Here is a 121,896-nt window from a genome sequence, read left to right on the forward strand (position 1 = left end):
TTTAAACTACTAGCCTAGGTACTAATTAAATCACCCTATTTGCATGGTCCCCCATTGGATCATACTTGATGATGAACTACATCAACCATGAACCACCAAACAGAAAACTCCATCAAACCATGAATGGGAGAAAAAAGGGTGCGTGTGAAGATGGGGGTATTAAGGACCAGTCATGGTCAGTGCATGGGACTGAGTGGCTCGTATTCCTAAGTCATCCCCTCTAACAAAAGTCAGTAATCATTGCCTTTTTCTCTTTATCTTCAGCTGCATGCATGCATGCATGGGATGGGATGGGAAGCCGCTGGCTCTTCTTTTCCCCCATCTCTGTTACTATATAGTGACACTTCTTTTATCCACACTGCACACACAACCATACTTGTGGACCTTTGTGGTAACGGCGTCCTGGGTTGAGTTGATACAAATACTAAACTTTGGGGTTTGCTAAATGATTGAGTGGCTAGGCCTAGGCCACCACTAAACACTCCTTCTATTGCTGTGTGGACTTATTAGCCACTACCTTTTATAAAAATATATATTGGGTTTCAAAGTAGTTCCTCATGTCAAAAAACCGTGCCAAAAAGTTGGGATTATAGTGATTCGCTATGATTCACCCAGTGGGAGGAGAACCATCAGTGTCTAGGTGATTATGGATGATTGGGGCACAAGACCCTTCAAAGATAGGAGCACGTGAGAGGAAAGAAGATAGTTCAAAGTAAGGGTATAGAGGGAGAAGAGCGAGAGAGTGAGGGTGAGGGTGAGAGAGAGAGATTCTCATTCCTTACACTTGTGTCGTAGGTCCTTTTTAAGACTTCATGTGTCATTTCCATAGTAGTTTTATACTCTTTAGAGCTTAATCAAGATACCGATGTCTTTTTCATGTAGGTATAAATTAGCATATTAAGACAACTGATGAATGTAATGAATGAACGAATGAAGTTGAGGGCTCGTAAGGTTTTGGCCTCACAGTTGCCCTTAAATCCCCAAATAACATTTTAGTCAAAAGTGTTGTGCGGCGAAATTGGAAGGGCGTGAGATCAGCCAGGTAAGTATAACAAATATATATCATTTACAATGAGATGATGATAGTAAACAAATTACGGCCTGGAATAGCATGAAACAGAACCACAAAAACAGCTCCGACAAAAGGATTCTTTATATTGAATGGAAAGCTGATGCTGCCATGTCTGTTAACTTTGTATATATGTCAGGCAACCAATTATGATGTTGACTCATTTCTTGAGCAAATCCAAATCCAAATCCAAATGCATATATATAAAAATAATATCATCATCCAAAGGGAGTGAATTACTGCCACAGATTGAAAATGTGCACTATCTCTGATATTTCATCAAATTTTGTACCACAAGAAAGCTGTCATCAGAATTCAGATGATGCTTCTCGGGAAGTCTGGGCGCAAAGGCAATGGTGTCAAACATCATAAATAAATTATCTCATGAATTGCCATTCAAACCCAAGCACTTCTCGAAGTGGGTTATGCATAGTCAAGTCCTTCCACAATGGCATCCAATGAAGGATGGAAACCTCCCGTGCTCTTGTTTCTATAGTAATTGAACATACTAAACCTCCCAACTACAGCCATTTGCTTTAATAGAATTCCCTTTTTCATGTTTCTTCTGCTTTTAGAATCTGAAGCTTAAAATAGTAATAACTCTCTCCTCACTTGGAAGGCTTGACATTATTAATTATATTAATAAATTAAAATTAAACATTTTAATGAATAATAATAAATATTAATTATTTTTAATTATTAATAAAATCATTGTTTGACACATATATAATTTTAATAATTTATTATTATTTATTAAGTTTATAAAATAAATCAAATTAAAATTTTCGTTGTCTATATACATATTTTAGTCTAATATCCTTAATGGTCATTTTTTTCTTCACTATTATTCATCTCATTGTTGAATCTAAACACATATTCTACCAATAATTTTAATCTCACTACTATCTCAGAGTTTCAATAATTAATCTCACCCCCACCGTTTTTTTTAATCTCATAGGAGCTAAACTCGCCACTCATATAAATGAAGCCCACCGCCGGTGAGATTAATTATTTTAGCAATAAAACTAGTCAGAGTAGCAGTGAGAAAAATCAATGATGTAAGAAGTGTTTTAGGTGAGATTAAGATAAATAATTTTTATATTGAATAATAAAATATAAATTAAATTATTCCTTTTAAAAATAATTAAAATGATTAAAATTTTATTTATAATAAATTTTAAATTGTTTCAAATTATGCTCATATTATATAATAAAATATATTGAAATCATGTTTTATGTTAAATAATAAATATATATTTATTATATTATTATAGAAAAATTCTATAATAAAATTTATAATCTATTTACTTTCAATAATTATTAAATATATATATATATATATTATATAAGATATTTACTTTTATTTCTTTGTAAAATAAACCACCTTACGAACATTTCAGAAGCATATACATAAGGTCCAAAACATGGGTTAAACTGGGCAAAAAATTTACAGTTGTTTGAACAACTTTTGTTTTCGGTATAAGATTTATTACTTATTAATTTAATAGATTGATGTAATCCTTTTATACCGTTTCTCTTTAGGAGGCGGAGTTTAACTAGGGGTTTGCTTTTCAATTGAAGCAAAATACTTTAATGAAAAATTAATGTTCCAGTGCAGCAAAAATTACACTCACTCGAACGTGGGTTTGACTCTATCAGATAGAAGCGGATTTAATTGATACAATATTGATGATTTGGAAATTTAATTAAAACATTTTGAAGTTTAAAGATATATGCATAAATTACCCCAATTAAATTATTATTTTAGTCATTAAAATTAAATTTAATAATTAGATAAACAAAGTTAAAATAGGAGAAACAAAATAAGATAAAAATATAACTAATGTTAGAAAAAACCTTATGTTTGTTTTCATTAATGTATACGAGTATCGGCTTGTTGTTTGTTTTGGTCCATGGTCCACACTTTTTTAATGGATTCTTTTGTAGGATTTAGTCAGTTGTGACAAAAATCAAGGTTTCTACAATTATTTGTAGTTTTACTATAAATGTACAATTTTGCTTTTTCCAGAATTGTCAAGGCAAAGTAACTAAATTCATGGATTACAAGGTTTACAGAATTGCTTCAATCTTTCATTTTTAATCCAAAACTACATAAGATTTCTTCAACTTAATTTGCTTAGCATATAACTTTTTTTTATACCTGTGATCCTATCTCGTTACAAGTTACAGCACTGTACTGTATGTACATTATATTTTCACAATTGAACCTCCACGAGGAAGAGATGATCCTTGAATGAAGAAGGTCCTGGTTGGGGTTCCTCGACAAGCATGGAACTCATGTGAACAACAATGGACTATTCATCTCTCCATCTTGGACTTGGAAAGGGAGAAAAACCAGAAGGTGACAATGGGAAAACAAGACCAGAGGAAGGTGCGGGGTATGGGTAGCAGGGTGACAACAAGTTCATGAAACCAGTAGGTGATGGCAAATGGAACTGAGAAGTTGATGAGAGTAAAAGGACAGGACCGTTCGTTGGTGGAAAAGAGAGAGCTGGGATCGGTGCTACGGATCCATTTACTCCTCTGAGGGAAGGGGGAGCTGATGTTGGTGGATTAGGAAGTAAACTAGAAGATGGTGGTGGAGCCTGAGGTTGACCTTGGTTTGCAACCGGACTTGGGTCTAAAAGAGCTGTCTGGAGGTATCGCATATACGTTGAGATAGGAGATTCAGTCACGTTTGCCCAAACAACATCTCCATATATCGTAGGTTGCAACATTGTAGGTAATGGTTGCTCATATTGGCCAGGTCTAACAAAGCTGTTGTTGTAAGGCGCCGGAGGGGGAACTGTTGCTAGTGGATATGCAGGGGTAGGGACCGGAACAGCAGGCGTCAATGGAGGAGGCCTAAATTTTCTGCAACCTCATACTTTGGGGTTTAGGAGAATTCGGTGGTGGTCTAGGCAAAAGATCTTGTGAAGGCGATAATATACCCACTCTTCGAATCGTCCATAAATTAGTGACGATAGAACGATGTGTATAAAATAATAAATAGAAGAATAGTAATTAGCGGCGAGGAAGAGTTAATAAAGACTGTGAAAGTAAATGGAACTAGCGACGGTGGTTCTAATTAAACTTTTTTAGCAACAGTTTGGCAGTGTTGAGGGTGTTCCCCCACTTTATATGCCTATAAATTATTATTTAAATGTTTAATTAAATTTTTTAAATGATAATAAATACGTTGATTTTCAATAGTGAATATTCATTATTGGAACTAATTTATGGACTGCAAATGTGGAGTATTGTTAATCCATCTTACGCTCTCTCTTTTTTTAATTTTATATTATTAAAGGAGCATGAAATTATAACACTACAATTAAGTCCTCACCATTTGGCAGCTTTCTCCTTTATTTTTTGACCCTATGATTTTGGAATATATGTATATTTACTTAGTTTCAGTCCATGTAAAAATAAAATATTTAAACCCCAAATTATTATTATTTTAAAAAAAAAGGGAGAGTTACTTTTAGGAAATGAAACTTATGGGTTTGCTGGACCGAGCCCTTAAATAAAAAAAGAAATGAATGGGGTGAGAGAGGCTCGAACTCTCGACCTCAGGATAACTTAAAGAAGCTATGAGACCTACGCGCTAGCCAACTGCGCCACCACCCCTTTCCTGCTTATACCATACAAACTAATTTTATTATTAAAATCTCTTTCTTTAACCATTTTTCCCTTCATTTTTTGACCATAATTTTTTTTTTGGTGAATAATGGAACTAGTTAATATTAAACCGAAATTAAAATATTGTTTGATACACATCTCAACCCAATATATCCTTAGCTAACAAAGAAATCAAATAATTAGGAGGAATTCTATATAAGCAAAGTCAATTTTGAATTCAAGCATCAACTATTAAAGAGAGATTAGGTTGGAACTTGGAAGTTACTTCTGAGTTAAGCTAAGGCAACAACAAATTGGTTTCCTTCCCAAAAAAACATGATTGAGTGACCTAAAAAGCAAACTATGGAGGAACATTATACAGTCATCAATCAAAGAGGATAAGTACATGTTAGAAACTTTATCAAAAGATGTAAATTGATTAGTAGTAGTAGCATCCACTTTTATTTCTAGCTGGGAAATATTTAGATTCCTAGCTATAGTGAGTCCACCCTTAAAGACCCAAGGTTTAGTTTAAACATCGGTGGCTTTTGGGATATGACAATATGCTCCAATAAGCCAGTCACTATAAGAGTTTCTAATGAGAGCTCCAACACCAGCTCTTCCAAGGTTTTTTATCTATGATCCATCCGTATTTAGTTTGATCCAGTCCACTGAGGGTGGTTTCCATTATAGTGGAACAAAACATGGTAAGTCCTTCCTATTTGTTGTTGGAGAAAAGACAAAGAACTCAACCGCTGCGGTGATAACTCTATCAAGGAGTTGTTCTTTAGGATGATCAGCTCCAAAGACCAGGGCATTACGAGTAAGCCATATCTCCCGTATTGTAAAAGAGAATAAGACAATCCAAGGGATTTTCAGTTTTAAAGACTAAGCCTTGGAGGAGAGATTGCTTAGGTGTCGGTCCTCCCAATCCCCACCGAAAAGGGGGAAATCTTTGTATAAGTAATAAATAGAACTTTAGACATTCTAAAAGATCTAACAATCCTTGAGTAGGTGTTGAATATCTTCTTGTGAATTTAAACACAAAGGGCACAAAACATCCACCTTACGTTGTCGATATCGGAGGAAATATTTTGTGGGAACAAGCTTTAAGTAGGTTAAATTATAGTATTAGCCATTATACTTTGCTAAAGTTATAGATTTAGTCTTTTTACTTTAATTTGATCAGTTTTAGTCCTTATACTTTTGAATTGGTCAATTTTAGTCCCTATACTTTTTGAATTTTGAAATTTTAAAACTTGTGCTTTTCGAATTGGTCAATTTTAGTCTTAACCCAAATAGTAATAGTTAAATTTGTTCAATTAAATTTAGTTACTAGTCCTGTATTACGCATACAATTGTAGAATTTGTCTATATTCTCCTATTGGATCATTCTAATTTTCTATACTTTTAAACTTTCAGCCTTAACACAAATGATAATCGTTAATTTATTAACTGAATTTTTAGAAAATAATATGTGGAAATAACAATTTGAATTGACATTACACATCATATGTTTACCGCATCAAATTTTGAAAATAGCGAAACTTTAACTTAATGAAATTACTAATTATCAAGTGATGATGAGTGAAATTCTAATGTTTAAAAAATATAAATATTAAAATGACCAAATTAAAATATAGGGACTAAATCCTAAATCCATAAATATTACATCAGCCACTAATAATAATGAATTTAACAATCCAAGTTAAAAAGTTCAAAATAAAATGGGGTGAGAGAGGCTCAAACTCTCGACCTCAGGATCACTCAACGTAGCTATGAGACCTAGGCGCACGCAAACTCCGCCACCACCCCTTTTTGTTAACCGTTGTTCTTATGGTGACCTTGTTCTTCTCAGAAAGCTATGAAATCTGCATTTTGATTATGAATGCTGTAAGAATAATGCTCGTTTCCCTGAAATTTCTAGCTTAAAGGATAATCCTTTCATTAAGACCCTGAAATTAGTACTTTTAGATCCTCAGACACCCTTGACCAACATCGAAAATTTTATATTCTTTTTTACGCTTTGTTTTGATTCGTAGGATTAATTTTTGTTAACTGCCTTTAGATGGGTTTACTGTGATGTTACTTCAAAACTTAGTTGTTCAGACAAAGTGTTGATGCCACACTCATCCTTGATTTGTTACACGTGCAGTATATTAATATTATCCATTGAAACAAGATCCAAGCTTTGACTTTTGTCAAAAGTAAATAAAGTGGAAGTTGTACAAGGCAGATGGGTGATGAAAAAGAACCTAAACTTGATGGATTATTGAAGTTAGAATGGCACTATGATTGGTGGTTAACATCACATCATTTCTATTTATATCACAAAATAAACAAGTGATGGTTGAATGCTAAATTAATCATGCTAGCTTTACCTAAATGACAGGAAATAGTCGTATCAGTGATTACACACATTGATTTTTTGGTCATTAATGAATCGTTTGTAGACTCGAAACTTTTGTTATTACCATACTTAGAATTGGTGTACCTGTGTTTGCGGGGAACATAAACATAAATCCCCAAACCAGAAAGAAAAAAAGGATGATACTAAATTAATACCAATATCCTTTTAAACTATAAGTTAAGCTTCATTTGTTTTTGTTTTTTCCAATCACCTCCTCACAAAAAAAAAAAAAAAAGAGACCCTTAGAACTGCAATAGAAAACATCTCTTTTCAACCCCTCAATTCCTTTTGACGTGCTTCTTTTGATCATCAAACAAGTGAGAAAAAACAACAAAAGCCATGAGTCTAAATTGTTGTACCTGCCCTGTCCTGCAAAGAACAAATTCAAACGATGATATTGATTTTGGTAAAGAAACGGGCATCAGTAAGTCTTGTTGTGTAGGGTTAAATAGAAGTTGGTCAGGGAATATGAGCCCTCAAGGTTATGAACAAAAGGGTAAGGAGCCAAGCAGCACCAGCAGCACCTCGGGGATTCCTTCCAAGAAGATAAAGAAGGGTCCTATCCGGTTTAATACGATTGCTACAACTTACGGCACGATGGGGTTTGAAGCTAACGTCGGCGCTCAGCCAAGGTTGGTGAGGAGCTCGGGCATGAGGAGGGATTGGAGCTTTGAGGATTTGAGGGGACAAAGGGTTCAACAGACGGGAAAAGAGATGAGTGTACATTGATTTTGATGTACTTATGAAACCAATGAAAAGGAGACTATACAGAGTGCATGGCTTGGCTACGTAATCTGATCGTTCATTTATTTCTTTTTTGTTTCTATTCATTAAATCACTGGTTCATTATTTAACCCCCCAAATTTGTATTTGAATAAAGGAAGAAGCATTGTATTTTTATTTTTACTTTTTGTTGTTATTTGTTATTAGCTTTTGAGCTTCTAAAAATTATCCAAAGATGTTGGTGCCTGCTACATCTAAACTCACTTTTGCAGAAAGGCAGATTTTGAGATGCAATCCTTTCAAAAGATAAATGCAAATTGTCTGTGCAGTATTAGCATGGAAACCATATAAGGCCCAACATATGGCAAAAACAGGGAAGCAGTTTGTCCCAATAAAAAGAGCAACAATTGCCATGAAAATGCAAGGAAAGGCAAGACAGGTGAAGCAAGCAACAAAAGGTTACAAAAACATGCATGCTTTAGGTCCAGTAAAACTTGTCCCAATGAAACAAATATACATTGAAGAGTGAAGGCATACAACTACAAGATTTAACACCAAAAAGGCAGTTTTCAGTGATGAATTAATGGGGGAAATCAACCCTCCTTGATTCAAATCACCACTAAGAGACTAATACCTACACTAAACACTAATAATAGGAGCAAAATGGAACAATATTTTACAGAGCTTGTGCTACCGGGAGCCATAAAATGTCCCAGAGACCTGCTGCCAGTTTAAACAATGAAACTCTGGTTCTATTTTATCATTTTTGTTCAAGCTCTAATGATCCCAATTGCTTACACAGGTCAAGCTCTGCTCATCACTCTCTTATCTTGCATCTCCAACTTTGGATGCTAGAGCTATTCTGAGCTGCTCCTGTGTGTAAAACCGGCTCCCCATCTTCACGCTTGCTTGCTGGATCATCAAGTCGTTTACTACTGACACACTAGCGTGATGCACATCAAGGTCTAACTCCTTCAAGGCAGTCATCAGCCTTGCAGCTGGATGGTTCTTTTTACTGCATTGGATTCGAATCATTGCATCCAATCCTATGATCTTGACATCGATATCTAATTCAATCAATTTGTTCGACATGTTGCGGTCTTGATCAGGCGGTGGTGGTGCCATCGAACAAGACTCTTTACTTGCCAATTGTTTCTTCATCTCATCTAATTGTTTCAGCAACTCCTCTTTCTCTGAATCTGCATCCTGCACCTTTGTCCTAAGCTCGTTAATATACGAAATAGCATCACCAAGGAGCGATGCTTTATCCATCTTTGATACGTTAGGAACTACGGCACGCAGCGCATAAAACTTCTGGTTAAGCTTCTCTCTTCTTTGCCGCTCTGCTTCTACGTGGTTCAGAGGCTCTTCTCTTCCGTTTGCTGGTTTTCTCCCTCGTTTCCGAGGCCTCTTTTCAGGCTCCACAACTCTGCTACTATCAGCTTCCTTCACGATGGAAGCTTCGATATCAGAGTTGTCCGAATCCCTAGCACAGCCACCGGGTTTGGCCACACCCGAACAAGGCAAAACTGCGCCAGAAGTGAACGAAATCATTCCATCTTCATTACTCCCTCTCGAAGTAGGCGACCTTTTCTTCTTATTCTCCTCCACCACTAACTGAGAATTGGCTGAAAACAAATTCCCATTCCCACTTTTCTTACTCTCGCCAAAGTTCAATATCTCCCCGGATTCTGGTTTCAACAAATGAGCTGAAAATTTTCCATTCTTCACACTGCTATTCCCATCAAAGCCATAATCGGAGAAATTCAAGCGGAAACTCTGTCCCTGCGGCTGCTGCTGCTGATTTCCACCATGAATAGAACTTGGATTCTCAGTTAAACTGCTCGTACTTGGATCCTGAATCGACGGATTGTGATTGCCGTTGTTATTGTTATCCTTGGGTTCGACTCCATTATTTGGTTCACTAATCCAAAGCGAAGACGGATCATTTTCGCCTTGATCAGCTGTGTTATTACTCACAGACCAAGAACCAGCTTCAATCCCATTATTGAAATTAAACAAAATCCGAACCTTATTCATCAGATCTGAGCTTTGCGTGATAAGTTCCGTTGACCCCAATTCGACAACGCCATTCGCCGACGGTATACAAACGATCGTCTGCAAACCGAAAAGCTGCCCTTGCCTGGCTCTCTCGCACATCGAGCTGGCTAATCGGCCCGAACCGGCAACCCAAACCGGACTGGAATTGTAAAGCGCCTGCCCCGGGAGCCCGCTGCCGGTGACGAAAGATTGCGTCATGGATACTAAAAAGAACCACTCGGTGTCGGTGACTTCTTCGTCGACAGCGTCGTCGGCGGTGGCTGTTGAGCCAGAAATCAAAGAATTAAGTTCCCTGAGCACTTTTTTACGGTGCTCTTGTTCCGCAACTGAAGACGAATAAGCTTTGGACTTCCCTTTCCCTTTATCTTCTTCGCCTTTGTAATACCCGTCGCCCCAGCCAAGCACGGTAGCGCCCGAGTAATCGTACGAGGACTGCCAAAAAATGGCGTAAGTCCAACAATCACGGCCTCCTTCGATCAGCGCCTGGAGACGCTGTTGAAGAGTTTCTTGATTGAGGAGAGAAACGGAAGGCTGAGATTGGGCGAGGAAAGAAATGGAGAGGTCGTGCCCCCCCCCACCACCACCACCACCGGCAGCAGAAGCAGCTGGAGTGGAAGTGGAGGCAGAGGATAGCGGCGGCGGCCACAAAGACGAAAGATCGGAGCTCATAAAAGCTTCCATAACCGGGGCGTTATCGTCCGTCCATAGATTCATCGTCGGTGCTAACCTATAGTCCTTCATTCCATATAAAGTGGGCAGATTTGGTTACGAGGAATAGAGGATGGCAATGGGGGGATTTAGATTTAGATTTAGATTTTTCTTTGCGATTTTATTTAATATTTGGGCTGATTATTTTTACTTTCACTAAGGGTGGTTGGGGGAAATAGAGGAATTAGAGACTGGAGAACCCAATAATAAAAAAAATAAAGGCGGTTTCTACGAAGGCCCGAGTACTGGGTGATAAATTCCGGCGTAGCTGTGTCTCATAGATAGCCTATAGCCTTCGTTCGAGCACGTGCGTGAAACGTGTCTGCATTCTCTTTGTTTCACTTTACTGTACGGATTAGAAGCTAAGCTCCCACTGTGGTAAATTTTTTTATAAGCTCCTTGTACTTTTGGGTTTTGGATGATTTAGCCTCTCTATTATAATCTCCTTGTAAATATATATATATATATACTTGACATGTTTTAAAAAATTAATCACATGCAGGGACCTTTCTTATAAATTTGACCTTTGAAGGATAGATATTATCAAATTTGTCAAAATAAATATCCCCATTTTCTTCTAAATTTTTGCTTTATATATTTAGAAAAAATATTTATTTAGTATTGGGAAATGCAAAAGAAAGTGCATGAGTGGGTGTTGTTAGTTGTATTAACAGCGAGTTCGTTGGCTATGATAATGGAAGTAAAACAGGAATGGGTACATATTATGAAGAAATTGTCAAACAGATCCCCATATTTTTCTGTAATAGATGTTTTTATTGTTTTGCATGCCTACACTGGCGGCTCCCTATTATATGTCTTCCTGCTATGCTCATAAATCTACTTTCTACCTTCCTTACATAAAGTTATCCAGAAACAATATCCGTGACGCAATCGAAGGTTCTTCCTCTTTTCCTCCCATGAATCAGCCACTCATACATTTCACTTCACTTTTACTTCTTAAATACCAAGCTGTTAAATTATTTTAAATATTAGGCTAGTCTTTAGATAATTTAAAACAAATAGCACAATTTTTGCAACGATAGAAACTGTGGTAAGTGGTAACATGTATCATTCTTTTTAAAAGGAAAGGTTGAAAATGTTACATGGTGGCACATCCAATATGTGCCATGGTTAGGGGTTTGGCAGAAGCTCGGCTAAAGGTGATCAAACGGTTAATCAAATCGAGTTAATATCAATCGAATTGAAATTTTTTCAAAAAAATTTAACCGAACCGAACTATTTCGGTTATCTTGATCAGTTAACCGATTTAACCAAAATTTATGTTTTTTTTTTTTGTTAAAACAAGTATAAAACATATAAAAATAAATAAATTGATAATGTCCATTTGACCAAATTAACCGAATTAAAACTGCATATAAATTGTATTATTAATTATTAAGTTCGGTTAATTACCTGGTTTCGAACCAAACTAACGGATAACTGAATTTCTAAAAATTATTAACTGACCTCCAATTAAATTAGATCGGTTAACCGACCAATTAATCAAATTAGATGGGTTTGGTTGGTTAATTCAGTTTTAATCCAATTTTGAACACTTTTAGGCTCGGCCTCCCCTAAAATGGAAAATTTTTCATTTAGACTCTTTAAAATTTTTAAAATTTTAAATTAGTAAATATAAATTTGTACTTTGATTCCCAAAAAATAATAAAAAAATATTTATTACTTTAAAAATTATAAAGATATACGTTCTTAAAATGGTGAATTTGTATTATTACTATCGTAAAAATTACATTTAATTTCAGCTTCCCTTAAAAAAATATTCTAGCTTCGCTCCCGCCAACATTACAATTAACTCGTTACTTACATGGGTAAACAATGAGAATATTATTAGTTATTCTCGTTACTTACATGGGTAAACAACGAGAATATTATTAGTTATTGGTTTAGCCCTCTTCTTACTACCAAAATAAAATTATTCAACTATTGAAAAGGTTAATATATGTCATACTATTCACAAGTTTAGATTTTAGTATTTATAATTTTATTGTTAGGAATTTAGTTTATCTACCTTTTAGATATCAAAATTTAGATTTAATTGTTAGACACTTTTTTTTATATTCAAGTTCTTTATGACGTCATTTCTTTAGTTACATTACTATCAAGTGAGTTTTTTTTTCTAATTTCAAATATTCACATCAACAATTTTTTTTTAAAAAAAGCAATGTTAAAAAATTGGGTCTGGATTTTGAGATTTGTAAAGTATAAAGACTAAATTTCTGAAAATAAAAATATAAAGACTAAATTATAAATCTGCAAGTAGTATAGAGTCTTATAGCATATTTTAACCTTTTAAAAATGATAAAACTACTAGTTCAGAGGCAAAAATAAAATAAAAATATTTATTGATTTGAAATCTTGATTAATATTAAATTTAAGTCACTGGGTTATTAAGGTTTTTCTTGCAGTCCAGCTACCGAGCTTCAAGCGACGATTCGACGACCAAGACAATATATCAATACCCATCGAAGGGGAAAAATATACTTTACGTCCAAATCAATCTAACGATCAATGTCGAACATTAGAAAAGAAAACTATTTGAATTTTGGTTCATCAATTCTTGACGTACAAAACTATTTTATAAAAAAAACTGAATTATAAAATAAAAGAGGAATAAAAGCTTTTAATTAGTACATGTGCTTCGAACGAAAAATGTTATACAATAATAATTTTAATAATATAGTCACTTAAATAAAATTTTTAAATAATTTAATGATTATTTTGTAATTTTTAAACATAGACGAAAAAAATTATAAATTAATGGAAGGAAAGCATCATCGTGTTCACACTTGGCGGGTGACGTGTCTAAATGGTATTAGTGGATGGCCGCCGTCTCTGTTGTTACTGTTATAGAGATTTCGCTTCCAGTTTGGCGGCCCTACCATTAACTATACACTCCAAAATTAATTTTCTCACGTGCTCTTTGGAGTTGGACCCCAGGTGTATATTAGTACGTATTGGTACACATGTAGGTTTTGATGTATGCTTTGGATTTTTAACATTTTAAATACCTCTTTAGTATATAATTTAATTTTTAATTAATAGAATATAAATTTAAAAAGTAATAAATTCGACTGTATTTAAACATAAAATATCCTAGGTTTAAAAAATTAAAAGATAGTATAAATTACATATAAAAATTTTATGGCTAATTTAAATATTATATAAAAACATATTATCTAGTCTTTTTAATTTTAATTTAAAGAATTTCATCGTTATATTTGTTTGATTTAAAATTAATGTTGAACAACTTTTAAAAAATAAAATTTAATTGATAATGCTATTAACTTACTTCTAGTAATTTGAATGTGTGCTATCAATTTAACTTTAAATTTTAATTAGATATTTAAATATTAAAATTAAAGAAAAATCTGTTAACACTGCTATCATTTCAACTTTAATTTTCAAATGAAACAAATACATAGACTGAATTCCTCACAATAAAAGAAGAGGTTCTAAATTTGGAAATTATGAAGAGTACAACGACTTGGGCATAACTAAACCTATATATTTTAATAATTATTTTAGTGTACTAAGATTATTTTAAACTATGGCTAAACTATACCAGCTTAGAGGTGTGCATGGGCCGGTCCGGGCCAGGTTCAGGCTGGGCCCATAAAAATTTCAGCCCGTTTTCAAGGCCTGGGCCCGGCCCGACACGAAATATGGGCTTAGAAATTTGTCCAAGCCCGGCCCGGAAAAATGGTAGACCGAGTCTGCCCGGCCAGTCCGCCATATTTAAAAAAATTGCTTTTTTTAAATAAAAACTTTAAAATATAATAAATCAAATACATTTAAAACATAAAAACAAATATTAAAACAAAAACAAATAAAAAATAAGACTAAAATAATTCTTAAAATAATACATAAATTAAAAATAAAATAAAAAGTAATTATATTAAAATTGAAAAATTGAAACAAATTAAAATTAAATTAAGAACTAAATTATATTAATAACAAAAGTTTTACAATATTAAAATAACATTAAAAACAACAAAAGAGTAAAGTAAAATATTAAAGTTACTTAAAATTAAAATAATTTTTTAAAAATAATTTAATATTAAAATCGAGGCAGTGCCAGGCCAAAAAATCTTACCCGAGGCCCGACCCATTTTCTAAACGGGCCTCGTTTTTTGTCCAAGCCCATTTTTCAGACCTATATTTTGACCCAAACCCTTCCATTTTTCGGTCGGGCCTTCGGGCCGGGCCAGGCCGCCCGGCCCATGCACACCTCTATACCAGCTGTCCTTAAACTTTAATTAAAATTATATTTTAGACACCTAATTTTCAAAAGTTACATAATTGTCACTAAAATTATCGAAATATTATATTTTGATCACTCATTCGTTAACTTCTGTTAGGAGGATGACATGGCACATTAATTTAAAAGGTTAATAACAAACACTTAACAATAACCAAAATATCAATTTGATACTTTTAAATATTTTCTTAATAATAATCCTAAAAATTTTAAAGGGTAAACTACTCGGATAGCCACCTAAGTTATAATGCATTCCTATTTTGGTTACAATTTTTTTTTTAATTTAGACACTTCTATTAGATTAATTGTCATTTTTATCACTCTACCGTTAAAAATGCCTAGGTCACTGAATGGAATGTTGATGTGGCAATATTTTGATTGATATAATAACAAATTTAACGCTTAACACTTTAAATATTATGTCAAGTTGTTCCTAGTTTTAGAACAATTGAATAAATTTAACCCTTAATGTTGGCACATTTTGTCAATTTAGTCCAAATTTAAAAAATTATAATTTAAAAACTTGAATATATATAATTTATTATAAAAGACATAAAAATATAAGATTACAAAAGGTTTTCCATTTGGTCCTAATTCTAAAAAAAATTAACAAAATTAACCCTTAATATTTATAAATTTTGTTAAATTAGTCCAAATTCAAAATCATGTAAAACCTAAAAAATGCTCCTACGTTCGATATATGAAACCACATAGCATTTTGATTAAAAACTTACAAGGAAAAAAGTTCAAAATTTTCTTTCTTGTTACCCAATTTTCTCGTCAACCAAACAAAATAAAGAAATTTTGTAAAACAACATTCATCTGTTCATCTCCTTCCTCGTTCATCTTCAAGCTTCCCATTGTTCTTGTACTCTCACCCAAACCTCACAATTCAAATACCATACCAAATTCATACCCAACTTCACCAAACCCAAATTCCATCATCACTTCGTCATCAAGTACTCACCGTTAAACCCACACTCAAAGTTGGTGTTTTTTTTAAACAAACACACCCAAACTCAATTTTCCATTTTCTTTTAATGGGGAAAAATCAATCAGACCACTGCTTAGCGTTAAGCATTTAAATCCATCAAAGCCCTGCACTTTGCGGCTGAAATGGAACTAGAGATGTTTCTATAAGCAAAGCCTTTCTAATTGGAATCCCTCAACCAACTGTTTGACCATGGTGCTGGTTGGATTTGGTAGTGATTGATTCAAAAAATTAATTCAAAGGACTCGTTTAGCTCAATTGGGTTTAAAGGAAAAAAAAAAAGAAGAAGAAGAAGAAAGAAATATCGATTCAAAAAATTCAAGAGAAATTAAGGGTTAAAATTTGTTGAATCCCTTTTTTTTTAAGATTCAATAAATTTTAATTTGAATTCCTCAACCAAGTTCAAATTTAAACCTTTATGTAATTTTATATATTTTATGTCTTTTTATAATAAATTTTATATATTTGCAAGTTTTTAAATTATAAATTGTTTGAATTTGGATTAAATTTAAAAATATGAAAATGTTGAAGGTTAAATTTATTGAATTTTTAGAATTAGGAACAATTTGAAAAAATAGGTAAAGTTTTAAGGACTAAATTTGTTATTCTATCAATCAAAAGACTGCCATGTCAACATTTCATTTAGTGACCAAGGCATTTTAACGGTGGAGTAGCTAAAAATGGCAATTAATCTAACAGAAGTAACTAAATTAACAAAAAAAATGGTGACTAAAATAAGAATGCGTTAAAACTTGGGTGACTATCTGAGCAATTTACCCTTTAATTATTATAGAATTATTATTAAGAAAAACTTGTAAAAGTATCAAAATAATAATTTAGTTATAGTTCAATGGCTAATTTTGGTTTTTAACCTCAACTTCCTACATCATCTCTCTAACGAAAGTTAAGGGATGTGAGACTAAAATGTCACATTTCAATAACTTTAGTGGCAATTGTGTAACTCTTGAAATGTCACATTTGCCACTAAAGTTAGTTTCAAAGGCATGGGTTAATAAACGGTTTTTTTTTTGGTGAATGAAAAAGACATTACAATATACTTAGAAAAACAACTAAATTATCATTCCAACTCTACTGCTTAGAAGCAATTCTAGTACTCCAATGTTTGCTATTTGGAACCCCCACAACTTTATTAGGCTCGGTATCAACCTAGGAATTTATTAAAGCTACCATAGAGTTCATTGAATCTGGAAGAGAGACCTTGGTGTTTTTAACAGTCTTAAAATGCCCACCACGGTCCTTAATAGTTTTATTAAGAACCCAATCTTTTCTAATAATAGTGTCTTTCTCAACTGTCCCATGCAATTTTGAGATTGAAATACTAGATTCAGAATTCGTTGAGTTACTAACCTCCAAAGAATCATTATTATTAATCCCAATATGATCCATAAAAATCACTGTCGAATGCTTCGTAAGATAAAGCACATTTGACTTTAGAGTTAACTCCATTTTACTCGGACCTTCGAAAGTTGGATTATAGTGAGAAGTGGCATTTAGATGAAGACCTCCGGAAGAATTAGGCCCTTTTCTATAATTTTCCAGCTTATTTTCAACATGCGACGAGCCTGTTGTATTTTTAGCAGGGTTTTTATTTGCTCCAATGCCAATTTTATTAAAGGACTAGATATATATTTGTTATTTCTTTATTGTAAATTTATAATTATAAATATTGCAATGGGGCTATCAGATATTATGCAGTACTGCAGACAGGTCTATGTTCACAACTCAAAGGAGAATTAGACCGCAATAGAGGCATTTTTTTCTTCGTCTCGATTGTTATAATGATTTTTTAAAAATATTTTTATTTAATTTTTAAAAATTAAAAACATATTTAATAAATATAAATGTTGACTAAAATATTAAAATTTTGAACATGATAACTTGAATGAAAATTACCTGTACTTTATACTATTTTTATAAACATTTTATATATAAATTTTAATTTTAAAATTTGAAGTTTTGAATATTTTTATAATTTTAAATAATTTATTATGTGGCATATAAAATAAATAGTATAATATCAAAATGAAGTATATATAAACTATCATGGAGGTTGGTATGCTAATATCGTTAAAAAATAATGTTTTAGTCAAAATTTCTATTAAAATTTATTTGATTTTTGTTGAAAGGATAGTGGCTGAATTTAGCTAAAAAAATTATAGTGGCCAGTTTGACAAAAGATATAAACATGAAGGACTAAATTTATCATTACACTATTTATTTTGAAAAATTTAATCTTTTATTTTTAAATTTTAAAATTCAAATTTAATTGTTTAACACTATTAAAAGTCTTGTACTAAACTTGCTAATGTGACATTTTTGAAATTTGACATTGTAATGAGTCTGAATTTAACAAAAATTTTAATAATGTTAGCAATATTCGAAGTTCGCGTGAATATTTTAATCGAATAAAATATTTAAACTAACCAATGACATTATAAATTTTGAAGTATTAAATTAGGTAAAAAATAAATCTAAATTTTTATAAATAAAAAGTATAATTGAAAATTAAATTTAAATAAATTAAATTTGAAATTTAACTATTAATCTATTATCTTGTAATAATAATAATAATAAAGGCCTAGTAGTAAAGTTATGGGAGAAACGGCAGATTAAAGGAAAATCCTTTCCGCAGGACCATGACTTGCTTTATTTGTATAAATAATTTTAAAAAATATTACCTTTTCTTCCTAAAACGAAAATATCTTCTTTATTTGTGGCAGTGGCTTGATTTTCACTTACCACGTGCTTCTTTTGAAACTCTGGTACAAATGAAAATTTCCCAAAATATAAGTCGAAACAATTTAGTGGCTTTCTTTTTTTATTTCAAAAAATTACTTCATTGGACAAAAAGTACTATTCAAGCTATTATCAGTGAGTGAGGGAGTCAGAAAATCAGTTTTTAGTGGCCGGTTAACTTATATATTTTTATTATAATAAAAATATAATTTTATTATTTTAATAGTTTATATTTTTATAAATTTTAAATATAATTTTATTATTTTAATAGTTTATATCTTTATAAATTTTAAATAGTTAAATTTTATAATTTTATAAATTATACCATACTTAAATTGAAAATTTACCACTGCAGTGGCCATTATCACGTGTGATCATTTTCATTTTGCACCAACATGGAATTAGAACATCTTAATCCAACTTGCCTATTAAATAAGTGTAAAATGTCACTATTTTTTTATAATACCTGGGGTGGTCCACTTTTTTTGGATGAGGATTCTCGCTCATCATATCTAACTAAAAACCTACCACACTTTATTTTATTTCATAATTAATTATCTGAATAGAAAAAAAAAATAGCAAATGGAAAGTTGTGGAGCAAGGAAAATTTCTAGATATCTTGCAAATGGATAAGATTTGAAATTTTAGAGTATTTTGGATAGACGGTAGTGTATTTATTTATGGTTAGTGTAAGAAAAATAGTGGTGATAATATTAAATATTTTAACGATACTGTAGCATAATACAAAAAAAAACTAAACACACTGCATTAAAAGTAAACGTCGATCTAAAATTTATCTTTTTGCAACAAAAAGTTAGGAAATGATGTTCTTTGTTTGCCCATGATGCTTTGAGATTTACTCCTAACTCTCATCCAGCTAACCATAAAGCTTATAATTTACTATAATTTTATATAGTTGTTCCACTTTTGTTTTGACAACATGGTAAAAGCCTAAAACAAACCCTAGTTGGAAAAAATCATAAATTATAGCCTAGCTATATGCTAATGTTCATTGTATGAAGACCAACACAAGCATACAACCTATTCATATTCATTATAATGTAAGAAAAAAAAATCAATGACATGATAACTTCAACCACGGAGCATAATTAAGATGCTTTTAAAAAAATAAATTATTTTCTACTTCTTTGCTATATATATAAATAATTTGACAAATTCAAATGAAATTTTCTACATATAATAAAATTTAGAAAACTTGATAAAATACGCATAAAAAAAGTATTGTTCAGGTCATGAAAAAGATGTAAGGCATTGTTCTTCATCTTTAAGTTGTGTAGTTTACACGTTAATTAAATTGAATTTTAAGAAAAGGAAGAAGAAGAATATAATATTACATAATTATTGGCAAAGCTGATACCTTTTCCTACTATATAGTATAATAAATATTGTGAAATTATTGTGGTTGAACTATGGAGAATGATTGTGTGAAAAAAAAAAAAGGAAGCTGCAAAGAATGATTAAATTGAATGCAAAATATAACTTTTTGACCTTAGAAAAGGCATTAATTAATACACTTAATATATACCACGAAGATGTTGTCGAGGAGAGACAAGGGTCAATCTCGCGTCGGGACTCAATGTGACCGTAGTTAATGCCATAAATAGCACGTGGATATTTTATTTCATATATGAACCCAAAAAAAATCGACACCTATGATTGATTTAAAAAAAATTATATTTAAAGTGGATTTAATTTTAATTGAATTCGTTAAAATGTATTTTTTTATTTATAGATTAAGAAAGAATTATGTATAATTTTAAATACTGTATCAAAAAATAAATATGATTAAAATATAAATAAATTAGCTAAAGATTGAATTCCTTTTTATATATAGCCAAAGGCTATCAGATAAAATCATAAGAATGATTTTTGCAAGTTTAATAGTTGTAAAACTATCATTAAACTATTTTAAACTATTTATTTAAGTTATTGAGCTATTTAAAAAAATTATTTAAGTCATTGGGCTGTTAAGGTTTTTTTTTAAAATTCGACTATCGAGTTTTAAGTTGCGATTCGATGATCGGTATAATAGATTAGTACCCATCAATGAATAGAAAAACATGCATTAAATCTAAGTCGATCTAACGATTAATTTTAGAGATTAGAGAAGAAAGTTATTTAGATTTTAGCTCACGTAACAGTATTGTTTCATAAAAATGATTTAAATATCAAAGAAAAGGAAAATGTGAGCTTTCGATTAAGGAAAATACCATACAACAATAATTTTAACAACCCAAAGATTTAAATAAAAACTTTTAGTTCAGAAATTATTTTATTAACTTATAAAATTAAATAATTAAAATATAAATTTACTAATACTTTATTTAATTACAGTTTGTTCAAATTTTATTTTATTTTTATAATTTAAGAAGAATTCTGCGGCAGAAAATGACTGATCAAATGCGGTGTTGCATTTGAAAAACGTGCCGCCCGCTGCTTTTAACAACTAATTTCTAACCCTATATTTGTTTTCTTAATTGGCCCCATTTGATTATATTTATATGTCCACATTCACGCCGTCAAGGTCCACAAACAAAACAAAAATTTAGCCATCTGCTTTGGCCATTTCTCAAGGCTACTTTCCTCAAAAAAAAAAAAAAGTTTTTAAGGCCAATCCTCTAGGTTTTTTTTTTTTTTAAAAGAAAAACAAAACTTACACTACTCATATTACGGGTTTAATATAAAAGATAATTGATTTGAATCTAACTTTTTTCCTTATACATTTATTTTTAAAAATGTTGTTGTTGAGGCTTTTTCTGTCTTCTTTTTTATTGGTTATTTTTTATATTTATAAAATACACGTATTATCCCTGTTAATATTCAGCGAGCTAGTAGAATAAAAACCTAACAGAGTGACGAGCTAACAGAAATGACTAATTAATGAGGAGATACCATTTTTTCTTTAATCGGATCGAATTCTAAATCACCCGAATAATTCAAATTTTATGAATTTTGTGTTTTAGTTTGGATCCAATGTACCCACACCTACCATTTAAACATTCTATTAATCTTGGAGGCCAATTCAATAATATTGTTGTCAAATAAGTTGTATATCTGAAAAACCATACACATTGTGATCATTATGTTTACCTTCACCTTTTTCGGCAATGCTTGCCACCTATATATATATACACGTATATAAAATTGTTGTCAAATATTTTTGAAGTTTTCGAATTATTTTAAATTTAATTATAAAATATTTTATTTCTTATTTAACTGTTTTAATAACGAAATGAAATAAATTAATATAATATTAATAATTTTAAAATATAATTAAAACATTTTAAAATTTAACAATCAATTTAAAACGAGAGTCTCGAGTTTTTAAGATTCTTAATGTCCCTGCACCTAAAGCTTTATGATTATTTAATGTTGAAGTTGCCAGTCCATACAAGTGGCCTAATTTCATTATCGCCAAATTGAGCCTAACTATTACCTCTGTGTTTTCACATTCACAATTTTGCCATGAAATCATATGCATGGGCGGATAAGATTGATGTAAGGTTTGAATATTTAGAACCAAATCTATTAGATTAGATGTATAATTCTACGCATGAACGAATTTACTTTTCGTATGTATATTATCTAGATTTATTTATTTTGAAAATTTTCATATTTATTTTACGGTTTATGTTTGAAGTTTGCGGTTGTTCTTTTCAACAATATTATATCCAAAGTTCAAACATACATTAAAGGTAAAATTAAATTTTTGAGTTTGAATTTCATTTGTATCGAGTGAACTTTTAAAGTGTTGGTTGTTGTGCAATCTGTCAAATCTCAACAATAGTTAGCATTATCTCTATGTCAAGATTTTAGCTCTTGCTTCCGCCGAGAATCTTAAAACCTTCACGAAAGAGAAACACCTCGATTAGTAAAGATATGATTTATAGTTCGTAACATTAATTATGGAAATCACACATATACGAGAGAATCCAACCACTAACTTTCAGGGACACCTTTGGTTTGGTTAATAAATTTCAAAAACATTTTGATTCGAGTGATGATTAAGAATTCAATGTTTTGGATAATTTGATTAATGGTATATACTACATAATTGATTGCATTCAAAACTGAAATTGTTTCGCTTATTGTTTTCCGCTTTTGATCAGGACTTCTTTGAGGTTGAGCCCATAGATTTTTGTTGGGAGATCCTTACATGAGCCCAAAACTTGAACTTCAAGAACTACCCCTTGGGTTTTGATTTTTAAAAGATGGGCTTAGAGATCATCAACCCTGTTTGAAGATTATATAAATTAGCATTTATTATTAATCTTTTTATTTAATAATTATATGCATTGATTACCATTTTGTTTTCTTTTAATTCAAAAATTTGAAATTCTTGATATATAATAAGAAAGCCTTGAATTCCCATCCCATAGGGGCTGAGGAGGTGTTCGATTTCCATTCCACGCCTCTTCAGAACACTACTTTTTCTTTATTTTAAGTTAATAACTACAATTTTTCGTTCTAAATTTCAACAAAAACAAGGAAAAAGAGAGACATAATGGCGGTCCGATAGCCTGACCGATAAGAACGTTGTTTTCAGAAAGCTGAAAGCAAAATCAGATAACAAGGTCTGTATTTTTTTTCTTATTCTAAATTTCAATATATTTCTTAAACTTTTGTTTTAGATCTGGAATTTCGGTTAACGGATCTTCGATTTTTTTTTTTTTTTGAATTTGAAATTTCGTAGATGTGTTTCGATTGCAATGCCAAGAATCCGACGTGGGCGTCTGTTACGTATGGGATCTTTCTCTGCATCGATTGCTCAGCCGTTCATCGGAGTCTCGGTGTCCATATCAGTTTTGTCAGGTATCCTTACACTTTTTTTTTTATTCCATTTCCATTTTGTAATTTAATTTTTATCTTACTCGATGCGTTTTTAATTTTGTTTATCTTACTTCTCAATTATGTGTGAAACTGTTGAATATTTCGTTATATTATATACAGTAGAATAAAAAAGATTTAATTGCACTTCCGGTTCATCTCTCTCATCAGGAAGTTTTATAGATAAAACTGAAAAAATCTAGTGTGGTTATATGAGAAAGTTTTTCTTGGAGTGCATTATGTTCTATGGTGTGCAATCTTCTCAAATTCTTGAAGAAATTAATGATAATGAGAAAATTTGATTCCTTTTATTCTTTTCCTGAATTATGAATTTTCTATTTTCTGTCAAAGAGGTTTAGATTTTGTTATGAATGAGGATAAATTCATTGTCTGATTTTACTATCCGAATGAGATTGGCTGCTCCCATCTTAGTTTGTATTTTTCCCTCAGATTTAACTTAAAAAGGAGAAAAAAAAAGAAAAAAAAAAGAAGAAAAACTTAGAAAGGTTATTTTCCTTTTCTGATACAAAAAAACCATTGTAGTAAACGATGTTGTATGCATATTGTTTCCATATGCTTTATTTTCTGGTTATTAGGGTTTGTTGGGTTGGTGCTCATATTCAAGAGTCCTTACTGGTAGGAAAAGCAAGGATCTTTGGGACATCTTATGCTTATTATGAAACATGCTTATTAGTGGGATTTGAAAATCATGTGATGTCGATGCCATCATGCAATTTCCGAGCTGCTGGTTATGTCTTTGAGTCTTTGCAGTTTTCTCTTTCTGTTCTGAAAAGGAATATATTTAATTTTAAGCAGGTCTACAAATTTAGACTCCTGGTCTCCTGAGCAATTGAGAATGATGATATATGGAGGGAACAACCGTGCACAGGTTTTCTTTAAGCAGCATGGATGGACTGATGGAGGCAAAATTGAGGCCAAATATACTTCAAGAGCTGCTGATTTATATAGGCAAATACTATCTAAAGAAGTTGCTAAAAGTATGGCAGAAGAGGCAGGTTTGCCTTCATCCCTGGTTGCTTCTCAGTCATCACGAACATCTAATGGGTCTCTTGATAGCAAGACTGCGGAGGCTCCTAAAGAAAGTTCCTTAGACAAGGTAGAGAAACCAGAAATTTCTGTTGGGCCAAAAACTTCTCAAAGAGTTCTTACCAGCACCATCATGAAGCCTCTTGGAGCAAAGAAAACTGGGGGTCTTGGTGCCCGAAAGCTTACTAATAAGGTATTAGTAACAATCCTTTGCGAGCAATGCAGTTGTAGCGGAATGATCATAAGGATTTCTTTACTACGATAATTGCTTGTTTTGGGAGTTATTTTACGTGCTTTTCTTATTGACAACATAATTTGCCTTGAATGCAGCACATTGAAAATCTCTATGACCAGAAGCCTGAAGAACCAGTTGTCCCTGTTTCTTCCTCTAGTATTAACACTGCACCTATTGCCTCACCTTTCCCATCTCGTTTTGAGTATGTGGAAAATGCACAATCTACTAAGTTGAATTCTGATGGTCCACAAGTGCTCGGCCATGTTGCTCCACCAAAGTCATCAAGCTTCTTTGCTGAATTTGAAATGGACAATGGTTTTCAGAAGAAATCAAGCTCAAATTCCTCGGAAGTGCAAGTAAGTTGTATGGCCTCTCTCAATGACCTCGAACTTGCACATTTTGTTCATTAATGATTGATTAATTTGATCATTGATGGAATATTCTCATTTTGGTTTCAGAATATGTTGCTCCTTTTTATGACTTGTTATTAATTTCAAATCTGTATAGCTAGAGATTGAATCTACTTTATTCTGATCCAACATTAGGAGCCACAAGGAATCTACTTGAATGCTTCACTTGTATGGTTTTGCCTTTCAAATTGATATGTTTAAAAATGGAAAATACTCCCATATTGGAAATGTTGATGTAGTATAATGTATGACAATTTGATGTGAGGGAAGTTTCGAATTATTTATCTTTCAACTTTTATATTGATTCCCTGAAAGTGATTAGTCTTCGTTATTAATTTATGCTTGTGCCCTCACCTGCCTTTATCATTTTGTTTCTTATTGCTTCATCTTATTCTCAGATTCATGAAACCGATCAAGCTAGGAAAAAGTTCTCAAATGCAAAATCTATTTCCTCGGCCCAATATTTTGGCGATCAGACCAGAGCAGCAGACAGTGATGCTCAAGTTACATTGCAGAAATTCTCAGTATGTGTCCCTTTCTTGAAAGCTATTTTCATTTTTAAGCCTCAAAAGACTATATGTTTTGTGAGATGAATAGCATGTTTTTTATTTTGGCAGGGTTCGACAGCCATATCCAGTGCCGATCTATTTGGTCATGGTATAGATAAATCTCTTGACCTCACCGCTATTGACCTCATCGATCGACTCTCTTTCCAGGTATGCTTTTATAAATCTAGTCTTTTATGCTTCACATGAAATTTTACGAGTGCATACGATATTTGGAAAATTATCATATACTTTTCTCTTATCTTGTTAAGTTGATTTGTTTCGTTTTCATTTGATGAAAATGTCACACTTTCAGGCACAGCAGGATATCTCAAACCTCAAGAACATTGCTGGAGAGACGGGAAAGAAACTAAGTTCGTTGGCATCCACGCTTATTACAGATATCCAAGACAGAATCCTCTGATATTATGTTGTATGTGGAGTTTTAAAGCATATATATATAAGTTGATTGTTACATTACCATTACCAGCCAATGTGTTTCGTAGTGAATATCGTCAAGGAGAAAATCCAGGTTTATTGGCAAGCTGGCTTTTTACCTTCCTTTCTTTTCTTTTTTAGAGTACAGGTGCTGTTTTGGGACTTGATATGGTAGCATTGTTTTTGTGTTGGGCATTTAGTGTAAATTGTCATCACAAAGACGTGAAAACGTAACAAGGTTTCATGGAGTTGTGTATTGACAAAAAAAAAAAAAAAAACTACATTGATGTTTAGATTCAGTCATGGAAACTAAGTCTTTGAAATTCTTTGGTCCAAGTTAATTTTTAAACTTGACAAATATTCTCACAATGGGATTTAAATTTATTTTTGGTCCAAGTTAGTTTTTGATATTTTTTTGAAAATCCTAAATTTTGGGGGTGCAATATGGAAACAATTTCAAGTTTAAGCTTTAATATGGAAATAATTGTCAAATTCAAGGAATGACATTAAAGAAAAATGGAACTCTAATGTAAGAAGAATTGCTTAGTTGAGTCCCTAATACGAGAACAATTGCTAAATTTATAGACTAATTTAGATAAAAAAATTCAAGTTGTACTGTGTGAGTTGTCGCTAAACTCATGTTCCAAAAATAATTTAACTCAAATTTAAAACTATCAATTTTTATTTTTAAAGTAAAAGATATTATGCATTTAAACACACTTAAATTTAGGTTTGATATATTGTTATAATAATAACATGTCAATGAACAAATTGAAATAGTCTCTAAAGTTATTTAAGTATCTTATATGAAATTTTGATTTGAGTTTATTATAAAATTCGATTTTGATTTAATTGTATATACAAAATTAATATTTGTATTGTTTAATACAATTATTTGTATATATAATAAGTAAATGTAAAATAGTATTGCATTTAGTAGAGGTGAGAATATTTAGTACATTAATAATATATTTTTACTTCACAAATAACCTTAATATATAGTAAAATATTAAAGAAAAACACATGATAAAATTTTAACTCTGCTTATGAAAATTTAAAATTACACTGAAAATATATTAAATGTTTTCTTTAATAAAATATTTAATAATTAAAAAATCAAATTAAAATTATATATAATTTTAGAAAATTAAATTTTTTGCCAATTGCCGAAGTGAAGGGGAAAAAAAAAAAGAAGAAAAAAGAATGGCGTTCGTGCGCGTATATCTGTCGCTACTAGAAATGGCATGTCTGATTTAAAAACACTCCATGTAAAGGAGAACCTTATATTTAAAAGCAAATTTCTATGTGCCGCCAAATATCTAAACCATGCTTCCACGTTCCATGTGGGTCATCTCCTCACATGACTTGCCTTCAACTCTTAAATAATAAGAAGAAAAAGTCAAGAAAGAGAGTTTCGAATGGGATTTAATTTGAGTTTCACAATTAATCGTAGCTTAGCAAAATTATTAGATACCCAAAAATCTTATGGAAAAAACCTTCAAATATGAGAGGAAGAAAGAAATTAAATGATATTGTTCTTTCTAATTTTCAACTTTACACCCAATTTGCTTTGAATTTGTAGTTTAGATAATATTTAATACGATAAAAATAATCTTTTTAAAAATTTAAACAGTTAAAAAGTGATTCTAACGTTTAATATATTAAATTTTATTTATTTTTCTTGAAATTTAATTTTTTAGGAGTTACTTTTCTATGTTCCTATGATAAAAAATGGAAAAATTACTTTCTCAGGAAAACTAAATAAATAGTAAGATAAAATTAACTCTATTTTATATCAGTTTAGGTTATTAGTCTACTTTAAAAAAGAAGCAACTATTTCCTTTTCTTCCTTTCTACTACTTGATTTTATCTATTACATCATTAGATTTTTCAAAGTAAGTTTTATTATCTAATTTTATTTTTTTCTTAGCTACAAATTTAATTCAACACTTATATTTGTATGAAATACTTATTTTCCCAGAATATAAGTAGAATTGTTTCATATAAGTTGTATAGGACCTATGATTTGACATTCCTACAATTTAGTTATTTGTAGTTTTGCTTAGATTTTTTTTTTATATTCTCATAGGTTAGCAGCTAAAGCAAACTTGATTTCAAGTATTTTCTAAATTTATTTTAAAATAATTTTATATACCCATTATTCTATTATAAATTTAAAACAATTTAAAATTTATCAATTAAAATTTATTATTAAATATTTAATCCAAATATTTGTTAAGAACAAAGTTTATTATAAAATTAAATACATGAATATTATATCTTATTTAATAAGGGTAAATTTATAAATTGTATTTAGTAGCAAACATTATAGAGTAATTTTGTCGGGAGAGGAGTCTCAAATAATTAAAATCAATGTATATTAAATATTGTAAAGTAATTTTTGAAAATCATATTCCATTAAAATCATTACATGAAAAAGTACCCACGTAAGTTCATTATGTATTTTTATATGCACGTAAATATATTGTTCATTAAAGCATTTTCACATGCATACATTTATATGATAATTATCTGAAAATAGAGAGGGAGAGGGGGGTGGGTGTCTCAAATAATTGAAACCGAAAAGAAAAACAAGGAACAGAACATGAAATTGGCAAAGGCATTGAGACCAACTTCAAAAAGTCCAACCATGAAGAAACAGTGGAAATGAAAGGACCACTACCACAATATATATAGCCATTAAATCTTGTATTAAATTCATATAAAGAAGAAAAATCAGAAGGGAAAGCTTTAATGTGGGTAGGCAGAAAGATTTAAGCAGTTGGTCGGCTTCTTTCAGTATCTTTTTATTCCCAAAATGTAACAACAATATACAACAAAGCAAAAAACCAACTCTTCCATATCCACCTGCAAAAGCATATGCAAATGTGGATGTATGCATGCAGTGCACCCATGTTGTCCCTTTCCCATTCTACAACTTTCACATTCTTTATGTTTCTTAATCCCCCCCATCTTCTTTCGGGATTCGTGTCTATGAAATTTACGGAAAATAATAAACCACATTGAAATTTAACCAACTGCAGTAACATATTGAACACCAAAAAGCCAGATTGAAAATCATTGTCATTAGTGACTCGATTTCACTCAGTTATTTTTTCCGTTCGTTCCCCTTTTTTTTTTTTTGGCATTTTTACTTATGTACTATACAAATATAAAGAGCAAAAAAAGGACTTACAGTAATTAATCAACCTCTATACAAAGGAGAATGTTGTTGGAAAACCAATTTGGAAACCCTAGTTTGCCTCCATGCCTTCATCGGACTCGTGAAATGCCACCCCTTTCCTTTCGTAGACGTCGAAGATTTCAAATCTCCGATGCCGGAATTTGACATCATCGCCACGGACCTCGACTTCGTCATCATCGTCCTCCTCTTCCTTTCGTCCTCCACCGCCGCTGCGCTCTCTTTCTCTACTTCTCTTCCATGATCTTCACTGTCGAACCGCTTGCTCTTGTTACTAGCCCTACTAAACATCGTCCAAAACGACGGCGTCTTGCTCTTATTGCTCGCCGATAAACCCTTCTTTTCGTTTAAACTCTCCGGTTTCAAATGGAGAAAAGGAATCGATAGGGATCTGGATCGTCGGAACGAAGGCTCGCTTTCGATGAGATTGGAAACTTGACCGACGGCGCCGACACCTGAGACATCTGCGGCGGTTGAAAAGCAAGAGAAGGAGTATGAGGAAGAAGAAGAGGCTGCGGTACAAGCGCAAGGAAGCGTGTAGGCGCAGTCGGGGCAAAGAGATGCTAGCTTGTCTTGGAGGCAAACCGGACAGATCCCGCTACGACGTCGCTTCGAAGGATGCTTTGCACATTTCCAGACATTTTCTTCGTCCACGTAAAAAGCCATTTTTGCAGTAAGCAGGTTCTTTGAGCTGTTCGTTAGGGGTGTGGTTTATAAAAGGGAAGCTTTGATAGGGGCAGATCAGTTAACCATGGTTACTTCCATAAGATTCAGAATTTTAACCGTAGTTAGCTTCTAACTTTGTTTGGTCAAATTCTGATTTGGCCCTTCTACTATTACTAAATTCGAGATTTAGTCCTTGTGTTGCACATAAACTTTCACCCAATGTGAATGTTGTACATAAAATTTTGATTTGATTCAATTTTCACAAACTATCAACACTATTGACAATATAGCAACATTTTACATTTACCTACTGTACACACAGATAATACTTATACTCATATGATGTAAAAATAAATTAATGTGTTAATTTTTAAAATGTATACAATTAGATCGAAATCAAAAGTTTTATCTAGACATTCGAACCACAATTAAAATTTTGTGTGTATAATTATACAAAATCAAAATTTATGTATAATTGCACATTACATTGAATTAAAATCCATGTACAATTTTAATATTTATCCTCTATTTTATACTACTATTTAACTAGTTCCTATGCATTTATAAAAATACTAAACGGTGCCTTCAAACACCAAAATAATAATATATATGTCATCATAATGATTTGGAAGTATCTATTTTAAAAAACAATCTATATAAATATTTTAACTGAAATAATGATATTACTAAAGCAAATGGACCAAATTAAAGTATGCTAAATTTGATAATAGAGGGACCAAAATGAGATTTAACATTTTTTTTTTATTGTTAGTAAGTACTTGGTAGTACGTCCTGGTGTTATTGGGCGTGGATCGCTAGACAGAACGTTGCGTTCTGATAACGAGTTTTGAGAGTAGGCAGAGAATTGGGTAGTTATTACGAGAATGACATTATTAATGGTTTAGGGAATGGAAGACACTGTAGGTAGAAATATGTGATTTGTTCACACGTAGAAAGCACGGGGCATTATTAATTAAATTCTTTCGTCAAAGCATATTCACTATAAAAATTTTGTTTCTCATTTTTTTGAAAATGGAAAATTTTGGTGTAAAATGTGTGAAAAATAAGAAATTAATAAGAAAAAGATGTTAGTTGTTTTTTCTAGAAAAATGTTTTGTAAAATTAAAAATATTGGAAACAATAATTTCAACTCTAAATTTAATTAATTAATTGGTTATGATTTAAATTTATTTAAACGTTGTGCCAAATTCATTCCTTAATATAAAATGATAATATTGGGCGTATATAATTAATAATAATAATAAAATGTAATAAAATAAGGGTAAATTATCATAATAGTTTTTTTGTTTTACTTAAATTATATTTTAGTCACTTATGTTGTTATTTTATTACGAAATGGTCACTTTGACGTTAAGATCTGTTACCTCCCAGATGACAGTTCGACATGGCAGTTAAAATAGGTTTTAAATGTCAACGTGAATGTCCAGCCAAACAAATTAATTGATTTTTAATTAAATAAATTTAATTAATTAAAATTTCTAAATTGATTAAAGGAAAATGTTAATGTATCAAATTAATCCTTGAACGGAAAAAAAAAACCATTGGTCTCATTTTTCTTTTATTTTTTCGTTTCCATTTCAGCTGAAAAAACCATCCATTTTCATAGCCATCTTTGTTGAATTGAAACAATAGAAATCAAATTGAGTGTTCCATCAATCAGTTAGATTTTTTATTTAAAATGGAAGAACAAATGACCGATTCGATGGAGGGTCCGGAATGGATTACAGTAAGTAATGGGTTTTTTTATTATTTACTTGGGTTTTGGGTTAAGATATTATCATGTTTTTTTTTGCACAATAGTGGTCCATCTTTTCATATTTTTCAATATATGTGACAAAAAAAGGCATGCTTCGTCTTTGTTTATTTGTATATTGTGGACAACCACAATATATAGAGGTTGGTGTATCCATTTCTTCTTCCTCTTCTTCTTTGTCATTCTACTCTTCTCTTTTTTGATGGTAATAAAAAAGATTCTAACTGTTGCTTATTTTTAAACAGGAGAAAATTGAGTTTTAAAGTAAAATTTTATAATCTATTTTCATAAAAAAAATTAACTTTTTGATCCCAATTGGACATCCACGTTGGTATTTAAAAATCATTTTAATTGTTACGTCGGATTGTGGTTTGGGAGGTAACAAATCTTAACGGTAAAGTGACCATTTCGTAACAAAATGATAAGATAAGTGACTAAAATATAACCTGAGGCAAACAAAAATAACTATTTTGATAGTTTACCAATAAAACAAGTGTTTGAAGTTTGAAGCGGTAAGCCATCATGTCAGCTCCTCTAAACGTGACCATGTTAGACGACCCAGCCAACTCACTGCCTATTTCTGGATGGTTCATGTTCAACCACCAAAGCCCAGCGGCAGCTCTTGGCCAGCAATACAACGCAAACCACCGTCTTAATGTGTCCCCATCCCCGTCATTCATCAATCACATGTCGGTCCAGCTGCTAACAACCAATCCCTTTGAATCCTTTGAACATTTGACCCACCCCACACTTTGAAACCTCGTTGGAAAAATTAATGTGAAGAAAATGAAGCTGTGCTTGAGGTTGAGCCATGGTGTGGGCTAAGATAACAGCTTTCAGTACCTCTTCATGGGCCATGGTGTGTGCTTGAGGTTCGGTACTTTTAGAAAACGAGTGAGGCCCATGATCTTGTTAAAACAAGCCATCAAATTTCTGTTTAGGGATGACAACAGGACGGGCGGTTTTTTGAGACTAGCCCTGAACCCACCTATTACATATAATCATTACTAATTCTGATACATGTAGCCCAATTATAAGCTTTGAGACTTTTGAGGTGTGGTTTTCCAAACTTTATATCTAATTGTTTGTAGATTATAATGTTTTGTTTTGATGTACTTAGAAAAGTATGCATGCAAACCCTAATGTGCGAAATAAGATCCTAGTTTCATTCACACACACATGCACATGTTGGAATATTGGAAGACCAGACCCCACACCTTTCTTCTTTCAAATGGGGTTAGCTTCCTCTTCTTGGCATTCCCATTCACAACTCAACTCTAATATTACTGTTATATCAAACGGGGATATAGCTTTGAGGGCACATAACGTTTCCATTTTGTTTAATTGAGTAATGCAGCAGCCACCAAGATAATGTGATGCCATGAGCTATAATTTCAAGGCGCATTTATTTCTTTTGCGCAAAATAACAATACGGCCGATGGCAAATCTTCTTTAATCTTTATATATGTTGGCCTTTCTTTGCTTCTCATATAATTCCAGGTTTCTTTATTACACCAAAAATATGTACTAAAAATTAAAACATTATTATTATTTTCTATAATGGAATAATTATACTTTAGACCATTCGTGCACTACAAGAACTCCATAAATTCAAATCAAATAATCAACCAAGTATACATGGTTAGTAATTTTCATATCTAGAGAACTCGTAAAAGGATTGGTCATTGCTACCGATAAACCCTAGTTTCAACTCAAAAAAAATCTAATATTAATGGAGAGTTTATCTTGCATCGTTGTTATGTTTTTTATGGAACTGAAATTGAGGTGGTGAATACTGCACCAATAGGTTTATCGTCTTAATTATTTTAAAATTGTTACATATTAATATTGATATATTTTTATTTATTATTTTGAGTTTATCGATATTTTTAAATATTTTCATGTATATATATACATGAAAATATATTTAAGTTGCATCATATAAATATATTTTATGAAAAACATAATTTTAAAATTATTAATTATATAGATATATCATAGCATCCTAGGACATTATAAATGTCATGAGATGTAGTGTAATGCATTCGGCTGCTTAAGTTGCAAAGAGAGTGGGAGTGAAGCGTGCAAGTGGAACACAGTTGAGTTCATAGGCTCTGCGTGCCGTAAGTCCAGGCCGCTCACTCATGTGAACACCACCGCCGGCATTCCAGTCAAAGCACTGAACCAAGGCTGCCAAAGTGACGGCCAGTTGCTGCATCGCTAAAGAAATACCGGGGCAACCCCTCCTCCCTGTACCGAAAGGCAACAGCTGATAATGCAAGCCTTTAACATCTATAACCCCTGAATTACTAATGTCAGTATCAACAGCTCGGTTGGAGTTCATGAACCTCTCAGGCTGAAACTTGAGTGGATCCTCCCACACCTTCGGATCCCTGCCTATACCCCAAATGTTTACAAATAACAAAGACTGAGGTGGGATTGTGTATCCATTGATTTTGCAGCCCTCAACCGCTTTTCTGCTTAGCATTGGGATTGGAGGATGAAGTCGAAATGATTCCTTGATTATGGCTTGAAGGTAGGGGAGACAAGGAGTGTCGGATTCTTGTACCAACTGCTTTTCCCCAAAACTTGATCCAGCTCTTGCTGTGCTTTTCTTAGCACCTCTGGGTTGTTTATCAGCTCTGCCAATGTCCATTCTACCGCTATTGCTGTTGTGTCTGTAGCGGCTGTCAAAAAGTCCTACATAACCCCCACAAATGTAGTTGACATCACTTTGTCTCTATTGCAATGCAATATACTTAACTAACCCAAATATTATACTATAAACTAATCGCCATTGCAACAACCAAGAAATATTATAAAGAACAAAAAGTTAAAAAGCAGAAATATTATACTAACCAAGATCAAGGCCTTAATATGGTTTCTAGTTAACTGAACCTCGGAGTGCTCATCTTCAAAGATATCAAGCATGATGTCCAGAAAGTCCTTCACATCATCATTATTTAGTTTCTTGTTTTTCCTTAGTTCCTCTCGATCTCTCATAATCTTTTCCAACAATGAATCATACCTGTTATGGATATCCAAAAACCTCTTTCGAAAACCCTGCACATCTATGTTCTTGAAGAACCATATGATATCAGAGACATTGAATTCCCCGAAGATCTCATTCACTTCTCGCACTAGGGTTCGGAACCCATCGGCTTGGTCTACTGTTCCTGAGCACCTAATGCCCAGCATCATCTGAGATATGACGTTGTTGGTTAATTTCAACAGCTCTTGGGTTAGGCTCACGGTTTCACCTGATTTAGACTTGTCCAAAAGAATGCTGATGAAATGATGTAATTCCTTGGTTCTAACAGGAAGGGTCTGGCCAAGGGTTCGGTTCCCCAGCAACTCAAAAGTGGTGAGCTTTTTGATGAATTTCCAATAAGGTCCGTAGGGTGGGAAAGCAAAGGAAGAGTTGTAAGGTGAGATGGCGGGTGGAGAATGTGAGCTCGTGATACTTGAGAAGCTCTTTGGCAAGCTCAGGGTTAGAGACCACAACGCAGTCAACGGACCCTAGGCGGAGATACATCAATGGGCCATGGATGGAGGAGAGCTTCTGAAAAGTTTGATGCATGAAGGGGCTGAGGAGATGGAGGTGGCCGATGACCGGTAACGCCGTTGGACCCGGCGGAAGCTTGGAACGGTTTCTGATGGAAATCAGTATTCTAACAATAAGAAATGAAACAATGAACAATGCAGCATATCGTAAGAATGGGAGCTCCATGGCCAAACACCATAAGGAAAAAGAAAATGTTTTGGTTGATTAAAAAGGCTGAAAATACAGCTATATATAGATCTTTTCAAACAATTAGCACTCATCATCTTTTATTTATTTCATTATGATAGTAGAATTCGCCATTAGCATCAGCATTTTTTTAAACAGCTGAGAACAAAGGTTTTTTTTTTTTTTTTTTTTTTTTAATTATGGAAACCAAACGAGCTTCATCAGCTTTCTATTTATTTATGAACAACATCATTTTCCAGATTTTATTTTATACAAAATAAAATATTTTATTTTTAAATAATCATATTTATAAATTTAATGATAAAATTTATGTTAATTTTATCTTTTAATTTTACTAATTTATTAATGTAAAATAGAATTATTATCTAAGTAGAACTCAAAGCGTTTTGATTACCACTTAATTAATGTTAAAGTTATATATCCATTAAAATTTTAATTTTTTTTTTACAATTAACATCTCGTATTAGGCATGTTTAATAAAAATTTAAAAATTTATCAATAAAAATAGAGATCATTAGTTTCAATCAGTTAGATAAAAAAATGAAGCATGAAAGAAATAAATTTTCAAGAGGTATTATGAATCATATTCGAATAATAATAGCAACGAAGATAAATGAAAATTATTTTAATTGATGATGAGGTAAGGTTGTTTATGCTATATGAAGTAAGCACTCTCAAAATCATTTTTATTCATCCATTATTTGTATGGGCAGGTGAAAAATATTTGATAGGTTTGTTTTAAAAGAAAATTAATTATTGAAAATTATTTTTAATTATTATTATTATTAAATGTGTTTATTAATTTATTATAAATATATTTTGTATATATCATAAACTGCTATTATAATTATTGTACGTTGCTTTACATAACTTTATTATTTTTCAAATTAAAATTATAGTTTACTTATTTTATATATTTCTAAATTTGTATATTTTTGAAAACTAAGAGGAATTGCCACTATTAATGTTAAGTAATAATAATTAAAAATGTTTTGTCGGTTTGTTTGGAAGAAAGAGTCAATTTTCAACAATTTTTAATCATTATTATTACATGTGATTATTAATTTAGTGTAAATATATTTTTATATTTATCATGAACTATTGTTATAATTATTGTATGTTGTTTTACTTAATTTTATTTTTTTAAATTAATATTATACTTTACTTTCTTATATAGTTCTAATTTTTTTATTTAAAAACCAAGAAAAATTATCAATATCAATGATAAGTACCAATAATTAAAAATACATTATTTAAAAACTAATTAAAAATTAAATGCATCGCATACAACATATGTGAGTTATGAAATTAGTATATAGAAAAGCACAATTTTAAAAAAACTTTTGAACTAACGAAAATATCTTTTATTATTCTTTATATTATAGAATTAACATAAAATTATTTATTAATATAATAGAGTTTTGAATTAAATTATATTATTAATTAATTTTAGAATACCTAAAATCATATCAACTAATGTGATCATATAAAATATTAAATTAACTATCTCAATTAATGTTTTTTATATAATAATAGGAGTCATTATTTATTGAAACTATTCAATTGAGATGAATAATACTAAATAAAATTATTACAAATATTTTTAAAATTTTAATGTAATATTAAATTAATAATTGATAATAGTTATAATCTTATAAACCGATCGATATATTTGTAAAATTTGAAGGTTAATATTTTAAAATTATGACTAATTTGATATAATATATAAAAGTTAAGGGTTAAATTTATTATTATACATTTGTGATTTTAACAGAAATGATCAAAATGACCGAACAATGTAACGTGAATGCTTAAATTACAAATTTTTATTTTGAGTGACTAAAGTAATTTTTTTTTTATAATTGGAGGAATATTACAAGAATATCCTTTGGCACCCACATCAAAACTTGTGATTTCTTTTTAAAGATAATACACTGCAAATCTATTGAAGATGCTTTAACAACATCTACATATAGTGTATGTATAAAATGGTTATTGATCAATTTTAATGTTTAAATTAGTGAAGAAAATTTATTTTACCAAATATACATACAGATTTCAATTTAAAAATGCTTTTATATATTTGTCTTACATTAAATAGGTTTTAAACATAAAAATATAATATAACATATGTAACTTAATTCTTAAAATTTATGGAATAAATGTATACATGATATTTTTAAAATTAAATAATTGTCTTACATGTATAGAAGTATTAAAATGTCAAATCTCATAAAATATAATGTGAATGTAATTTTTTAATATTTAATATATTATTTTTTATTTGTACAATACACGAACTAATTGTATGTTTTAATTAAATTATATTAGTTGTATGGCCCAAATTTTGCCGGGGCCCAATAAAACCAAACCCAAATAAACATAACTCAACTACCCAATTAAAACCCAATACCAAACCCAAAACTTAGCCCAAAACACTAACCCAACCCAAAAAAATCAAAAAAAATCAAAAAGAAAAACCTAATCTCACCTACTCCACACCATAATTAGCCACCCACCCCCATTTTGCTCCATTTGCCTACAAAAGAAAAGGCAAATAAATTAAAAAAAAAAGAAGAAGAACAAGTGGTAAAAGCTTATAAAAAGCCACAATCTCAATGTAAAAAGGGAGAGAGGGTTGGAGAGAGGAATTGATTGTATTTTGGAGAGAAGAAATTTTTTGAGATTCAAGAAGAGATTTTTTTGGAGATTGAAGAGGGGATTTTTCTTTTTTTTGAGATTCAAGAACAAAAAATCAGTATATCAATAGCAATCAAAAAGGTTCAAAGGGTTTCATTATATTCACTCCAATCGTAGTAAGAAATAAGGGATAGAATCAAAGTTGCGCGTTTTGGGTCAAAGGGCTATTGTCCGTTTTAATCCTTCCCGGTTATTTGCATGTGCGAATTAATCCCCTTTTCTTTTATTTATTACGAATTTGCCCCAAAATATTGCTCTCAGATTCGATTATGTCCTTCCTATTATTTTTTATTTGTTTCTGTTTACCTTATTTATATTATTATGTTTGCATTTATCTCTTATTTCATTCTAATACTAATATTATTAGCACTTCTATTGTTTTTACTATTAATGTATGTATGTTTATTATATATGTACGTATGTACATTTCTATATATATAAGTATTATTTTTATTACGTCATTTTAATATTACTATTATATCATATTTACTTTCGCATTTTAATATTATTATTATTATTATTATTATTATTATTAGTGTATATTTTATGTACATATATGTATGTATATACTTTTATATATAGTATTGTTTTTAAATTTAATATTTTATTTGCTCTTTGTATTTCTATATTATTATTATTATTATTATTATTATTATTATTATATGGTAGTGTGTATTTGCATTATATGTATATATATATTGATATATAGTATTATTTTTGTTTACTTTATTTTAATATTATTATTACCTTCATTCCATTATTATTATTACTATTATTATATTTTACTATCATTATTTTTCATACGTATATATGCTCTTGTTTATATTATTATTACTATAACTACTATATTTTTTTACTACATCTATTATGTATTACTAATATATTATTACTACTATTGTTACTTTATTATTATCACTTGTTATTCTCATCACTATTATTATAATTTATTATTGTTACTTATTATTTTACTATTATTATCTAATATATCATCATTATCATTATTTTCATTATAACTTAATAGATCATCATTATTATTATTATTATTATTATTATTATTATTATTATTATTATTATTAGCACTACTTTTATTACTATTATTTAATATATTATTTTTACTATTATCGTCATATTGTTACTATTACTATTATATTATTATGTTATTATATCTTTTACTATTATTATTGTTGTATTTTTCTATTATTGTTATTATATTTTCCTTTATTTTTGTATTTACTTATACGTTATTATTTTATATTAACTAATTTGATAAGCTGTATATTTTTAGCATATTTATTTTATTTACATATCATTACTTTTATTATTATTTCATCATCTATTCTATTTATAGTTTTTTTTAAATAATTTCAAACATTTAGCTTATTCATTATTTCCTTTCTTATTATTTATTCGACTCATTTATCTTACCTTCGTATTTATCGTTAGTATTCATATTTGTGTTTATGTTTATCCTGTTATGGTTATCAATTTTTATTTGTTATGCATTCTTTATTATCTCGTTTCATTACTTAATTTAGGTTTTATCCAACCCGATAGTGATTCTTTCACTAAAGTAAATATTTCGTATTTGGTAATCGAGACAATCGTTCCCTAACTTCTTGGATTTGATTTTTTTTCTCTCACGTTTAATCTAAATAACGGCATATTCTTTTAAATCATAATCTGAGTGTTAAATAAAATACTTACTCTCGATATTTGAGGTGTTGTGTCATAACTCACTGGATATGATATCTTATTACCTCGAGATAAGATTTTTTTTTGCAAATAAGGTGATACTTGGTGTTTGGAAATTTCGAGAAAGTAGTGCCCTAACTTATTGGGTTGCCACTTTTCTCGTTGAATTCAAATAATTAAGCACCCTTGTAAGTTTTTTAAAGGTTTTCTAAATGCAAGCTAGTATCTTGGAATTTCAAAGCAATATGTCCTAACTTATTGGATATAGCGTTTTGTTGCTTCGAGATAGGAATTTCAAAAAATGGGATAACTTAATGTTAATACTTTGACGCTAGTGAATCCCAATTTTCAAAGTTAAAATATTTTAAAGAGGACTACATCTTAAATTTTTTTTCTTTCGACATTAAAGACATTTGATAATCAATTAGGTACCAATTTTTGGGCGTTACGAGGGTGCTAATCCTTCCTCGTACGTAACCGACTCCCAAACCCGTTCTTTTACTTCGTGGACCAAAACTAATGATTTTAAAACAAAATGTTTTAAAGGTGATCCAATCACACCTAAAAAGATTGGTGGCGACTCCCGTTTTCATTTTTAAAATCGATTCCCATTTTCCAGAGCTCGATTTGAAAATGGTTTCGACAGCTTGGCGACTCCACTGGGGAAGTAATAAGAGAGTCAGGCCATGTAATTGATTATCTTTTGTCTTAATGTCGGAAATTAAAAATTTTAAAATTTAATCCTCTTTGCATTACATGTGTTTGTATTATTACATGCTATATTTTGATCGCATTGCATTTCGCATGACCGTTGTGGTCACACCCTTAAGTGGGAGTGAGAAGCTACGCCTTGTGAGGTTTTCGCCTCCGTGCGGGATAGTGGATCACTTTGGGATACATCCGTACCTATGGTTTCGTGAGATTTTCATCTCCGTGTAGCCATAGGGAAATGTATTCCCAATCGAACTCGATTCAAATGAGCCTATAATGGGTGAGGATCAAAGAATCTGCCGGTTCGGGTACCTCAAACTTTAGAACCAACCCCATGTCGAAGGACCGTATAAGCCCAACTTAGACATCACCCTTATAAGTTATCGTTGAAATTTATTGATATCATGTGATACTGACTATCTCTTTTCTTTTGCTTGCATGTCATTTTGCATTTACAAAGATATCGGTTCGTGGTCAGTTTCTAAGTTAGGAAGTTTTATTATGGAGAACGAACTTCTTGATAAAGTGGAAGGCAACGTTAACGTCCACAGATGGTCCGAGCAAACTCAACTAGAAAAGGGAGACAGTATAGCTATAGGATATGTATCGGAGCTGCCAGATTATACTCGTATAAGTGTCACACAGAATAATCTCCAAGAGCTTAAGGAAATTTGGGATCAGTGGGGCAAAGAGACTAAGCAATTATTCTACGGTAACTATGGAGACTTACCTTACTTGCTTGATGTTCAGATAGACGAGCACTTATTCAGAGCCCTTGCTCAGTTTTGGAACCCGGCGTACAATTGTTTCACTTTTGGGGAAGTAGACATGGTACCTACTGTGGAAGAGTACACTACTTTACTTCGTTGTCCCCGATTTCAGAATGATAGGATCTATTCCCGAGCTCCTTGTGTCCCTACCTTTTGGAAGAAATTGATGATTATTACGGGGATGAGCGAGCAGTGGGCCACGGCCCGAATTAAAGAAAAGGGTGAGTGCAAGTGCATTTCGTGGAATGCTTTGAAAGATTTGATTCTGACACACCCTGATGAGACAAAGAAGATAGATGTTTTTGCCCTAAGTTTATATGGATTGATGGTCTTCCCTAAGGTTTTGGGATATGTGGATGAGGCAACCACGGATCTTTTTCATCGACTCAGTAAAAAGGTCATTTCTGTCCCTGCAATTTTGGCGGAAACATTTAGGTCTTTAGGTGCATGTAGGAGGGCTGGTGCTGGCAGGTTTATAGGGTGTGCTCAGTTGCTTTTGGCTTGGTTCTACAGTCATTTCCGGTTGATAGATAGGGTAGTTTGTCGGGTTTACTTTGAGGATTATTCACCGTTGAAAGATATAATAGCTTCAACCAGGAGAGTTGATGTTCCAAAAGAGAATTGGATAGCGTTACTTGAACCTTCAATCGAAGATGTCGAGTGGAGGCTCGTGGATGATGCTGGTGAGGTTCTTTACCGATGCGGTAGTTTTGATTGGGTACCCTTATTGGGGATTTGGGGTACCATTGGCTATGTCCCTTTGCTCATACTGAGGCAGCATGGATTGAGACAGTTCATACCAGCAACTCAGGGGTTGGCTCAAAGTGAGTTTGTATATAGAGGAGCCGATTACAAGAGGAGGGTTAGTGAAATTTCTAGTGCTTGAAAGAAGACTTGTCGATTGAGAGGAAAAGCTATTAGCCCCACTACGACACCGGAATACATAGATTGGAGAGGTAGAAGAGTTAATGATAATATCCCTAAGCCAAGTATGGAAGGAGCTCGACCAATGGAGGAATATTTGTAAGTAAGGCCCTCAAAGTTAGAAATTATGAAACAAGAATTCGAGAGACAAAGCTTGGAGTTTGAGAGGAGGATAGCAAAGCTCGAAGAAGAAAAGATGTACTTGAGTTTGGACGTTGATGTTCAAAAGATGGAAGTCGAGAAAGAGAGGAAAGAAAAAAGGAAGATTGGGGAAGATCGAGATGATCTAAGGGAGCATTACAAAAGGGCACAAGTAGCCTTGAGGAGGCGAGTAGGAGGATCTTGAATCGATGGCGAAGGAGGTTAAAGAAGAAAAGGATAGAGCCGAGTCTTGGGAGAGGAAATCCCAAGAAATCTGAGGCGAATTTGGCATTAGAGGAAGAGAATAAAGGATTGAGGACTAAGGTAATGGAACTTGGAAAATCCCTGCGTTGGCACCAAAACCATAATTCTACGGTCGAGTTAAAGGAGCTAAGAAGCAAGGTTGAAGATTTGGAGGTAGCATTGCATGACGATGAACTCCGGGTTGAGCAGCTCAAGGCGCAAGAGGATTATCTGAGGGGAGAGCTATATCAAGCTAAAGAACAGGTCAGAAAAAGGGATCATGTCATTAGTGAAGCCATAGCTCAGATTCGAGAGGTTGCTGAGTATGTGTATGACTTGGCAATTCGAGCTGACGTATTGAGTCTGATGTATTCATCATCGTCGGATGTAGGACGAAAGTTAGCCCTTTTATTAGATAGAGTTAAAGCTTTGGGCCTTAAGGCGAAATCGTATTTGTAATCCTCTTATATGTAAAGATATTCTTTTTCTAAATAAAATTTTCTAAATGAAGTTGAACCAGAATCGATATTCTTTTTGCATTCATGCATTTGCATCTCATAACATTTCATCACATCATTTGCATTCAAAGTTATAGAAAGACCCAGATTAGTTAAAGTTTACTTTGCATAGGTAGGAAACAGAGAGGTAGAAAAGAAAATCTGGAAATCACACATCCTTACGGCACTCGTACTAAAACTAAGAACATGGATCAAAGGTTTGAGCAATTACAAAAAGATATGCAAGATCAAATGCAAGAGCAGTTGGCCAAAATACAGAATGAAATAAGGGAGCAGATGCTAGAGGCTCAGAGAAACATGATGGTTGAAATGGCTCAGCTGCTGAGAACCACTGATAAAGGAAAAGCTCCCATGGCGATCACTGAAGAGGATAATGAAGGTCCTCCTTCGGGTTTTACTCTTCCTCATGTGCCCCTACAAACCGAGGCACCTCCTAAAAGGCCATCTGTCACAGTAAGGCCTTAATATGAGCCAATGGATACTAGAATCCCCATAAATTTCCCATCTGGGTTGGGAAATAATTTGGGTGACAGCTCGATCAACCCTATTACTCCTGATCTGGATTTAATGGAGAAGGAAAAAATGGCCACTGAATCCTCAAAACAATTGGAAGATCGTTGCAGGTGGTTAGAGGAGAAGTTTAGGGTTTTAGAAGGCGCTGGCAATCATCATGGGATTGATGCCAAAGACTTAAGTTTGGTTCCAGATTTGGTGCTTCCTCATAAATTTAAGATGCCAGAGTTTGAAAAATACAATGGGACTACTTGCCCAGAGGCACACATAACAATGTTTTGTAGAAGAATGACTGGTTATGTGAACAACGATCAACTATTGATCCATTGTTTTCAAGACAGCCTAGTGGGAGCGGCGGCTAGGTGGTACAATCAGTTGAGCCGTGCAAGAATCAGTTCATGGAGAGATCTAGCACAGGCTTTCATGCAACAATATAACCATGTGACTGATATGACGCCAGATAGGATCACACTTCAAAACATGAAGAAAAAACCTAATGAAAGTTTTAGGCAATATGCACAACGATGGAGGGAGGTGGCAATGCAAGTACAACCACCATTGTTAGAAAAGGAAACCACCATGTTATTTATTAATACTTTGAAGGCGCCATTCATCACACATATGATTGGAAGTACCACAAAAAGTTTCGCGGATATAGTTATGGCGGGTGAGATGATTGAGAATGCCGTGAGAGGCGAAAAAATCGAGGGGGAAGTGGCTAAAAGATTAGCCCCAAGGAGAAAGGATAATGAGGTGAATAGTCTCAACTCGAGGGCAATCACAGTTGGTCAACCCAAAGCAGCTATGGTCGAACAACAAAATACCCAAAGACAGGAATCTAGCATAAGGCAGAATTCGGAAAGAATGCAATTTACGCCTATCCCTGTGACGTATCGTGAGCTTTATCAAAGCTTGTATGATGCACATGCCATTGCTCCATTTCACTTGAAACCACTACAGCCACCATATCCTAGATGGTATGATGCAAATGCTAAGTGCGAATATCATGCGGGAATACCGGGGCATTCGATCGAAAATTGCACAGGATTTAAGAAGGCCGTGGAGAGGCTTATCAAGATGGGGGTTGTGAAATTCGACATTACCCCTAATGCTGAAAATCCGTTACCGGATCATGGCAATCAAGGAGTGAATGCCATTGATGAAACAAAGAAAATAAAAATCAAGGAAGACATTGCTGAGGTGAAGATACCTATGAAGGTAATATGGGAGGAGATGGTAAAGAGAGGTATACTGACCTCTAGAAAAGGAGGAGAAGGAATAGAGAACCATTGTGAGTTCCATGGGGAAGTAGGTCATGTGATTCAAAATTGTGAAGAGTTCAAGGTCATGGTACAAGGCCTTATAGTTAACAAAGAGTTGCAGGTTTCTGAGGGTAGTTCTTATAAAGGACAAATATGTGTACTGGAGAATGAACGACAAAGAACCAGCCAACAGAGAATTATTATCTCCTTGCAAGGGAATAATGAAGAGGGGTCACAAATTAGGCCCAAAATAGTCATCCATAAACCCAATCCTTTCCCTTATAAGGATGACAGGAGGGTGCCATGGAGCTATGACTGCAATATAACAATACCTGAAGGGGAGAGTATAGCTAGCGCGTCTAGGGGCACGCAAAATGAAGGTTCTCATACACGAAGTGGGAAACATTATGACGGGGGGAATATCAAAATAGAGCCTGCAGAGACGAAAGATGTCAAGGCTGAAAGGGAAAAGGAAACTGAAGTACTCATCAATGAGCCGGTAAAGGAGGAAGAGGCTAAGGAATGTCTAAAATTCTGAAACATAGCGAGTATAAGCGTGGTTTGAGCAATTCATAAGCAACCGGTAGCGTATATCGTTGTTAGCCCTACTCTTGAGCTCTGAGGTGCATCGAGATGCGTTGTTAAAGGTGCTTAACGAAACATATGTTACCCATGACATATCCATTAACAAGCTAGACCGGTTAGTAAACAACATCGATCTTGACAATTTCATTTATTTTAACGATGATGAAATTCCACACGGGGCATAGGGTCAACCAAAGCCCTACACATCACTACTCGGTGCAAAGGATACACACTTCCAAGTGTACTCGTGGATAATGGGTCCGCTTTGAACGTCCCCGCCGCTATCCATCTTGAGCAGATTGCCCATTGACGATTCGCATATGAAAACGTGTCATAATGTGGTAAGAGCCTTTGATGGAACCGAAAGAAAAGTAATGGGGCGAATCGACATCCCTTTGGAGATTGGGCCAAATACGTATGAAGTTGATTTCTAGTGATGGATATCAAGCCCTCTTACAATTGTTTATTGGGGAGACCATGGATACACTCGGCAAGAGCGAAGCCCTCTTCATTGCACCAAAATTAAAGTTAGTAATGGATGGTCGTTTAATAACCATCAATGCGGAAGAGGACATCATAGCGGCAGTTACCAGCAAGGCCCCTTATGTTGAGGCAAATGAGGAGGCTATTGAATGTTCTTTCCGCTCTTTAGAGGTCATCAATGCCACCTTTATTTTGGAAGGAAGCAAAGTGCCGGTACCCAAAATGTCTGGAGCCACGAGGATGGCCTTACAAATAATGATGGGGAAATGAGCATTGCCGGGAAAGGGGCTAGGAAGACGGTTGCAAGGAGAGGTTCAAATCCTAAAACTGATTGAGAAGAAGGACCACTTTGGCTTGGGCTTCACGCCAGACTACAAGCACAAGAGGCAGGAAATAGAGAAGTGCCAAGCAAGAAGAAAGGCGCGTTTGAATGGAAGAGAAGTGGAGTGGGGACCGATGACATTCCCACCTATATCCAAATCCTTCAAATCAAGAGGATTGCTGAGAAAGGAAAGTCATCAAGTTAATGCTGTACACAATGAAGGATTGGAGCAAGGAAGCCTCGAGGGCATTCGCCCTTACGAACCGGGGAGCTCTCTGAATAATTGGACTGCGGAAGACCTTCCTGTAGTCTTTAGGAATTTTTCAGAGTAATTCTCAAAACATGTCTGTTACTCTAGGGCCTAGGAGTAATAAGATTATATTCGTGAAATAGGCTTATGTTCATCTATAATTATTTAAATAAAACATAACTTTTTATTAATTTAAACGAGTATCGTTCTATTTTTATCGACCAATATTCCTCCAAATTCTATCAATTCTTATTCTTTTATTCATAACACATAAACAATCATTCTTTGATTCATTCATTCTTTGTATATTCTTTCATACCTCCACAGGTCCCTATATATTAATGATATGAGTGCTGATACTACAGCTCTTAATTTCTCTGACGAGCAAGACATGTGTTTAGAGGAACCTCAGGATTTTGAAGATGTTCAGGATTGTGACGTATCTCTCGATCTGTTAAGAATGGTTAAACAGGAGGAGAAATAAATCATGCCACATGAGAAAGAGGCAATAGAGAATATAGCCCTAGAGGAAGAGAAGGAGTTGAAAATCGGAACCCTAATTGGCGTGGACACAAGGCATGGTCTGATTGAGTTGCTTCGAGAGTTCAAGGATATCTTCGCCTAGTCATATCAGGATATGCCTGGATTGAGTACTGACATTGTGGTACATCGTCTTCCGATAAGACAAGATTGTAAGCCAGTCCAACAGAAGTTGCGAAGAATGAGGCCAGATATCGTCTTGAAGATAAAGGATGAAGTTAAGAAGCAGTTTGATGCAGGATTCTTGCAAGAAGTGAAGTACTCTGAATGGGTAGCTAACATTGTGCCTGTCCTCAAGAAGGATGGGAAAGTACGAATGTGTGTTGATTACAGAGACTTGAACAAAGCAAGCCCAAAAGATAATTTTCCTTTACCCCACAATGACACTTTAGTAGATAACACATCGGGATATTCATTGTTCTCCTTTATGGATGGTTTCTCAGGATACAACCAGATAAAGATGCATCTAGAGGACATGAATAAAACCACCTTTATAACCTTGTGGGGCACCTTTTGCTACAAAAGTAATGCCATTTGGACTAAAAAACGCAGGGGCAACGTACCAAAGGGCCATGGTGAACTTGTTCCACGACATGATGCATAAGGATATCGAGGTATACGTTGATGATATGATTGCCAAGTCGCGTCTGGAAAAAGAGCATATTGAGGTCTTGAGAAGATTGTTTGTAAGGTTGAGAAAATTTCAATTTGAAGCTCAATCCGACAAAGTGTACCTTTGGAGCGGATCCGGAAAGTTGTTAGGCCGTAGTCGGTGAAAAAGGAATTGAAGTCGACTCGGACAAGGTCAAAGCCATACGAGAATTACCCCACCACGTACTCAGAAAGAAGTTCGAGGATTCCTAGGAAGGTTGAATTACATTGCTCGGTTCATTTCACAACTAACCGAGAAATGTGATCCTATCTTTCGCCTCCTCAGAAAGCACAATCAAGGTATTTGGGATGGGGAATGCCAGAGTGCTTTTGAAAAGATCAAGCAGTATTTGTTGAATACTCCGGTATTGTCGCCACCTAGCCCAGATAAACCATTAATACTGTACTTATCAGTGTTCAGTAATTCTATGGGATGTGTGCTTGGCCAGCATGATGAGTCAGGGAAAAAGAAGAAGGCAATTTATTATCTCAGTAAGAAGTTCACTGACTATGAGATGAGATATTCACCAATCGAAAAGTTGTGTTGTGCGCTGATTTGGACAACTCGGAGATTAAGACAGTACATGCTATACCATACCACTTGGCTCATCTCAAAACTTGATCCGCTGAAATACATGATGGAGTCAACAGCTCTAAATGGGAGAATGGCGAGATGGCAAATTTTACTTTCGGGCAATTTGGGCTTCTACAGCTGCCCCTCTTTGCTCATTGTCGTACAACGATAATAGAGTAAAGACTTTCAAAGAAGACCAAATTTGCTCGGTCTTGCTAGGTCTTGACTTGCTTTGGAACTCTTCTTGTTTAGTTAGTCCCTTTTCAGTCCACCGCATCTTGTAGCTTTGGTTCACTCCACTGCATCTTATGATATACGCCTTGTAGCTTCAATCTATTCCAATGTAACTTCAAGGATATGAAATTTATGGCTTGGTCTACTTTATCGTAACCCGAAAGGTGAGATCTACAACTTCAATCTTCTTTTCTATCGCTTCAGTGAGATAAGGTTTGTGGTCTTTTCTTCTGCGACTCCAGAAAGGCAAGATCTGATGCCCTCGATCAACTCCACTGCAACTTTAAGGAGACAAAATCTGACGTCTTCAATCGGCTTCAATCTTTATTCTCTACTCGGCATGTGATCCTGAGCTCAACTCATTTTTCGCAATATGAATTGACTCTCTAAAAACAGACATTAAAAGCGAAATTGAAAATAGCTCAATAGCGTGAGCCAAGGCTCAACTCACCTCTCGCAATATGAGTTGATTTTTGAAACTTAACTTGAAAAGTAGATTTTGAAAATACCTCGATATGTGATTGGAGGTTCAACTCATCTCTCAATATGAGTTGATTTTTGAAAATAGAAATTAAAAGACTCAACTCAACTCTCGCAGAATTAAAAGCTCAACTCACCTCTCGCAATATGAGTTGAATTTTTGAAAAAAATAGAAATTTAAAATAGCTCAAGACGTGAGCCAAGGCTCAACTCACTTCTCGCAATATGAGTTGATTTTTGAAAATAGAAATTGAAAAACAGATTTTGAAAATACCTCGACATGTGACCCGAGGCTCAACTCACATCTCGCAATGTGAGTTGATTTTTTTTGAAAAATATAAATTGAAAAAATACCTCAGTGTGTGATCTGAAGCTCAACTCACCTCTCGCAATATGAGTTGATTTTTTTCTTTTGAAAGACAGAAATTGAAAACAGCTCAGCACGTGAGCCAAGGCTCAACTCACCTCTCGCAATATGAGTCAATTTTTTTGAAAGGCAGAAATTGAAAAACGGAAATTGAAAATACCTCGGCGTGTGACCTGAGGCTCAACTCGCCTCTCGCAATACGAGTTGATTTTTTTGACAACAGAAATTGAAATTACCTCGGCGTGTCCTGAGGCTCAACTCACCTCTCGCAATATGAGCTGATTTTGAAAAAGTAGAAATTAAAAGGCTTAACTCACCTCTCGCAATATGAGTCAATTTAAAATATAAATTAAAAATGCCTCAGCGTGCCCCGAGGCTCAACTCACCTCTCGCAATATGAGCTGATTTTGAAAAAGTAGAAATTAAAAGGTTCAACCCACCTCTCGCAATATGAGTTGATTCTTGACAAACAGAAATTGAGATTACCTCATTGTGTCCTGAGGCTCAACTCACCTCTCGCAATATGAGTTGAAATTAAAACACAAAAATTGAAAATACCTCAGCGTGCCCCGAGGCTCAACTCACCTCTAGCAATATGAGTTGATTTTGAAAAATAAAAATTAAAAGGCTTAACTCACCTCTCGCAATATGAGTCAATTTAAAACTAAAAATACCTCAGCGTGCCCCGAGGCTCAACTCACTTCTCACAATATGAGTTGATTTTGAAAACAACAATTAAAAATACCTCAACGTGTCTTGAGGCTCAACTCATCTCTCGCAATATGAGTTGATTTTCCTTGAAAGCATGAATTAAAAACATCAAAATACCAAAACCTGTCCTTTGGTAGAATTCGGGTGTCTTTTCCTTTGATTTAGTGCAACTCTCATTCAAGATTTCTTGCTCTGTTGGAGTACCTGTATATGCCATGTATAATGTTATCATGATATGCACATGTTTGTCTTAAATGCTTTTATGCCTACATGATTATGCAGTGCTCCTTAAGCATGTTTATCGTATGTCCATTTAGCCACGATTGTTGAGGATTTGTGTTCATTGCTTTGATTCTCGACTTTCTCTTCAGGCCTTATACCTGTCTTCAAGCTTCACGAGTAATCGACGTTTCTCAGATATCACTCTTCTGCCCCCGATTGAACTTTGTTTTTACTTTGAGACTCTTGTGCTTATCAAATTTTCATCCAGGTAATGCTTAACATTTCTTTTGTTTAGAGTATGTCATTTCACCATTTATCATGTAAATAAACACATAATGAGATGCATGAAAAAGGTCAGATAGGGACAAAAATGATATTTCTATTCAACTATGTCAAAAAGAAAGAAATGATCGTATTCAACGGATACAAATGCTCTAGATATTCAACACATGAACTCTTCCTCGTTCCTCAATCAAAAATCTTTTCGAGCGCGGCCTCTTGCGTAGAAGATTTCGAGCTTCCAGAAATGCTTCAAATACTGTAGCCTCACTGCTTGACCTATCGTTCGACCGCAAGGTTTGTTTCATTAGGACTCCCTCTCGGGTTTTCATCCTAATCTTTTTGTACTAATCAAGACGCCCTTTTCGGGTTTTCGACTTGATCCCCTTTTTTTTTTTTTTTTTTTAAGATGCCCTTTTCGGGTTTTCATCTTAAGCATAATATTTCTTCACAGCATCTGAGTTCACTGGATTCGACAACTCTTTCCCATCCATCTCGGTAAGGATCAAAGCTCCTCCTGAGAATGCCTTCTTTACGACGTACGGTCCTTCCCAATTTGGTGCCCATTTCCCTCGCAGATCTTTTTGTATTAGGAGAATTTTTCTCAGCACGAGTTCTCCTTCATAGAATTCTCTTGGTCGTACCTTCTTGTTATGGGCTGCTATCATTCTTTTTTGGTACATCCGCACGTGACAAATTGCCACGAGACGCTTTTCTTTAATGAGGTTCAATGATCATATCGAGCTTGTACCCATTCTGCTTCTTCTAACTTTGATTCCATTAAGACTCGTAGAGAGGGATCTCAACCTCGATAGGTAGCACGCTTCCATTCCATAAACCGAGAGAAAGGAGTTGCTCCGTAGATGTTCGTGCAGATGTGCGATATGCAAATAAAGCAAATGGAAGCTTCTCGTGCCAATCTTTAAACGTCTCGATCATTTTCCCAATGATCCTCTTAATATTTTTATTGGTCGCTTCAATGCCCGTTCATCTTTAGGCGATAGGGCGAAGTTATGATGCTTTATTTGGAATTGCTCGCATACTTCCTTCATCATCTTGTTATTCAGATTCATGGCGTTATCTGAAATGATTCTTTCAGGCAAACCATATCGACAAATAATTTCCTTCTTCAAAAACCTGCAAACTGCAGTCTTGGTCACATTGGCAAACGAAACGGCTTCTATCCATTTTGAGAAGTAATCAATGACCACAAAAATGAATCGATGTCTATTAGAAGCTTTCGGGAAAATAGGCCCTATGACATCCATGCCCTACATAGAAAAAGGTCACGGAGAAGTCATGACGTGAAGGGGCGAAGGGGCTGCATGAATTTTATCGCCGTAGATTTGACATTTGTGGCATTTTCTGGCAAAACTAATGCAGTCGCTTTCCATCGTCAACCAGTAGTAACCGAGTCTCATAATCTTTCTGGCCATACTGAAACCATTGGCATGTGTCCCACAGATTCCTTCATGGACATCTTCAAGTATCTTTCTGGCTTCAACATCATCCACGCATCTCAAAAGTACTTGATCCTTTCCTCTTTTATACAGGATATCCCCATCAAGAACAAATCCTGCTGCCATTCTTCTGATTGTTCTTTTGTAAATTGTAACACTTTTACTAGCGGAACCCGCTTGTTTCACAACTCTTTCACTTCTCGTGATAGGATACGAATCGGTTCTTCCTCATAACTCATATTAGCTTGAATTTCAATTTCTGATGGACTAATCACGTGCGATGGATCGGATCTATAGCGTCGAAGCATCGAAACGTGAAAGACATCGTGAACCTTTTCGAGTTTAGGGGCAAAATCAAACGATATGCCACCGGATCGACTCGCCGGATATCTCATATGGCCCAACGAACCTCGGGCTCAACTTGCCCTTACGGTAGAATCGAGTATCTTTTTCCAAGCGATACCTTGAGAAACACTTTATCACCCACGATACTCGATATCCTTACGCTTGGTCCGCGTCGACTTCGACGATCGGAGGCTATCTTGAGACTTTCACGGATTACTTTCACTTTTCATTCAAATCCCTAATCAAATCCACCGAAAATCTTGCTTTCACCGAGCTCGGTCCAAAACAATGGCGTCACGGCATTTACGACCGTACAAGGCCTCGTGGGTGCCATTCTAATACTTGATTGAAAGTCGTTGTTGTAAGCAAATTCAATCAACGGCAAATACCGTTCCCATGAACCACTAAACTCGAGGACGCAACATCTTAACATATCCTCAAGTATCGAATTATCCGCTCGGATTGACCATCGGTTTGGGGGTGAAAGCGCGGTCTTTGAAATGCAACTTGGTACCCAAAGCCTCTTGCAATTTTTTCCAAAATCGCGACGTAATCTTGGGTCTCTATCCGACACGATAGAAATAGGCACCCATTCAATCGAATAATTTGGGAGGCGATAATTACGCCAATTTATCGAGCGAAAAATCCGTCGCGACGAGGATAAAATGAGCGGACTTGGTCGATCTATCAACAATGACCCAAATCGCATCTTTCTTACTTGCCGACACTGGTAATCCGGATATAAAATCCATTGTCACTCGATCCCATTTCTATTCGGTATCATGATTGGTCAAGTAATCCCGATGGCACTTGATGTTCCGCTTTCACTTGTTGACATATCGGACACCTTGAAACAAATTGAAATGTCTTATTTCATACCGCCACCAAAATTAGCGTTTGAGGTTATTGTACATTTTAGTACTACCGGGTGGATTGACATTCGACTCATCGTGAGCCTCGCTCAACATCATCGAAACAAGTTCGAATCCCTTGGAATACATAATCGACCCTTGAGCGTCAGCGGTCATTGTCGTCAATCTGAAATTCGATTCTTCATCCGAAACACATTCGCTCGCTTAGCGACCAATTCAAATCGACCTTTTGAGATTCAAGTATTTGATGAATCAATAATGGTTTGGCCTCTAATTCGACTACTAGCACCTCCTGGGTGAAACGGATAAATGAGCATCCATCGCTCTCAAAGCGAGCGGTGCCTTGCGACTTAAAGCATCGGCCACCGCGTTGGCCTTTCCGGTGATAATCAATGATGAGTTCATAGTCTTTCAACAACTCAAGCCAACGTCTTTGTCGCAGGTTTAAATCTTTACGAGTCATCAAATATTTTAGACTCTTGTGGTCCGAATAAATATGACACCTTTCTCCAAACAAGTAATGCCGCCATATCTTCAAGGCGAACATTATGGTCTGCTAGTTCAAGGTCATGGGTCGGATAGTTTCTCTCATGCGGCTTTAGTTGTCTCGACGCGTAAGCCACAACTCGACCTTCTTGCATCAACACACAACCTAACCCAAGCAAGGATGCGTCATCAGATATGACAAACTCTTTACCGGACTCACTTGTACTAGCACCGGGGCCTCGGTTAAACAAGTTTTAGTCGATCGAAACTTTCTTGACGGCGTTCCCCACCACTCGAACTCAACATCTTTTGGAGTAGTTTAAGTCATCGGTAGACTATCATCGAAAAACCTTTCACAAATCGTCGATAGTATCCAAGCAAGCCCAAAAGCTCTAACGGTAACATTCCTTGGAGGTTTCCAATTGACTATGGCGAAATTTTGTTCGAGTCCATCGACACCGATCACGGACACCACGTGCCCAAAAAGAGCTAACCTCTTTCGACCAAAATTCACATTTACCAAACTTTGCGTATAGCTTGCTTATCTCGTAAGATTTGCAACACTAGCCTCGGTGTTCGACATGTTGAGTTTCATCTCTCGAATTGACCTAAATGTCATCGATAAATACAACTCTGAACCGATCCAAGTATGGCACGAAAATTCTATTCATTAAATCCATAAACACCGAGGGCATTAGTGAGCCAAAGCGGCATCACCAAGAATTAAGTAGTGACCGTACCTCGTTCTAAAAGCGGTTTTGGGTATATCGATTCTCGGACCCTCAATGATAGTACCCCAACCTTAAATCTATCTTTGAAAACACGAGGCTCCCTTTAATTGATCAAACAAATCGTCAATTAAGTAGCAGCAGATATTTATTCTTTATCGTCACTTTATTGAGTTGGCGATAGTCGATACAAAACCTCATGCTTGAGTCCTTCTTTTCACAAACAATCTTGGTGCACCCATGGAGAAAAACTTCGGTCGAGCGAAACCTCCATCCGTCAATTCTTGCAATTGGACCTTGATTCCTTTAACTCCGTTAATGCCATACGATACGGAGCTATCGAAATCGAATTGGTACCTTGCGTACGTGCTCGATGACAAGGAATCAGAAAAGAAACCCGAATCTGTGCCCGTGGTTTGTGAATACCGAATGTTTTCCCGTAAGAATTGCTGCTTACCACCGTTCGGAAGTAGAATTTGGCATCGAATTGGTACCGGTACCACTCAATTTCGATAGCTCCGTATCGTATGGCATTAACGAGTTAAAGGAACTGAAGGTCAATTGCAAGAATTGACGGATGGAGGTTTCGCTCGACCGAGTTTTTCTCCATGGGTGCACCAAGATTGTTTGTGAAAAAGAAGGACGGAAGCATGAGGTTTTGCATCGACTATCGTCAACTCAATAAAGTGACGATAAAGAATAAATATCTGTTGCCACGAATTGACGATTTGTTTGATCAATTAAAGGGAGCCTCGGTGTTTTCAAAGATAGATTTAAGGTTGGGGTACTATCATTGAGGGTCCGAGAATCGACATACCCAAAACCGCTTTTAGAACGAGGTACGGTCACTACTAATTCTTGGTGATGCCGTTTGGGCTCACTAATGCCCTCATGGTGTTTATGGATTTAATGAATAGAATTTTCAGTGCCATACTTGGATCGGTTCGTAGTTGTATTTATCGATGACATTTAGGTCAATTCGAGAGATGAAACCAACATGTTGAACACCGAGGCTAGTGTTGCAAATCTTACGAGATAAGCGATTATACGCAAAGTTTGGTAAATGTGAATTTTGGTGAAAGAGGTTAGCTCTTTTTGGGGCACGTGGTGTCCGTGATCGGTGTCGATGGACTGAACAAAATTTCGCCATAGTCAATTGGAAACCTCAAGGAATGTTACCGTTAGAGCTTTTGGGCTTGCTTGATACTATCGACGATTTGTGAAAGGTTTTCGACACGATACTGCTCTCCGGAGGGTAGGAATGACACACCTTTTTATGGCGTACTCTACCATACCCTTTTCCGGGGTTTGATAAAATTTCACTTAGATCGGAGTGCAATAATTACTGTCCTGCAGCTCAAGTGGTAGATATGCCCAAAGCGAAGAGGTCGGAGGGAATACACCCCGGAATTGTCTCGCTCGAAAGCTATAACCTGCCCCCCGAACTCGGTATCCATTCTGCCTGATGGTTCACTCCTCCGAAAGGCTATTGAAACAAGTCCTGATCCGAGACTTCTCTTAAAGGAAAACCTGAAAAACTGATTTCGAGCAGGGTCGTCTGCTGGCGTATTCATTCTTTTTCTTTATTCTATTATGATTCTCATTCGCTTATTCAGGATAGCTTTGATTCTTGATATATTCTAAGATATCATAGAACCATGGTCGTCCGTCTGCCTCTTTCTAAATGCTACAACAGTGTGCAGGGACCTCGTATATGCTCATTTTGAGGGGCATTATTTTTGCTTCTTTACTTGCTTTGAACATTGAAGCCAAGGTGGCCAGGGCATCAGCCAATTGGTTTTCTTCTCGCGGGAAGTAATGAAAAGTTATTTCTTTGAATTCTTTGATCAATTCACTACTAAATCATCATGCTTAATCAATTTCGAGTCTCTCACTTCCCAATCTCCACGGATTTGGTAAATCACCAAGGCTGAGTCTCCGTATACCTCTAAAGTTTTGACGTTTTGTTTAATAGCTGCACGAAGTCCCATGATACATGCCTCATATTCCGCTATGTTATTAGTATAAAAGAAGTTCAACCTGGCAGTGAGTGGGTAATGGTTCCCTTCTGGTGATACTAAGACTGCTCCAACCCCGTGCCCCAATGCGTTTGATGCACCATCAAAGCTCATCTTCCATGACTTCTCTTTTGGTGACTCGCATTCTTTTTCTATAATGCACATCAAATCTTCGTCCGGGAATTCAAATCTCAATGGCTCATATTCATCCATTGTTCGGGTCGCCAAAAAGTCAGCTATTGCGCTTCCTTTTATTGACTTTTGACTCACATAGACGATGTCGTACCCTGATAGTAAGATCTGCCACCGTGCCATTCTTCCTGAGAGTGCAGGTGATCCCATCATGTACTTTATTGGATCTAGCTTTGAAATTAATCATGTTGTATGATACAACATGTATTGCTGAAACCTCAAGCTACCCAAACCAGAGCGCAACAATATTTTTCAATGGATGAATACTTTGCCTCATATTCAGTGAACTTTTCTTGAGGTAGTAGATCGCCTTTTCTTTCTTTCTGACTCGTCATGTTGCCCGATCACGCAACCCATTGAATTTTCGAACACCGCCGGATACAAAATTAATGGTCTTCCGGAGTTGGCGGTACTAATCTTGGAGGACTAGACAAATCTGCTTTTATCTTGTTAAAAGCCACTTGGCACTCCTCGTTCCATTCTCCGGGATTATGTTTTCAAGGAGTCGAAAGATTGAGTCGCATTGGTCGGTAAGTTGAGCGATAAATCGGGCGATGTAGTTTAATCTCCCTAAAAATCCTCTGACTTCCTTTTGCGTGCGCGGAGGTGGTAACTCTTGAATGGCACCCACATCAAAACTTGTGATTTCTTTTTAAAGATAATACACTGCAAATCTATTGAAAATGCTTTAACAACATCTACATATAGTGTATGTATAAAATGGTTATTGATCAATTTTAATGTTTAAATTAGTGAAGAAAATTTATTTTACCAAATATACATACAGATTTCAATTTAAAAATGCTTTTATATATTTGTCTTACATTAAATAGGTTTTAAACATAAAAATATAATATAACATATGTAACTTAATTCTTAAAATTTATGGAATAAATGTATACATGATATTTTAAAAATTAAATAATTGTCTTACATGTATAGAAGTATTAAAATGTCAAATCTCATAAAATATAATGTGAATATAATTTTTTAATATTTAATATATTATTTTTTATTTGTACAATACACGAACTAATTGTATGTTTTAATTAAATTATATTAGTAAAAGTAAATAACTCAATTACCATATGTCGATAAATTGAATGTGCCGTTGCATGTGGATAATTTTCCACGTCAATTGAAAATATATATATCATTGTATTTTGAATGATACTAATATTTTGTCCGTCTGTGTTAATAAGGAAAAAAAAAGAAAAAAGGAATGAATATAGATATTTGTTTGAAAGGGCAACTTCATTGTAATGGAATGGTAAGGTCAAAGCTAGGCTATAAATATGTATCTGACTAGTCCAAGGTAAACTATACACGTTAAGACATGGCGCCATCTGATTGGCTACAACCAAACCTACGAAATTTCAGTGCAATGGACCAGCATATTGTGTGGCCTTGCCTTGCCACATAACTACCAAGACAGTTGCGGAAAACGACGTAGCATCAAAGCTCAAGCAAAAACAACCGTCTTAGGTTTTTGTTTCAAGAATAAACTGATTTAGGTGGTGGGTAAAAACCTTGTGGTTTTGACTTTTGAGTAGAACATGGGTAGGACTCAATTTCAACCCAAATCCTAATTTCATTGGATTAAAATATGGATTTGTTTGTTAGTATAATTGCAATTATAAATAGGATAAACTACCAAAATGTCACTTTTGTTTGTTTTAAATTATATTTTAGTTATTCATGTTTGAAATGTTATGTTTTAGTCAATTACGTTATCGTTTTGTTACTAAGTGGTCACTCTACAGTTAAACTCCGTTACCTCTCTAATAGTAGTCCTACGTGGTAGTCCAAATAGATTTTAAATGTCAACTTGGATGTCCAATTACTAGGATAAAAATAGGTTTTTAATTAAATATATTTAATTTGGATTGTCACGTAAGACATCTAAGTTGACATTTAAAACCCATTTGGACTGCCACGTAGGACCGCCGTTAGGGAGGTAATGGAGTTTAATGGTAGAGTGACCACTTCGTAACAAAACAATAACATAAGTGACTAAAACGTAACATTTCAAATATAAATAATTAAAATATAATCGAGGCAAACTAGAATAACTATTTTATAGTTTACCCTTATAAATAAAAATAATAAATATTTGAATAATTATAATAAGGATTATGCATTATAAAACACAACAGATTAATATTCAAAATATCTGTAAATTTAAATCAAAATAAATTTAACTTTTTGAAAGAAAGAAATAGAGATAGATCTGATAACTATAGAGACATTTGTTGTTTATGGTAATTGATTAAATGACAATAATTGATGTTTGGTTTGTCATTATATTTGGCCATAATAATACGAAGCTTGGTGGGGCAAGTAGTAATTCTAATTTAGCTCCTAATAGTAATTAATTATTTAATTTAGGTCACTTTTAAATTTAATCATTTAATTAATAAAAAAATATATTTTTCTATCCTCTTAAAATTCAAGAATTTAATTTAAGCCCTTTTTACAAAATTGTTTTAGCTTTGGTATCCTAAAATTTTTATAATTTTCTCTTGTCTCCCTCTTAACAAATTTTTGGTTTTGTCCTTGTATCTAAATATAGGTTTATGATAGACTTAATGCATAATTTGGTGCATGAATTTGATACTTTTTTAATGGGGTACATGTGTTATTTTTCGGTCTAATATGGTACTTACATTTGACAAAAATTACACATTTTAGGACTTGAAGGTGACATTGTTAATTTTTTAACATTTAATTCGAGTTTTAGAGCTGATTTAATTAAATTCATAATTAGTTAATAATCTTAGTAATTAACTTTCATCAAATGTAACGGCCTAATTTTCAGTGGTGTCGGAAATGGTGATTTGAGATCACTAAATTCGAAAAATAAGATTGAACAAGATAGTAATTTAATATTTATGAGTCAAGTAAGAATTTAGAAGAATTTGTGAAATGGTGAAATTAGTGAATTAAAAGAATTTATTAGGTCAAACGGGTCAAAAATGAGGTATCGAGACCTCAAAGTTGAAAATCGAGCTATAAATATTTTTATAAATATTTATGGAGTGTCATTGAGTTAGTATTAAAGTTTCGTTAGAAAATTTTAACGTTTGGATAGCTAATTAATTAAAAAGGATTAAATTGAAAATAGCACAAAATTTGTTAAATTGTGAGTAAATAGCTTAAGTATTTAAAAAGATGGATTTAAAGAGCAATTAGACCCAAAGGTTAATGGCTGGACGGTTTGGGTATGAAATAAGCAAGAAAACAATGTGAACAAGGGGCAAAATTGGAAATAGATAAAAGTTAATAGTTAAATAATGATGTAATTGAAAAATCCAGACATTTCTTCATATTTTCTCAGCCAAAACGCCATAGAAGGTCTGGAGAAAGCTGGTTTTCATATTTTTACATCATGTGAGTCTAATTCTTGCTTTTTCTTGATAATTTTTATGTTTTTATGACTTTTACAATTAGGTCCACTTGTAGAATTCATTAGTTTTTGATTTTATGGGTGAAATTGGAAGTTACCCTGGATGGATAAGGGAATTTTATGATGAATTATTATGAAATTTAAGCTCTAATTTCATATTAAGGTGGTTTTATTAAGTGATTTTGATAGGAAATGATATTTAGGACCTAATTGTGAAAAAGTTGTGAATTGAAGGTTGCTGTTGAAATTAAGAATATAAAAGGTTTTGAAATAGTTTATAATGATAAAATAAAGTGTTAATTGAGAAAAATTAGTTCAATTGATGGGTGAATTGAGTAGGGACTAAATTGTGAAAACTGTAAATTTTGGGGTAAAAGTGCAATTTCGAAATTTGAACAGCATAAATTGTGAAGTGAAATAGAAATCAAATAAATGCTAATGAGTAGAAATATTTTATATTATAGATCAAGAATCCAAAGAAGAACGAGGAAAAGAAAAAGTTATGAATAGTCCCTAAATTTCAATATCTTCTACAAATTAGCCGGGTAAGTTCATATGGTTGAATTTAGATGTTTATTTGTGAATGATTGAAGTTTATAATGTGTTATTATATACTGAATTTGTTATGGGATTGTGTAGATTTTGTTAATGAAAGAATAAATGTGGAAATGCAAATTAGGAAAACGCAGGATTGAGTACGTTCAGTATCGTGACGTGTGATGAATTGATTGGATAAGACCATGGTTGTTCCATGGCAAAGTGTGAAATGTAGGTATGGTATCATCCATACTGAGTTGTGAATTGTAGGTATGGTATTATCCATACTGAAATGTGAAATGTAGGTATGGTATTATCAAATCCATACTGAGTTAAGAAATGTAGGTATGGCATTTCCCATACCGAGTTGAAAATGTAGGTATGGTATTTCAATGAGGAAAACCATACTGAGTTGTGAATCGTGGCATTGAGCAACGACGTACTCAATTTCGTAAGCCGTTTCCTAATTTGATTATAAGAAATAAAGAGAAGTGATCCAAATGGAAGAGATTGAGTAGTTATTCTTGTTGAGCTCAACTATGTGAATTATTATAACAATGGTTGTGAATCGCAGGAAACTTTAGTAAGTGTTTTGGTATTGTTTGGAAATATTATGTTTGGTAAGCATTACTTTTAACCTATGAACTTACTAAGCTTCAATAAGCTTACTTGTGTGTGTTTAATATTTTATGTAGATTAACTTGAAGTGAAGTGGGTAGATCGGATCAACACAACAAAGCACACTATCCAGATCAATTCGGTAGCTTTTGTTTTATGTTTGAAGATTTATATGGCATGTATAGAGTTTAAATGAAATGAAGTAAAGATGTTATAAACTAGTTAACAACATTTTGTACTAAAATAGTTTTTGGTTAGTAGCAATAGTCTGAGTTTGAAAATTCACCATAAATCATAAAAATATAATTATAGGTTGAATAAAATATGAAATTAAATCTTATTGAATCTAGTTTCACATAGAAGAAACGGTGTAAGCAAAAGGCTTTCATATCAGGAGATATTTGAATTTTTGTGAGACAAGGTCAGAGTGATTTTAAACTCCCCTGTTCTGATTTGTAAAAATCATTAAAAATTATAAAAAATTAATTAGAAGTCATACTATATATATATGGATTCCTTATTGAGTCTATTTTTAATATAAATAAACATCTTGGTTATTTGAATTCTGTACATGGAGAAATTTGGTTCGTAGTGAACAGGGGTCAGAGCAGCCGAACCCTGAAACAGGGGAGATTTCAACTAATAAACTGTACTAATTGGCCCAACAAAAAATTCTAGAAAAAACTTAGTAAGTAGATATATGAGCCTAGATTTGGGGAAAATTTACGGATTTAGATTTCGAGTTTTGTAACTCGAGATATGATTTTTTTTTGCATCTGTAACGCAGTTGGACAGCTTGTCTAAAAAGTGTGATATAAATTGTTTGAATTTGTTTAAGTGCTCAAATAAGTTTAGTAATGCCTCGTGCTCGACTCCGGCGACGGTCTCGGGTAAAGGGGGCGTTACATCAAATCTATCCTAAAACCCGAATTAAATTACATCCATCCTATTGTATTTGACAAGTTATATGTAAAAATAAACAAATTCACAACTAACACTAAATTTATTTTATTAACAAAATTCATAATTAGCTAATAATCTTAATAATTAACTTTTATCAAATTTACCCTAAACCTTAATTAAATCACATTTATCCTATTGAAACAACTTTCACCAATTCAAACTTAAAACCAATTAAATATTAAGTTAACATTTTACCCTCAAATTCTAAAATATATAACTTTTATCAAATATAGGTATCACATTAGAAAAAAAAGTGAAAACTCAGTATACTAAATATTATATTGAAAATGTATTGATTTTATACACAATTATTTTAAACATATCCTTTTGCTCACATCCTCTTCTGTTTCGAATGTGTTGTAAAACTTAAAATCTATGTGAAATAGAAACATTAACCTTTTTATCTCGTCTTCCGTTAAAAACAGAAAGAAAGAAGAAGAAATTTCTTGCTGCTTAAAGCTAAAGTGATGTACACTTACATCAATTTCTTTTCATGTCATTATCTGAAAATATCATATTCATGTTCATAATAAGTGATAGTTTCTCCTCCCCCCCGTAATCCCAATTATTATTGGTGCAATCATATACGTTTATTAATTTTATTTTTTTATATATTATCTAAAATTACTCATAGCCCCTCTAACCCTTAAATAGAAAGATAATACGTTTCAATACACTCGAACTCACATCCTCCTACACTAACAAAAATACCAATCGAGCTAAGACTCGATCGAGTGAGTTTGATATATATGAGTTTATAGAATTCATAGAGTGCCTTTGAAATTCATATGTTTTTTTTTATAATTAAAGGATGAGAATAAAATTGTTTGAAATTGAACTCAAATTTTCATATCTACAATATAATGCATTTATTACTGGAGTAAAAGATTGTTGATTTGATCAACACCATTAATATCAGATAAATTTTTTTTATCGAAATTGTTTTATAAAATATTTTCAAGGTTTTTTCTTGATAAATTACAAGAGAAGGGCAAAGCCCTAACAGTAACATGACTAGCGCAACTCGAATCCAAGCCACACTTGGACGGTGAACACCTTAATCATCAGGCCAACACACGAGGTTCTAATTTCAAGTTTTTTTAATATTCGAGTTTTCCTCATTTTTTTTATTTAATAAGAGCAAACCAATAATTAAATGTGGAGAACTCTAAATTTGTCTCAATTTCTTTTCTTTTACATGCTAACAATACAAATTTTATAAGGACAATTTAGTAAAACATATTTTAGATAATTTTATACTCTAACAACTAAATAATAAAATATTATATCTTAACCAAATGAACAAAATAGGATAATGTAATGTGTTAAGTAATTTTACATTCAGTAATCTTATTACTAGAGGTAATCAATCATTCTAGGAACAAAGCACTCATTTAGCACGTTATTAGGTATGTTACAGCATCTTATTTGGTTCATGTGGTTAGAATGTAAGATTTTATTATTTAGTTGACAAAATATAACATTACCAACACCTTTTACTAGTGTATTTGGATACAAAGAAATTGTAAGTGTAATTATTAGGGTAGTGATTATAATTAATCTCATCTAATTACAACAAATTCTAAATTCCTATACATGTTTAGTCGACAAAATATAATTGCATCTTAAAATAAAAAATAAAAAAATTTCAGAGTCATCATTGCTATTTAACTCATATATTACATTCCGAGTTAAAGATAGCAATGAAGCGGGATGGGGCAAATGTTGCTAAATCTACTCACGCTTCACAATTGGCATGCTTTGTCCCATCATCCACCTCACTCCACTATAGATGTATGATGTTGAAAATTACTACCACCTCTAGGATGTTGGATGCATCCATCTCCGCTCCGCATCGCCTCACTTCAATTTAATTTTTACAAGTTATTTCTAATATATTTATTTTTTAAAGGTAAGTAAATAATTTAAATGAGGTAAGCAATCACCATAATCGCTCTATACTCACTATTAAAAAAAAAAAAGCCCTTGCCCTACCTCACCCCGCTTTGCATCCATTTTTTTAGAAAAAAAAAAAAAAGAAACCCACTCCATTTAAGGAAAAATAATTCAAAATTTATCAATTCGAAATTTACTACCTCATTCCGAATAGTTTCAATTAAGTGACGCTATCTAATTAAGTAATGATGTTAAAATTATCACTATTACTTAATCTTGACATTAAAGTAACCTAGTTAAAACTAATATGATTATGTGATTAGAAAATATCATATTTCTTGTGACAACTCATTTAAAAAAAATCTCATTTACACAATAATCTTCTTTTGTGGCATTTAAGATGAAGTTGAATTTGTCCATTCGTTGTCTCCTTTTGATAATCCCGACGCCTATGGTGGCCTATGGGCAATATGTTTCTAGATGGACCCCATACTTCTTCTTATCTTAAGAAACTAAATTTAGATATTTATTTAAATCCATATCATCTCATATAACATATTGTCTCAGAATTTTTTTTTCTCGAAACTAAGGTGTTTATTGTCGATAATAACAATGAATCCTTTCATTGTAAGTGTTATTTAAAAAGATAAACGAGATAATGAAATATACTCCATTTAGGGACGAAGTCAGAAATTTTTTTAGGGAGGATCGAAATCAAATTTTAATTTTTAATAGTCTACATCTTTATAATTTTTAAAAGATTAAACTATTTTTTTATAATTTTAGGAGGCAAAGTATAATTTTAACTTTACTAATTTAAAATTTTATAATTTTCTAAAGGCCAAAACAACAATTTTCTATTTTAAGAGGGTCGAGGCTCTTGCCAGCCCACTGGATTCACCTCTGGCTTCATTCTCATTTTACTTTTTTTCTCCTACTAAAATCTTATTTTTATACATACAATTATACAACAATTTTTATATAAGATAATTGCGTTTGAAAAGTTAATAATTAGATTTAGTTATAAATGTTTATAATTATACATGTTTAACATATTTTGATAACTTTTGTAATTAATAGATGTCATTAATTCAAGTGTCATTAAAGCACTCTAATTACACTCTCTAAAACTAAGAGAAGGGTGAAAAGATAATTACACTTAACATCCCAAATTTACCTTTAATTTTATGACAAATTTTTTTAATTTAATTAAATGTTATTTTATTAATCTCATTTAAATAGTCTGAAAAATTTATAAACAAGGGATAACTTTTTTATACATTTTGACCTAACTAAATTACGTAGCATCTATTATTAATAATTTATACTTGGCTAAAGCCCAACCGATGCTTTTTGGGACAAATATGAAATGTTAGAGTAATTAGACAAAATGTTTGTATTTTCTTCTTAATTTTATTCATAATCGTATTACGGATGTTTTTTGAATTAACATAGTACATAGGATGATTTTATTTTAAATTTTGTTACTTGTTTATATTTTTCTTTCTCAAGTAATATTGATAATTTATTATAATAATTAATATTTTTATTTATAATTTAAATTTATATAATTGTGTAATTACAATTCATACTATTAAACACGACATAAGAAATTATAATGTAATTATACTTTATCAACTCAACTTATATTGAGAATTAAAATTTTTATAATTACAAAAGTGTGTAATTATCATCTCAATAAATACATATTTTATTCAATTATTATGTGGTGTGGAAACACACTCCACATCATTTTCTTTTGGGCCTCTATATTATAGTCAAATTCTCAATTTTTTGTCATATTAGCCATTGTACTTTCCTTCTGTCTACCTCGTTACTCCATCTATAATTTTCGTTAAAACAAGTTAAATGTTGCCACGAATAAAGAAGTCCAAATTCCTGAAAATTTTCGAAAAAAAACATAATTTTCTTTTTAAAATTGTTAAGATTCTAAAAATTATAATCTTTTACAAAAGCAAACCTAAAATCTTGAGAATTTTCAATAAATATCTTTGAAACTCAAAAAAGGTATAAATTAAAAATGTATTTTAAAATAAACTTGGACACAAATATGTTGAGGTTTATCCCATTAATATTTTTAATAAAATTTTAAAATTGAAAAAGTAATTTGAAATTATAGAAAATATAAAATGCACTTAAAATAATCTAGACAAATTCAGGTTCAAGTTCATCCTATATATATATAATGAACTTGGACATACATGTGTCTTGATATATTTTCTTAATAATTTTATATAATTTTTATAATCTCAAAAAGTAATTTAAAATAAATTCTTAATTGAAATTTTTTTTGGGTTTCTTTAATACACTAAAACAATCACCATTATAAAACATAGTTTTTGGGACAATATTTAATACACTGTAAATAAAATTTAAAAAAAATGCAAGCAATTTTATCTTGCAAATTTCAAAAAGTAATCTGTAATGCCGAATATTAATAAAATATTATTTTATTCTATCTTTTAATCCAGAATATAAATATATTTTAATAATATTTATAAAGTGAAATAAAATAATTAGGAAGAATGAAACACAAAATTCCAAAATTACATGATTGTACAAGGTGTAAAGAGCTGAATGTACTTGATTAGAAAATGTGAATTGGGAAGTTGAAGTTGGGATCACTAAAGGGTCTTCTATCAACTCTTTTGGTAAGCTTGAATAAGATTCCTCTACTATATACCCAACATTAATGATTGATGGGTTCCATTGATTATTCATGTACCTAACATCTTCACATTATACAAATTAAACCACATTTCACAATATAGGCAATTATAGGGCAGACAAAGGTCATGCTCACCCAATTCTTTAGTATTAGTATTAAATATTGATTTAAAATTTGACCTCCATTAATATATTTCGACCCTCTTGTTATCTCTTTTATCTTGCTCTGATTTACATGTGAATAATGTGCTTTGCCTTTTTCTATATAAAATATTGCCACCATTATATTTTAATGCTATTTTTTAGTTAGAGTGATATAAGTCTCGAGTTTATTAATGTTCCTTGTGAGATATATTACAAATATATTTTGTGTAATTTTCTTTTATTCATTATTATGACATGCAAAATAAAAGCAAAATTGGTTTTTATATATAAATATATTGAGTGGTGGAAATTTGAGTTACAATGGAGAAATTGATTGGTCAAGAAAAACCCAACTTTTTCAATGGGGTGATTTATGAAAGCTAGGCAAGCAGATTAGGGGTCAACAGTTATTTTCTTCTTCTTTTTTCTCATTTTATTTTTGAGATTGACCCTATCACCATGGGTTTATGGGTTTTGGTTTTTGTCGGCCACCACAAAACAAATCTATGTATTTAAACAGCTTATAATAATATTGACGGAATTTTAATTTATTAATATATTAATATGGAAAGATGTGTGTTTAAATACGTTAAAGTATATGAATTAAGAATAATTATAAATAATTTTATTTATTAAGTCAAAAATAATTCATATAGCGGTATTGAAGGTTGAGCTCATTATTGAATAGTATTATAATATAATTCCACGTACACACAATTTGAAAAGTAGCACAACATTGTATTTTATAAACCATTATTCAAATAAAAATATAGAATGAATTCTCAATAAAATTTTAAAAATTGATTAATTGATTTAATAAGATGGAATATATATAATATATTAACAACACCCTGTGTTGACTGTCGTTAAAATGAGTTTACTTGCATTTTTCCATTAATATTTTAAAATTTGTAGGTGGAAATTTATTTATCTAAATAAAATTTATATTTTAAATAAAAATATTTATAGGAAAAAAATTATTAATAATGTAGAAGAAAACGGATCATACATTATTTATTTCACAATAAAAGTTAAAACAAATTCTAAATATAAATTAAAATAAAATAATAAAACCAAAGAGAGGGCGGATATGAAAGCGAAATAAAAAGAAAAAGGCCTGTTCCTTACACCTAACGCATCTGCCATCAAGCTCGGGTTATTAGATTCGGGAAGGTTAGCTTCGGATTTAGGTTCGGTTGTGGACTTTGTGACTGGTAGATAAGAACGACCTCTTCCCCTTCTCCATTTTTCAATTTCAATTTCAATTTTCTTTATTTTCTCTCTCTGCTACGCCGCCTTTGGTTCCCTTTGTCTAAATAAAAATCCCATACTGACCAAAAAAAAACAGAGCATATCGTTTTTTCTTTCAATTAAGAGCTCAAGCTGGCGATCGAAAATCGAGAATCCATTGTCCGTGAAATCAAGCCCAAGAACAGAAGAATCATGGTATCGTCTTCATTCTTCAAACCAAACCCTCACTTGTTCTGTCTTTTTTTTTTTTTTTAACTTTGTTCAAGTTTTGAACTCTGTTTTTTGTTTCTTCACATTTTTTACTTGGTTTATCGATTTGGGTTTTGGTTAAAATGTGTGTTTTGATCGAATGTTTTGCTTAAATGTATTTTGGACAGGGTGCCGGTGGGCCTGATGAAGAAGACAACAGGTGGCCGCCATGGTTAAAACCTTTGTTAAGGGAACATTTCTTTGTTCAATGCAAGCTTCATGTTGATTCTCACAAGAGTGAATGCAATATGTACTGCTTAGATTGTATGAATGGCGCTCTCTGCTCTTTTTGCTTAGCTTATCACAAGCACCATCGTTATATTCAGGTATTAAATCCTTCTTTTTCATTTTTCTGTCAAAAAAAATTTGATACTGTTAACCAATCCCGTAGGATTTGTCTGTTATTTACTCATTCATTACAGAAATCGGGCATTAATTTGGATTTGTTAATGTGTGTGTTTTGACAGATAAGAAGGTCTTCATACCATGATGTGATAAGGGTGTCTGAGATTCAAAAATACCTAGACATATCTGGAGTTCAAACATATGTTATCAACAGTGCTAAGGTTGTTTTCATCAATGAAAGGCCACAGCCAAGGCCTGGAAAGGGTGTCATCAACACCTGTGAAGTCTGTGAGCGTAGCCTTGTCGACAACTTCAGATTTTGCTCTCTCGGTTGCAAGGTAAAAGAGAAAAAAAAAAAAAACCACCACTCTTCTCTCTTTCACTTTCTAATTAAATTTTCTTGGCAAGTCAATGGTGCTGTTTGGCAGCTGAGAAAACTTTTGGGGGCAAGTGAAGCTCCCAAATTTGTACATTATGTTTGACTTTTGCAATGCGTTTATTGGGTCAATTCGCAAGTTTTGAATGTTATCTGAACATTGCAGGTAGTTGGCACTTCAAAGGATTTCCGGAAGAAGAAGAGGCAAATGGGAATGGCATCAGATTCAGAGGATTCATACAGCAGCAGCAGCAGCCATCGAAATTATCTCAAGAACAGCAACAACAACAACAAAGTCCAAAGCTTTAGCCCATCAACACCCCCACCAACATCGGTTAATTACCGAACTGCTAAACGAAGAAAGGGGATTCCACATAGAGCCCCAATGGCAGGTCTAATCATAGAATATTAAGCCATACTATTTAACTATTATTGCCCCACATATACAAAGGTAATTATCTTGTATATAGAAGCAGCAATGGTGAACAAAAAGGGGATAAACAAGTGGTATAATAAGCTCCAAATCTCAAGGACTTGAATGGTATTATTAAGTTATAAACTTTTTTTGTTTGTCTTTTCTATTAGTTTAGGGCTTAGGGTTTCATTTTTAGGGTGAGTTTATACATATAAGTTTCTCTTCCTAGTTTTTTTTTGAACAAATAGTAATGGGGGGATGAAAAATGTAAATAGGGTTTTCTTTTTCTTCTTTTCTTATGGTTTTAGAGAAAAAGGGTAGTGAAAAATAAAGAAATAGAAGCCATGTGTTGTAATGTTTATAAATGGAATGAAAAAGAAGAAGATTTAACTTTGTTTGTTGTATGATTTGATTCCAGCTTTCCATTTTAAGGTAGGGTTTTTTTTATCTCTTATTTAATAAATATATTTTTATATTTAATTAAAATCTTATAATATTAATAAATTTAAGTAAATAATATCTAAAATTAATATTTTAAATTTTCAAATTACACATTTGAAGGGTCTGGTTTTGAATGGTGGTGATTAACATTTGAAGATTTTCACGAGGGGCCCATCTACGGTGTTTGGCACGTACGGGATTGGTTTGGAATTGAATGTCTAGGGTGGTCCGGTTCCGCACGTGTGAAATTTATTGGGATCGTCAAAAAGTTATCAGCCGTTTGCCGACCACTGCAAGGGCGGTTCGGTTTTGCCGTTTTATTGTGGGTCTCTTTCTTTTTGGCAGACATCGTGGACCCCGCTTGATTATGATTGAATATGGACCCTTGAATCTTGTCATCGAGTTTTCAGAATGGGCTCCCACAAAGTAGTATAACGCCCTTTTATTTTATTTTACTTTTATTATTGCTTTTTTTAAATAATTTTTTTATTTAAAGGATGGGATGATTTATTAATAAAATAATATTATATACAAAATATTATCATCTTTAAAAGACAAAAAATTAAATTTTATCACTATATTCAACCTTTATTCTAAGTTTATAATTTAAATTTCTTTACTACCCAAAATGTGGACTTTTAATCTTGGACTCTTTTTTTTTTTTTTTCACATGGTTCTTTTAAATGTCTAATAATATTTTATATACAACTTGACTATTTCTTTTACATTTTATAAATATTTAAAAGTAAACTGTTTTTGCCTAATACAAGAATGTAACCCATAGAATCTATAATTTTCTTAATATTAATTTTATCTATAGAATCATTTTAGCACAATCAAATTTATATTCTCTTACATAAATAATAATATTAATGTCAATTAATTTAAAGAATTATTTTATAATTAGGGGTGGTGACCCACGCAAATGAATTAGCGGTTAACGTTTAGGCAGAGATATTGTGGGGGATGACATCAGAGATGGGGTGTTGTAGTGGATTATTTCATTTATTTTTCGTGGCCTTTGCATTTATAAACATATAAAAATAAATAAAAACAAAAGATGGCCCCTACATTACGGTGCAATTTTTGGAGTTGATAGGCGCCGGCCTTTTGGAAATTGCCACCTCCATTCTCTTCCATTATTTCATCATTGGGAATTAATATCTCCTCCTCCCATTTTTCACGAATTTATATATTTCTTAATATCATATCATTTAAATTGTTTCCTTAGTGTAATCATTACCTCAAATATTAAATATTAAAAATCAGATTAATGGTCTAAATTTAAAAATTTAGACAATATATGAAAGGATTTAAATAAAATATAAGTATGAAAAATAAAATTGAACGATAAAAAAATATAGACTCGAACTCTAATATTTAAAGTTTGATCTCGATTGAATTCAATTACAAACATTTATTTATTTTTAAATATTTTGCAACTTACATCACATTAAAATTAAATATATTATATTATAATATACATATAGAAAATATTTAAGTATTTTATATTTATAAAATTTAAAAAAAAAGGCTAATGAGACTTTTGATTTGCTGGGTAGGACGAATATCCTAAATTCTTAAGTATCTTCATTTGAATTTCATCATTCGTAATTACGATGTATGGGTTTTACTAATAACATATGCATATGTTATGAATAAGTTTTGTCTAATTCTTTCTACAATGTAATTGTTCATACAAATATTTATATTTGTGTTCTATTTGTAATACACTTTCAAAGTAAAATTAATAATAAAAAACATTTAATGATAGTAAAAGAAATTATATATGATTATTAAAAAAACCGAATACAAGCAAGCTTAAATAAACTCAAATTATCTGTTTACAAATTTGAGCAAGTTTAAATAAAATTTAAAAGGTGTAATGACTTTTTTGGCCTTCTAACTTTATAAAAAAAAATCATTTTAGCCATCCATTTAATTTTTCACCTCTTTTAGCACTTGAGTTTGCATTATTTGTCAAATCACCTTAAAATAGATGAAAAAGTTAATAGTTGTTAATTTTGCTAAAGTGACTACATGTATATTGCCATGCGGATGACATGCCAACATTTAAATTTTTTATAATTTATTTTTATACTTTTTAAATAATTTCAATTATTTTTAATTTTAAGAATATTTTTATATTTTTTTGAATTTTAAAATTTAAAAATTAATTAAATGATTCCACGTGTATACCACATCGGCAAAGTTTAAAAAAACATTAATTTTTTATCTATTTTGGAGTGATTTAACAAAAAGCACAAGTTTAAGAGTTAAAAAACCAAAAAGTTTAAATAAAAAGCTAAAATAATTTTTTTTTATAAAGTTAGGGGCCAAAAAAATCATTGTGCCGATTTAGAATCCATATTTTAAGCGGGATTGGCTTAGGTAATCATGTATGGTATTAGTACCATATATTAGTCTAAGTCTTGACTTGAGCTTAGTCCATAAACATCTATAGTTATTATCAGGGGGTTGACATGGGCCCCGGCCCCCCTAAAATGTAAATTTACTCTTTTAACCCTTAAAATTTTTTAAAAATTTTAAATTAGTAAAGATAAAATTACACTTTGGCCCCCTTAAAATTATAAAAAATTCGATTTAATCTTTTACAAATTATAAATATATAAACTATAAAAAAATTAAAATTTTATTCAGCCCTCCCTAAATATTTATTTTGGCTTCGCCCCTGGTTATTACTAGCTAAAATAATATTACTGAAAAGGAAGGGTTCCACTTACACGGATATAAGTGGTTTTACACATTTTCGTAATTTTTTATATGATCAATATTTTAATAATCTAATCGCCATATTTGATGCTCCATTATATTCTATGCTCCATTTATGTAAGTTATGCATGTCAAGTTTGACCTAGATTAAAAATTTCTAACTAATTGTTTTATGTAAAAAACTTTCACCCATTAACTATATATTAATATAGATAATATTTTAGTTTGTTGTGATAAAGATATGGATTAATTCAAAATCAATATGCATTACAAGTACAAGTATCTTGATAAATACAATGGTTAGATTATTAAAATATTAATCGTATAAAATATTATAAAAATGTAAAATCATTTAAGTTTTAAGTACGTAAAATGAATCTCTTCCTTTTTATAAAAAGTTGTAACTAAATTTACACTTATTTTGATTTAATAAAATATTATATTGAACATTTTAAATAGATTTAATTGATTATAGGTTCTTATCATATTCGAATCCTTATAACTACTTAACCGTTAAATAGGAATATAATGTACTTTAGCACACTTGAACCTACATCTTCCTGCATTGGCAACTATGTCAATGCCAGTGGAGTTAAGACTTAAACGGCTATATAATATATTTTTTTGAACAATCTCATTATAGGTTTTGATTATATCTACTCTTTTTGACATAATCCTTAAAACTACTCGTAGCCCCTCCCCAGTTCATAAATAGGAGAATAATGTGTTTCAACGCACTTAAACATACGTTTTCTTACATTGACAATAATATTTATACAAGTCGAATTAAGATATAACCAACATAAAATATATAAATTTTTAATCATTCTTTTTTTTTTCCCTAGTTACGTGGATAAGAAAAAAAGCAAACAGGTGGTAATTACCCAATTCTTTCAGCCTTATCCAAATCTATATTTAAAAAAAACGAATCTTTAACCCACTTTTCTTTTTTCTTTTATAACATGATTTCTATTTTTATACATCCATAAAAAGAAATATCTATTAATTCCCATAAAAAAATAAATTAAAAATGATAAAGCATATGCTGGTTTTCTTGGGGACATAAGCAAGCACCTAGTGGTGTTTATTTTGTTTATTTATTTATTATTCAGTCCAAAAGCTTAAAGTGGAGGATCAAACAGTATGTCGCCACGTGTGGGTGAAAGCATTAAGGAATTAGATATGAACCGTCCACGTAGCGAAAGTCATGTTCAGCTATTAAGACCATCTGTACTTGCTTTGCTTTTTGAGAATGATTTTGGAATTTGGATGGAGATGTTGTTTCATAAACGGAAAGAAAACGTGAATAAAATGTACAAGCAAATTTGCCAAACTTGTGAAATTCAGGACTCTTTAACACGACTAACCATCTTCTTTTCCTTTTCTTATATGTGTATAATTTTTAATGGAATTTATCGATTTTACAAGAGAATTTGTTTTTTTTTTCTTTTAAACTGTGATAGTATTTAAAGGTCAAAACTAGTTTATATTTCATTGATAGCATATTATATTGGTAATAAAAAACCCTCTTTAGTTTCTTTTAATTTAGATATTAAGCCAAAAATTAAAGAAATTTTATTAATTTTATTTTTAATAATATTTAATCATAACATTAATTTTTTATTGTACATAAATTTGATTGATAAATAATAAATTTAGCTCCATAATTTACACATTCTATCAATTTGGTCATGATTTGATAAATTTAACCTGCTATATTCGTGTTATAAGGCTAGATTTGTTAATTCTTTTTAGAATTAAGACTAAATTAATAAAATATGTAAACATTGAGGACTAATTTTGTTATTATATCGATTAAAATTATGTACAAGTGGCGAAAGACATTAATGCCACGATAATTGTCCTTAATAGCCCACTTTTAAATTTGGCAAGGATTAATTTGCTTTGATTTTTTTTTGAATGACCAATTTGCTCAATTTAAAAATTGAGAGGGACTGGAGAGGTCTTTTTATTGGGATCTAGTGCCCTTATTGTAGTGATATTGCCAAATTTACTTGTGATTTTTCGAATAAATTGATTTAATAAAATTCCATCACACTAATTAATATCTTTTGTGTAATGTTCTCAACAATTTGTGCACACAAAGCAAAATAAAATAAATATTAGCTTATTAATTATTTACAATATTAAATTACATTATGTGAGTCGATCATAATGCTAAAAGATAATTTATATTAGTAGATAATCTAAATGGATCATAATCTAATAGAAAATTGAGCAAATCGATTAAAAGACTATTATGTTGTCTATTAAATTTGATAAGAGAGATACACTGTTTTGGGTATTAAGGCGAATGACTTTTAGAAAATAGAGACATAAATGTGATTGTCTAGACTGACAATACATTGAGTAGGACCCAAGTAGAACAAACCATATATCGTTTATGAATTTATTAACTTGTGAAGTTTATCATGTGACATATCTCAAGCCTAAGTAAGTGATAGACTATGTGTGCATGACTCATATATTTTGATATATTTCAAGCCTAAGTTCAACTAGTAATAGAACCGAAAGCTAGTACGTTAGGTATATGACTTGTACATGGCATAGCTCCACTTACAATCGTGGAATCCATAGCCCAATAAAAAGGTAAACGGTGTCCTCTCATTGGCATTACATGATAGAACGAGAAAGTAATGTGATCATAGGTCATTCCTCTAAAAATAAATTATTTATTTAATATGTGTTAGTAATTGACTTTTTATTGAAGAAAGATGAAATTGTTATTATGAATAAAATGCAATCATATTGGGAGAATGAATTTTATCCTAAGGAGGTTAAGGATGTCCTATGAGAACATACATGCGAGTAGGTCATTGGATGAACACTTGATAGGTAACTTTCGTAATGACATATAATGGGGAGAGCTTACTCATAATACTTTAGTGAAATGACTTTGCGACTAAATAATGATGTAATTAATAGACGAAAAGTCGAAACTTGATTACAAATTATTTTAGCTCTAATTATATATGTCTAATCGGTCTGTTTGCTAGCTCGATATATCCTTGAAAGTTTGCATTTGAAACAATGATGTAAATATATGAAAATGACAAATAAGGGAAATAGATCGCATGTATCACTAATCGTAGTGAATGTGTTTTCTCACTATGAGCAAGAGATGACTTAAAGATTAAATTACTTTATTGAATTATTGTTCTATTAATTTGTAATTAAATAATTGAAGTTAGAAGTGAAAATTAAATTAATTAGTCATCACTGTTTCATAGAATATGGTAATTAAATTTGTTTACTCATAGATTCTAATACGATAAAGTCGTCACGACTTTAACAAAATTAAAATTGAATTGAGAGAATAATTTAATTAAGTTAATTAAATAATTGAATAAATAATATTTTGGTAATTAAATTTATTTACTCATAGATTCTATCGTTCTTGAGTAACTACTTTCTAATCTTAGAAAGTTTTCATTAGTTCGTGAATAGAGCCCACACTCTAGCAAATCGAGGTCGAGATTAGCAGAGAAGATCAAAGGATTGAAAGTCGAGAACAACTTATTATGCCTATCAAGAAATCACTAGTATAATTCAAGTAAAATGGTTTATTATTATAAATATCACAAGGCTAGCTTTTTAGATATATAATTTTTAAATTTCCTTTGAGCTACAAACACATTTTTTAAATCATATTTGCAAGCACTTTTTACCTATTAAATAATAATCTATGGATATATAATGCATACTTTTAATAAAAACACCTCTCCAATCCTGTTCAATTTTGATATCGAGCAAATTTGTTCCTCTAAAAAAATCAAAGCAACTTAATCCCTACCAATTTTAAAATGAGCAACTAAGAACAATTAATCACGAAAATTAATTTTTCTTGTCAATTCTAAATAATTTTATTGATATAATAACAAATTAAGCCCTCAATGTTTCCATATTCTACAAATTTAGTCTTCATTCTAAAAAAATAATCTAAAATGTATAAAATTTAAAAAAAACAAAAAAATTCACATAAAATATATAAAATAAAATTTATGTTAAAAATATAAAATAAATAGAATATGTAAATTTTAAGTGCTAAATTTATTATTATACCATTCAAATTTATGTAAAATTGATGAAATATATTAATACATTGATTAATTGTCTTTATATGCTCGCTTTTGAAATTATCGAGATTAAATTACCTTTTTAATCAACAACCAATTTACTTAATATCAAAATTAAGATATATTGAGAAGTTTTTTAATAATTATATTATAACTAAATTTTATTGCATTAATTATAAAAAAAAGAGAGAAGAAATAATGAAAAATAGATTCATTTTCTTCTATTTTGTTATAATTTTTGTTTCATTTTCTCTTGTTGGTTTACATGATTAAGTTATTGAAAGTTGGAGGTTAGGAAAACTTTGCACCTACTTTCTACTATGAAGAAGTCAAAAGGAAAAAAAGAAAAACATACCAATAAATATGTACATTAAAAACTTCGTATAGAAGAAAGCAAAAATTCCATTCCCTGTATCCTACTTACTTAATCCAATATGCAAGTGGATTAATCAATGTACTATCATTGTTAAATGCAATGATATGTATACCGACTTTTCCTTTTAATAAATGCTTAGCCACAAGCTATGTGTACATTGTGATTGACATTATATAAAGACATTTCATTATCTTAATCTTAAAAAGTTCAAACTCAATAATCACCACTTGTGTTTGTGTGTCTAAAGAAGGGCAATCGTGTATTAACCTTTTGGTCACATAAAATTATCACCTAACTTACTTACGAATCAAGTCTATTGATGTTCATGCATGTAAATACACTTGGCCCGTCTTGAAAGTTTGTCTAAAAAGTGAGAGGGCTTGAGTAAAAATATATGCTCGAAAAATGAGTTAGGACCAAAAAAAATAAAGAACGTTTAGAAAACGGGTTAGGTCTCGAGTAAGTTCTTTTAGCCTGAGCTTGACACGAATTTGCAAAAAAACAAAAATTGTTGTTTTGCTACCATTTCGTAATTATATTGCTACTATTTTGTTGTTATTGTTTAAATATTGTAAAACTCTTGTTTTATTATTAATTCGCTACTATTTTAGAGATATTTGCATACTAAGTTTAAGTAAATTTTTTTAAAAATTTATTTTCAATTTATTAAGAAATAATTATTTTAATGTTTTTAGTGTATTTAATGTATTATATTTTTAAAATTTTTTATATAAAATAATATTAAAAAATTAATACCGTGAGCGGACCGAACTTGGAAAAAATTTTAAGCATATTTTTTTAGCTGAATCAAACCTAAATCTAAAAACCGGAACTAAAATTTTACTTCAATCCGACCCCATAATAAACTCTACACATAGACCATATGACCTATTTTTAATTCTACACTTTAAAAAAAAAATGTAACTGACCATAAATATGAAAAGATAAACTAAGGTTATAAATGACTAGATTTAAATGGTTAATTCAGAAATGAAACCTTTTTTAAGTCTTAAATCAAAACCATCATAAAATCGAGAAATTAGCAATCTTAATTCATAATATGGTGACTAGATTCTTCTTAATAGATAATATTATCAGTGGCTACGGTGGTGGCCTTGTAGGATATCACAAAGGGATTCCTTTTTTCTTTTTCATAGGAAAAAAGCTTTTAAAGAAGTGGCGAATGGGGATATCACTAATCACTTGAGGAAACTTTGATTACTTTTAATATGAAATGCCCCTCACTTATTTTATTCCTACTTTTTTGGAAAATAGTATAAACACTTCTTCTGCTGTTTTCAATTTTGATATTAAACAAATTAGTTATTCTTAAAAAAATCGAAACAATTTAATTTTGTTAATTTGCATATAAGGAACTTAACAAATTTATTTATTTAAATTTTAATAATATTCACTAATTAATTTCCATAATAGATGTTTAATTCCTTGGTAATAATGTTTTATTTCAATAATTTCACTTAAAAAGTCTAAAGTATTATAAACAAATAAATACTTAAAAATAAAATATGTCATGCCATTATTTATAAACATATATTTTTTAAATACACGATAAAGACTAGAGTATTATACACGTATTAGCTTTCAACTATTAGCTAAGTTTTACGATATATATATATATATATATTTAGTATAAATTTTACCAAACATTTTTAGATAAGCAGTTAATAGAATCAATTAATGGAATCGTCAAACCAATCACTACAATCAGTTATCAGTCAATTATTAAACAAGGCTATATATAATTAATAAATATCAAATAAAAATAATAATTATTTTTAAAAAATATGATCAAGCTGAAACAAAGTTGAATAGACTAATTATAATTATGATTGACTTAAATAAAATTTGAGACCTATATTTAACATCGAATCATACATAAATAAGTACATATAATACTAAAACTATATATAAGTCCAATCTAAACACTAATGATTGACCTTTTATCCTAAAATAATTTCCCAAACTTCATATATTTTAAGTTTAATGGTATAAAGGTCCTCGAACTTAAAAAAAATCAATTAAGCTTTTTTTTATCTTTTTACACCAATTAAGCATTGAAACTGAGAAAATTAATCAAATTAATAGACTCTTTAACTAACATTGATCATTAAAAACTAATGAAACTAATGTTGTGGCAGTTACAATTAGTTTAAAATGGTTTTAAAGTTTCATTTTTTTTCAGATAACAGAATGACATGGAATTTTTTGAAAACATTATGACATGAAATCTAGTTATTAAAATAATAAATTTATGAAAACATAATTTTCATTTTTTACCTTTTCTTCTTCAATTTCAAACTTCTTCTCAAAATGAACAACCATTTCTTTTCTAAACTTAATTGCTGCCACTCACCATCTTGTTGCAACTCCTTTTGGTCCCTTTCTCCCCTTCTTTCTTTTTCCCAAATGATTTTTTTTTGATGTTAATAGAAATTTTGTGAACCTAGAACTTGAATTTAAAACTTAATCCATCTTCATTATCATCATTGATATTCAAATCTTTTTCTTTGTTAGTTTCATGCCTCGGAAGAATCAGAGGAATTGAGTGAAAATTTTCAATTACCTAACATAGAACAATTTTTTACACTCTTTTACTTGATTAATGGGTGGATGTATTGACCATAGGATTTTCTATGGAGGATGTTTTAATCAAATATGGGTTACAAAGAATTTTTACAGCTTTTCTTGATTAGTGTTATTGTAATTTTTTAAAGAAAATTTTTAGAATTGTTTCCCTGTTTTTGTTAACTGATCACTTTCATGTTGATTTGGGTTTTATACATTTCAATCATTTGCTATTCGCTTAATAATTTGAGTTTTGTTGAGGATATTGTTACGATTCGTTTTTGCTAAAAAATGATAATGCTAGGTGTTAACTTTGGTGGTGACGATGGAAACAAGTTTATCAATGGTGAGAGAGTTGTTTGGGATGAGTTTATTTCAATTTCACAAGTAAAGAAGGAATAGAGGATGAAGGTTGATGAAAATGACTATTAAACTTGTGAATGGTGAGAGAAATAAAAGCTTTATGAAAATGTTTTCTTCTACAATCTTTTGGAAATACTATGCAAATAGTGTTTGATTGCCAAGAAAATAAAGGAAAATTTTGATGGAAGAAAATCTGCAAATGCCATGTTTCAAAAATAAATTTTATTTAAAAGTTGTAATTACTACTAAGTCACTAGTACTGTTAGTTTTTAACTGTCAACATTTGTTAAAGGATGCATTTAATTAATTTTTTCAGTTAAAAAGCTTAATTGTATAAAAAAAAATCGAAAGAGTTTAATTATTTTTTTGAACTAAATTTTTCATAGGAAATGCATGATCCATGATGCCATTATGGCATCCGATTTTAGCAATAAAATACACAACAAAAATGGGTGTTTGATAGAGGTGAAATATCTTAATCAATTTGCCTAAGCCATGATGTCATTAGTTTAACCCTTATCTCATCAGATGTTTAATTATTGCTATGATATCCATCCTTTGTATCATGCCCACTCCACCATCATCATCATCTTCTTAATTTTTTGTCCATTTCCCGCAATTGTGGGTCCAACATCATCTCATTCCTTCTCATGCATTGGCTCATCTAGCCATTTATCACTTCACAAAACATATACACAATATTACCTAATTTCTTTTATCTAATTATAAATTTAGTCCCTGAAAACTAAAAAAACTAATCCTTTATTTTATTTCATCGCAATTTGATCCTTTCATTTTGTGAAAATTGAGAATTAGTCTGATTGTTAATACTTTAAAGTTTGTTGTCAAACCATTAATCTAAGAATTCAATTGTTCAACAATTTAGACACAATAAATTAGCAAAAAGTAATACTCGAATGTATGTATTTATCAACAATTGAACTAACTTTTAAGTTTTCAAAGAATATAAAAGACAAATATTTTAATCTGGTTAAAATATGTTATTAGTTCTTATACTTTAATAAAATTTAAGATTTAGTCCCTATACTTAAAAAGTTAAAATGAAGTCCTTTTACTTTTTTATTTAATAATCTCAACCCAATCACTAAAATCGTTAGTATTTTCCATCAAAATTTGTCAATTTGACATGTTGATTATATTGTCCTTATATGACGTGGTATATAATTGACGAAAAATAAACATATTAAGTTGAAATTCTTTTAGCGAAATAACGATTAGACTAGGATTTTTAAATTAAAAAAGTAAGAGGGTTGAATTTTTAACTTTTAAAATATAAGGATTAAAATATCAAATTCTATAAAAGTATAAGGAGTAGCAGCATATTTTAACCTTTTTAATTTTTGTAAAGTAAAAAGATAAACAGGAGGTTCTAGATGGATATCCTAGTTCAGCTGAAAATGATATGCATTAAATTTTTTACTACTGTTTATGACTTTTATTTTGGCCCCTTTAGCTTTCAACTTTCAATGTATTTATGTCATCTATATGTACTTTGGTATTTTAACCCTGAGCCAAAATCTGCCTAGTTATATAAATGTTTAGTGGTGATGTTTAATAAGTGGATAAGAACGGACACCATACGAGACAAGGTGATGTTGGGGGTCCCATCATGAAAAATGCCAAGAGTTTATAAAATTTGTGATGCAACCCCCCTTCTGCTTGACCCCACAGTGTATGGGGAGTTGGGACAATTGGGTCACATAATATTTATATAAATATTTCAATAATGAGATATAGAACACAAATAATTAGAAGATTTACTTATTAAATTTTAATTGATTGATATAGATATTATTGTAAATGTAAAAGAATTTTGATTTAAGTGTATTAATGTGAATTGTTCTTCTATTTATAGGTTGAGAAAACTATAAATAATTTTAAATATTATATAAAAAATATAATTAGAGCCTATAATATTTGTTAAAAAATACAACAAACTATTATTATTTTTAATCAAAACTCCTTTGAAATGGGATTATATATGGTTTTTCTTTGAAGGGTTTCATTTGATAGTGAGTTTTGAATTGGAAGTGACTCTGTTTTTTTGTTTAGGCACTTCACTTGGGATATATGATTGGCTAGAGAAGTGGCACAATCTAACCAAAATTAATTGCCCCACTTTATGTTGCACCAGGTTTAGTGTTGGATTTTCTTTTAGGTAAAACCTCAAGTTTGGAACTTTTTATGGAAAAAATAACATTAAAATGTTTGACATAATATCCTCAATGTTATATATATATATATATATATATATTCAATAAGATTCATTTTCTTTTTTTAAAATTAAATTTAGTCTTCAATCTTTTAAGAAAAGTTGAATATGATTATCAATGTTTGAAAAGAACCAACTTATTATTTTTAAGAAAAATACAGATTAAAATGTTAACTTTTTTAAATATGATAACTGAAGGAAAATTTACATGTACTTTATATTATTATTTTTTAAAATTTTTTGTTATAATGACATATAAGATAAATAATATTATGTTAATATAAAGTATACATGTATTACTATACGTGTTGTCATACCAATATTGTCAAAAATTAATATTTTAATCAACAATTCTATTAAAAATTAATAAAAATAATAAAAATTAAATTAATAGAATATAAACGTTGAAAACTAAATTTATTATTATGGTGAAAAATTTATCCTTTATTAATAATCCAACAACTCAACTCTGAATTTAACCTCAACTCGATGTAATTATTAAATATAAATCTCAAACAAAAAAAATATATAAATATATACAGTTTTGCTCACTCCGTTTCGCAAAGATCCTTTTACAAGCTTACAAGTTAAGGGATACGTTATACTGTCACACAAGCCGAACTTTATGTGTCACAAGTGATGGGGTTTGAGGCCAAACATGCATAAACTTTTTAGTTTTCACGGTTTTGCTTATTCAAATATTTTGAGGTGTTTGAGTAGGGCGATAAAATTAGGACGAAATTAGAAAATATTTGTAGGGGTCGAAATTAAATTATAATTTTACGATAGTAAAAATATAATTTTATTATTTTAATAGTTTTATTTTATAAGTTTTAAAGGATTAAATTAAAATTTTATCATTTTTAAAAGGTTCAAAGTGTAATTTTATATTTACTAATTTAAATGAAAAAGTTTATATTTTAGGGAAGGGGCCTGGAGCCCTACCAACCCCTTTCATTTCGCCCCTGGATATAATTTTTGGTGAAATAATATTTGATTTATGTGATGTATCGCTTGACTTGTAGGGTTAAATAAAAAATTAAGGAATTGAAAATTAAATTGAACCAAAATATTTAGACGGTTTATAAAATACAATTGAAAAAATTACGGTTACTTGAACTTCAACTAAATTGAATTCTATTTTTATTTAATTTATAATTTAATTTAATTTTATAATATAAAATAAATATTTTATATTTGAAATAATGCAAATAACTTAAATTTTTATATAAAATGTTATTGATTATTTTATTTACTTGAAAATCATTATTTTTAAAGGGTAATATACAAAATAGTCACTTTTGTTTGCCTCAGGTTACATTTTAGTCACTTATGTTTGATATGTCACGTTTTAGTCATTTATGTTATTATTTTGTTACGAAGTAATCACTTTACCGTTAAGTTCCGTTATCTCTCTAACGGTAATCCTGCGTGGCAATCCAACTAGATTTTAAGTGTCAACTTGGATTTTTAAATGGGATGAAAATAGATTTTTAATTAAAAAATTTAATTAATTAAAATTTTTAAACCTAACCTTTAACTAAAAAACTGTTCATATTCTCTTTTTAATTTTTCTTCCATCTCTTATTTTTTTCAATGGTTTTTTTTTTCTCATTTGATTGGAAAAACTATTATTAAGGTCAAAATAGTTGAAATCAAATTGACTGCTTCTTAAAGATGGATTCAATGGAAGGTTCAGGTATGTCTTCCTTGTATTCCTCTATCTCTTTTATTTAGTACTGAAAAAGAAAAGATTAGATTTTTTATTGTTTAAAGAAAACCCTAAATTAAAATTCTTGATATTTTCTTCTACTTTTTGAAATTGTTTGTAAACATGTATTTTATTTTGCGTCAGTAGACATCCCATAAAATGCAACCAGAAACATGTTTCATTCAAGTTAATTTTAAAATTTTCAGAAAAGGGCTATTACTTTCACAGTTCTTGAATAATTGGTTTCTCAATCAAATTTTTTTTGATCTGAATCAACTTGTATGTTCAAAATCTCTTTGTGGGTATTCTAGATTATTCTTTCTTATTGCTGATTTCAACTATTTTTATCTTAATAATATTTTTTACAGTCAAATGAAAAAAAAACCATTGAAAAAAATAAGAGACAAAAGAAAAATTAAAAAGAGGAGATGGACAGTTTTTTTAGTTAAGGTTTAGGTTTGAAAATTTTAATTAATTAAAATTTTTAATTAAAAATTTATTTTCATCCCATTTAAAAATCTAAGTTGGCACCTAAAATCTAGTTGGACTATCACTTACGATTACCATTCGAGAGATAACGGAACTTAACGGTAGAGTGATCACTTCGTAACAAAATAATAACATAAGTGACTAAAACGTAACATTTTAAACATAAGTGACTAAAATATAACCTGAAGCAAACAAAAGTGATTATTTTTATAAATTACTCTTTTTAAAAAAATATTTATGATTTTTTTTTGAAACTTTATTAAATGATGTTGAAAAAGATAATAATAAATGCTCCACTATTTTTAACTCAGGTTGTATCCGAGGCTTCCAACAATGAGCCAACCATACGAAACAAATAATAGTTACTCTCGCCCTTAATCCTTATAAACAAAAGCCCGGCCCAAATGACTCCATGGACCTAACCTTACCCTTGTGTTCGGTTTACATATGTTAAATTAAAGGGTAAAAAAGTAAAAAAAAATTATTAAATTATTTAAATATTTTCATTTAAGTAACTAATTCAATTATAGGTAATTTAAATCTTGTATCAATAAAAAAAATTTCCTCAAAATGCTTAACTCAAACATGTTTTGAAGATATTAAAAAGTCAATTTTGGCCTCCATATTATTAATGACAACATTGACGAAAATGTGTATCATATTTACAGTGCTATGCCTTATGGAAAAAGACAGGTTTTTGTATTTAAAAAATAATAAAAAGTACATCATAATATTATAATTTATTTTTTTAAGAATGATTATTTTTTAGGCCTCGTGAGTTACTGAGATATCAACTCAAATAGAACTCAAAATGAATTTCTCATTTTGCAGCGGGTTCGATGGATGCGGATTGACGATGGACGAATTCGCCTGACCAGAGATTTGCCGTTGATGGGAAGGTGAGAAGAAAGTCTTTGCAATCGAGCTCAAGCAGAGATAGAGTATGGGTCACCTGGAATTTTTGCTGTTTTAAATGCTACAAGAGGAAGGAAAGTGACTTATCAGCTGATTTCTCTTTTGTTGGGTTTTGTTATTGTTGGAGAGCTACTTTATTATTTTTTTAATATAATCCAACCTGTTTAACTTTAAAAAAATATATATGTAATTGAAGTATGGTATTTTTTATGAAATAATAAATTGAATTACCTTTAAGTAATAAACTTAGACAAACTTACTTTCAGATTTTAATTCAAATCTCTAAAATGGAATACAGTTTTTCAAGTTAGGAACATGGTTTGGAGGAATTAAGGAAACTCATGAAAAATGTACAAATATATTTTACATGCAGTCTACAAAAAGAGGTAATAATATTAATGTTGTGTCGCATTCAGAGAAGATGGGGCCAAAGATTCTTACAGTCCACCTCCCTGCTGCAGCTGGTTTTACACAACAAGACATAAGTTATAATTAAGCGATACTAAGAAACAAAATTGAAGGCTGAGATGTTATCATCATGCATCCAATATCCCACATATTACCATCTCCACCTTTTTTTTTTTTTTTTTTATTCTCTTAGAAAAACTATATTCTATTTTATCACTTTTTCCAATGCCTTTTTTATCGACTTCTGTTTTCCATGAATTTAGTTTCGCTGAAATTGTTTTATTATTGTAATATATATGATCTCCTCACTACAATAATTAATATTAATATATTGAATTCTAGTAGTTTCACGGGAAATTAATTTTTATTTTTGTATTTTTATATCTATTTTATTGTATATGGTTAAGATTTGTGATCGATTCTTTCAAATCTATAGTTCAAATCTATATTTTTTTCCTTGAAATTATAAAAGTTTTTACCATTAAACTCATCAATAGATAAATGATGTAGAAAATTAACTTTTAGTTTTTAATGATGAATGCAGCTAGATGATGAATACCTTCTTTTTAGTGAAATTACAATCATTATTTTTAGCTACTTTAGGGATTAAATGAAAATATATGTTGTGTGAAAAATTATGCAAGATTACTATAATTGTGGTTATTAGGAGAATTTAGGTATTAATATCAGTATATATAAAATAAAAATCTCGAGAGTTGATTTAATGATCAAGCATTCATTGTTTTAAGTATAATTTGAGTTCAAGTCACACTAATCACGTTGTTATTAAAACTTTACCGTCCTCTTATAATTAATATATATACATACAAAACAAAGCATGCATGGATAGGACCTCAACAATCGACATTCACTCCATTGACATTTAAGATTTGTTTGGTTGAGAGGAAAGAGAACAAAAAATTGAAGAGATAGAAAATTAAAAAGATGAAAAATATAATTTTTCTTTTTATAGGTGTACTTAGTAGAAGAGACGGAAAAATGAAAAGAAAATTATTACTTGGTAAAGGTGAAAATAGGAAGGAAAGAAAATAAAACCTTTAAAAATATATAATTTTAAAGTAAGATGTTAATTTCTCTCATCATTTCAATATTTGGAAAGTTTAATTTTTATGGATTAGGATAAAAAAATCATCTTTTTCATATTTTTTTTCCTTTGTTTTCTTCCCTACAAGACGCACTCGCAATTCATTTTCTTTCCAATTTCTTTTTCTTTCTCTCGTCCTTGTACTTTTTCATCTAAGCAAATGCACCGTTAATCTCACCTCAAATTATTATACATTCTAAAAAAATCACAAAAAAAAAAACAAACCCAAAATTCAAAACACACTAACTTTCATTGACTCTAAAGGGAAAACCTTTTAAAATAAAAATAAAAATTGAAGAAACCCTAAACACCCCTCTCAAAAAAACCAACTTTATTTATAAAGAAGGAACAAAAAAAAGTGGTGGCATTTTGGTGATTTGACAGTAAAACAAAAGGTAATTTAGGTACAAAAGTTTATCAACATAAGGCAGTAGCTTCTTCCTCAATTATTCTGAGCATATTGTGAACTGCACCTGCTATGTTATCTACTGAGTTCAGTTGGCATCCTTCTTCAACCTGTCATTTTACCATGTGAAGATCAATAATTTATTTGCTAAAATTATATATAATAAGATGAATTTACCTTGACACTGATAGAGTAGAGAATTAATGTATCCATGGATGTGACATTGAGGTGAAGGATGGAAAGGTAAAGTGAGTGTAAACCAGCAACAAGCTTGGGAAGCTGCTTGTGAACTTTTCGTGTGAGGATTCGAAGGTTAGCATGAGTTTGGATCAATGTCACCTCGATATCCGCTATTGATGCCTTTGTTTTTGGTGTATGTTTGTTGGGGATCTGTGACCAAGTGTATTGAGGGTGCGTGAAGAATTGTGCAAACGGTGGTGACGACGATGATGATAGCAATGACTTGTTGGTTTCTACACGATGCTTTTGAGCTTCAAGTGTTTGCAGAAGATGCTCAAGTTCCTTCACAAACTCTATAGCTCCACCTACTATGGATGCTTGATCACCCTACACATGCAACAATTATTTTATTCTACATACATACATACATAGAAGAGAGGGGAAGAAAGAGACAAACCCTTTGAACATAAGATTCAGGCATGAGGGAGCGTAGAACAGTGAGATGCTCATTCATTTGCTTTCGTCTGTTTCTCTCAACAGCAATGTGAGTCATTCTTTGTGTCTCAGCCTCTGCTTTGTTCTTGCAAACCCTTGGCTTTCTCCTTCTTTTTTTCCTCCCTTGAACTGCCAAGTTGGACCTTTCCATTCCCTTTGAGCGGCACTTTGGGGTCACCATTGGCAAACAACTCAAAGCATTACCACTATTCCTAGCTTGTTCTAAGGAGCTGAAACTATTTTCCATTGAGAAATCAGTGACCAATGACTCATGGTGATGGCTGCTACATGGGGTTGCGAATATAGTATCATAGATAATAAAGTTCAACAGCTCGTTGGATGAAAGGGTTTCAAGTGCCATTATCTTCTCTACAATCTCCACAATTCACAGCTCCAACTAATCATACGGCTTGAAATGCTGGGAACTTGCAAATCTAGTTTCATTTTAAAGACAAAAGGGACTTTCTAGCATAAACCCCACAGCTTCAAATCTTGTTGTTGAGAGAGAGAGAGAGAGAGAGAGAGAGAGAGAGAGAGAGAGAGGTTAAAATGAAGTTAGCAGCTAAGGTCTGGGGTAATAATGTATTAGAGAGAAAAATATATGGTGCATGCACGTGAGAGGGGCAGTATAGGAGAAAGAAAGGATAAGTTCTCTTTTGTGTGCCAGCAAGAAAGTGAAGGAAAATGAAAGAAGCTCTTCACTCAGCCTTGTTTTGGGGTTTGTCAACATTGCAGGCACAGTGACTGCAATGGAGAGTGTGGAGGTGGGGGAGGGGGGGGGGACCCAAATCTATATAGGGATATGCATACAAACAATACAACAAGCTGTGGGTTAAAGCTACTGTGCACATTCAAATCTATGTTGTATTTGGCAGGGAAAAAAAAAAAGACTGGCTCACGGGCCCTAGATTCTCGTACACTACTGTTTTACAAGGAAAGCTTAACATGTGCTTGACAACCCATTCTCTGCAGCATATACAATTGGAAGATCATCATTTGACTTGCCAATGATCATACAAATAAAGGAACATATGTGAGAATCAGTGGAGTAGACTTTTAATTAACAGCTTAGGCTTAGGTTCAAAAAAACCAAGAGCCATTAGAGTTCTTTTGAGCACTTTCATGATCACTGTAATTAGATGAAATGGCCATAAAAGAGAGATACACAAGAGACAAAGAAACACAGGGAAGGGAGCTGTCGCCTTATCTGGTGAAGAAGACTGATGGTCCGATTTGTCAGCCATATTGCAGGCTAATCCATGTGACTCTTTGGTGATGGTATGTATAGTTACAATGATGTCTGCAATGCTTAGTGAAACGTTTAACTGGAATGTAATAAAATCCTTTCACGATATAATTGGCTTTCCTCTCAACTATTGTTCTTAAGTTCAAATATTTACACACCTCTGAAACTACAAAACTACATATACCATACCCATCCACATATAATCTAGTGATAAAAAAATTAGATAGATGAAAGTTCACAATGAATTCGTTTATTTTTTTTTCCCCTGAGTTTATTGTAATAGGAAGGCATGAGTTCAAATTCTATTTAGAATATCCTAAGATAATTGAAGAAAGGAGCCTACATCAACTTATACTTTATCTAAGTCACCTTGAAGTGACTCTGATGTTTCACCTGAAGCTGCATTTTTGGAATTCAAGGGGCTTGTAAAATCTCTAAATGATATACAACTTATTGCAGCTTTATGTCCCCTTAAAATTTTTATTTTGACATGGTCAAGCAATCTTAGAGTATATTTATCATCTTCTTCTCTAGTTCTAAATATGGAGTGGCCTGTGGAATTTGACCTAAAAAATCTTTCCACTCCTTCACGTTTCTTGTGATGTTCTTTTGTGGTTGAAGAGCTTTGAGCTTCATCAGCTTTCTCCTTGTTATCTTCTTTAATCTCAATGCAAACAGCATTTTGTAGAGGACTTTGATTTGCCCCAATTTCATGCATGGAATTACTCTGAAGCAGCACAGGAGATTTCTCTAACGATTTCCTAGGCACGTCTAGCTCGCCACGACAAACCGGGCATGTTTTATTCGATTCAAGCCAAAGATCAACACATTCTTTATGGAAAACATGGAAACAAATCGTCAAAAGTCGAAGCATATCGTCATCTTCGAACTCCCCCAAACAAATAGCACATTCTAGGCCGTACTTTTCGCGACGAAACTCTTTGACGGTCGAATAATAGAACGTCGGGAAAGCTTGTACTAGTTCAGGATCAAGGCCATTGCTTTTATTTGCTGTATCTTCTGGGGCAGCAGCAACCACAACATCTGCAGCAGTGTTAGCCTCAATGTTCCTATTACTTGCAATATATTCAAGGAGACACTTTAAAAAGTGTACTGTGAAGAAACCAAATAAGAATGAAAGGAGGAAAATTACTGTTATGATTACAGGCACCGGGGGATTGTAGGCTGATGATGTTGAGGGTGGATGAGCAACATTAGAAGAATATGTTGACATTGAATAAAAATGGTAGCATATATCATTGGCTAGACTGTGTTAACTTTTCTTTTCTAGGAGATGAGATCAGTAATCCTTTTTTTTTTTTTTCAATTTTTCTTTGTTATAGGAGTATGAACAAGCGATTGGTAACCTTAATTTGGAAAGGTGATGCTTGGCAAATGGTAAAAATGTGGGGTTATTGAACGAGTCCTTATGAGAAGGATTTGGATCTTATGGCTGAATCATGTTATATTTGCCCTTAATTTCCTCTGATGACTACGATATGTTGGAACTATAAATATGGTGAGTCTTGGATATAGACCATCTAAAAGCTTAAAATTTGTGACACATGCTTAATTCTAGCCATTTCTTTTGAAAGCCATATCTTGCCTTCGACAATTATTTAGTAACAACCCTTGTGTCCTAATAAATTCTTGTTTCTTAAGGTGAATTACCTCAATTAACATATTGAGTAAATTTTAGCATTGTGAACCTTGTTCTCCGTGGTAAATTTGTACAAACATTTGACAAGATGTCCATTGATAATGATAGGCTTCTAAAAATGGATATACAATCTGTACAGACACTGAAGAGTAGTATTATTACTGACAATGAATTTTAGAAATTGAAACAGATAACAACTTCTCCCCAACTTTTCTTATATCCGTCTTCCTATACAGACTTAACCTGGGAATGGTTAAAGCAAATAATACAATGCATGGCAAAGAATTTGATGATTGGCACAGTAACACCTTATCCGATCAGCATGTTTGGTATTGGATGCGGATTCCGTTTAACCCGAGAAGCAGCAGCAGCACATTGCATTTATTTGATGCTAGCCTATACACAAGCTCAGGTGCTAGGATGCTATAATTTGGGCTTGCTCATTAGCGTAGGCGTGACAGAGACAACCCCTATAAGGAAAAGAGTGGCAATTGAGTTGAAGTTGTAAAGATCCCCTACCGATTGCAATTCTCCGAGAGCTATTCCTGCCTGCATGCAGAAGAAACATGCAACCACAAGTTATTTAAGTATCAAGATTGTATTCAAGGGATGTGCTCTGCCATGTCAGTCTAACAGCTTAACATGCAAATTTCACATGGAAGTCCAAAGTAAAATACCCTGACAGTTAAGAAAGCAGCAGGAATAAGTCCAATGAAAGTTGCCATGAAGAAAATATGGTAAGGCACATCGACAATAGGCGAAGCAACATTAATGAATGTGTTCGGCAAAGTTGGAGTAAGCCTCAAAAAAAGCATATAGTTCAACAGGCTTTCTCTTCTTTGAGCCACCTGCAAGCACGAAAAGCCGATAAAGCTTATTATACTTTTTAGCTCGATGTAAGAAAAAGACAACTTACTGAACAAGGAGTGAAATCACCTGAGCTTGGAAGAAGCTCAGCTTGTCAGGCCAAAGGGAAATGACAAGGGGGCGTCCAACTAATTTCGACAGGAAATAGCATGAAGAAGCTCCGGCAGTGGCGGTGATCACAACAAGAGCTACACCTTTCAAGACTCCAAACAATGCTCCAGCGAGCAATGACATGAAAACAGTTCCCGGAATCATGAAAGTTTGCATGAAAATGTAGACTGCACAATACCCCACCAAGACTTGTAGGGTGTAGTCACTTGTGTAGATTTCAAGGTGATCTCTACAATGATACATTGTACAAAAACAATCAATGCATATCAAAGCAACACAAACGACAGAACAAAAGACTGATAACACAGGGATTAGGATAAGCCAATGAGAAGAAAAATGTTTTAATTGTGAACCTGGAGAGCTCAAATGATCAGAGCATGATAGTTCATTTCATTGTATACCCTCTTTAACCAAATGCATTTTCTCACCAACTATCTCTTTAAAGCAAATATCTAACCATCTCACATAATCGAATCAAACTTAGCATTAACCAATAAATATTGCCCCACATTATTCTATGGTATTCTTAGTTCTCTAAGGACTTGAAGTTCTATTCTCTGCACCATTGATCCTAATGAGCTGAAGTACATTGCAGTCCAGTCCAAAATTCATTCATTTGTTGCCCAAATTCATTATAAGAAAAAACGAAACTAAAAAGGCTTCAATTGCTTGAAAACCAGATGGATCCCATAACTTGTTAAATTACAGAGAAAATAAAACATAAAAGAATTGCATGAAATCTCAAAGAAAGCATTACCCACCAAAACAAAATATTCCCAGAAAAAATAAATACAAAAACACAGCTAATTTTGTTATACATTCTCAATCACCAATAAAACACATTAAAGTAACCAATTCAATCTCTTCTTTTTTTTTTTTTCTTTTCTAAAAAACCAAATTAATAGCAAAAGGCCAAACGAACCTGAGGATATGTAGATCTTCAAGGCTTCTGGGTAATTTAAGGAAGCTATAATCAGAAGCGGGCATGGTTAAATAAACTCCCCCAAGCCCCAAAACAAAACCCATCACCACCGTAAAAGCCATCGTCACCTCCCAAAAGCTTAAAGGAAAACTGGGTTTTGATCCCTTAATCTCTTCTCTGCCTTCCATAACTTCCCTTCTCTTATCTGTTTTCAGTTTTGTGCTTTCCCCCAATAATTTTCTTTTCCTTTTATGTGGTGAATTGGAATTTGAAAATTAATTTGTCATTTGGGACACCTCCTCTTGCATTCCCTCTCTCAAATTCTTCTTTATTATCTCAAACTCAAAGAAAGAGAAAAAAAGATACCAGAAAAAAGAAACAAATTACCAGTAAAAATAAATGAAGAAATTAATAAAGAAAGAAAGAAACAGCGTCGTCGGTCGTCATCTTTTTTTACAACATAGTACAATCTTGTTGTCAACTTGTCGTCGTTTCGTATTTGTGTTCTATAATTGAATTTATTTATTTATAAAAAGCTGAGATTTTGACACGTCATTTTTTAAAACAAAAAAGGGTCTAAAAAGTAAAAAGTTTTTTGAGTGAAGAAAAAGGAAGGGAATGATTAAAAACGTGTGTGGATAGAGATGTGATCAGATTGGCTTACGTCAACCAAATCCAGGCCCACGGCATCGCGTCTCACGTGATTTCAATTGTAGGGAAGGTGTGCGTCTAAGGGTTAATTTCACTCAACACTCTCAGATTATGGTTAGATTTTGAATTGGTCTCAAATTTTGAAATATTTGTAATTAAGTCCTAAAAATGTAACTTAACTCTCTAACGTGGAATATATTGACAACATGTTAATCAGAAGTTAAAATTGTGTTTTAGCTATCACTTTGATAGTTTGAATCACTGCTTTCAAAATCAGATCGATTGGAACGGGGACTAATTGGGATATCGAACTAAAATAAGAGGTTAGACCAATTGAATTGGTTTTCTCTATTTTAAAAATAATTTTAATAATTTATTCAATTGAACCAAACAAATCAGTTGAATCGATTCGATTATAGATCCAATTCTAAAACTTTGATTTGAATCTAATGTATTAAAAACTTAATCATCTTAAATTTTATTGATAATGTTTTTTTATGTGTTTCAAGTATCCTCCTTATTAAATATGAACAAAAATTTAATGTCAAGACTAATAATTAAACTAACAAAAGGACTTGGTTAATACAATATTGATACTTTAATAACTTAATCGAATATTTTAAAGTTTAGAAACTAATTTACAATCTAAGCGATAGCTTAGGATGTTTGGTGCATTTAATCCTTTATTTTTTAAAACTTGTTTATAATAGATATGGATTTTAAAATTTCATTTATTTCTTTATATATTGATACCGAATGGCAAGGGCAATAAGATCGAGTTAAAGTTGTTTGAAGCAAGGAAAAATTCTATCTCAACTACTAAGCAATTTGAAACGTGAGAACAAGCCAAGTGAGAAATAGGTAATTTAGCACCAAATTCAACTCGCAAATTATTTTATGAATGTTTTTTTTTTGTATTTTTCATTTTTCATTATTTTTAACTTTTTTACGTGGATATGTTTTTTTCACCGTCACGGATTTGTATATAAAATTCAGCTCAGATAAATTAAATTTCTAACAAATTTCTAAGTAAAACAGTATTTTTGATGATTTTCAGAACAACAAGAGTAAAAATAGTTTTAACATAAAGAGAAATAATTCAGAAAACTCAAATCTAATACCAAATAATAAGAGAATGGTAAGGGCTCGGATAAGATTCAATTCAAGTTGTTCGAGGTAAGAAAAAAACCTATATTAACGGCTAAACAACCTGAAAAATGAGAACAAGCCAAATGAAAAATAGCATAATTCAACGGCAAGCAAAAGCTAATGAAAAAGAAAGAATCTAAAAGTAATAAATAAAGATCCAAAAGATTTGAAGCTAAAGAGAATGAGGTATTGAATGTGAGACATACACTTGAAGAGATATATGCTCCGTATTAAATCTAATTTGACATTTAACCTCATGCTGGTAACTACGTTAATTGATATAATTCTAATAATTTAAAATTTAATTACAACATGTCACAGTTTGCGGTTAATTTAAAATTTGGATTAAATTTTGGGAAAAAAAAAGCTTTCTCGCTTTGGGTCTTTATACCTTTTAAGCCTTTCAAAGCCCACATATATCCAGCTCTAGTTGGGCCTAATTCAGAGAAAGAAGTATAAAGCTTTACCAAATTTCAAACATTTTTATTTCCTTTTCAACATATTGTTGAAAATTTAAAACTAGAGACATGTTTTTAATTTTTATGGTTTAAAATACATTATTATTTTTAATTAAATCAAATACAATGTTTAGGGTTGCTTCAATTATAAAAGACTCATACATGAATTGTGGAAAAAAAAGAGTCATTGAATAACATTAACCATACCATATTAAATATGCCCAAAATATCTATTCTTAAAAAAAAATTCGATTGAGTCTTAATTAGGTTGATATTATTATTGTGATCTGTGCGGAGAACATGAGTTCAAACACACTTAAGATCTGAAATAAAAATTTAAAATCAAATTTAAATACCAAATTATGACAAAAAAATTATATATTAAATTAAACATTAAAATTATATACCGAATTTGTTACTTTAAATATAGAAAGAAGGGTGCAAGACATGCTGATTTGTTAAATTAGTAGTACACTTTTTATTTAATTATAAATTCAGTTACTGAATTAGAATAATTTATATTTTAAATCATTTAATATAACATCAATTTCATATTGAATTATACACTTACGTTAATTTTGTTAATTAATTTTAAAATTAACTAATTTTCAAGATAAAAGTCTGATTAAAATGCACGTGTCACTCAACATAAAGTTCCAAAGTTAATTTTGTTTAATAAGTAATGTAATCGATTTAGTTTTAACTTAATTGATATAGAAATTGTTATCAATATAACAGGATGTAAGATCGAAATATATTATTCTTTTATTTATAAGTTAGAGAGTGACTATAAAAATTACTTGCCTAACCTTTTTATATCTTCCCAAAATGGCCAACATTGAGCCCGAAAAAGAATGAGAAGATTTTCCCCCTCCCCCCCCCCCTCGAGTCTGACTTTCGCGGGCCGGAGGCTCACTTTGTTTGAAGACCACCTTCATAAATGGTTTATTTATTTATTTTACCATGTTAAATGGTTTTATGGTTGGTGGCTTATTGGGTTGTCTTTGCAATCCTTAGCCATTTCTCACATTTTTCTCTCCTTTTGCGTTGTCAGTGGTAGTACTGGTCTTCGTGCTAGCGACCTGTCATTGATTACCCTATGCTTCATTTTTCTTCATTTTCTTTCTACAACACCCCCCAAAAAATTGTAGAAAATTTTATATTTCCTTTGAAATTTATTCAAAATTTTAATTAAGCTCTTCTTTTCTTTAAAAAAAAATTCTCATTAATATTTTAAAATTTTTAATTAAATCATGCATCTGTTTTTGAAAAATATTATTAAATTTTTAAAATTTTAATTAAACCTCAAAATTTAATTTCTAGATTCACTACTGATCTCGAAATTTATACTAAATCTCTTATTACCTGTATTTTGAGCCTTCGATAACTTATTTCTTAAACTAATAGAAATTTAGTTGTTCGAATTGATAACTTCATATATTGCTAGCACTTGATCCCAAGACCTACGTCAATATCCACCGATAAAATGAACAACACACTAATTCATAATTCTTTTGACGATTGAAGTGGATAAATAGTTTTATTTTTCGGATTATTTATAATGTATCTGTAGTTTATTTCTTGATACATTCACCTGTTATGTATATAACCATTTAAGTATGTTTGACTTTTATTGTAAACTTACTATTTAGTAAAAAAAAGGTTTTATGCTGAAATTTTGTATAATGGGAAAAGATTCTATTAAAATAAAAAACGAGTTAAATCAAACTTTCTTTCTATTTTTGATGAAACTTCTCTTCTCTAAAAGGGGAACTTAAAAGGCAAAAAGAACAGTCTCTCCCACATCATTTCAATCAAACGTTGACCATTATCACTCAGCTGTCATTTTGACCTAAGCTAAAATAGCTACCGTCCATTATCCGTCCACGCATTCTGTTAATTGTGCGGCGCGAATCAGTATATCATCATAAAAACACGCCACGTGTTTCACTTGCATCGTCACCCTGGGTTACTCTATCATCATCTTCTAACCCTAGTCTCGTCGGAGTTATAAATATTACCTCCCTTCATGGTATCACATTTTCGTTAATTTTTCTTTCTCTCTTACATTAAAAAAAAAAAAAAAAACTCCCCATTACGGTCTTATCTTACCCCTTCCATTTTTAATTTCGATTTTTCCAAGGCTTACAAGGAAAAAATAAAAATTTCCAGAAATTATTAAATTTTATATATAAAAAGGAAAACCCACTATAAAAGATTCCAAGAAATTGAGTCTTTTGATGAATTCATCAGTAGTGTATCTCTTTTTGTTTGGTTCCTCGGAAATCTAAAATGCGAAGAAACGAGTGTTTCGTGTTATGAATCGAGCTTTGTAAACGGTGAAGCAAACGAGTAGAAGGAGAGAGAATTTTGTTCTGGAAGATAGAAATTGAAGGGTTGGGAGAAAAGATCAGAGAAATGGCGGGAGAGAAGAGGAGATTCGCGATTGGTTACGCGCTTTTGCCGAAGAAAGAGAACAGTTTCATTCGAGAATCTTTGGTGAACCTGGCGAAATCACGAGGAGTGGATCTGGTTAAGATCGATAGGGAGCGTTCTTTGGTCGATCAAGGGCCGTTCGATTGCGTACTCCACAAGTTGTACGGTGAGGATTGGAAGATCCAACTCGCGGATTTCCGTTCTCGAAACCCTAATGCCGTAATCGTCGATTCTCCCGACGCGATTGAGCGGCTCCACAACAGGATTTCGATGCTGCAGGTGGTGTCCGAACTGAAGATCGAGAATCAAAGCGAAACATTTGGGATCCCTAAACAGATTGTGATTTACGACCAAGAAACCCTATTTGATAACCAAGCGTGGGAGTTGCTTAAGTTTCCAGTGATTGCGAAGCCCTTGGTGGCTGATGGAAGCGCCAAATCTCACAAAATGACTCTAGTTTTTAACCGCGACGGGTTGAACAAGCTCAAGCCCCCTATTGTATTGCAGGAGTTTGTTAACCATGGAGGGGTTATATTCAAGGTTTACGTGGCTGGGGAATATGTGCAATGTGTTAAAAGGAAGTCATTACCGGATGTTTCGGAAGAAAAATTGAAGAGCTTGGAAGGTTCTCTACGGTTTTCTCAAGTTTCCAATTTGCCCACTCACGAGAAAAGCGATGATACGTATTATAAGATGATGAATTTGGAGGATACTGAATTGCCACCACAGATTTTCATGACAGATATTGCAAAGGGTTTGAGGAAGGCGATGAAATTGAATTTGTTTAACTTTGATGTGATAAGAGATACCCGGTTCGGAAACCGTTATCTTATCATTGACATTAACTATTTTCCGGGCTATGCAAAAATGCCAGGGTATGAAACTGTTTTAACTGATTTCTTTTGCGATATAATGATTCTGAAAGAAAGGGAAAAGGGTTTGCTTGAAGAATGTAGCCAGAAGAAAATGGCAGGCACTGATGGAAGGCAGCTTCTTAACTGCGAGGAAGAAGTGAGGAAAACTGTGACCAATTCCGGCTGTAGCGACGGGGAAGAGAAGGAGAACTCGATTCAAGTCTGACCAAAAAATTGTAGGGAAATTTGATGAGAAAGGTGTAGCTTGATTTGTTTTCATAGCTGGTTGTTTTGGAGGGTCGTTGCAATTGTACAAGGATTGGAACCCTGGTGCTGGCTAATGGAGGCAAAGTAAGTTGCACACTTTTCAATTGTTAGGTATTGGTTCATACAGGGGGTGACGGTAAGTAGGTTGGGTACTTTGAGATTAGTTGTAGCCTCTTGACAAAAATTACATGGTGTTTCAGTGTTAATCATGTATATTCTGTCCGCTGTTGCTTTGGAGATAGGTACTTCTCAAAATACTTTGACGTTTTAGGGAAATTTAAGTTGTACTTTGAGGCTTTCAAATGTTCTTTTGCTAAGCAACTGTTATAGTTTTCACCTTGACAAGTTTTAATCAGTGGATTTTTCCATATTTCCAATGATAGTTTCATTTTAATTTTCTTGCTTTTGTCAATCATAGACTCATTTATTGTCTTCTTGCTTTTTATGTGCTTTGATTAAATCGTTGTGCTTCTTTAGATGCTTGATCGGATTTAGATTTGAAGAATTGATTGGTATGGCTCCAGAAGGGTATTGTTCTTTGAAGTTAGTGGTAGTTCCTCACTAAATCCTACCAAAAATGTTTATAAGGATGATGCTATGGTACCCCTTTTTAGTTTAGGTACATAGGTTGCCAGCTTGGGGAATTAGTTCATATTCACCTCTACGATTTGCAGGTAATCCTTAGTTCATGTTCTCTTCTAGGTTTTAGGGGTAATTGGTATATAATGTGGTTGTTGAATATCAGAGATTGTAATCTGTTTTAGACAGGGTCTACCTCCTTTTTTCCCCATAAAATCACCTTTAGAATGTACATCCAGATTGCATACTACGTTTCGAAAGAAAGCTATTGGTGCTTTAAATGGAGCGAAAATATCAGTTTTGTTTCTTTTTAATTCTCCTATAAGGGAATACATTTTGAAATTGAATGCCAAGTGATGTGTTGATATCCAAATGTTGTATTAATTGCAGATTAGTTTTTATGATTGATTGAGAATTAGGTGGGAAGTTTTTGATTCACTTTATCGTTATGGTTGCAATGATCTTTTTAGCTACTCGCATCGAATAAGGGGTCATGATATCTTTGTTGCATATGCATGCTGTGAGGACCTTGGAATCTATTGAAACGTAAATCTTATACAAAGGCTTGCTGTTTTCTATGCAACGGTTTTTCATTTGTCCTGTTCTTGCATCCTGCTTTTATGGTACTATTTCCACCAACAACTATTGCTGCCATAACCGACAAATTTGGACGGTTATTAGATTCCAAACCTTTTGCACTTGTTTTGAATCATAATGCCTTTTAAAGTTTATGCTTCCACCATACTTGTCGTGATCAAAGCTTTACAGCTATATACTTTAATGAGTTGGTTCCGGCACCAAGTGTTGGCTAGGAATACGTGAAACATTGTTTTCGTGTTGCCTGCATGCCAGTAGCTTGACCTTATGTAGAGTTGCTCTTTTTTTTGCATACCTGTATTTATTTTGTCTCCTGTAATCCTTTTGGCTGCCGGTATGGCCATTGAATGAGACAAATTCAGCCCGTTCCAGTTGCTTGGGTTCCAGTTCTGTATATTTGTTAAAAGATTTTACAGCTTCATGCAGTACATGCATATTGACCTAATTTTATCTTTATAGATGAGACCATCACAATAGCATTTATTATGCATGTTGAATGTGTGTGTGCATTAACGTAGTGAACATGATATGCTCTACAAAATGAAAGGTGGTTTCAAAAGAGGTAATGAAGGTGAAAGTTGAGGGAATCTAAAAAGTTTATTTCCATTTCAGAGTTTGCTTCCTTTTACAGATAAATGCTGGCTGAGGGTATTTTATCTTATCTATTCAAATTAGCACATTCGTATTGAAATTCAAATGATGCTTTTAAATGGGTTGTGGTTCATTGAATCTACAATATTTTGCTTCTTTTGTTGCCTCATATATTGGGGCTGTGTTTGAGCTTAGTTGTAATGATATTTAATCAAATTGTTGGTGCTACTTCTTTCCTTCAATGGCTACCTGCTGTTGTGGGAATCCCATCCTATTCACGTTATATAAACGCCTTTTTTTTTTATAAAAATAATTTAAATGATTCCCTTCACATTCGTTTTAATCGTTATTTGGCGGATTTGTGTCATTAACCCATGTTTTATTCATTATTAAAGCTTTCTTAAAGAAAGTTATAGGAGCGGGGATTCGTGGCGCAATGGTAGCGCGTCTGACTCCAGATCAGAAGGTTGCGTGTTCGATTCACGTCGGGTTCAAATCCCATGAACTGATCTCCAGTTTTTTTCCCCTCATCTATTTTTATTTCAGATCCTCCTTTATTTCTTTTTCCATATTCAGATCCCCCTTTATTTCTTTTTCCATATTCAGATCCAAGTCCCAACCCAAATTTCCGTAGGCGGAGGTACCAAATAGTCCAATGCGTTGTAAATAATATCAGTCAAATAAATATATATATTATAGAAGTAGTTCAATTAATTTAAGGCTTAAGATTTAAATATACATCGAGCTTTATTATTAAGTGGTTGTTGCATGTGAATAAAATTATAATTTCTTGTTTAACTATGATTATAATTTATAAAGATTTACAATCTTTCAAAATATCCTATTGGAATAATGAAAGATTAATCTTTATTCCTTTAACAAACACCGTCGATAATGATTCAAAAATATCCTATTAGAATAATGAAAGATTAATCTTTGTTCCTTTAACAAACACATCGATAATGAACATAACAAGTCATAATCAATCTTCCATTTTAAAGTTAAATTTTGTCTTGAGATAATCTAACTCACAAAACAACTTAAAATTATTCCAACTGTATTTTTATTTAATTTTAAAAACCATACGAGTACATTTAGAGAAAAAAAAGATTAATTCTATTTTGAAAGTCGATTTGAATTTTTTTAAAAAATTAGGGCATAGAAACAGGTAATTTAGGATTAGTGGTGAATTTAATTTCTCAAAAATATAAAATTACACTTATATTTTTAAAAAATCACATTTTAACCACTAAATTAATATAATAATAAATTTACATTTTAACCACTTATAATTTTCTTTTTGGTGCTAACTTAAAGTTCTTCCACATAGCTATATCCGCTTTCAAATGGTGTAAAATATAAATTGTACATTGGACATTTTTGTATTGATTATTTTATAAGATTTGGACTATACATCTAAGCAGTCGGTTTGGTAACGATTTCAACCTGAGCGTATTTTTCTAATAATAAATTAGTGTAATTAATTCTCTTTTATACCAATTAAAATTTTAATTCCACTCAATTTCGGTCACATTAATTAAAATATTATGTACCAATTGATACATGAATAATATATATACAATTTCTAATCTTTTCTGTATGGTAAAAATAACAAAAATTTATCGAACTATTATACTTCGACAGATACATAAATATTTTATATTTAAAATTTATTTAATATTAATTTGATATTTGTCAATATATTATATATTTATATACATATATTAAATATATAATTTAAAATATAACTAAATTTGAAACAGTGTATCTAAACAAATTAATACTGATACGTACTAATTTTAATAAAATAAATAAATTTACCGGACATTACAAACTACCTTGCAATGGAATATTACATAGAGCTACTTGCCCTTATTATTCGATCGCCTGGGAAGTTGCTTGTCGCAATAGGAAGGATTAAAAAAGGCATGGAAAATAAGGCCCGATAATGATATGGAAAACCGAACAATAATTACAGCAACTATTATTACAGTAAATTCCAACAAGACGTAAAGTATAATACACATAAAGCTGTAACACACCCTCAGCAAACCCAAAGACCAACAAAATATCATAATGGGTGACTTATAACCACATACCATATACGAAGACTAGAAATGACAAGATCTTTGAACTTACTCTTCTTGATCAGGCTGCAAGTACTACAATCACGATGAGAAGCACAATTCCGAATATCACCAGGAGCAAGCAGGCCTGCACAAGCCAATTTAGATGGTGCCATCAATCAGAGCATATATATGTGTCCTGATGGTGCTTTTTATAAAGAATCAGAGTATTGTATGTTACCAGAGAAGAACTTGATCTCTGGATCTTTGTAGCTTTTACAAGATGGGATTTTGCTTGTACAGTGGCAACCTGTGAATTTTCGATATGTGTTCCGATGTCATCTGCATTATAGATATGCTTTTGGTACATTTCAAGGTGATTCAGAACAAGCATAGTGAATTCAGTGCAAAGGATGAAATGCTTTTACCAATTAGAGCTCCTTGTTCATGAACTAGCACTGCAAGATCTTTGAATATCTCGTTGACCTCACCAATTTTCTGCTGAATTTCTTGTATTCCTAGTTCTCTTTCTTCAATAATAGCCTCATTAAATGTAATCTCATTATCCAACAGCACAACCTCCTGTCTTTAAGAAGAAAAAAATACTCAAACGGTAAAAAGGCTGCAGTTGGATATCAAATGATATTCAGTTATAAGAATATAATAGATAAACAACATCCATGGATCACAGAGAAGCAATAGTTATAGTAGTAGCAGGATATGGCTCCATAAGTATTTAGAATATACAATTCAGAAAGACATAATATCACTTGAGATCTTTTTGATCATTATCACCCTTGAACAAGTGTTTGTATGCATATAAATGTACAGAGAGGCAAAGCTTGCATGTAGATTCATATATTTTACAAGGAAAAAAGAACGGACACAGAGGATTCATGCAACTTCCTAATCTATTTGTAAACCAGAACTTACCTTCTTGATTCCACAAGAAGGGCTTGCTGTTCAGCACCTTTATCTGAAGCTAAGTCTATCTCACTGATCCCGTTGCTGCATGTAACAGGAAGAAGCATGATTAAGGATATCCACACAAAACAAATTTTGCACTTGCAAACAGTAAATGGCAGAAACTTCAGTAAACAATATAGATAATTTTATGTGTGATTTGCGAAGACCATCTTGCTAATAACTCAATTTTCTAAGTATGCCACTAACACAAGAATGATGAACCGTCCTATACATGAAACTACCTTGAAGGAAGAACTGCCTGGGGAACAAAAGGAGTGTATGCCGTTTCTCTTTCGGCTGCAAGCCGTTGAGCCTTCTGAAACTCTTTCAAAACTGCTTGAAAATCCTTGGCAAGTTTAGCATCTATTATCTTCTTGCTTGCCTACAATTACAAAGGATTAAAAGGTCATCAAGTAGTTCCTGAGGAGAAAGGGGGCGTTGAGTGGTTTTATCAATAAATTCAATCACCAATGCATGATGAGTTACTATGAGTTGGAATAGAACAAAAGAAATATTATGAATGAATAACACCAGAGGTCCACAGCTATAATCAACCAAAATCCAAGCTTACGCTAACTTCATCACGGTGATCTGTTTCACTAGCTTGTTTAACTTTGGTGGAAGTGTCCTTCACTAATTGTCCAATATGCAGCCTCGTTTTGTGCCTGCCAATTGAGAAACATGTCAGCTATATTCCCCCACTCATGATCTGATTAGAATATAATAAAAATCACTCGAGAAATTCGAAAGATCATTGCTTATGCAATACAATGTTGGCAGATCGCTAAGTGATCATAAAAACACCAACGTTAACTATCAAGAAACAATATAAAGTTATAAATTTAGAGAATTTCATCTAAATTGGACTTGATACAAAAGCTAAAATCAAAGCGATTAACAAATATAAGAAACAGTTTTGTCTAATTTGATCCAAAATCAAATGATGATAGCATTGAAATACGGTGAACAGTTAAAATCGTAAGCGAAAGGACTGAATTGGGAAGACTTAACAGTTTTTCACGGAGGTCGGGCGAGTCCTTAGGGGTACCAAGGGTGTTGACGAGTCGTTGGAAGGTGGAGAGAGCGGTATTGATCTGGAAAATACCAGAAGCCACAGCTTGCGTGGCGTCTTGCTTGCCATTGATGAGGTTTTGCTGCCTCGAAGGAAATGACCGTCCAGCTTCCAGATCCTGAAAGCTCATGATTGCTCCTCCTCTGTGTGTCTTCTTGTTACGAACACACCATTTTCTCGAGAAGAGGGATGGGAAAAAAGCAAAGAAACAAGCTAAAACTCTGTTCTGTTGCACCGTTTAAAATTAACTGTTGAGAAGTAGGTGAAGAATCAGGGCGAGAATTGAGAGGGAAGGAAATTATTTGACGTTTTCGAAAAAACAAATAAAATAAAAAAATATATATTTAATAAGGGAAATATTATCGTTCGTTATCCATTTATTTGTTTTGGTGATGTTTTATTTATTTGATTAATCATATAACAAGTAATAGAGTTTGGTTGAAATGCAAATATTTTAAGTAATGGGATGACTTAATTTTATTTTGTACTTTGAGCCTTAATCTATGTTTTTTCCTTGGGATAAAGTAACGTTAACGGTATGCTTTATTACTTTGAAAGAAAAGCTGAGGGAGAAGATTAGAATAGAATTCTCTACCAATATATCTCAAGGTAAATTATTAAAATAATTATTTTTGTTTACCTTATATTACATTTTAGTTACTTATATTTGAAATATTAAGTTTTAGTCACTTACATTATCGTGTTGTAATATTTTAATTACTAAGAAGTTAACGATGTAATGGTAGTGATGTAACACGTTAAATCATAATTTCAAATAAAAATTTTAGATTAATTTATACAATCAGTTTCCATATTTTTTCGTTTTAAGCAATTTAATGTAGTTTTTTTTATGTTTTCATTTGTTAAAACTAGTCCCTATACTTTTATTTTTTTAAACAATTTAATTTTTTCGAGTGAGGCGAACTTGTGGACTAGTTTTAACAAATAGAAAATATAAAAAAACTAAGTTAAAAAAAATGAAGAAGGAGGAAGCAGAAGAGAATGAGAATAGAAAAAGGAACGTTAAAAGAATATAAAAGAAAAAATTAAGTTGCTCAAAATAAAAAAAATATAAGAATCAATTATAAAATTTAACCTAAAATTTTCGTTTAAAATAATAATTCAACATGTTACCTTTACACCATTAACAGCTCAATAACTAAAATGTTAAAACATAACATTTTAAACATAAATAACTAAAATATAATCTGAGACCAACAAAAATTACTATTTTAATAATTTACCCTAAATTTTATTGAAGTATATACTGGAGATACTAAAGATATAAAGTTGAATCTCCCATGATGATTTGATGGTCAAGAGTATTCACCGTCTCAAGTATAACTTGGATTCCCAGGTGTAGCCTAAATTCGAGTCAAGCTGGACACGTTTGTTGCCAATATATATATACAAAGTTATCCTCAACTGAACTTTTGAATTAAATAAAAAGAAATAAATGAATAACCTAAAAGACCGGTCAACCCACCAATTTCTTTTTATTGTTTCATAAGAGAACATCATTCAAACTTCAATTTCCGATTTCACTAATTCCATATTGTCCAATTGTAAAAAAATTCAGTGCTCCAAATGAAAATAGCTCTAAAAGAGTACTGCTGAAATCCTATATGGTTACCAGATACCATAGAGTCTCAGACCCCAGAAAGAGAATAAAAATCTCTGGCTAAGGAAACCATAGCCCCGCGCAAAGAATGTAAAGAATCAAATCAACATTGAAGCCAGAAATGCAATTGGCTATGGCTCCAAGCTATTGTAATGGTTCTGCCTAACATTAATAAACAACATATAATATTAAACCCAACTTACATATAGGATTCCACTAGATACCATTATCAACAGACCAAGTATTTCTAGTTTTACACCTCGCAATCAGGAAATGAAATTGTTCAATTTCTCCTTCAAATGCATACTTTTAGAAGTCTCCCACAAGTATTATTTTTATCCTACACTTGACATGTAAGAATTATCAACAGCAAAAATTTCCTTGGCTCTCAGTGGAAAGGACGACAACAACAATGTATATGGTACATCCCCTTCATAGATACTGTATGGCTACTGCTCCAGAAGAGGACTCCCCTGTCTAGCAAGCACAAAAAGACCACCATCTCCTCTAGATATCCGAAGATCTTCATCAAGATACGTAATCAGAAGCCAGGAACTTGATCGGTTACCAGGAATGGGAATCTTAAGAGGTGGCTGACCCGAAATGGTTCTTGAAATATTTGCGACTAAATCCTGCAGGGGGCCAAGAGATTGCTGCACAGGCGACAAACTAATTCTTTGACCAAAAACATCTATATCTGCAGGAAGATCAACACTTGGTTTTATTTCTGGAGGTTGCACTATCCCTTCCTTAAATTCAACCTGAATGTTTCAATACATTAAGATTTCCAAAATCAATAATACGACAACAACCATCATTCACAATAATTTCAATTAACAATTCGCTTGCTCATAGATCTCAACACCATATATATATATACAGTGTCGAAAGATGCAATCTTTTGTTGGATAACATGCTTCTAGTTTTTTCGCAATGAAGCCAGTGTTAACTCAATACATATATAGCTTAAACAACAGCGATTGGGTTTAATTTAGGATTTACCTGTATTCTTGAAGGAGATCTAACTTCGAAGGTAGCTGATGCACTAAAGGAGAGATCAGCAAAAGGGCCAGACAATGTGGTGGAGTTCACAATAGACTGACTCGCTGTATCAATTGATTGGCTTATGCTTTTAACTTTCAGTAAGGGGGTTGCACCAGCTGCCAGTAGTGGCAACAGTTCTGAAAATGCCGTATACCTGAAAATCAATTAAGTATGAGATAAGAACATGTATTACTCAATAAACTAGCATTATTTTCAATCATGGGATTAGCAATACGGTTCCATTCAATGCTAAGCTTTAAAACATGTAATGGAGCTAATGTCAATGCTTACAAGGGCAGAAAATGCATAATTGCAGGCCCTAAATAAATGCATTGTTTCAACAGAATCAAACATTTTCCAACTCAATCAAGAGCAATTTTCATCAAGCAATAATATTTAAATAAAGAAGGCACTCACAGCAAAATCCAGTTGCCATCAAGAAGCTGAGTGGCCTCAATCGGAGCTCGGGTCGGGTTAACAGCTTCCAACTGATTGACTAACTCCAAAATCTCAGCCCTTAACTCCTGCCCCGCTCGAAACCCCAACTCCGTCCCGTAAACCGAATCCACCAAACACCTCTTCAAATCCGCAACTCTATCATCAAAACCCTCCGCCACATCCGCAGTCGCTGGCTCAGCAGCTCCTTGGGCAGCGGCGGGGGTACCGTTACCTTTCTCAACATACTCTTCCTCCCACTCGTCCTCGTTCCTCGGAGGATCAGAATCGGGAAGCTTGGTAGGTTCGGGTTCCGACCCAAGCTCCGATCTTTCACCCCATTCATCGGTTATGTTAATCTGGGTGGGGGTTTCTGGGTCGGAATCGGATTCGGGCGTAGGGTCGGATCGTGAGCTGGAAAGGGAAATGAAAGAAGAGAAACTGAGGGGTTTGTGGGGTTTACTTGAAAAGGGGAAGGAGAGAGAAGTAGGCTTAGGGGATTGAGAGAAGAAAGACTTGACTTTGAGAGATTTGGATCGGAGGAGAGCAGAAGGTTGAGCGGTGAGGAGAAGCGCCATTTTCTTTTGGTTTCGATCTTTCAACTTCCTCTGCAACTCAGCTTCTCATTGATTAGTAGCTTCTTCTGTGGTTTTCAAACAAACATAACCAAAATTGCTCACAGGAAAATCTTAGATTTTTTCTTTTAATTATTAAGCCACTAAGTAAAAATTACTAATTAGATTTTTGTTTCAGCTGTCACGGTTAATGCATGGGTGGGAATTATGCTCGTAAATTATTTGAGATTCTCTGAATAAATTTATTTTGATTTAATTATCACGTCGAGTTTGAATAACTCATACTATCAATCAACCAAAATTTAAATTTAATAATACTTGATTAAATTTTATCAAGTTTTTTGTATTTTATATATACTATTAACCTTAAAACTTAATTATGAGCTCGAGTACAAAAATAGCAAATGAGCTTAATTAAACTCAAACTTAAAATAAATGTTTAATTAAGCTTGAGTCAGTATTGAGTTTCAAATTTTGAGTTAAGTTTCAACTTAGTAGTATACAAGCTTGTCTCAATTTGGATTACGCCATTACTTTTGAGTGTATTAAATTTTATACAGGATAAATTACATTAATAGTCATCAAATTATTAGTAAAAATTTATCATTTAATTATGAAAAATTATAAAATAATCAATTAATTATTTAATTTTGTCTGTTTTAATCATCAACTAACTAACATATATTTTCATAATTAAATAACTAAAAATAAATTTATTAGTAATTAGGTTACTACTAATATAATTTATCTTTTATTTAAGATATCTTTGATAAATTTAAAAATATTATAACATATAATATAATTATTTTATTTAATAATAGTGAATTTTAAAATGATCAAATGTAAATATTTTCAATTAAATAGTAATATTTATAATCTTGACGCCACTATATCTATATTGCATTTGTTTTCCATCTGTGAAAAAAAATTGAAACGGACTAAATAATAATAATAATAATAATAGTTTTTGGGTTTTATTTATTGATTTAATATTCTAAATTGAAAGAAGTGGTGTTGGGTGAATAAACCATGGAAAATGATGTTTTTGGCTGGCAATCTCGCCAATGTCAATAATACTAATGCCGAGTTGTTTGCTGAGTGAGTCCAAAAACAGTGAAGATGCCATTCCACTTCTCCCTGTTTAAATGAAATAATTTTTTTATATTTATTTATAATTAGTATAAAAATAATGATAATAATAAAATTAAATATTATAATATACCTGAGATAAAAAATTAAATACATCACACTAAAAATAAACATCTATTCAAAGAGACCTAAATAAACTCAGGAACACTCTTTTGTTTTGGTGTTAAATCTTAAAAGAAATTGCCAACCAATTGTTGCACTTTAAAGTAGGGGTTGGTTTTTATGACTTTTCATTAGGCCATGAAATGGTTACTCACAAGCTTTGCACCTATAGATTGATATTTGGTCCAATGGACCAAGAAAATCCTTCGAGTACCTCAACATTGTTGGGTTGGTAAGTGCCATGGATTTAGTTAAAGTATTAAGAGCTACTTTATTTTTTTTCAAAAAATAATTTTTAGAAAATAAGGAAAAATAATTTTAAAAATATGATTCAAATGCTTAGCATTGTGGTACGAAGATAACCTGAAAAATTAAAATGTTAATTTTAAAACTTAAGGTTTAAAGAAAAAATGGTTAAAAGGATTTCAAATAAAATTGTCTAACCGTTAGAGAAAGGTTTAATATATATTTTTATTTTGGTATTTAAAATTTTTAGTTAAATTTAATATTTAAATTAAGTTTTTTTCTCACAGTAATACATCGATTTTTTAACTATTAATTAACTATGATCAATGATGACATGATCCAATCACCAAATAACATATGATAAAAATGCTAAATGAACAATACCACATCATTTATGTCAAATAATTTTAAAAATAAAAATAGAAAATATATTTCGTGATTAAGCCTAAATATACAATAGTGTCTTTTGATCTATTTCTTGTGTGGCTGTCAAGAATAACAGGCTACAATAATAGGAATATGCATCGCTTCAGTCAACAATTAAAGATGACATCATTTATTAAAAATTATACAGATTAACCTCTTATAGAAATGATAAAAAGTTTCATTTAATTTGCCTAAGAAGTTGTGTTTATGAGTTCATATTAAAAAGAAAATTGGTGTATGTGTTGATTATATATATTCAAGACGTGACAAGCTTCGGCAAAAAAAGAAAAAAGAAAAAAAAAGAAATTCTCGAAAAAGCGCAGCGTGCGCAAAAGACTTTTTTTAAGCATAGCTGGGTTCACTCACGGTCGGTTCTAGAAAGAAGGAAGCGTCGGTTGACACGTACGGAAGGTCACAATCGCACGTGCAAAAGCTTCTCGATCTCATTGGCTGGCTCAGCTCACCCTTTTGTTTCTAAGCATCTAGTTCTTTTCTCGCTCGCTCGCCCGCTCGCCCGCTCGCCCTTTTTCCACTACTAAAAACTCTCTCCACTCTACGATCACACATTCCCTTTCAGAAAACAAAAAAAATAAAAAATAAAAAATAAAAATAAAAACCAATCTGGCACTCATTACTCATACAACAAACAAAGTAGCACTGAATCATTTTTGTTTCCTCCACTTTTTTTTTTTTGTTTGTTTTCTTTCTTTACAGCTCATTGCCTGCTGCAGATCGAATCAATCTCAAAGGTGTTTCTTCAATTTCTCCTCTCTTTTTTTTTTTTTCTTCTTGTTTCTGAATTTAGCTTTGTTTATGCTGAAGTTCAATATAATGTTTACTATTTGCTGTTCCACGCTCGAATCTTTACTTCGTTTTAGCTCAATTTCTCTTCAGCGTACTTAAGATATAATTAGCTTAAGTTGAGCGGCAGATTCTAGGAATCTCAATTTCGTTTTTTATGGTGCGAAATTTATGTCACTTTATCGATTATTTTGTTTTTTCAATTCAGCTTTTATCAAATTTTAGAGGCTGTTAGTTTAGTTTCAACTTCAGAGGAAACGGCTGTAGCTATGTAGAAGTATAGGTTGGAGAAGATGATTTTTAGATTAACCACTTTCTATTGTATTTCTACTTAGTATGTGCAACTTTAAATGGAGATTTGAAAATATTTCGCGTAGACCAAATTACCAAACTGCTAAGCTCTTCTGATATTAGGTAACGGATGCAATACAATAAAATCCTTTGATGATCAGAATTTTGTTTATAAGATGGGTTCAATTTTCTTTAAACTGGCTCTGAAGTCTAGTACTGCTAGTTGTTCTAAATGTCTGCTACCATCTGCTGTTTGTTTATGAATTGTATTTTTGAATAAAATTACTTTATTGTACTGACTAGTTCATTCATGAAGATTCGTGACACACAATGTATGGCACAAGAGCAAGCAGCTCTTTCAGACTAGCTTGTTCATCATATCGAAAACATGCAAGGGTTTTCTAGATAAATTACCCCCCCCCAAAAAAAAAAAATTCATGATTCAGCTATTTTTTTATGTGTATTAATGTGTAAGGCTTTGGCACTCTGGGTTGTCCTTTGCTTCTGTATGAGAGGGTGCTTCAAGTTCCTCTGTTCTTTAAACAGAAAAAAATGTTAATGATAGTATTTTTTTCCCCCCTTTTAGGGGGATTCTTGGTTAGTTTTTATTAATGCATTTTTGCAAAAACTTAAAGGGTTTTGAAGCAATTTGTGTTCGATTCAAGAAGATTGATCTACATTTTTATTTCAGATTTTGTGTTGTTTCTAATTCTTATCTTGCTTCTCTTTTTCTTGCCAGGCATAAATTTTCTTTCTTTTGTGGCTGCCAAATGGCAGCATAGATCAGATAATCATATGTTACAACAAGGACCAATTTTCGAGCTTGGTTTGTCAGATGATTTTTAGCATCTATATTATGCTTGTTCAGTGCCATTATGGGCATATGTCTGATGAAGTGTCAATGGCCATGGCTGCTTCACGCACTATTCTTTTTTTTCTTAATAAACAAAGGCAGAGCTATCAGTCCTGATGGTAGGTGATATATGTGTGTTAAATAACTATAGTTATTTTATCTTCTTTTTCTCTCACCATTTTAAAAAGATCTGTAATGCTTTCCTTCTGTATCACATTTGGTCGGAATATATCGGTTAATTTTCTCACTTAGGAAATTTTACATATTGACAATTTCCCCCTTTTAGAATTATGGTGATCATGTTTACTTTTAGTTTTCATCATGCTTTGCTTTCCTTTTTTGACTTTGTCATTTAGATTGTAGTTTTGATGATAACAGATTTTTTTGGGTTTTAGAATCTTTATCTAGCCAGTTATTAAGAGCCTTTCTGGTTATAAAATGTGAAAGTGCTTTTCTTGATATGCAGGAGAGGCACTTCTAAGCTTTCGGGTAGCGATCATTAGTTCAGATGGTGTATTTTCTCACTGGAGGCCAGAGGATCCTGATCCATGCAAATGGAAAGGGGTGACATGTGATAGTAAAACCAAGAGAGTGACAATTTTGTGAGTTTCGAAGATCATTTCCAAATGTCTTCCGTTTGACAATTTTGTCTATGTGGCAGTGCCATTTAACATATTCTTTTTTTCCCTATTTTTTCTCTTCAGGAGCCTTACGAATCATAAACTGAGTGGTCCTATATCACCTGAACTTGGGAAGCTGGAACACTTGAGACAGTTGTATGTATTATTGGACTTACTTGTTTTTCTTCATCTTTGATGCATGATCTGGGGATTGTATCCAAATATTATTTGTTGCAGCTGATATTTTCTGTAATTGTTTTGTGAAACAGAATTCTTTGTAACAATAACTTTTATGGGGTAATTCCTTCAGAGCTTGGTAATTGCACAGAGCTGCAAGGAATGTAAGTATTACTGCCCACGTCTGGATTCAGCAATCTTATGCTTCTTCATGCTTGAAAAGTCTTGTTAGCTGTTCTACAGTTTTTTCTTGCAAATGGTTGAATTAAAATCTTTCATTCCCTTTGAGATTCACCATTTGGCTGTGGTGTTGATGCAAGCAAAACAGCACTTAGACCCTCAAAAATACCTTTTCTTTTGTTTGATTATGAATTATAAATGGATGTTCTTTTGGTCCTATTGTTCTTATGTGTTGGATATTTTATAATTTTCAACCCGTATGCTATCCTTTTAGTATGTTTGTGTGAAGGCCTAGGGGGGAAGTGAACCTTGGACCTTCACGCTTTATTGGGTGGTATCACGACTTGGCCTATCTCCAGGCCAAGTGATATGTTTTTTGGGAAGCAGGTTTGGCTAGGTGAATAATCTCCTTCGTTGGACCTTGTCCTGATATTTTATCCAACTTGGACGTTCTCAAATCTAATCGTTTTTTCATATAAAGAGGAGAAGTAAAAACCAAGAATTCACCTTTCCTGTTACTTTCTATTTGTATTGCCTAAATATTATCCGAATGTATTTGGTATTTGAGGTTTTATGTTTATTTTCTGAAAGATTGAAATTGTGGTGTTCAACTAGTTTGTTGTAAATATGAAGTACCTATTATGGCTTTCAAGTTTCAGGGTTATTTAGATATTGTATTGAAGAATTTGTTTTGAAATTGCCTGCATTTATTATTTTATTAAACTGTAATCTGTTGTCTTCTACAGGTACTTGCAAGGCAATTACTTAAGTGGAATAATCCCTAATGAACTGGAGAACTTATCTTCACTTCAGAATCTGTAAGTTGTTTCTTTTGCTAATAAATGTGGGCTAGAGTTGGTAAAGAGCTGAGTGTTGATATTGCTTAATGATGCTTACATTTTCTTTAAAAAAATTGCAGGGATATCTCGAGCAACTCTATCAGCGGATCTATCCCTCCATCAATTGGGATGCTGGATAAGCTCATTACATTGTTAGTTCCCTTGCTTCATATTTGTTAGCTTCTACAACTGAGTTTACTTAAAGATATATTGAACATGAACTGATCTTTGGTGATCATATTGAATTTCCTGAAGCAATGTGTCCAACAATTTTTTGGTTGGCCCTATACCATCACAAGGTGTTTTCAGCAGCTATACTGCAAGCTCGTAAGTATAGTTTGTTTGGCTTGTGTTCAATAATTTTTTTGCTATTTATATGCTATGTCATGCAGGAGGGTTCCAGGAAGTGGTATCATTATATGTGATACCTTTACTGTGCAATTTTAGAATCTTCATCTTCTGGAAAGTCAAAGAAGATTGTTGTACGATTATTAGGCTAAATAGTTTAACATGTCCTTTTGGCAGTTTTGTTGGGAATCGTGGTTTATGTGGAAAGCAAATCAATGTAGCATGCAAAGATGACAATGGAGCTATGACAAATTCCAGGTCTCCAAGTTCAGGTGAGCTGCTTACATTTGGGAATGGTGCTTATTTCAGTGTTAAAATATGGATATGAAGAATTTAAATTGGGTCTGTCAAATCTGAACTCCTCAAAAGTTTCTTGCCTTTATTCTTGAATCTATTGTTTTCTTCTTGGAGGTCATTCTGGTTAATATTTCAATCTTCTTCTTGTAGCTCAAAATCAAGGTGGTAAAAAGAAATACTCCGGAAGACTTCTCATTAGTGCATCAGCCACTGTAGGTGCACTACTTTTGGTGGCACTTATGTGTTTCTGGGGATGCTTCCTATATAAGAAGTTTGGTAAAAATGAGGGCAGAACTCTGGCCATGGACGTCAGTGGAGGTGTTATTGCTAACTGTTCTTCAATTTTGGAAAATCGAGCTGTTTTCAGTTTTCATATTTACTTTCTAATATCTCAACATCTCTATTGACATGGTACTGCTGCTTCAGGGGCATCGATTGTTATGTTTCATGGAGACTTGCCATACTCTTCCAAAGACATCATTAAGAAATTAGAAACTTTGAATGAGGAACACATTTTAGGTACTGGGGGGTTTGGGACAGTGTACAAACTTTCTATGGATGATGGAAATGTGTTTGCTTTGAAACGAATTGTGAAGTTGAATGAAGGATTTGATCGATTTTTTGAAAGAGAGCTTGAAATTCTTGGAAGCATAAAACATCGATACCTTGTAAACTTGCGAGGATATTGTAATTCACCTGCATCAAAGCTGTTAATCTATGATTATCTAGCAGGTGGCAGCCTTGATGAAGCTCTTCATGGTGAGGCTCCTTAAACTATTTTTATTCAAAAGCAGTTCATTTCCTAGCATAGACTTGAACTGCATATTTTTCTTTAACTAAACCCAAGATTCTGAAAAGTGAAAGACGGCATTTTTCATGGATCTATAGACTAAGCTTGAATTTGAACATTTCTATTTCTTTGTTTTCACCCATTGGTTGGGAAGTCCTGGTTATTGTTTTCATGGATCAATTTCTTTATTTGTGGAGATGATTTTGTTTTATGACTTGTTCAACAGAACGATCTGAGCAGTTGGACTGGGAAACACGCCTGAACGTTATCATGGGAGCAGCAAAAGGAATGGCCTATTTACACCATGATTGTTCTCCTAGGATCATACACCGTGACATAAAGTCCAGTAACATTTTACTTGATAGCAATTTGGAGGCTCGAGTATCAGACTTTGGACTTGCCAAACTGTTAGAGGATGAAGAAACTCATATTACAACCATTGTTGCAGGAACATTTGGTTATTTGGCTCCAGGTATGCAGTTGCAGTATTGGCTTACTGTTTATAGTTGTGGAGCCTGTAGCTCTCTTTAAGCTTGAATTATGAGGGAGATAAAGTTAACTTTAGTGAAGCATATTCTGAAGTTCTTTTTGATAAGGTTACATATGGGCGCTAAATATGACTCTAAAGGAATAGCGTGGTCGAAAACATTTCAGGTTTTGTTTGTTTACGTCTGTTTTATCAAGTTGAATAAATGATTGTGATTAAGCTTTTGAGGTTTGTTTATTAAACAAATTAAACTTGAACAAGTATGGATAGTTCATTTATGTCCAAAAACAAGCTTGTTTATAGATCTTTTAAAGCATGTTTAGTAAGTTGTTTGAAGCCTGTTTAAAAGTTTTTTATTGTTTGATTGTAACAAAATTATTATTAGTTGTGTTTTATTTTATTTTATTTATAATATAAGTATTGATATTTATGTTTTCTTATTTTGCATCTAAAATAAGAAACGTGTTTATTTGTTACTCACTAAGAAAAATGAAAACTGCAAATTTTTAACTTATAGCCTAACCAAAGGAAAGATTCCAGGCAAGCTAATCTGGTCAAGTATTTATTTATATTTTGCAAAGCTGTGATTTGGGTCTTGTTTTAAGTGGTTGAATCATATATCATGTAATGTATGCTTTTTGAGATTCAATTTATCTTGAGTCTGTTTATGCTTCCTTCAACAGAGTACATGGTAAGCGGGAGAGCAACTGACAAGACGGATGTCTATAGTTTTGGAGTCTTGGTGCTTGAAGTCTTAAGTGGAAAGAGACCTACTGATGCATCATTCATCGAAAAGGGCCTCAACATCGTTGGTTGGGTATGTCTCACTTCTGTGGAAATTTTGTCAAATAGGTTTAACATCTCTTTACATCAAAGAGTTTCTGATTAAGCTATTAAACAGCATACTTTAGATTTCATGTGCTGTATGTTCATGATGATGTATACTTCATTTTCCATCTGTAAATAGCAAGGATGGAGGGTATGAGGTAACAAATATGTTTTGAAGTAAAGTGGTATATATCTCTAGATAAAAACCAGAACAGCTTGTGTATGAAGAATAGTTAACGAGTCCCATGCATTTCTGAAACCAGAATCATTTGCATTTTGCCTTCTTTTTTTTAAAAAAAAAAAGTTAAAAGAAAAAGAAATTATGGGTTCAGTGAACAGGTGTCCTTAGACGCTTGTTAAGGTCAGGTTAAATACTATTTTAGAAAATGTTTTTTTTTTTTTTTTCATAATACACTGTTTTCACCGCAGCCAAGAGGCACCCTTTTTAACATTTCTCTTTATTAGTAAATGCTTGTCTTATATTAACTTCTTTGATTGAAGTAAAAAGCTTGTTAGTGTGCTCTAGTAAATTAAGAAAGGGTTCTATGCAGCAGAGCTAGGAAAGGCCTGTGTATAAGATTGCAAAGATGTAATAGCTGCTCCAAGTTTTCAACCTATTGTTGTGTGTTCATCGCTGTTGGCCTATGGCAGTTGTTTGGGTTTGATTGGATAGGAAAAAGGGAAAACTGAAGCTAAGGGACAAAATCTGTTGTTACTTGTTTCCTTATATTTTTTAATTCAACAAGTTAACAGTACTAAGATCCAGGGTCAAGATTTGACACTTATTCTTGTATAATGAGGGGAAAAGGTCCCGTCTTTCACAATAGGAATGATTATAAAACACCTAACTTGGCTTGTTTGTTAGTACTTCAGTCCATGGGGTAATGTCTTGTATTATCTATCAACTGAAGTAAGTTGAAAATTGATGCTTGCTCTTTTTACCAATTTCCATTTTGAATAGATACAAATGACATGCACTCAAACATTTGGCTCAGTAGAAATGCATGTATCTTTCAACTCAACGAGTTGGGTTTTAGTTCTCTTTCTCCAAACTCAGAAAGATACAAAGGACATGATCCCTTGAAGATAACTTCCTTATTTTGACTGCTTGCTTCTGTTTTTTTTATGCAGTTAAATTTCTTGATAACGGAGAATAGGCAACGAGAGATTGTAGATTCAAATTGTGTGGGGATGCAGGCAGAAAGCCTGGATGCCTTGCTCTCAGTTGCCATCCAGTGTGTGTGTTCGAACCCAGAAGATAGACCCAGCATGCACAGGGTGGTGCAGTTGCTTGAATCCGAGGTTATGACCCCATACCCGAGTGATTTTTATGATTCCAACTCCGATTGAGTAGTCCAAGCTGAAAAAAGAGACACGTTTGGTTTGCCTTCATGTTTCTCACAACTCAAAAGTAGTGCAAGCAAAAAAAAAACAAGCACTAAATGAGGGGGCTCGATATCAGCAGCTGCAGCTTTCACTTGTTCATTTCATTAAATTCTTTATGCGGATCGAAGTTGGAAGGTCCATCTGAACTGTTCAATGGAAGTAGAGTTTAGGTGCATATTTGTCCTTCATTTGGCATGGGTGAACTTCCTTTTTCTCTTTTAATTTTAGGCATTTTTTTTTTCGTTCGAGCTTTGCCTTTATGAAATCAATATGTAATCTTCTTTATCCAGTCCTTAAGTACAAATTGAGAATATTTGGGCTTTTGGCAGATCCTTGTTGTTTATACCATTTTTGTAAGATAAAGCTTCATTATTACAGTAATAATTTGATGGATGAAAGTTACTTTTATCTCGCAATTCTACTATTATGAGCTGAATTGAACTGTGGAACTGAAATGAAAGTGTTTTTGCAATTATTTTTTTCAAAACATGTTTAAACTTGTTAACTATTCTGAACTAAATTGCTAGTTTTATCAAATTCATTTCTCAAATTACTTGTAATATAATTTTCCTTCCTTAATACAAATGGACTTACAAACAGCTGGTATTCCGGCCATTCAAAATATTATTTGTGGGGCCAATGTGATTATATTGATAAATTAATTGCAAATTTGAAAATTATTTCCTACATTATTATTGTATCATCTACAAGAGCTGTCGTTTTAATTGACGATATTGAAAACGATATTGAAGATTTGTCGTCTTTTAAATCGGAATCTATTAAGCTGAACATTTGTTTTTTATATATTTTTTTCTTGGCTTGTGCTAATCATGCGCTAACAGTAGATGTAGCTTGGTGAAATTTTGCAGTAATTTGGTCCAAGATAGTGGACTTAATCCTGGATTTAAAAAAAAAATCAACTAAATGCCTAGATTTATTAAAACTTCATATATATATATTATTAACATTTTAATTGAGAAAAATTTCCATTCTATTATTGTATTTTCCAATTCATATAGTTTAATAAATTGGATCATGTATATTTGGCTAGTATATGTTGATTACATTTAACCATCACACAATATACTAGCATCTTAATCGAGTGCATCGTAACAATGCCAAAAAGCCAGGCCTTTCTTCTCACTGCTTTTTGTTGAAGAAGGAGAAAATGGACCGACAAACTAACGCAGACCGATCGAGCCGAGTCTTTTCATATTCCTTACCTACATTACAAGAAAGAGTCACACAAACAAAGTTCAGTCCAAGTTATAGTGAATTCACCAAGAATCAGAGCAAACAAAAACCACAAACTATACACTCAAACGCGACAGATGGAACTTCAAGGGCCTAGGGAAGTGACTGAACAATGATCAACCTCGAAGGGTTTTTTCAAATTGTTGCAGCTGTAAAATGAAACCAGAATTCGGAGATGCTTGAGGTCGTCTACGCTTTACATGTTCCAAAGCTTGAGAAAACCTCATACCATGCTTTTTCATTAGATAAGCAATAACCACTGTCACACTGTAAGGTTCGAGAAACAAAAGCTTTCAACATGGTGTACTTAGATAACATAATATAAAAGCTATTATCAAACAAAAAGATACTACTACAAGCTTTTCTTTTTCTTCTTTTTAATTTTAAATCATATTGTTGATATAATAAGCAAATTCCCATTTGTGACAAACTATAAAAGGTTTTGAAATAAGAGTAATGCAAGCTGAACTAGTGATGCTCTAACAATGTCTGTAAAAGTAAAAACTTCATATATCTTTAGTTATGTTGTAACCCTAATAATAAGTATGGAAAACCACCTTCTAGATATTCCCATAAAGCAGTGAACCAAAACACCACCACCTAGTCTTTTAGCTTCATCGATGAAACTGAAACACTCGTCGAAATACTGCATTAGATTCGTATCTTCCCTGTCCATGACTGCCTCAAATTTTATCAAAGCACCAAGAATTCGACAAGTTAAAACTTTCATTGCTGTCATGTTTCTTAGCTTGTTTATCAAGGAATTGGAAGGACAAAGGGAAAATTATTTGCTAAAAAGCATAAACTCCGATCTGAACTAAGAAATTTTTGCTAGAACAGGCAAGAATCCATGATACCTTCGATAATTTTATAAGCAAACTCATTTGGATACAAAGGAAGAGATAGGTTAGCCACGGTTAAGATATGCGTTACATTGGAGCTTTTCAATGCAGCCTTATTGTTTGCATCACCCAAGGAACCCAAAAAAAGGCCCTGAAAAACATATATATGAAATTAGTCTAGAGAGAACAAACAAAAGTAGGATAAAGCAAAAGCAAGGTCATCAAAAATGAGTACCTCTTCAATTTGGCATAGAGCACTGTTTCCTTGAAATTTTCTATATATATCTACCCTGCACCTTTCTTGTATTTCATTTTCAATGGAATAATGGATCTGATCCATTCTTTTTAGCCCTTCAAAGGCAGGTGCATGACACTCAACTGGTAAGAAACATGTTTGATCTATGCAACAGAACGACCAAAATTTCTCTATTTTAACCTTTTTATATGTTAAACCAGTTTCCCATGTCAGTAAAATATCAGTTAGCAATTAGCATAGGCATGAATAAGTTAGAATCCAAAAAAAGATAGTGCATTTACATCAAACAGAATTAAACAGCTGAAAAGCTAGCTTGTAGCAGCTTCTAACTATCTCATGTTTAACATTAGACTTTCATATAGATTAAAACTACAATCTATACGAATATATATAAACCATATTCAATTTTTTTTTTGTTAATCCCCATACGGAATCATGAATTCCAAGTGTTAAAAATGGCATTATGGAACATAATTAGATGTCCAGAACAGAGCAAAATTCTGGGAAGAAAAGATAAAAAAAAGAATCATTCTTATATAAAACCTACATTATAAAACATTCCAATTGGTTTTGCAATTCTGAAATCTGATTTCATTGATCAGCCTAGGTTTCAAGCATTTACGCAAAACCAAAATTTTTTCACAGCGGAAAACGAAAGCTACGCATTTACCCAGATTTATAGAAACCACGAACTGTATGTATTCTGGAAAAAGTCCCTAATGACTATGTTATACGACTAAGACAGCAGTTAAAGTATGAAAGCACAAATATATGGAAAAAAAAAAGTCTTAAGAAGGCCAAATTTAGCATGTTATCCATCTGGGTAGCTCAAAGATCCAGAGGAAGTTAATTAAAAAATACAGCAGTGTAAGAGAAATTTCAAAGACATGAAATTGGGGAATGGATAAAGAGAATGAAACTAAATGAAACTAAAAAGCTTTCCCCTTTTCCTATGAAATTCTGAAATGGGATTGAAGAAAGGAGTACATACCAAAGAGAGGCTCTGGATCTCTTCTTTAACTATGTTTATATTAAATGGTTATTGATTTGGGATGATATTTTCTAGACATTAATTATAATTGTAGTTGAATTTATACAATTTGTATTTCTAACTATTTTTAAACCATAATTTTTTATAATTTCCTTTAATTAATAGCTGTATTTTACGTATTATATTTATATAAATTTTAATAAATTAATACTCATACTATATAAATTTCGAAACTCCAATTAAATATGGAATCAAATTTCTTTTTAAATGAGTGAAGAAAATTTTAAAATGTTAAAATTTTCTCTTCATAAAATTTAAATTTAAAATCTTAT

The 121,896-nt window shown here is 32.1% G+C and overlaps 13 protein-coding genes, 1 long non-coding RNA gene, 2 other non-coding genes and 2 pseudogenes across 21 annotated transcripts; 7 read left to right on the plus strand and 11 right to left on the minus strand.

Annotated features, from left to right (window-relative positions):
- Positions 1–3,384: 3,384 nt before the first annotated feature.
- LOC108456488 (protein HAIKU1-like) lies at positions 3,385–5,508 on the minus strand (annotated as a pseudogene).
- TRNAM-CAU (transfer RNA methionine (anticodon CAU)) lies at positions 4,613–4,699 on the minus strand. The gene is given in 2 exon segments: positions 4,613–4,648; positions 4,662–4,699. It is a non-coding gene; the product is annotated as a tRNA-Met (tRNA).
- Positions 5,509–7,213: 1,705 nt separating the features above from the next.
- LOC108454978 (uncharacterized) lies at positions 7,214–8,006 on the plus strand. The gene has a single exon (XM_017753614.2). The coding sequence runs from the start codon at positions 7,440–7,442 to the stop codon at positions 7,827–7,829; it is 390 nt and encodes a 129-aa protein (XP_017609103.1). The 5' UTR covers positions 7,214–7,439; the 3' UTR covers positions 7,830–8,006.
- A 294-nt stretch (positions 8,007–8,300) lies between these two features.
- On the minus strand, positions 8,301–10,926 carry LOC108454458 (transcription factor MYC2-like). The gene has a single exon (XM_017752927.2). It carries the CDS (start codon positions 10,623–10,625, stop codon positions 8,649–8,651), a length of 1,977 nt encoding a protein of 658 aa, XP_017608416.1. The 5' UTR covers positions 10,626–10,926; the 3' UTR covers positions 8,301–8,648.
- A 12,219-nt stretch (positions 10,927–23,145) lies between these two features.
- Positions 23,146–26,465, plus strand: LOC108454979 (probable ADP-ribosylation factor GTPase-activating protein AGD9; the record flags this gene model as incomplete). Its single annotated transcript, XM_017753615.2, has 7 exons — positions 23,146–23,214; positions 23,334–23,452; positions 24,284–24,707; positions 24,845–25,105; positions 25,558–25,683; positions 25,777–25,875; positions 26,021–26,465. Coding segments are annotated over 7 exons (1,206 nt in total), but the record flags the coding sequence as incomplete, so codon positions are not given.
- A 2,468-nt stretch (positions 26,466–28,933) lies between these two features.
- Positions 28,934–30,064, minus strand: LOC108455860 (uncharacterized). Its single transcript, XM_053019244.1, has one exon. It carries the CDS (start codon positions 30,008–30,010, stop codon positions 29,348–29,350), a length of 663 nt encoding a protein of 220 aa, XP_052875204.1. The 5' UTR covers positions 30,011–30,064; the 3' UTR covers positions 28,934–29,347.
- A 3,773-nt stretch (positions 30,065–33,837) lies between these two features.
- LOC108454980 (cytochrome P450 93B2-like) lies at positions 33,838–35,545 on the minus strand (annotated as a pseudogene).
- A 25,173-nt stretch (positions 35,546–60,718) lies between these two features.
- Positions 60,719–61,650, plus strand: LOC128280558 (uncharacterized). The gene is made up of 2 exons (XR_008270652.1): positions 60,719–60,759; positions 61,447–61,650. It is a non-coding gene; the product is annotated as an uncharacterized LOC128280558 (long non-coding RNA).
- Positions 61,651–68,262: 6,612 nt separating this feature from the next.
- LOC108454255 (protein RGF1 INDUCIBLE TRANSCRIPTION FACTOR 1-like) lies at positions 68,263–70,100 on the plus strand. The gene is made up of 4 exons (XM_017752658.2): positions 68,263–68,506; positions 68,689–68,886; positions 69,028–69,243; positions 69,448–70,100. Exons 1-4 carry the CDS (start codon positions 68,504–68,506, stop codon positions 69,691–69,693), a joined length of 663 nt encoding a protein of 220 aa, XP_017608147.1. The 5' UTR covers positions 68,263–68,503; the 3' UTR covers positions 69,694–70,100.
- A 17,284-nt stretch (positions 70,101–87,384) lies between these two features.
- On the minus strand, positions 87,385–88,881 carry LOC108454077 (transcription factor bHLH71-like). Its single transcript, XM_017752388.2, has 3 exons — positions 88,197–88,881; positions 87,737–88,126; positions 87,385–87,669 (listed from the first exon to the last, which is right to left on the minus strand). Exons 1-3 carry the CDS (start codon positions 88,593–88,595, stop codon positions 87,571–87,573), a joined length of 888 nt encoding a protein of 295 aa, XP_017607877.1. The 5' UTR covers positions 88,596–88,881; the 3' UTR covers positions 87,385–87,570.
- A 948-nt stretch (positions 88,882–89,829) lies between these two features.
- LOC108454981 (RING-H2 finger protein ATL29) lies at positions 89,830–90,714 on the minus strand. The gene has a single exon (XM_053018650.1). The coding sequence runs from the start codon at positions 90,712–90,714 to the stop codon at positions 89,830–89,832; it is 885 nt and encodes a 294-aa protein (XP_052874610.1).
- Positions 90,715–91,207: 493 nt separating this feature from the next.
- LOC108454381 (uncharacterized membrane protein At4g09580-like) lies at positions 91,208–93,557 on the minus strand. The gene is made up of 4 exons (XM_017752825.2): positions 93,041–93,557; positions 92,077–92,347; positions 91,818–91,988; positions 91,208–91,689 (listed from the first exon to the last, which is right to left on the minus strand). The coding sequence occupies exons 1-4, from the start codon at positions 93,226–93,228 to the stop codon at positions 91,564–91,566; spliced, it is 756 nt and encodes a 251-aa protein (XP_017608314.1). The 5' UTR covers positions 93,229–93,557; the 3' UTR covers positions 91,208–91,563.
- Positions 93,558–97,270: 3,713 nt separating this feature from the next.
- Positions 97,271–99,267, plus strand: LOC108454385 (inositol-tetrakisphosphate 1-kinase 1-like). Its single transcript, XM_017752830.2, has one exon. It carries the CDS (start codon positions 97,717–97,719, stop codon positions 98,812–98,814), a length of 1,098 nt encoding a protein of 365 aa, XP_017608319.1. The 5' UTR covers positions 97,271–97,716; the 3' UTR covers positions 98,815–99,267.
- A 1,777-nt stretch (positions 99,268–101,044) lies between these two features.
- Positions 101,045–101,116, plus strand: TRNAW-CCA (transfer RNA tryptophan (anticodon CCA)). Its single transcript has one exon. It is a non-coding gene; the product is annotated as a tRNA-Trp (tRNA).
- Positions 101,117–102,571: 1,455 nt separating this feature from the next.
- Positions 102,572–105,114, minus strand: LOC108455864 (syntaxin-22-like). 2 transcript variants are annotated; one of them, XM_017754431.2, is made up of 7 exons: positions 104,666–105,114; positions 104,226–104,319; positions 103,897–104,036; positions 103,622–103,696; positions 103,117–103,274; positions 102,930–102,998; positions 102,572–102,836 (listed from the first exon to the last, which is right to left on the minus strand). In XM_017754431.2, exons 1-7 carry the CDS (start codon positions 104,854–104,856, stop codon positions 102,694–102,696), a joined length of 870 nt encoding a protein of 289 aa, XP_017609920.1. In that variant the 5' UTR covers positions 104,857–105,114; the 3' UTR covers positions 102,572–102,693. The 2 variants fall into 2 exon arrangements, with proteins under 2 accessions (XP_017609920.1, XP_017609921.1); XM_017754432.2 differs by having other exon boundaries at positions 102,930–103,030.
- A 1,401-nt stretch (positions 105,115–106,515) lies between these two features.
- LOC108454038 (plastid lipid-associated protein 3, chloroplastic) lies at positions 106,516–108,611 on the minus strand. The gene is made up of 3 exons (XM_017752336.2): positions 107,809–108,611; positions 107,350–107,545; positions 106,516–107,108 (listed from the first exon to the last, which is right to left on the minus strand). Exons 1-3 carry the CDS (start codon positions 108,402–108,404, stop codon positions 106,797–106,799), a joined length of 1,104 nt encoding a protein of 367 aa, XP_017607825.1. The 5' UTR covers positions 108,405–108,611; the 3' UTR covers positions 106,516–106,796.
- Positions 108,612–110,525: 1,914 nt separating this feature from the next.
- On the plus strand, positions 110,526–118,619 carry LOC108457019 (LRR receptor-like serine/threonine-protein kinase FEI 2). 2 transcript variants are annotated; one of them, XM_017755813.2, is made up of 14 exons: positions 110,526–111,073; positions 112,156–112,388; positions 112,736–112,871; positions 112,974–113,045; positions 113,159–113,230; positions 113,993–114,064; positions 114,166–114,237; positions 114,341–114,412; positions 114,611–114,705; positions 114,881–115,048; positions 115,157–115,489; positions 115,747–115,992; positions 116,691–116,824; positions 117,967–118,619. In XM_017755813.2, the coding sequence occupies exons 2-14, from the start codon at positions 112,292–112,294 to the stop codon at positions 118,183–118,185; spliced, it is 1,788 nt and encodes a 595-aa protein (XP_017611302.1). In that variant the 5' UTR covers positions 110,526–111,073; positions 112,156–112,291; the 3' UTR covers positions 118,186–118,619. The 2 variants fall into 2 exon arrangements, with proteins under 2 accessions (XP_017611302.1, XP_017611303.1); XM_017755814.2 differs by lacking the exon at positions 110,526–111,073 and adding an exon at positions 111,090–111,285.
- Positions 118,620–119,154: 535 nt separating this feature from the next.
- Positions 119,155–121,690, minus strand: LOC108454559 (dual specificity protein phosphatase 1B-like). 4 transcript variants are annotated; one of them, XM_053018780.1, is made up of 6 exons: positions 121,565–121,690; positions 120,553–120,716; positions 120,333–120,468; positions 120,033–120,153; positions 119,597–119,742; positions 119,155–119,444 (listed from the first exon to the last, which is right to left on the minus strand). In XM_053018780.1, exons 2-6 carry the CDS (start codon positions 120,655–120,657, stop codon positions 119,362–119,364), a joined length of 591 nt encoding a protein of 196 aa, XP_052874740.1. In that variant the 5' UTR covers positions 120,658–120,716; positions 121,565–121,690; the 3' UTR covers positions 119,155–119,361. The 4 variants fall into 4 exon arrangements, with proteins under 4 accessions (XP_052874740.1, XP_052874739.1, XP_017608548.1 ...); XM_053018779.1 differs by having other exon boundaries at positions 120,553–120,668; positions 121,565–121,660; XM_017753059.2 differs by having other exon boundaries at positions 120,553–120,753; positions 121,565–121,660.
- Positions 121,691–121,896: the final 206 nt, after the last annotated feature.

This window comes from Gossypium arboreum, chromosome 9 (assembly GCF_025698485.1).
Source record: "Gossypium arboreum isolate Shixiya-1 chromosome 9, ASM2569848v2, whole genome shotgun sequence".
Taxonomy (NCBI): domain Eukaryota; kingdom Viridiplantae; phylum Streptophyta; class Magnoliopsida; order Malvales; family Malvaceae; genus Gossypium; species Gossypium arboreum.

Excerpts from the sequence above, each read along its gene's own strand:
- LOC108454978 (XM_017753614.2), top strand. The coding sequence starts at position 7,440 with ATGAGTCTAAATTGTTGTACCTGCCCTGTCCTGCAAAGAACAAATTCA.
- LOC108454458 (XM_017752927.2), bottom strand. The coding sequence starts at position 10,625 with ATGAAGGACTATAGGTTAGCACCGACGATGAATCTATGGACGGACGAT.
- LOC108455860 (XM_053019244.1), bottom strand. The coding sequence starts at position 30,010 with ATGGCTTTTTACGTGGACGAAGAAAATGTCTGGAAATGTGCAAAGCAT.
- LOC108454255 (XM_017752658.2), top strand. Across the intron at positions 68,887-69,027 it reads AGCACCATCGTTATATTCAG|ATAAGAAGGTCTTCATACCA; the intron begins GTATTAAATCCT and ends GTGTTTTGACAG. Across the intron at positions 69,244-69,447 it reads TTTGCTCTCTCGGTTGCAAG|GTAGTTGGCACTTCAAAGGA; the intron begins GTAAAAGAGAAA and ends TGAACATTGCAG.
- LOC108454077 (XM_017752388.2), bottom strand. The coding sequence starts at position 88,595 with ATGGCACTTGAAACCCTTTCATCCAACGAGCTGTTGAACTTTATTATC. Across the intron at positions 88,127-88,196 it reads CTGAATCTTATGTTCAAAGG|GGTGATCAAGCATCCATAGT; the intron begins GTTTGTCTCTTT and ends TTGCATGTGTAG. Across the intron at positions 87,670-87,736 it reads TCTACTCTATCAGTGTCAAG|GTTGAAGAAGGATGCCAACT; the intron begins GTAAATTCATCT and ends GTAAAATGACAG.
- LOC108454981 (XM_053018650.1), bottom strand. The coding sequence starts at position 90,714 with ATGTCAACATATTCTTCTAATGTTGCTCATCCACCCTCAACATCATCA.
- LOC108454381 (XM_017752825.2), bottom strand. The coding sequence starts at position 93,228 with ATGGAAGGCAGAGAAGAGATTAAGGGATCAAAACCCAGTTTTCCTTTA. Across the intron at positions 92,348-93,040 it reads GAAGATCTACATATCCTCAG|AGATCACCTTGAAATCTACA; the intron begins GTTCGTTTGGCC and ends GTATCATTGTAG. Across the intron at positions 91,690-91,817 it reads CTGCTTTCTTAACTGTCAGG|GCAGGAATAGCTCTCGGAGA; the intron begins GTATTTTACTTT and ends TTCTGCATGCAG.
- LOC108454385 (XM_017752830.2), top strand. The coding sequence starts at position 97,717 with ATGGCGGGAGAGAAGAGGAGATTCGCGATTGGTTACGCGCTTTTGCCG.
- LOC108455864 (XM_017754431.2), bottom strand. The coding sequence starts at position 104,856 with ATGAGCTTTCAGGATCTGGAAGCTGGACGGTCATTTCCTTCGAGGCAG. Across the intron at positions 103,697-103,896 it reads CAGGCAGTTCTTCCTTCAAG|CAACGGGATCAGTGAGATAG; the intron begins GTAGTTTCATGT and ends TGTTACATGCAG. Across the intron at positions 103,275-103,621 it reads CTTCTTGTGGAATCAAGAAG|ACAGGAGGTTGTGCTGTTGG; the intron begins GTAAGTTCTGGT and ends TTCTTCTTAAAG.
- LOC108454038 (XM_017752336.2), bottom strand. The coding sequence starts at position 108,404 with ATGGCGCTTCTCCTCACCGCTCAACCTTCTGCTCTCCTCCGATCCAAA. Across the intron at positions 107,546-107,808 it reads GATGGCAACTGGATTTTGCT|GTATACGGCATTTTCAGAAC; the intron begins GTGAGTGCCTTC and ends ATTGATTTTCAG. Across the intron at positions 107,109-107,349 it reads GATCTCCTTCAAGAATACAG|GTTGAATTTAAGGAAGGGAT; the intron begins GTAAATCCTAAA and ends TGAAACATTCAG.
- LOC108457019 (XM_017755813.2), top strand. The coding sequence starts at position 112,292 with ATGGGCATATGTCTGATGAAGTGTCAATGGCCATGGCTGCTTCACGCA. Across the intron at positions 113,231-113,992 it reads TGCACAGAGCTGCAAGGAAT|GTACTTGCAAGGCAATTACT; the intron begins GTAAGTATTACT and ends TGTCTTCTACAG. Across the intron at positions 114,065-114,165 it reads TTATCTTCACTTCAGAATCT|GGATATCTCGAGCAACTCTA; the intron begins GTAAGTTGTTTC and ends AAAAAATTGCAG.
- LOC108454559 (XM_053018780.1), bottom strand. The coding sequence starts at position 120,657 with ATGGATCAGATCCATTATTCCATTGAAAATGAAATACAAGAAAGGTGC. Across the intron at positions 120,469-120,552 it reads CTCTATGCCAAATTGAAGAG|GGCCTTTTTTTGGGTTCCTT; the intron begins GTACTCATTTTT and ends TATGTTTTTCAG. Across the intron at positions 119,445-119,596 it reads ATTTGAAAAAACCCTTCGAG|GTAAGGAATATGAAAAGACT; the intron begins GTTGATCATTGT and ends CTTGTAATGTAG.